Source organism: Camelus dromedarius, chromosome 8 (genome assembly GCF_036321535.1).
Source record: "Camelus dromedarius isolate mCamDro1 chromosome 8, mCamDro1.pat, whole genome shotgun sequence".
NCBI lineage: Eukaryota > Metazoa > Chordata > Mammalia > Artiodactyla > Camelidae > Camelus > Camelus dromedarius.
The window spans coordinates 51897213-52019108 of NC_087443.1; the positions used below are offsets into that span (position 1 = coordinate 51897213).

Genomic DNA, 121896 nt, shown 5'->3' on the forward strand with positions numbered 1-121896 from the left:
TTCCTTTATTGCCCTCAAATACTTGAGGAAAAAATCTGCTTCCACTAGGATGCCAACCATGCCCTATCCTCGACTAAAGCTCACAGACCTGGCACAGCCTAGAGCTGCCAAAAAGAACTTTGAATGAAATTTAGAGGTTTAACTAACACCGAAGACTGGAAACTTTTACTTCTGAAATGACATCATGTTTGTGACAATGAGTAACTGGCTCTTCAGAAACCCTTTCCAGCGTGAGTCCCTCATGCCAGCCTCTGGTGGCTTAAAGGCAATTGTCCAAAGCAATGACTAGCAAGCTTTAGAATGTATCAGAACCACTTGGAGTGCTTTTTCAAATACAGATTGCTGGGCCCACCTCAGAATTTCTGGTGTAGTAGGTCTGGTTAGACATGTGAATTTCTAACAATTTAGTGGCTTCGAGATTAGCAATTTGCTTTTCTAATAACGTCCAGATGATGCTGACATGGCTGGTCCTGAGACCACACCTTAAGAAACATTTTTCTAAACCATGGTGTTTGATTGCATCATCCCAGCTTAAAAAATCTTAGTTCCCTTCAAAAACCCACCAACTAACACTACTGAAGTCCACACTCCTTGGTCTGGGGCCCTTGCTCCCTAGCCCCAGTCCAACTTTCTGACCTCATTTCCTGCCACTCCCCTCATTCTCCAGCCTCACTGGGCTACTCTCTATTTGGTGAACATTCCAGTGGTTCTGCCTTGACACTGTTCCCTCTGCCTGGAATGCCTTTCCCTCCTTTGCTGGCAAAGTCCTACTTATCCTTGAAGACCTGACTCAAGTCAGCCTCTGTATCACTTCCTCTGAGCCCCTCCAGGCATACTGTGTGGCCATAGCACACTCCATATGGCCCTACTATCATATCACCCTGGTGCACTATCTTTCAGGTATCTGTTATCGGACTGGCATTGCCCCTCCAGCTGTACCACATATTATTCCTATTTGATGCTCAAAGTCCAGCACAATGCTTGCCACAAGGAGCAGTTTAGGACCTATGTGATGAAAAAGTGAGTTCCAGACTGCAGTTGCCCTCATTGATACTGGTAGCCTGCTCCACAGATGTTTGCTGTGTTAATCAGCTATTACTGTGACACTATTGCATGACAAGCATGCATCCACATACACACAATCTCCAACATCAACTGTTTTTCCCACTCCGCTAGGGCAGCTCTGCTTCAGACAGTGATTTGGCTGGACTGGTGGACTGGGCTGCAGGCTGCAGATTGAGCCAAGGTTTGCTACACACCTTTCCTCATTCTGGGCCCTGGAGCTCTGTGGGACATGTTCTTCTCATGGTGGATCACAGGAGAACAAGAAGGCTAGCCAGAACGCACAAGCACATTTATAGACTCTGCTCACATCACATCTGCTAGCATTCCTTTGGCCAAAGCAAGTCATATGGCCAAAACCAATATTAGCAGAATGAGGGATATACTCTGTCTGCCCCAGTGTCAAAAAAATCACATGGCAAAGCGTATGGAGATATAGTTCTAAAACAGGAGCCAATTTGGAATTGGGAAAGAAGAACTGGGGATAACAGTCCAACCTATCAAATATATTTTTCCATCTTAGGGGCCTCGGTCATCTTTGTTTATTCTGTTCAGATGACACCATAGAATCCCAGATACCCAGTGAGTCTCTGTTGCTAACCCTGGATATTAGCTGGGCTGTCTTTGGACCTCAACTTCTACATCCATAAAATGGACAGCCAAGCAAAGGCCGCGAAAACCTGCGTGATATTTGGCCTTTTGACAGGAAATAGCAAAGTAGCATCTCAGATATTTCCATTACCTTTCTCAAGAAAATGATTGTCACTGATTATACTAGTTTTTTTGTTTTGTTTTGTTTGTTTTTTGACTTGTGTTTATACCACATCATGTTTAAGATGTGGCTAATTATTTTGAAATCTCACTTGAACTTCTGCCATGCCTGCAATTGTTCAAGTAATTAAAAATTCGTTTAAAATAATAGATTATCCCCCAAAATGTGCCACGTTGTGGTTTAAGGGTGATTCTCAGTGGTCTGATGGTGTACTGACTGTTGTGTAGTCAGGTCCAGCTGGAAGTGTCTGTTAAGATGGCAGAGAACTGAGAAGTCAAAGGCCTCAGGCAAACGAGTGTTCTCCCCAGAGCCAGGTGGGAAGAGCGCTCCTATTACGATACTATATATAGTGCTTGTGCTCTGAAAATAAGAATATGTTTTTTCACAGAGCTCTGGAGATTTAATCTGAGACAGAGGGCATTGTGACCTCCTTTCTGCTGGTCAGTCAGGACAGACCCACTGACTTCCCAGGGTGGTAACTGGAGCCAGTCAATTTATTCTTGCTTCATTGCCTCATCCTTAAACTTCTGTCAACCATAGTCCTAGGCTGGAAACCCCAGAAGGGCTGGACTGAGCCACTGCATTTTGTCAATTATCATCTGAAAAGCCATTATATTTATTAGTGGAAACCCCCAGTATTAGAGAAATACCACACCAGCCTGTCGTGCTGACAACACAATTTCCATTCTTCTTATAAAATATTATTTATGAACATGAAATTTCTTTTTATCAGTCTAACCTTCTATTCTTAATGGTACTTTCCTTGAGTTGAGGCTTCATTCATTATGATTTTACCTGATGCTTAATCCAAAGGCTGACAAGGACCACCAGAAGGAAACCAGTGGAAGAAGGTCCCAAAGCAGTGCCCATAGAGATAGGAGAAAAGGCAGCAAGCCCTCACTCCACTGTCTACACACCCACACTCGTGTTCCATTGCTTTGAGTTACATCACACTATAGGTCTTCTCCAGGACAGGGCAATGACCTCTAAAAGTTTGCTGTGTCCCCTCTTTGGGCTTTTCAGAAATGTACCAGCACGTAGGACATCTCTAGTCCGGGAACCTCTCCTCTCCTCACTACTCAGTCTCCCGCCTGCTTTTGGAAACTAGCCAAGAAATCATCCGATATCCAAACAGATTGCTAAAGAACAGAAGGCAGATTCTGTGTCAAAGCAGACAGCACACGGCATAGTCAAAAGACCCCAGAAGTTAGGAGACGGAGGCTCCAGCCTTGCCACTGTTCAGGGTGACCCTGAACAGGTCCTTTCTCCTGGCTACACCTCAGCGTCCCCTTTCTGATCTCCTCCTTCATGTACATTTCCCTCATTCTCTATTTCAGCCCATTGTTGGGCTTTTTCATAACTTAATAAAATTCGTAATTATTTTATCTTCTTACTTGCTCTCAGTCTGTGCTTTCCCTAGAATGTAAGCTCCTTTTGGCCATCTGAACCCCTACTGTAAAACTAGAACCTGATACAGTGTCAGCACTCAATAAATGTTCACTTAATGAATGAATGAATACATGAAATCAAATGATCAAGTTTTAATATTCTAAGACTTCTTATCTAGTCAAAGCAAAAACAGAACCAAATAATTACATAATGAAGGATTACCTCCCTTCCGTAGTTTCCAGGGAAGACACTAGGAAATGGATGATTAAGTGAAAAGCCCATGTTCCTCAGCGTTAAACATTTTGTTTAATATCATAGGGGACAATTTATTATTTTAGAGATTTGTGTTTTAAAAATCTGAGTAATTGTTGTGAGCACAGAAATTGGAAAGTCTTTCTTATCTTTCTGGTGCTTTCTTACCTTTCTAGCATCTCTTACCCAATCTGATAAATCATTTTAATTAACATTTAGGTATGTTGTCTAGCTTACTAAGCAAGTCTAGGCGAGTCTCCACTTTCATTATGCATTTTTAATGAGTTTTTGCATTATTTATGTCCAGCCCTAGAGAACTTAAAATCAAGTTGAAACCTAAAAGTATAAACATAATTAAAATTGCCTTGCAGACTGGAGTAGTTTAACATTCCTTGTGTTAGCAGAAGCCATCTGGGCAAAGCCACTGCAATTGACTGCCATTAGCCGCTGCTTTTCAATATCATATTTAATTAAGATGATGCTGATGGTTGGCCAATGGTCCTGGTCTCCATCCTCACTCCACTCCACAGCCATGCAACCTGCATCAAATTGGGCCAGCCCAAACTAATAGAAAAATTAAAGGTCACTGTGGCTTATCTCCCCTGGGTCCCCACAAACACACTCTTAATCTCTTATTTGGTAACTTTGACTGAAGTTTTTAATCTACTCTCTACTTGTTTCCTTTCCAGTGGCTACGATGACGTATCTTATCCTTGCTGTGCATGGTTGCTCCTGACCCAGAGTGGAGACCTGGTCTCTTTCAGGTATCTGCTGCAGAAAGATATGGATTTGCTCCTTTGTGCTGGCTTCCAGAGAACTTCTGGCCAGAGCAAATACATCCATGCCATATCAGGTATACATGGCAAGAGTTAAGCTGAATCCTGATGTTTTTGTTTAGATCTTTGCCCTATGTGGTCAACCTGCTGTCTTCCCAGCTTATTTCCCATCTTCCTTCACTCCAATCAGAACCAACTTTGCCTTGTTCTTCTTGCAAGCTTTGTGCTTCCTGAGCCCTTTCTCCTAGAATACTCATCACTTAAGGCTCAACTCACCTGTTGCCTCCCCCACGAAAGTGCCCTAGATCACCCACCCCAATAGGAAATCATCTGAACTGTAGGACTCCTATTTCTCTTACAGGATTTTTCTCTTTCTGCCTTATCTTATGGTTACTTACAAAATTTATTATCTTCTATATCAACAATAAATTATTCATATGCAGGGACCATCTCTTCATCGCCTTCATCACAAAGAGTAGCCACTATTATTTCTTGATTGAATGAGTAAATGTGTATGGCTTGTGTCATGAGACACCCATTGTACATTTGGAGCTTGACACATGTTACTAAAAACAGATGACATACTGTCATCCCTTTTGGACTCTAATGTCAATAGGCAGCTGGAAAGTTAATGAGCAAGAGCATGACATAGGGAGAATTTTCCGACTCGGTGTCCATTCAGGTGCCTAGGGCTTAATCTATACACATCACAGGTTTATCACAGGAGTATTACTTTCATACTGAGTTAGGTGATAAACTAAGGCTACAAATAGAGAGCATGAGCACCTCCTACTGGGAGAGGCTAGGATGGGCAAGTGTTGATAGAGAAATCTACTCCAAAAGGTAGGGACAAAACTCCATTTTTGTCCTTTTTGGGTGACGCTGTTCTTGTATTACCTGTATATTCAGGGCACAGTGATGGGCGTCCATGGGGAAGCATATAAATGGGATTTGCCCAGGAGTCTGGTTAAGTCTAAAAGAACATGACCCAAGTTCATTCATGAATGCACAGCCAGAGCTGAGAACTGAAAACAAAGTCAAGAGAGTATTCTGCATTGGGATTAGGAAAGATGGGAACATTCAGAGAACTAAAGGTCTGAGGCCAAGATATGATGGTGAAATGAGCAGCAAAGTCCATGAGCTTCGGAATCATAAGCAAACAGAGAAAGGGTTAGGTAAGGATTGGTCAGGTAATTTTGGAAAAGTAAGCTCAGAGAAGAAAGGGAGATACAACCCAAGACATCCAAGACCTCACTCACCAAGAAGTTCATACTAGTCAATGAAACTTGTTTCCACCCTCCACGTAGCTCATCTGGATGACAAACTGTTGCATCATTTCCTCATTCACAGATGTCTGAGTGTACAGCATTATTGAGAGGGACATAGAGTGTTTGATTTTAAAAGGCTGTATGCTATCCCTGGTTATTGTAAAGATGTCAGTTCTTCCCCTATTTGCGATCAAAATCCAACTGAAAAAAAATTGGGGGCCAAAAACATTTCAAGTTGATGTAAAACAATAAACAGGCAGAATTAGCTTCAAAATTTTTTAAGATGCATGTATTTAGAGAGGGTCTTGCCCTACTAGCGATGAAAACTTATTTGAAAGCTGACATATCAGTGGGGCCCTAGGACAGGAATTATCATAGATCAATTAAACAGAGTCAAAAACCTAGAGATAAACACTGATATCTAGAAAAAGTTATTATGTAATAAAGATAGCATCACAAATAAGTGAGAGAGAAATGAATTATTAAATAAATGACAGTCAAAAAATTAACTACTTGGAGTTAAAAATCAGCTTAGAGCCTCACCTCGTGCACAGATAAGTTCCATATAGATTGCAAAGATAAATGCAGAAATTAAAGAAGGAAAATATGGGCAAATTTTATTACACTGCTGGATGGGGAGTGACTTTTAAAACAAAAACAATGGGAGAAAACATTAAAGAAAATATGGCTAGATTTATTTACATTGAGTTTTTAATATATATTCTTCAAAATAACATTAACAAAATTAAATTACAAACTGGAAAAATATTTGCAACAATAATAATATTCTTAATATATAAGGAACTTCTATAATTCAGTAAGAAAAACGGTAACAATGTAAATATTGAAGGGCATAGTCAATGTACAAAAAGTAGATATTTTACTGATTAATGAACATGAGATATATTTTACCTCACTAATAATGAAATACAAATCGAAACAATAATGAAATATTTTTCAACAATCTTTTTTTTAATAATAACATTCTGTGCTGGCAAAGTATTTAGTAGGAGAAATGCCCTTATATTATTACCAGAAAGAATATAGGAACTTTCTGATCAGAAATCCGGTCATAAAAAGCAAGAGTCTTAAAAATGTTCACATCCAGGTTGCCTTTGACTTCCAGATGGTTCAGGCATGGCTGGGGCAAAGTGTGCCTCCTATCTCTGAGCCAGTCCAATAGTAAAGTGGGGAGGTGTGGGATGCCCCGAGGGGAGCAGCCGATAGCCCCCAAACCTTTAGCCTAGCATCAATAGCTGGGAGTGGTCCTGACACTTCAGAATCACGGGACCCTCTGGAGCATCTGGAGGAAAAATACATACACTGGGAACCCAGCTTAGTTCTGCTCAAATGCATGCCTTTCTGAGTTCCTGGGAAGGTGATTATGTCCAAAATGGCCCAGGGCAATTCCTTCCAACAAAGAGGAAAGAGTATGAAGTTTGGAAGAGCAGGGTCCGAGGGCGCTCCGGCTAGGACAGCTAGGACATGTAGTGAAGACGTGGGCTGCCTCTGTTCCGATTCCAGCTCGGCCTTTCACTGACAGCATGACCTTTGGTGGTTGTTTAACCACTGCTGTGCCTCAGTTTTCTCACCTGTAAAACGGAGGATAATGGTGCCTACCTTAGTCAAAGTATTAAAGACAGGATACCATGCTCCAGCCCATATAGTAAATGCTTGATAAATGTTCACCTTATTACTATCATTGTTCACCTTCCAGTTCTGGAGGTTGGGAGAACCCTTTGTCATCAGGCAATGAAACGTGTGGCCGTCATGCAGAGGCCGAGAGCACTGCTGGGGCCACCAACCTTATTTTCAAGGTGACTTCCTTCCTTTTAAGTCCCTCAGAGATGCAGCTTTTTGAGGCCCAGGGCCACGAAGTTTTCCTAATGCTGCAAGAATCCTGGTGAGAGACCTGGGTCCCAGGCTCCAGCTGAGGGCTTGTTAGGGAGTGAATATTTGTGTCCCCCAAAATTCCTATGTTGAAATCCTGGCCCCTAATGTGATGGTATTAGGAGGTAGGGCCTTGAGGAGGTAGTTAGATCATAAAGATGTAGTCCTCATGAACGAGATTAGTGCCCTTATAAGAGGAGATAGGAAAGTCTGCTCCTCCCCTGTGCTCTCCACCAGCTGAGGGCACAACAAGAAGGTGGCCATCTGCAAAGCAGGAAGAGAGCCCTCACCAGACATTAGATCTGCCAGCACCTTGGTCTTTGCTCTTTCAGCCTCCAGAACTGTGAGGAGTAAATGTTTGTTGTTTAAGCCACCCAGTCAGTGGTGCTGCAGCCCAAACTGACTAAGACAGGGCTGCTCAGGGCTCTAGTGCAGGCAGCACTGGTGTGAGAACCAATGAGTAAGCATAGATGGTAGCTAACCTCCTTTCCCACCAAAAGCTCCTGGGTCCATGCCAGCTCATCCCAGGGAGGTTCTGCCAGGCCTTTATGGAACTGAGCAAGGGGCAGCCTTGCTCCAAGTTAAGTCATGGGCCATGGGCCAGGCCCAGTTCCCTTGAAGAGGCAGTTGGATCACAGAGAGCCCCCCCACCACAACCCAGGCTATGCCTCTTCCTACATTCTTTGCCAGGGGTAGGCTTTTGCGGGGACATATGGGCTAGGAGCCCATCATAGCTTTCACAGGTGAGGCTCCCTGTAGGCATGAGTAATTGCCAACCTCTTGGCTCTGTTGATGAGAGCTCTAAGAATGTCTGCTCCTAGCCCAAAGGCCCCCAACATTTCTAGCTCTTGCTGGGACCTAGATACATGGAGCTGGGGACTGTAAGGGAGGTGAAGGCTGTGCTCTTGGCTGTGGCTATGCTGTGGGAAAGGCAGCACTTGACCCAGAACAAGGGCCAGTTCTCCTCAAAGCTCCCCACTAGCTCATCCAGTAAGCATGCCCTGCCCTCAGGGCAACTCCTGTGGGCAAAGAGAAGGGACTGACTTGGGTTCTGTTCATTCTCCTCTCCTAGATACCTTGGTACCCCTGGGACCAACCCCCTCAAGGCCAGAGAGGAGGAAGCACCTCAAAACCTGGGCATGGGGCTGGAACCATGAGGGCTGCCCAAGGAGAAAATTTGCAAAAGGCCAGGCCTGAGAAATCAGATGACTAAGAAAGGAATCTAAGGTGACAGGCCATCAACTTAAGAGATTTACCTGTGGTCACAAGCAGAAAACAGAGACTCTGTAACCACAAACGAGGCAGTTCTACAGAGCAGAAACCTACAGGACCATTTGAGTCAGACACAGAGCAGAAAGAGGCAGGCTGGCCCAGGTGGGTAGTGTGGATGGTTCAAGGCAAACCTTACAAGAGCCCAGATTCCAGCCCCGGCGTCTCTGTGTGAAATTCTACAACACTTCCCTTGGCTCAGGCCAGTGTCTGAAAAGGGCATTTCCTCTGGACAAGAAGAACCCACTGGCCACTCTTGGGAAAATGACATTCAGTTTACAGTACTGATTAAACTCCAGTGTATGCTGGGGGATGTGCCCGGCACTGGGGTACAGCAGGAATGAGATAACCTATTCCGGTCCTCGCCAAGGACACAGCAGGAATTGGACACTGCTCTAGTTGTTACAGGTGCACTGAGCGTTGCTAAGTTCACTTAGCAAGAAAAAGAAAGTTTTTCATCACCTCTCCACTCAGCTCGTTAATGAAGAGAATTGAAAGTAGATGTCAGGTATAGAAGCTAGCCAACCCTAGTCTCATGAGAGATTTTTTTTACAGGTTATTTTAAGGGGAGGCTTCTTGGTGGTGATTTACCCTAAACATCCCCAGAGTTGCTCCATAGTTCATGTCAATTTTATCAGCCATGAATATCTAATTCCTTCTTGAACTTGACCTGTTCATTACTTGGTTCTATTCCACCATTCCTGGGTTACATAATACTTCTGGTCTCTCAGGATTTCTCTTTCTCTGTGAGAGGATCTTTATCTCCTTAACACATCCTCTCCCAGAAGTTGCTCCCTTCCCTTCATCACTTAGTTTTCCTCCCCTGGATTTCTTCCAGCCCCACTAGGTCATTCTTGACAGGGGTGGGCAGAAATGGTAGAAAACCCAGTTTTGTTGCCAATAGCCTTTGCCAGAATCTGCCCACATTCCCTCCTGGCCAAGGCAGCCCTTCCCTGCTTGCCCCTGCAGGCCCTGGAAGGCCACGGCCCACGCCTGCCCTGCAGAAAGGAACCCTGGTTCATAACGCCTGTCTTGTGCTCGGATGTCTTAGTTTGCAAAGCACTTTCACAGATATTTTCTCATTTGATAAACCATCTTGAGGGAGCAACGTAGGTAGTAGCATCCCCATGTTATGAGGGAAAAAAGTTCAGGAAGCTTAATTTTATGGCCCAACATGATTCAAACTACCAGTGGCAGATGCAGAAGTTGAACTTGGGTCTCCTAAGTTGGACCTGCCCGTCCACCCCCGTTCTTTAGCCTCAAGGCCACCAGCTCTGGCTCCTATATCTGCCTCAGATCTCCTCTAGTTTTGGTGCAAACGTTAGATTTGGAGCACGTGAAGCTCCAGGTAAGAATCGCTTCCTCCAGCAGACTCAGGCCCATTTGACCCACACCTGAGAGGCTGACCCTCCCAATGCCTCTTCTGGTCTCCAGCTTCCCAAGGAGGAGAGAAGAGGTCAGGACCATTTCTATCTAACTGGCTGCTGATGCTTTGAATTGTGACATCTCAGTGCAAGTTCCAATTTCTGCCTGACACTGAGCTGTGCCCACAACAATGCTCAAAAAAAAAAAAAAAAAAAAAAGCCTGGTAAGCGGAGGGGAGTGTATATAGCTCAGTGGTGGAGTGTGTGCTTAGCCTGCCCAAAGTCCTGGGTTCAATCCCCAGTACTGCCATTAAAAAATAAATAAACCTATAATGAAAAAGAATATGAAAACAAACAAACAAACAAAAAGAATATGAAAACAAACATGTATACGTATGACTGAAACATGCTGCACACCAGAAATTGCCACAACACTGTAAACTGACTATACTTCAATTTAAAAAGAATGCAAAAAAAAATTGCCACAGCCACCCCGCCACCCCAAACTTTAGTAAGCACCACCCTCAACATCAGAGCAAGAACATCTACTGACAAAAACACAGACTCACTGAAGGCTCAGATGATAGTTAGCATTTTTAGTAATAAAGTATTTTTTTAACTATAAGTAAATAAATAAACCTAATTACTCCCCACCCTACCCTCCCCCTCCAAGGCAAAACATGTCCTCTATTCTATAGCTATCAGTTTCCAAAAACTCAGTTGCTGAGTTTTTGAAATGGAATTCAAGGCAAGTATTACGCTATTTATTTGGTTTCACCTATTGACAAAATAAACTTAGTGTAGAAAATTTGAAAAATAGAGACAAACACATAGAAAAAAAGTCACCTAATCTGACTCTACTAACATTTTGATGACTTACTTTGCCATGTAAAACTATTTAATGTGAACAAACTACTTTATAACTTGCTTTTTTAATTCTCAATAAATCCTAGACATTTCCCCGTGTATCCATTATGCTTACACATCACTTTCACGACTGCCTGCTTTAGCGCTGCTTAACTGTATCTTGGTTAACCAAGTCACCTTTGATGGAAATGTAGGTTTTTTTCCCTTTTGGTCACAGATTAGACAGCAATGATAAACCAAAGTGTATGATTGTTTCCATAGAACAAATTCCTAGCAGTGAAAATGCTGGGTCAAATCTATTTGAGACTTAGGATATGCATTGCCTAATTACCTTCCAGAAAGATACTGATTTACTCTCTCAGGGTACCCATTTTTCTTTCCAGTATTAAATAGTACAATTTTAAAAAATTGTTTCCAATTTGAATAGGGGCAAAATGACATCTCAATACTTTTTATGTCAATGGCGTTTTGAATGTCTAAATAAATTTTGTTCACTGGTTTGCATATGCTCGTTCACAGATTTCTCCCCTTAAAAAGCACATTTCTCCAATAGCACATTAGTATGCTTGTTTGTTTAGCATCTACTACATGCAAAGCTCTATAACTAAGTACATTTTCACAATGGGTTTGATTTATTTTATGCTTATTGACCTTACTCCGTGATTCTACCATATTGCCAAGAATTACAGTGAAAATAACTTACTAGCCCATAATTTCCATGGTAACCTCTGAACTTCCTAATAGATGTGTTATGTCATTAATCCACCAGGTATTTGGTAATCTTTGGTAATTTTAAGGTTTACATTTTAGCCCACAATTCCACAGTTTTACCTCCAGAAACACCTAGGTGGATACCATATGCTCAAATGGTTTATTTACATCTAAATTATCATTTTGTTCTAGAACATTTTGTGCATGTATCATCATTTGACATACACCATCTGTCTTGGCAGCTACTGAAAATGATTTAAGTGTCCAGCATCTCGTCTGAGATGCCATTGCTGGAGTGTCTCAGAGATACTAGACAAAATCATGTGTGAAAAAATACCACTGAAAGGAAAGGAAGTCAAATTAAAGGTAAAAAAAAAAAAATAGGGATCATAATATGGAATCTTCCTAATATCCAGTTCTGTCTTCATTTACTAATCAAGAATCAATGGATTTAATTCAGTATTAGGAAAGTCTCCTTAGTGTTTAGGGCATATATTAATCAGAGTTCTCTCAGAAAAATGGAGCTCCTGCCAGATGGTTCAATGGAGATAAGTTAATACAGGGAACCAGTTATAAAGGTGTTGGAAATATTGAGAGGCTAAACAAAAGACGATGTGATAACCCAGAAATTCACAACAGCGGGAAGTTGCTATACCATATTATCAAAACCCAGAAGCCAGAGCAATAGGGCAGAAATTGTAAATTCAAAATACCCCCCGATGAAATACTTTGGCTTCTCCACTTCTTTTCTTTTTTCCTTTTTTTCTCCAGGCTCCCTCCTGGGCTCTCCATCTGTGATGTAGACAGAAACCAGTTGGCAAGGAAGTTGGGGATATGGAATCTACAGGGGCAGCCGTGCTGGGATTTAGAGCAGAGCAGAGGAAGTAGATATGGGATCTCAGATTAAATAAGCAAATGAGTGACACAGTGCTTCAGTAAAGAGCTAGAATTTTGCCGTGAAGAAGCCACTTCTCTGCTCATGGCAGATTGCCCAGTGCCTCAGTCTCTCCAGATGTTCAAATTTCTTGCCCTTAAACTCTAATCTCTCCATGAATATGTCCCCCACACCAGCCCCAGACCCACTTGTCCTTCCCACTTTTAATCTCTGTTTGCTCCTTGACCTATGTCACTCACATTTCATCATCTTTGTCCATGGAGGTTGATCTAGACTCTGACCAGCTTTGAACTCTGTGTGCCTCTTCAAAGGATCTGGACTTCGGGCCCATATCCAGACTTGTGACCTTTGCCCAATCCCATGGATCTGTCTGCACTTGCCAATTCCAGCTGTTCTTTCCCAAAATCAATGGAACCATAAATAGAGGTTAAGTGTGCAAAGTCATAGTGGTAACTAATGTTACCATGACTAAAAAATCATATACATTTATCAAATATTGTGAGGAGCAAGGAGGAAATGTGGGACAGTACAAGCTAAATCCTCATCTAATGCAGAAGGTTAATATGTAACATTTAAAGTTGATAAATCAGGGGTTGTAGGGTAGAGCTCAGCCGTAGAGCATGTGCTTGGCATGCACAAGGTCCCAAGTTCGATCCCCTGAGCCTCTATTAAGGGGAAAATAAATAAATCTACACTTTAAAAAATTAAGTTGATAAATTGAGACAGAGTTACATGAGCATATAAATTATAGACCTGGAAGTAACCAACAGAATTTAAAGCAGAAACAATTAAAAAGAAATAAGATGGTTGCCTTTGGGCAGTGGGGCTGCAGAGGAAGGTGTAAAACAAGGGCTCCTTGCTTTTCATTATAAATGCTTCTGAATGCTTAGATTTTTTTTTTTAAACCATCAGATTCTTGTACTCAGATTTTGCCCTTGCTGTTCCCTCTACCTGGAATACTCTTCCCTCAGATATCCACGTGGTTAGCTCCCTCATTTCCTTCGGGCTTTCCCTGAGCACCCTACCTTAAATAGTGATGTCCATCTCTTCATTCTGTGCTTTATTGCTCTCCGTTGCCACTTATCACCATTGAACAGTCTATATAATTTTCTTATTCATTTTGTTTTTTTTCTGTCTGCCCCAATTACAATATAATCTTCATAAGAGCAGAGGTTTTGTTTTGTTCACTGGTAAATGCCAGCAGCTAGAACAGTGGGTGGTACTGTTGATTGAATATATGAACAAGTTGTGTGTGTGTGTGACTATGTGAAAAAAATTTTAATGAACAGTAAGTGTTCTAGAAAAATCCTCACTCTTTTTTGCTTGTTTGTTTCTACCTTGTTGTTTCACATTGAGATAATTCTTGGAGGATTAACTGCCTGAAGTTTTCCAAGTGGGTTACTCTTTTGTACACTTATCGTTCAGAGGTTCCTTTGAGTGTAGCCTAATGAAGCATCAGGGTGGTCCAAGAGCAGGGAACTGATGTCACTGGGGAAAAGGAAAGCAGATTCACTGGCAGAACACTTCCTCTCCCACGAGGATACAGATTCCCCAGGGTGCTACCCAAGAAAGGAACTTTTAAAATGAGGGCGCATTCCACTGAGAAATGACATAGCCAAAAGAATGTAATGTCTTAATGAGCAGTGTTTTGTGTTCTTAAAATGAAGTTTTCGGTTATTTAAATTGAAAAAGCTAAAGAATTAAAGGTTAGACAGCCTTATCAACATACAAGTCTTTTAGAGTCTAAAAACTACACCTTTGGAAGACCTTAAATTCATTGGAGTCAATGTGCTCTTACCCAGTTGCTTCTGAAAAGGTAAGTAGTGCCTCACAAAGGAATCCACAGATATTAATAGCATCAAAAACACCCACTCTCTGTAGTCCCTCCAAGAACTTCACCTGCGACTTTGCTGGTGAGCCCTCCCACTAATGCGACTGAATCCCGACACAGTCGACTAGATAAGACCCAGAATGCAAAGTAAGACACCCCAAGCTGGGTTCAAGACCCAGCTCACCACTTACTATGGTGCAACCTCGGAAAGATCTCCCTGCTCTGAGGACTGGCCCCAATTTCCTCAGCTCCAGGGCAGGAGTAATGTAACCTACTTCACAGGGTTATAAGAATAGATAAAATAAGGCACGTAGAATGCTTGCCACGGTCCTATAGCATAGTACGTATTCAATAAGAAATGGGTATTTTATGATCGTTATCATCTGGGGATAGCCGTGATATTTCGTGAAGTTGGGGAATGTCTCTCAAAAACAGATAAATATTAGATTCTAAATTTTATTTCATACCCATCATCTCACCAATACATTCCTCGAAAATTGCCAGTCCTTAGAACCCTATGAATACACATGCTTTAATTATATGTCTCTTCCAGAATAGAAGACATATCATTACCTTTGATTCAAAACAAACAATTTTGCCCAATATTAGTAGACTTGTGCTTTGTTGGAAAAACAATTGTTATAGCCCCATATGCTCTGCTGCTAGTTCGCATGCTGTGTCCCCGAAAATGTTATAATTCAGAATGATTAACAGATCTCCATCTATTGACTAGCATTTTCTGGGTAGTGGTTAGATTTTAAGATGACCAACATTTATGTTTGGATTTCATCAGGCAGGCCAAACATTAGGAGCTTGACTTGACCAGAAATCGCTAAGAGGAAAAGGCGACTACCTCTTGCTTTCTCTTTCCAGGGGAAATGTGAACAGTTTAGTTTACTAGCCACGTCACTGACTAGACAAAGGCCCAGGTGCCCTAGAAATGGAGTTGCCAGGTAAAATAAGAATCCCCAGTTAAATCTGATTTTCAGATAAACAATTAATAATTTTTAGTATAAATTGTCCTGAACAGTACATCGTTATCTCATATTTAACAAACATCCTCTATTTTTGTTTGCCAAATGTGGCAACCATACCCAGAGTATAGTGATAACCACTAACCTCCTCATTCTCCATCCATCATGGTGTTATCTTGCCTACTAAATTCTGAGTGTCTTGAAGTGGGCCCTGTCTGTTTTGGTCCTTGCCTCTAGCACAGCATAGCTGTTTAATGACTGTGTCATGAATGAATGAATGAATGAGTGAATGAGTGAATGAAGCATTTAAACTTTGAGGACTGAGTGAGGGTCCTACTGTCATACAGCAACACCCATGCTACTGCCCTGAGCCCAGCAGCAGCCCGATCCCAGCTTCCAATCATGTAACTTGTCCTGACTCCCAGCATCCCTGTAGATGGGACAAAGAAAGGCAGGTGATCCAAATTGCGCAACCCATACACTTCAAGGGGGTTAACAAACAGCACTGATACTGGTCCACCATGCTAGAGTCTCAGCAGGGAATAGAAGGGTCCAGGGAGGCCTGGAGAGAGGGCCAGTTCCAGTTCATTGCTGCCAACAAGAAGTACCCATTCCCAACACGGCCAGATAATCCAGCTTTTCAAATGAAGCCAGAAATCCGTGCATTTATGTGAAATCCCTTAGTTTTTAATTACAGACAGCTAATTTTAAAAGTGTTTCATTAATACTCTGTGGCCAAATAAAACACACTTGCAAGCTAGATTTGGCCCCTAGCCCTTGGTTCACATCTCTGGACTTTGTAACTCCAATTTTCTGTCTCCTCAGAGTTACTGATCAGTCTGTAAACTATTATGATTGAAGTTACTGCTGTACTAAATAAGTAATTTGAAGTCATCGCGCCACTTTTGTGGCAATTTAGTTTGACTGGTTTTAAAATAATGCTGAAGAGATCAAGGACAAAGGAGCAACCACCCTATTTTTATAAAAGCAAATTTCACTCTCATCTCTATGGCAGGAGTAATGAGACCAGTCCTCCCCACCTGCTATGGCACTGGTTACATCAAGCCAAGAAAGGGAAAAAAAAATATATGTATATATATATACATATGGCTGGTGCAACATAAATCCACCCCAATTCCTGGAAAGCCAAGTCAGAGTATGATCTTGATCATCATGAAGTCATCTATGTTGTAACCAAAAGATCATAAAGTTTTTAAATATTTAAACTACTCCAATGAACCATTTTCAGATCTAAAATTTTTTTTCATATTGTCCTATGCTCTCATTGTGGTTTTTATTACCTATTTTATAATTTTAAGCAGACTTTTTATAGTGTCTTTCAGCTTGCTGATCTCAGACATTATACCAATTCTCCTATTTGGTCTGTTGACTCTCTCTCATGGAGTATTTTTTCCTTGTGGGTTTGTGTTTTTTACTGTGAGCACATTTTCCGCAGAGAGTTTTGGGGGGATGGGCAATGCCTATGGAAATCCCATGTCTCCTGTTACAGAAGAGTTGCTACAGAGAAATTCGGTATTTGCTTCTACAAAGTTTACTGAGTTGTTACCTTTTTTTTGGAGGTGGGTAATTAGGTATTTATTTATTTATTTATACAGAAGTACTGGGGATTGAACCCAGAACCTCATGCACACTAACCACACGCTCTACTACTGAGTTATTTCCCCTTTCATTACCTTTTTAATGTTCTGTCTTGGATTGGAGAATCAAGGACTCCTTGGGTAAATATAAATCTGAATTCCACCTACAGAAGTCATAAGCCTGGGTCTCTGATTTCTCAAAGGCAAAGAAATGTTTCGGATCACTTTCTTAGGTGAGCAGACAAACTATTTCTAGTCTCATTTCACTAAAGGTGCAGCTCTTGAAATGTTCTGTCTTCAAGGAGAGCTCTCAGATCTAGTGTTCTCTCTTGCAAAAGTCCAAGGCCACACCTCTGTCCTCAAATGAACAAACATATTAAATCTTCAATTACTAGTCCTTCTGGTCTATTTCCAGACCAGTATCCGTCTGAGCCATTGTGGCATCAGACCTTAAATTTGCACATCTGGCTTCAATTCCCTCATTGGTTTTGGCTCCCAGGGAATTCTCTTTATTGTGAGCTTGGGTATTGCATTTAAAAATTTTGTTGCAATATTTTTGTCCTGCATTTATACGTGCTTGGAGTGAGGAAAGAAGATAAAATAAGCTATCGCAGTATGCCATATTACCAAAACCTAGAAAATAGATATTTTTATCCAGTTTCCTATTACATGGAAAGTGTACATTATCTTGGTAAAATTCTTATCAGAAAATGATGTTTCCACCACCCAAGTCACTTTGGTTCATTTCCCAAGTTGAAATTCCTTTGTTAAAAGTAAGTAGTGAATTCAAAATTGGCCACATGTTGTATATAAAATTTTATAAACTGCTTTTTTGTATATGGCTTTTATCTTGAAATATTAGATAAATACCATTTCCTGTATCATTAAAAACTCATCCTGGGGGGAGGGTATAGTTCAAGTGGTAGAGCACATGCTTAGCATGCACAAGGTCCTGGGTTCAATTCCCAGTACCTCCTCTAAAAATAAACACATAAGCCTAATTACCTACCCCCTCAACAACAACAACAACAAATTAAAAATAAACAAATTTTTAAAAAAAATTCATCCCAAAAAACTGATTTTGGGGACCTGCATATTATTTCACTCAGTATCATAATTTACTTAACAATTACCCTGTACTGAGCATAGATATATTTTCCAGTGTTTTGTACAAAGAATACTATGATGATTATCATCATATTTAAATATTTGACCACATTTTTAAAATTATTTCCTTACGATACACTCATAGAAATGTCTTTACTGGGGAGGTGCATTAACTCATTCAAGCCAGTGTACTACATGGGAAATGATTGTTTAAATTGTGTCACTGCCAAGAAACTAACTGGCTAACGTGCTAGCACGAAGACAATGATTAGCAACTACCCTCCAGTAAACCACAATTTCATAAGATTATTGTTTGTTTTACTAAAAGCTGTCTCTTGACTGCAAGCCATTAGGAATCACTGATAATGAAAACCCTATAAGGGTTTCGCAAGTGTGTTTGAATTTCACAAGCTTTGCATATCCCACCAGAAAGCCATTCGGTTTGCCGCTTTCATACAGTCTCCCAACTTGCTTTTCAAAGATTGCCTTCATTTCCTTCTCCACATTTCCAAATGTCATCAGTCTATAAAGATCCAAATCAAATGTCATGTCCAAGGCGTAGAAAAGACTCAATAAATAATGCTTGTAGACTTTAATGTCCAAGTGGTAACTATCCTAACTACACACGATTTCATTAACAATTAACCGATACATAGTTCTACTATTAAAGAGTGAAAAATAGTTTTCACTCAACTATTTTGAGGAAGTTTTTCTCTCAAAATATAAATATTGCCTTGATAAAAACTACCTAGTAATATATTTGGAGACATCAAAACCTAAATAAATCTGTATGATTCAAGTAAAAAAGAAGTAAAATTCAAAAATTCAGTTAATCTGACTTTTTTTGGTTAATCTGACTTTTGTGTCTAACATTGTAACTAATTTTATCTACGGGATGGCTGAGAACAAGACTGATTATAGTGCCAAATTGCGAAGTTAAGTAATTTTTTTCCTTTTTGAACTACCTATTTCTTTTGGAAATTTTAGTAATAATTCTCAACTATTTGAGAACTGAATCTGACCATCAAATGACTATTTTGTATTTTTTCCTGTTAACAATTAGTTTATGAGGAATGGATGGATGGACGTATGGACAGACAGACAGACAGATAGACAGAGAGACAGAGAGAGAGATAATGTGATAGCAAATACAGCAACATGTTAACAACTGTATTGTTTAAATCAGAGGTTGGTAAACTTTTCCTGTAGAGTCAGAGTAAATACTTAGGATTTGCAATCTCCATTACAACTACTCACCTAGGCTGTTGTAATGCAAAAGCAGCCAGAAACAATATGTGAACTAAAGGGCCATGGCTGTGTTCTGATAAAACTTTATTTACAAAAACAGGCAAGCAAGTGGACTTGGCCCGTGAACTGTAGTTTGCCAAGCCCTGATCAAAATGGTGAGTGTATGGATATTCATTATATAATTCTTTCAACTTTTCTGTATGTTTTAAAGCTTTTTAAATAAAATGTTGGGGAAAATATGTCTTTGAATTATCCAAAGGTTTTAACTGCTATGTAAATGTTTAACTATTCAAAGCTTATATATTGTCCCCAAGTTTTTGTTTTTATATATACTCTTTGATATAGCCTTCAGAGGGGAAAAGTTTAAAATCAAATTTTCTGAAACAGTTGGGGCATTAAAATCATCCTGAACAGGAATGATTGATCCAAAATGATTAGTTTTTGGTAACAATAAGAGAAATTTCCTCCCTGCTTGCCCCCATCCCCGGATAGTCACTGCTACACAGTGACACCTTCCACTTAACTGTGACCTTTCCTTTCCTGTCAGGGAAGAGGAGGTGGATATTTTTGTGGTACTATTATTTTACATACAGTGCATGTGCCCTTTTCTAGCCATTTTTAAACTTTCCATTATTTAAAGCTGACATTATCTGAAGTTGACAGCCTGTCTTTTCACATTATTTCCCTTTGAATATTTCCGTCTATGTGGTACTTCATATAATTTGACATATTTTCATTTTCTTCACAATGTGGATTTTTTTTAACTACTTTTCCTGGCAGTTGTGACCCTGGTTACTTTAAAACATTAAGAGGAATCTAAATTTGAGGCGTTTATAACATTAGCTCTGCTAGACAGAGAAAGATGACAATCGGGCCATGAGACACCCTTTAGGATCTGTGTAGCCTTCTTGAATTGAAGCAGAAAAAAATTCTGTTTTATAGTCACGGGCTTAATTCATAATCCAAACCAGACATTAGGAGACAATCATAATGTCTTCATCCCTGACAGAATTTTTCTTCAGACCTATAAAGATCTTCTGGCCTTAGGGACAACCATTCTCCATTGAAGACAAAAACTGGGAGCAGGGAGGAAAACAGCCTGTAGTGTAGGATCATTTCAGCCACCACAACCACAGGGGCATCTCTGTGACTCCCAGCCCTCCTGGATGTTGAACCCCACCTGGCAGTCAAAACCCCAGGATCCCGCCCAGCCTGCCCGCTACTTGGCTCTCTTATGGAGACCCCCAGTGTAAGACCCGGTGGATGTCCTCAGAGGACCTGGCCCTGCCCTGTGTGCAGTCACCTGCACTAAGCACCCGCTGTCACCCACCTTGTTCTGGAAAGTCACTATTTTATTGATTTTATTTTTTATTGAAGTATAGTTGATTCATAATGTTGTGTTAACTTCTGGTGTACAGCATAGTGATTCAGTTTTTATATATATATATATATATATATTATATATACATTCTTTTACATTCTTTTTCATTATAGGTTATTACAAGATATTGAACATAGTTCCCTCTGCTATACAGTAGGACCTTGTTGTTTATCTACTTTATATATAGTAGTTTGTATCTGTTAATCCCAAACTCCTAATTTACCCCTCCTCACCCCCTTCCCCCCATTTAGTAACTATAAATTTGTTTTCTATGTCTGTGAGTCTCTTTCTGTTTGTAAATAAGCTCATTTGTATCATTTTTTTAGTTTCCACATATAAGCAATACCATATGATATTTTTCTTTCTCTTCCTGGCTTATGTCACTTGGAATGACAATCTCCAGGTCCATCCATGTTGCTGAAAACGGCACTATTTTATTCTTTTTTATGGCTGAATAGTATTCCATTGTATACATATACCAGATCTTCTTTATCCATTCGTCTGTCAATGGACACTCAGGTTGCCTCCATGTCTTGGCTGTGGTAAATAGTGATGCTGTGAACATTGAGGTGCATGTGTCTTTTTAAATTAGAGTTCTCATCGGATATATGCCCAGGAGTGGGATTGCTGGATCATATGGTAACACTATTTTTAGTTTTTTAAGAATGGAGAGTCATGATTTTAAATGAAGAAACTGATGCTGAGAGAAGTTAAATTACTACACCGTCTTCCCTCCTGCAGGGGTGAATCCCCGGTTCTAAACTCTTCTGTTTCTGCCCCATCACCACCATTCTCTGGCAAAACAGCTATCTTGCAGATGCGTACTGTTTGAAATAGTGCAAAGAGCATGAACTCTGAAGTGAAGTAGACCAGAGTTCAGATCTCATAACTGCCACTTACTAGTTATGGATTTTGGTCAAGTCACTTAACCCTGCTGTGGTGGGCTGATAACGACTCCTAAGATAAGTTCTCATCCTAATACCTGGAACCTGTGAATGTTCCCTTATATGGTAAAGTCTTCACAGGTGTGGTTAATTAAGGATCTTGACATGAGAAGATTATCCTGATGATGCAAGTGGCCCCAGATGCCATCACAAGTGTCCTTAGAGAGGCAGAGGGAGAGTAGATGCCACACACACAGACAAACGAGCAATGTGAAGATGGAGGTGGAGATTGGAATGATGTGGCCATGAGCCACAGAGTACAACAGCAGTTAGAACCTGGAAGAGGCATGGAACAGAGGCTCCCCTGGAGCGTCCAAAAAGAACCAGCCCTGCTGACATTTTTTAATATATTTTTATTGAAGTATAGTCAATTTACAATGTTGTGTCGATTTCTGGTGTACAGCACAATACTTCAGTCATATAGGAACATACATATATTCATTTTCATTTTATTTTTCACAATACATTACTACAAGATATTGAATATAGTTCCCTGTGCTATACAGTACGAACTTGTTGTTTATCTATTTTATATATATTAGTTAGTATCTGCAAATCTTGAACATCTTGGTTGCAGGCTTCTAGCCTCCAGAACTAAGAGAGATTCAATCCCTGTTGTTTTAAGCAACCAACTTTGTGGTAATTTGTTACAGCAGCCGTGAGAAACTAATACACCTCCTAAGCCTCAGTTTCTTCATCTGTTAGACAGAAATAACACATGCCTTGCTAGCCTGTTTTGATAGCAAAAATTAACAAATGCAAAATACTGCCTTGATCCCTGACATATAGTAGGCATATAGTACGTAGCAGCTATTGTTTCTATTATAATTTTCTTCACTATGTTTTAATATAAATAAAAGAGTACAGGCAGTTTATCCTAAACCCATCACTGCTGTTTTTAAAAATCAGTCAAACCACATACTCAGTAGATCATCTTTGTGTAGAAAGAACTGCATATTTATTTATAGTTTTTATCAAAATACTGCCTTTCATCAAAAATCTGTCTATCCTGTTGCTATATTATTATGAAGTGCGGGATCTATTCATGCCAATAATTAAATAAGCAATGTTGCATTTTTCCAAGTATTTAATTGTACATTTTACCATAAATTACATGTTTAAAGGGAAAATAAATAGTTCCAGCTGTTTAGAGGACAGCAAATCTAAACTCAAACCACTGAATTCTGGAAGAACCACAGATCTTTTAAGTATGCTATAATTTTTTTTAAACCAGTGTCGACTCTTGCTTATTCAAAACGTTAACATTCACTGAGATGTAATTAGGGGAAAGTGGGAGTTTTACGTTATGAAAGATTGTCTCCCCAGACAGAAATGTAGTATGTAGGGAAGTCATCATTCATTTAACTAATGGTTAAGGAACTGTGCTAGGCATTGGAGGATGCAAAGGAACCTCTACTTTGGAGGGACCCACAAGACAGTGAAGGACATAGAAATATAAGCAGACAGATTAAAAATCAGAATAATAGTGAAGCTACACACCAGACACTGTATAACTCTTTACATGTGTTATCTCATTTAATTCGCATGACAATCCTATAAAATGAGGTTTTGGCAAGTTTAACGCCCGAAGGTCACATAGCTCATTTTAAAAGTGTCTAATTCCTGAGGCCTCGATCTTAACCACTACTGCAGCGGCGTAAACTGTATACTATAAGAACACAGAAAAGAAGAAACTTACTGTGCCTGAGGGTCGTAAGGAGGCTTCACCCAGAAGTACATTTAAGCTGGATCAAAAATGAATGGGAGTTAGGAGGACTTTACTTTCTAAGGTAGAGAAAAGGTGAAAAGTCACTCCAGAAGGAGAGAAAAGCCTGTGCCAAAGGGAAGCATTAAGAGAGGGCTATTTTTTCAAGGTGGCTGGCCAGTGAGGTTTGGTGGTCAGGAGTAGCATACTGTACACAAAGAAGGGCATAAATGATTAAAGGCTTTGGGGAGAGCCAGGATCAGATTTGCATTTTAGAAAGAAGCCTGAGGATCCAGGTGGAGGATGGAGTACACAAAAAGAAGTCAAGCTTGGAGGCAGGGACTTCCAGTTCAAGATAGAAATCAAAGTGCCACTCACCAATTCCCATTGGAATAATCAAGCAAGTACAAAAGAAAACACTTCATATTACTGTTGGAAGTCAGGGAAGGATGCCATCCACATATCAGAAGGCACTGTGGCAGAAAAGATGCCTGATCTCACTGGTTGGTCAAGCTCATCTAAAAATGTCTGAAACATATTTGAAGCTTAGCTGAGACACACACACACACACACAAAAAATTTGGACAAGACTGAATTCAATAGAAAATAATTTTTAAAAAAGGAAAAGAGGTAATGTTATATGTATGGAAGGGAAAACTCAACCAAGAATACAGTCATGAATAATTATGCACCAAATAATTAGCATCAAAATAGATAAAACCAAAGCTGCTAGAAACACAGCAGAAAAAAGTACAAAATTGCAACCATAATAGGAGTCTTTAACATACTCTTTCTTCTTAATAGATCTAATTAACAGAAGCAAACATGGTTAATGTATAGAAGTATAATTGAAAGCTTGCGTTAATATAAACCATACTTTGTACCCATAAATTTTAAATTGCATTACATCCTACTCAACAAGAAAAATCTCCATACATTCCAAAAGCTAAAAAATTGTACAGGCTATATTTCCTAATCACAATGCAGTTAATAAAAGGAAAAACAAAAAAGTAAACCATTTGGAATTATTAAATACTATCTTAAATAATTTTGGCCACAAAAGTATATTAAATTGCAGTTACAGACTTTTTAGGAAATAATTAGAACACTACATATCTAAACTTGTGGAGAAAAGTACTCAGGAAAATATGAAGCCTCAGGTATTTATATTAAACAAACAAAAATCAAAATAAATATAGCTCAAGGAGCTGTAAAGCTGTAAAGGAGCTGTAAAAAGCACCAAAAAATAAATTTAAGGAAAGTATGAGGAAAGACAGAATGCAGCCACTCACAGCATAATCAATTCAAAGTATCAGTTATTTTCAGAAATGGTTCATTTTTAAAGATGAAGAAAATTTACGTCTGGCAAGTATAATCAAGGTAGAAGAAAGAACACCAAGGTACAACATAAAGAAAGAGAAAGGAGATACAAACACAAATAAATTTCTTTAATCTCTATTTTCTGGATACATACTTTACATATATATATATCATATGTGTGTGCATATATAATATATGTATATAACAAAATATTTGATAAAAAGGTGATGAGACTAGTAGGATAATAACCAAAGGGGGAAGTTTTTCAATGTGTCAAAAAAATCCCCCTCAAACATACCAGATTATAGTCCCATGTGGTTTCACAGATGGGTTCTTACAAATCTCGATGAAGAATACATAATTTATATGCTAAAGAATATAGGAAAAAGGGAATGTTTCCCAATTCATTTTACCAGATGATATTATCTTGATATTTAAACTTGAAAAAAAATGCAAAAAATATAATTATCTAATATATAGAGATTCAAAATCCTAAATAAAATACTGGAAGTTGAATTCCAGAAGTATATTTTTAGAGTCTTAATTTATAATTCAATTAATGTAATTCATATGTTAACAAACTAAAAATGTAAATGCCATATGATCATTTTAACACACACAGAAAAAAGCATCTGACATCTAAATCTCAGCAAACTAGGAATAGAAGGAAACTTTCTCAACACAATAAAAAATATCTATGAGAAATCTACAACTAATATCAAACTCAGTGGTGAAAGTCTAACTGTTTGCCACCTAAGATCAGGAACAAGACAAGAATGTCCACTCTCACCACTTCTAGTCACTATTGTTCTGGAGACTCTAGCCAGTGCAATAGGCAAGAAAAAGAAATAAAAAGCATCCAGATTGGAAAGGAAGAAGTAAAACTGTATTATTCACAGATGGCATGTTTGTCTAATGTAAAAATATGATGGAATCCGCAAAAAAGAAAAAGCTACTAGAAATAATAAAGTCATTTAGCAACATTGCAGGAAAGAAGATTAATACATAAAAATCCACTGTATTTTCATATATACTAGCAATGAACGATTAAAACTGAAATTTCAAAGTGTGAGAAAAATATTAAAGAAGGACTAAATACATACCACGTCCCTGAGTTGGAAAGCTCAATGTTGTTGAGATGAAGATTTTTCCCATAGCGTTCTAAGGATTCAATGCAATCCCAATCAAATGTCAGCATTTTTTTTCCTTAGAAACTTACAAGATAATTCTGAAATTCACAAGGAAATGTAAAGGATTTAGAATAGCCAAAACAACTCTGAAAAAGAACAAAGTTTGAGGACTAACACTCGCTGACTTATTAAATTAAGATTTATTAAACTGCTACAATAATCAACACAGTATGGTATGGCTTAAAGATAGATAAATTGATCTATGAAACAGAATAGAGAATCCAGAGGAAAAAATACATGGGCAACCTGTTTTTGACAGAGGTATAAAGGGGTTAAAAAAATTCTTCAAAGAGTAGTCTTTTCAACAAAAGGTGCTGGAAGACTTGAATACTGTATGCAAAAAATGTCAACAACTCATTTATACCTTGCACCATATACAAAGATTAACTCAAAACAGATCATAGACCTAAACGTAAAACCTGAAAGTATAAAATTTTTAGAAGAAAATGTAGGATAATATCTCTGTGACCTTGGATTGGGCAAAGATTTCTCAAATATGATTTTAAAGCACAATCCATAAAAGAAAAAGGTTGATAAGTTGGGTTTCATCAAAGTTAAAAACTTTAATTCTGCAAAAGACACTGTTAAGAAATGAAAAAGACAAGCCACAGACAGGGAGAGAATATTTATAAAGCATATACCTGATGAAAGATTTATATCCAAAATATATAAAGAATTCTCAAAATTCGACAGTAAAAAAGCAAAGAACCCAATTTTTTTTAACAGGCAAAAATACCTAAACAGACACTTCAAAAAATAAATGGATGGCAAATAAACACATAAAACGACATTCAATATCACTGGTCATTTTGGAAATGCAAATTAAAACTACCATGAGATACCATTATACACCTATTAGAATAGCTGAAATTTAAAAGTCTGGCCATACCAAGTGTTATCAAGGATATGAAGGAAATGGAACTCTCATACAACACTGAAGGAAATGTTAAGTAACCACCATTTTGGAAAATTGTCTGGCTGTTTCTTAAAAAAAAAAACTTCTTCTCAGTTTTTCCACTCCAGATTGTTTTGTCTGTTCTGGAACTTCATCTAAATGGAATCACACAGTATGTATCATTTGTGTAAAGTTTCTTTCATTCATCACAATGCCTTTGAAATTTACCTGTATTATTGTATATATCAGTAGTTCTTTCCTTTCTATAGCTGAGCAGTATTCAACTGTATGAATAAACCACAGTTTGTTTATCCAGCTTGGGGCTGTTAGGAGTAAAGAGCTATAAATGTTCTTGTGCAAGTCTGTCTGTCAACCACATTTTCATTTCTCTTGGGTAAATGCCTAGGAATTAAATATCTGATCATAAAGTAACCTTATGTTTCCTTTCATAACATATTATCAGAAATTTCCCCAAAGTGGTTGTACTATTTTAGATTCTCACTAGCGTTGTATAAAAGTTCTAGTTTTTGGTGAAGCAGAGGTGGGGATTGACTGAGCACAAAGTGAGCAACTTTCTGGGGTGCTGGAAATGTTCTATATCTTAATATGGGCTTGAGTTACACACATGCATCCATTTGTCAAAAACTCAGCAAAGATTCAATTTTGTGTACATTTCATTGTATGTAAACTTAGCTAAGAAAAAGCTGTAAACAAGTATTGAATACTAGCTAGTGATATGCTGACTTAAATATTTAGGGTGAATTATACTGATGTCTGCCTTTTAGTTTGTAGTGCATCAAAAAAAAGGTACATTGACAGGTGGACAAAAGGATGGTTGTACTGATAGATAGCTACAAAACAAGAACATAAAATGTTAATGATACAATTTTATGTGTGTGTAAAGGTAGTCACTGTAAAAGTCTTTTCAACTTCACTGAGCATTTAAAATATTTCAAAACAAAATGCTAAAACTGAACAAAAGGTAAAACATACACCCACCATAGGAGCCACCTATCCCACCCTACTCCTAGGTATTGACCCAAGAGAAATGAAAGCGTATGTCCACACAAAGACTTGTACATGAATGTTCAGAGCAACTTTATTTGTAATGACAAGAGGCTGGAAACAACCCAACTGTTCACTAAGAGATGGATGGATAAACAAAAGGTGGTATGTCCGTACAATAGGCTACTATTCGGCAATTAAAAGAAATAAACTATCAATATGTGCAACTAAAAATATTGTGCAAAATATGTGCAAATAAAAATGTTGCTGTGTGGAAGAAATCAACCTCTCCTCCCCTCAACATTCATACTGTATGACTTCATTCATATAAAATTGTAGAATATGGAAACTAATCAATCGTGACAGAAAGCAGAACAGTAATTGCCGGGGGATAGGGTGTGAGGAGGAGCATGGAGAGGAGCAGGGAGGGGGAGAGAGGGAAGGATTACAAGTGGGAATGAGGAAACATTTGGGCTTGATTGTGATGATGGCTTCACAGTTGTGTACATATGTCAAAACCTATCAGATTTTAAATTTTAAATAGGTGCAGTTTAGCGTATATCAATTGTACTGTTAAAAAGCTGTTTTTAAAATCCTAAAGAAAATATTGAAATTTTTAATCTAGTAGTATATTTTAGAATATTTTATTCATGTAAGCTTTATGCAATGAGTGCAAAGATTATATAATATTGGAAAATTATGAATATGCTACATTATATTAATTAGTTGAAATTTAAATTTTCAATTAATATTTTAAAAGTCTGATGTTTTTAATTCTGAGAGAACTTAGTATTTTATAAAATTATTTTTTTAAATCTGTCAAGCTGATATCCAAAATGGCATTAGTGATAAAATACTAGATGATTTCCCATTAAGCCAGGAATGCCCACTATTACAACCTTTATTTTTCTCTTTTAATCTGATATTTTAGCTGGTAGAATTAAGTAAGTAAAATGAATGAGTGACATAAATATTGAAAAGGAGGTGATAGAAATGTCAGCATTTGTAGATGAACTGGTTTCCCATCAGAACGTACAAAAATAAGTCAAATGAAATTCCAGTAAGTTGGTGGTTTGTTACAAAACATTAAAATAATGGTTTTCTTATATTGTAATAATAACAAAAAATTCAGAGTATTTCAGAATACATTTTAAATAAACATGCAGATTTACTATAGAGAAAACTATGAGTCTTTACTGAGCAGCATAAGTGAGAATTGGAAAACTGGAAAGATGTTTCATGTTTCCAGAATAGGAAGGCTCAGTGGTAAGATGTCAGTTCTACAGAAATGAATCCAAAGCAACACAATGAAAATAAAAATGCCAACAGTATTTCTCTTCAATCTGACATGATTCAAAATTTCATCTGCAAGGATAAACATAGAAGAAAACCCAGAACGATATAGAAGGAATATCTATGCAGGGAAACCTGTTCAACAAGCTAACAAAATGTACTAAGAAGCCACAATAATGTAAACATTAGGGTGAAATTTGGACAATCATAGACAGATCAGTGGAACAGAATCTAAAATCCAGAAAGAGACTCGGATATGGTGACAGTAGCATCCCAAATCAAATGGAGTCAAAATAATAAAACTGGCAAAAAAAAAAAAAAAAATTTAACTTCTTTTTAATAGAAAATACCACAAAAAAGAAAAGGCAAATTGTGGGCAGAAAAATGCAACATATATGGCAGAAAAGGGGTTAGTTATTCAAATATAAAAGGAACTCTAACAAAATAATGTGCCTCATTAGAAAAACATGCAAAACCATAAACACCACTTTTTTATTGAATATAGTTGATTTGCAATGTTGTGTTAGTTTCAGATGTACAGCAAAGTGATTCTTTTCCATTATAGGTTATTACACGATATTGAATAAAGTTCCTTGTGCTATATAGTAGGTCCTTGTTGCTTATCTATTTTATATATAGTAGCATGTATCTGTTAATCCCAAACTTCTAATTTATCCCTCCTCCCACCCTCTCCCCTTTGGTAACCATAAGTTTGTTTTCTATGCCTGTGAGTCTATTTCAAACAGTGCATTTTTAAGAAATATAAATGATGAGTAGACAAAGAATAAACATAACATTACTATTAATCTGAGAAATGCATATTAAAACAAGGAGATAAAGATATTTCCACCTGTCAAATGGTCAAAGATCGTATCAAAGCATAGTAATAGTAGATATTTGCGAGGGGAGAGTATAGCTTAGTGGTAGAGTGCGCGCTTACCATACATGAGGTCCTGGGCTCAATCCCCAGTACCACCATCAAAAAAATAAATAAATAAAAATAAACCTAACTGCCTCCTCCCCCCAAATTAAAATAATTTTTAAAAAATTTTAATAGTAAATTTGCAAAAATGACTTTTTGTTGCATTTGGCCAATGGGAGGCACCAAAAAGAGACAGGAAACAGGAGAGTGAGTGGAATTTTTACTTTCTGTATTCAGAATTGTAGTTTGCCATGCTTGTTCTGATACTTAAGGCCACAGTACCTGTTTAAATGGCTCTTCTCTCACAGCTGCAGCTCCCACCAGGTTCCAATAACTGCTCCCTTGTCAGTCTCTTTCAAGAGGCCTAGAGTGGAAAAAGTTTCCTGAGATATCTGGTCCCTGGATGCACAGTACCTGCTGATTGCTCTAACCCTGGCCCCACACCACTATAAATACTCCCTCTGTGGAACTCCCTTGAATAACCCCGTTGAGTGTGGTTCCCTGGCAGGGCCCCGAATGATACACAGCCCTGCAGTAGGAATGTATTGTTTAAATCTCCATGTGTCTATGTGCAGATACAAATGTAGATACAGACTTAGACATAAGTAGAGACACTCAGAAAAATCTCAGAATGTATATATACCAAAATGTTTCAGGACAGATAACTCAGAAACACACACACACATATACATACATTTCTACATGTATAAATTCAATCAATGACAAAGAATGTAGGAAAAGAACTGGTCAAAAATAATGCCATTGCTTAGCTTTTTATACAGAAAGTTCATTTAGACCATCTCTATATACAGACAATATAAAAACTGTGTGTAAAAAAAATTAAAACCTTAAAAAATATATACAAATTAAAATTTACCAATCTCTGAGGGAAAGGAATTTGAAAGTTCCACAGGGAGCTTGGGAGGGGAAAGTCTGAAAAAGATGAATCAATTTAACATTTAAAAAAATGTAATTTCTACTGATGACAAACAAAAATAAAAAAATATATTAAAAGTGTATATAATTACAAGAGAAGCAAACTTTTCAGATTATTAATATTTAAAGGACCATGGCCAGCAAGAAAAAGATATGAGTGGAACAACCCCAAAAGAGAACATGACACTATTTATACCTCCATTCAAAACTTTCAAGCCTCCTATATATAAAATAGATAGATACATTTCTACTGTATAGCACTGGGAACTATATTCAATATCTTGTAGTAACCTATAATGAAAAAGAATATGAAAAGGAATATATGTATGTATATGTATGACTGAAACATTATGCTGTACACCAGAGATTGACACAACATTGTAAACTGACTATACTTACCTAAAAAAACCAACTTTCAAGCCTCATCTCTCACAACACCTCCTCGACCCTATGCCTGTTCCTTTGGCTTAGAATTCTCATCCCTCCCCACCCCAACATTATCCCAAACCCCCACGTCCCCACCTACTCTCACCCTATGCACTCAGCTTCACAGGCAAACATCTCACCTGGCAAAGTCCCAGGCAGGACTCTCACCTCTGGACCTGCACCCAAGCAACTGAATTGCTAGGGAATATTGGACAATTGTGCAGACTGATTTCCCTTTAACTCAGTGACCATCAGTCTCAATGAGTTACTCCACACTGTCCAGAAATCCCAATAAGTTCCCTGATAACCCCTTGATTTCCTACTTTTAAAGACAATAATGTCATTTGAGAGCATTGTCTACAAATGGGATCCAGTTTCGTATCTTGCATCACTTTTCCACTTCTTCCCATCTTCCCCTTCGCCAACCCACTCTAACAAAATGTTTCTTACTCAGGTTGCCAAAACCTATGGACATTTTCAATCCTCGTCTTATTAAACTTCTCAAATGACCAAAACCTCCACACTGAAACACCCTTCTCTTCCAATTCCATGAAACATCACCTCCTTCGTTTCTTCCTTACCTTCCTGCTTGCTCTATCTAAGTCTCTGTTTCCAGGCTTCCCTTCTTTCCTCAGTCTCTAAAGCGTGTGGAGTTACTCCAGGTCTCTACTAAGGGGGGTCTTCTCACTCTATCTTGGATGATTTCATCCATACATGTTTACTCTGACATCAGTTCTGTGCTACCAACTCCCAGATTTTTATCTCCAAACCAGGTTTCTCTCCTGACCTCAAATTCATATCACCACTTGAATGTCTCATAAGCTTCTCACATTTAATATGCCCAAGAGAACTCTTATTCTTTCTACACCCTCCCACCTCCCCCATCCAAGCCTGTTGCTCCACATCTCAGTAAATGGCACCTCCATTACATCAGTTGCTCCGACCAGAAACCTGGACGTTGCCATTGTTATTTCCTTCTTCCTTACTTCCCAAATCTAGTTCACCATGAAGTTTCGTTGATTCCACCTCCACAATATATCTCTAACCTATCCTCTTCTGCTGAGGATTTGGCCCATCCAAACCACCTTCACTTCCCTTCTAGACTACTTTCATAGCCTTTTGACTGATCTCACATCTACTCTTGCCTCTCCCAATCTATTCATCACACAATGGCCAGGAAAAAAAATTTTTTAATATAGACCTGATCAAAACTCTTCAGTGGCTTTCTATTAAAATTCGTATAAAAATCCAGAATCCTCACTATGACTCTACATGATCTGGTTCCTTTTACTTTTTTGACTTCATCTCATATCCTTTCTAATTTCTCATTCTCCTCCAGCCTCACTGCTCTTCTTTCAAGTACTCACACCTATCAAACTCTTCCCACTTCAGGGAGTTCACCTGTGTTTTTCTCTCTACTGAACCACTTTCCATGGCTCTTTGCCAGTCTAACTTTACTTATTCTTCTGATCTCAGCTTAAATATCACTCCCTCAAAGAGGCTTTCCCTAACCATCACCACCCTCAATCTAAATTAGGTCCCTCTAGCATACCATCTTGTACCTTGCTTTCGCATAATTTACCTTGTTTTATATTATATACCTATTTATGTGATTATTTCTAGTGTGTTTTCCCACTAGAGCTAGATCATACACTGCATGAGAACAGGTACCAGGGGATATTTGATTGGCTCATCATTTTTATATCCAGCACTCTGCCACCACTAGGCACATGCTCTTGGGTTTTTTTTCAACAAGGAGATTAGTGAATACCTGAAGAGGGGGCTCAAGCCTCACGTCTGTAACTCCTCTCTCACCTGCTCCCTACACTGGTAGATTTCAGCACTTGCTTCCTTGTACCCCACTGAATACTATACCTATAATCATACTTGACAAACAGTCTCACTGAACTACTTTTGGGTTCTTAAATGAGCCAATACTCCATCCTGCTCCTGGGCCTTCACACACGCTAATCCCGCTAACTGAAACACTGCTTTCCTCACTTAACCAAGTGATCCAACTCATATGCTTAGGATCAGTTTAGGGAATGAATTAAGAACCTGCTTGAACAGTTCCCTCCCTAGGAAAGTGAGAGTAGACCTGCTTCTACTTTCTTAAACCAACATGTTTTCAATGTGGAAAACACCTTAGGAATAGGAAATTCTAAAATGAACCACTATTCAAATCACATGTTGCTACTAAAAATACTGCAGATTTAACTCCATCTCCTACCAGTGGAGTGGAAATAAATAAACCAGTTTCTCTAAAATGGCTTCAAGGACAGTGCCAGTGCCAGTGCCATCTGTGTTAACAAAATTTCAGGCAAAAAAATCAGTGGTTACATAAGACAAGAATGCCTAATTTTCCACATTGGCTTTTTCCAAAGAACAGCCTTGAAAGTATCCAGAAATCAATTGATTGGGTAATGCACTTTCAGCAGCCCAGTAGCTGACAGAGGGCCTAAATCACCAAGTGAAGACCAGGGAGACCTGAATAGGCACTGTCCAAGTAAAGAGAGACCCTGAAAACAGAGAATATATTCAGAGCGAGTGACTGGCATGGGCTGATACAAATTCAATTATCAAAGATATTGCATGTGCCATTTTTCATAATAATTAGGTTGCGGGCACCACAGGTTGGCTCACTTGGCATTCATACCTGCTTTTTCTACTTTGGTTTCCTCTAGTATAGAAGCTAGGAAAGCTAATTAATCACTTTCCCAGTCTCTTTTGAAACTAGAGATGACTAAATGAACAGTTTGAGCTGATAAAACTTCATCTCCCAACTGCTTAAGTCAAAAAATTGGAGTCATCCTTGACTCCTGTCTTCCTCCCATACCCCACATCTGATCCATTAGCAAATTCTGTTTGCTCCACTTCCATAATATATTCCAAATCTAAATATTTCTCACCAGGTCCACTGTTACCATCTTCATCTAAGTCAGCGTTATCTATTGCCCGGGCCACTGTCACAGTCTCCCATTTGGTCTCTCTGCTTCCATCTTTGCCCCCGACAATCTACTTTTCAAAGAACAGCTCTATAGTTATCTTTTTAAAATGTAGACCTCATCTTAACACTTCTTTACTCAAAACCTTCCAACATCTTTAAATCAAATAGAATACAAACTCCTTACTGTAGTCTACAAGAACTTGCATGATGTGCCTTCCAGCTACCCTGCCAACACCCATGTCCACCACTCTCCTGCTTGTTCAGAATTGCTGGCCTCCTTGCTGTTATTCAAACATGCCAAGAATGTTCCTCATCAGGGCATTTCTATCTGATGTTCTCTGTGCCTGGAACACTCTTCCTTCAGATATATTTCTCCCTCATTTATTTAAGTCTCTACTCAATCATCACTCTATCAGAGACCCCTTCCCCAAATACTATATCTAAAACACCATGCTTCTCATCGTTCTGACTTCACTGCACGTATTACAACTTGACCTTATCATTAGTATGTATTGGTTTATTTCTTTATTGTCCCTCCAACACTTATGCACACACACATGCACACACATGTATTTTATTTACCACTATATCCCCAACATCTAAAAATGTGCCTAACATATAGTAGGAGCTTAATAATTGTATCTGTAGAATTAATAAGCTTCCCATAGACCTCTGCCCAGACTTGAGTTATCCTCTATTACCATTGATCTATTCCTTTCCGCAACAGTGAATCACGATTCACCTAAACCAGTCATGGTAATCCTATTCCACTTTGGCATAGATTGTTATACAGTAAACATGTGATCTGATTTTTTCAAGGGAAGGGAAAATTAACTAAAAGACAGCTCTTCTTAAATAAAAAGACAAAGTCTTAGAAGTAGCTACTGTTTTGTACCTGTCTCTTCCTTCCTTCTTGGAATATGGGTATGAAGATATAATGCTCAGAGCTGTGGCAGCTATCTTGCAACAATGAGGTGACATGCATGAAGACTAAAAGTCAACTCAATGAGAATAGCAGAGTGGAAAGACAGGGAGACCTCAATCCTGATGACATCATTAACCCAGTGAATAAACCTGGAACTGCCCTTTTCCAGTGTTCTTATTAAGTAAACGATAAATGTTCTTATGGTTAGGTTATTGTTAGTCAGATTTTCCTCTATTAACAGCCAAATGAAGTCCCAACTGATTCAGTTATTTTATTATGAATCTGTTTGAGAGAACAAATGTGTTTTCCTTTTATGTAGATCATTCTGGATAAAAGAGAAGGAAAGAGGGAGAAAGGGAAGGGGGAAAAACTCAACTAACTTATAGATGAAGTAATCCTGGAAGGCGAGTGAATTACAGAAAGGATAAAGAAGAAAATATACATATATATTTTCCAATATCTTCCCCACTCATCACCTAGTCTCAACTTCCTCCGATCTGTCTTTATCTGAACCTTCCACTAATACATAAAGATTATAAACTAAGCCACTGCTTTCATAAATCTGTGGTGGTGCTTTCATACCATCACACTGTAAAACCTTTAATGGTGTCTCATAATCTATCAGATAATGTTCATCTAGTTAGCATTCAAAGCTGCTAAAATCCAACCATACCAATCCATTGAATGTATCTCCCCTTCTTTCCTTCCCACTCAAATAAAAACAAATTAATCAGAACAAACTCTCTTTAATGTCCTCTTATTCATTATGACGTCTAAGCCATGATCTCCTTATTCCCCCTTCCAAATTGCTGGATGAGCTAATAGACAAAGTAAATAGGTATTTAAAATACTGACAAAGCAGAGTAGAGACAGAGAGAAAAGGCTCAACTATAATGAATTTATCTAGAATTCTGCAACCAGAAAACTGGAATAAACTTTCATTTCACCATGCGTGCATGTCTTGAACTTATGGTTTTAGAATTGTTTTATTTTGAACTACATATGGCATACATATATCATAAAGTTTCTTCTAAAGTTTGAATCAAGCCCTGACCATTTAGAGCATATCTTCTCTTCTCCTATCTAGATCCCACTCCATCCCTAGAGCCCAAATCAAAATCTAACCTTCTCCAAGTAACCTTTCCAGACCACAGTAGGGTCTTTTTTTTTTTAATGAATTTTTGCAGTTTTTAGATTCAAGTTTTCCCTTAAATATATATGTATTTGTATCATAAACTGTTCTATGTCAAGTTGTACCTTATCTCTCTTATTAGACTCAAAATTTCGTACTCACAAGTAAACCCTCAGAATACATTGTACATTTTTTTAAATCTCCCATATTGCAGCTAGAACAGTAGGAATGCAATGAATACTTGTTAAATGGTAAGGGTACAGACCCTTGACTTGCCAGTTTACATGACCATTGTGCTAATGAATTTTTTAATATAAATACTTCATGTCTCAAGAGTTATCAACAAGCTATTGGGTCAAAGATAAATCCTGGATTAAGTTATAAAGTCAGACACTATAATCAGCATCAATAAATACCCAAGTCCTTTGGGAAGTTCTGCAAAAATCTACCAATTTTAACCAATTGCTCTTTGCAAAGTCTTTCCTAACAGGCAAGGGAAGAGCCACACAAAAACTTATTTGGTCAGATATTAACCATCCCACTCCTCCCCCTTCACCCAAAACACTACTACCTCCATTGCCAAATCAAAAATACGTACATTTGAGGGAAAAGGGAGTGGGGGAGGGATAAATTAGGAGGTTGGGATTAGCAGATACAAACTACTATATATAAAATAGATAAACAATAAGGTCCTACTGTATAGCATAGGGAACTATATTCAATATCCTGTAATAAACCATAATGGAAAAGAATCTGAAAAAGAATATATATATATATATCTGAATCACTTTTCACACCAGAAACTAAAACAACACTGTCAATAAACTCTACTTCAATTTAAAAAAAGATGTATGTTTTAAATCAGAATATGGATTGGCAACCAACAGCATTTATGCCCTATCAAAATTGACTGCCATCACATGCCCACCTCCCTGCTGCCTCTGACAGTCTGCTCCCTGCCTCAGTGACAAAAATTGGCAGCCAGAATGCTTCTTCTTCCAGTGTTAGGAGCTATCCTGCTCCTCCCTGTTTGGAAATCATGGCCAGACGCCTCCAACCTGCTAAAGGGAAGGGAGTAGAAACTTTGGCACCCTAATTTTAAAAGGGTGCCAGTCCATGATGTAAAAGGAAGACTACAATAAGGATTTACTGTGTAGCACAGGGAACCAAATTCAACATCTTGTAATAACCTATAATGGAAAAGAATATATATATGTATAACTGAATCACTCTGCTGTACGCCTGAAATGAACACAATATTGTAAATCAACTATACTTCAATGTGGAAAAAAAAAAAAAAAGGAAGACTATATCCTTCTCCAAGTGTGGATACTGCCTCTTTCCTTTGTTGCAGTCATTGCAGTCATTAGCTGATGTCTTTGGCAGAGAACATATTGAGTAAGCTTTTCCAGGGCATGCTTGTAGCCTTGGAAATAGATCTTCCAAAGCAAAAAGTCAAACTTCTAATTGTTTCTCAGTTTGCACGCACCCGTTCACCAACACACCTCATTTTTTAAAAATTTTTTTTTAACAAAGCAAGCCAAATTCATACTCCCTACTGTCCCCTTACCACTGGCAAGTCATTCAGATTTTTACTTCTTCTTTTGGACTATTTTCTTTCCCTTCTCAACTGAAAAAAAAACAAGAAAGCTTTTTTTGTCATCAGTAATTATTGCCTTTCCCATTTTCCCTTTTCTGTTCCCTGGCCTCATTTTTTCTGTCCTTTTCTGGAACAACATAAATTTTAAAAACTAAACAGAATTGTGGGTAGGACAATAATTGAGATTTTAAGGTCAGTATAAAAAAACTGGATACAAAGGATTACTTATTCCTTTTAAAGCTCAATACAGATGTATTTAGTATTCACTATAAAGGGCTTTTAAAGAGAAATACGAAATTTTTTCTCAGAAGTATGGAAGGTTACATACTAGCATTAGGCCAATATCGTATTATGATACGATAATAAACATGAACTACTATAAACTCTTTTCTGCTGGATTCAATGACATGAGTTTAACAGGCAATCCAGAGCCCCAACTTCAACTTTAATCAATTCCAATGTCAAATGTCTGATTATCATATGCTCCACTTAATGAGTAACTAGCTGGTGAGTAACATCTCAGCTTGATTGCAGCATGATATGTACAAATCAGACTGCTGGATTTTCTATTTTTAACACAGTTAAAGGGTAACAAATACGTCTTAAAAGACCATGGAAAAATACCACACAGCTGAGAGAATTGAAAAACTAAATGCTTCTAATTGCAGGTTAAGTTACTCTCATATTCTGGGCTTAATTTTTCCTTGGGATCTCAGGAAGATATAATATGCTATATCAAGCTACAGAAACAATGAATAACTTCCACCAAAATCTATATTGCTTTAGCCATGGTTGTCTGGTGTGAGGACTAAGCCAAATAGATTCAAGCATACTCATGGTTTTTATTAACCTCTTCCTCAGAATTAATCAAGATTTGAGTCCCAATTCTACCACTCAAGAGCTCTGTGACATCTAAAATGTAGTTTGCTTTTCTAGGTCTCAGTTTTCTTATTTGTAAAATAGAGATAATAACCTACATCACAGGGCTGTCTTAAGAATTAAATGAGAGAGTATACATGAAATATCTAGCTCAGTGCCTAGAATCTACTGAATTTCCTTCGAACCTCTCCGCATCTTTAAACATTCTTACTATTGTGAGCCAGTAGGATATATGGAAGTATCCATTCCTCTGTAGCAATGAGCTGAATGAGTTTCTTGTTTATAAGCATTCTTCCAAAATGTTTCGTGTGCAGGCAATTTTAATTTCTATAAATAGTATTATATATCTTATCCTATGTGAGGGGGAATTAGTTTATTTCTATCTTTCTTTGATTTTTTTTCATGGAGGTACTGGGGATTGAACCCAGGACCTTGAGCATGCTAAGCATGTACTCTACCACTGAGCTATACCTTCCCACATCTCATCCTATTTCTTATTCTATTTCTTGTTTGGTTTCTGCTTGGAGGAGTTCTTTATTTCTTATTGTTGTGGTTTTGGGAAAGCATAAAATATGCTCAATATTAGTCTTTCACAGCTCCTTTTGGAAGGCAAATTCAAAAGCGAGATTTTCTAAATCAGGTATGCCCAAACTTGCTTGGAACAACTTTATCTAAAGAGATTAGATATACATGCAAAGCAAATACATGATGAAAGAGTGCAGACTTTTTTAATCATAGGTCTTCTTTTTTTTTTTTTTTTTCCGGAGGTGGGAGGGTGGAGTGGATGCCCCAGGTGCACAGTGTTGAGTTAATCACGTTCTTCACGGCATATTATCATCATCGGTCTGTGCAAGGCCTTGCCCTAATTTTACTTCTTTATTTCCTTTAATACCCATTCCTCATTTCTTTCTCCTTCATCCCCTGATAGGCAACCACACCAATGAGTTGAATGGATGTCTTTTTGTTTGTTAAGTGTACTTACAGAATATATTGTTTTGTGTAAAGATGAATTTAATTTATTTAAACAGTATTTTGTTGTATCTTTCCATTTCTTTTTTCTTCACTCTACACTGTGCTAGTAAGTTCAGCTATATTGCCATGTGTAAATCTACTTAGCTATTGCTAATTCTTGCCTTGTTCTATGGTGTGCAGCCTCGCCATTTTCCCAGGAATGGGCACTCAAGAGAGCATCCAACCACCTACCACTACAAATAATGCTGAAATGAAAATTCTTGTATGAGTTCCTATATTCACCTATGTGAAATTTCCTTGGCATACATACCCAGGAGCAGAATCGCTATATATTAAGGTGAATAGACTTCTAATTTTATCAAATACTGCTGGATTACACCTGTCTACTGATACCAGCAGTAACTGTGGGTTCCTGTAACTCCAAACTTGGCATGATACAGCTTTCGAACAAATGGAATCTGGTATCTCACTGTTTTAATGTACATTTCTCTGATTATTGATGCAGTTAAGCATCTCTTCATTTGCTTGTTGGAGTTTCTAAACTGTAAGTTAGGCAATTCATGTTTATAACCTTTGCACATTTTCCTATCAAGATGGTTGTTTAAGTCTCCAGAGCATTATCCGTTATGGAAAATTGTGAAATGATTCATGCCATGGAAACATTAGGGTCATTTTCACTTAAAGTACTATGATCTCTCTAGTAAGCCAAATATGCACAAAATAATGCTTCCCAGCTTTAAATTGAGGGAATTTGGTTGCTAAAGGCAAAAAAGAGGGCAAAATTAAAGAAACATCATTCAAAATTTCATTCCTCGTACTAAAAACTGATATAAGTTTAGTAAAAAGTTTGTAAACGTTAGTAAAAAAAAATTGTACTAAAAGCCATGTCAATAAAATTGTTACTTTTCTCTTAGAAAGAATTTAGCAAAATTTATTTATCAAATAACCCTACTGAATTCTGAATATCTGGAAGGCAATTACTATCATGTATCCAGATTAGAAGATACTTCACTTTACAGTTGCTCCAAACCACTGAAATTATGCATCACCTCTTAACTTTAAGACATTATACAGGAAATACAGATGCACATGACGGCTTTTTGTGTTTATCACTGAAAACTCATTCTACTGGGGGAGAGACTCTGGATAACAATTATTTTGTGAGTTTTTGATGTGAAATGGAAAATGTATGATGGATTTAGTAGTGATGGAGTACTAGCTATATATTAGAGCAAGAGATGTGTTACTATGCAAAAAAGGGGCGGTGCCTAAACGCGGACCCCCAAAACAGGGGTAATCTTCATATACCTCCCAGTCCTCACTCAGTGTTGAAGAAAATAGTGACGACTGTGACAGTGATCTAGGGCAGCTAATAAATACCTTGTTTGCAATGAGAAGAAATTTTTTAAAGAGTACAACTCTTTTGGTGATCATTTCACAGTATATACAAATATCGAATCATTATGTTGTACACCTGAAACTAATATAATGCATGTCAATTATACTCCAATAAAAATGCTAAAAATTAAATTAAAATTTTTAAAAAGAAAATTTTTTTCTTGCTAAAGTATGCCAGCTGATCACACAAGTATTTTAAATGAAGACTGAGAATAAAATTTTGGACTAGATTCTGATAATGCTAGTAAGACCATTTTTTAAATTTCAGATGGCTTCCTTAAGTCACATATCTCAGAAATATACCTAGTATCTTGACTATCCAGAACTTTTCATTTTAAGGTAAAACTATCATGATGTTTATAATGTTGAAGTTAAAGTACTGAGATTTCGTAAGAAACCTGAATTGCAGTGAAAGTGATTCAATCAAGATTTTCACTCTGCCAATTCTCTTTACTCTTCAAAGAAAGAAATCTATGGTATATCAGTGGGCATGTTTTAAAAGTACTCAGATGCTGCAACAGAATATTAAGAAATATTCCTTAGAGCCACACATAACCAAAGAGTGTGTTATTTGACATCCAAATGTTTGAAACATTCGAAACATTAGCATCTGACCGAGAAGAGAACCAAATGTGCTGTTCAAAGAAAACTCTCTCCTACATTTTTGGATCTGTGTTCAACCCAAAAATCCAAAACTGTCTGACAAAGTTAGCAAACATTTGCACCCACTTCTGATGATTTATAATTGTGAATTAGCATGTTCTAATTTAGAAGAAAATTAAAGAGTAAGAAAAGAATATTTGCATAAAACCTAGCCTGTAGTTTGAGTCACCCATAATCAAACCTCTCAGAGATTATTCTTAATAATTTTAATATATTTTATTTTTAATAGTAGGGGATTTTTAAGCCTAAATTTGTTGATTTGCATATGCTTTAAAAATCCATTAAGTGGTCTGTGGACATCAAAAGTCAGAGAAACCCAGATTGAAGGTGAGCTATGATGAGAGTGTTTTAGTCTGTGCCTCTGGGTACCACTGATTCACAACTAGCATCCAAGGTTTCAGGTACAAATTGAAAGGAGAGACTCTTTCTCTTCCTAGGGATGAGTCATGGGAGCAGGTATTATTACTATACTTCCCTGTTTTTATAAACAAGAAAACTGTAATTTGGAAAAGTAAAATGAGCAGAATCACACGGATTATACACACCAGAAGCAGACCTAACTCAAGTCTTCTCACCCCTAATTCAGACTCTGCTTTACACCATTCCTTCTCAGAACTGGAGCCGTTGGGGTGCATTTGGTATTGCACAATGCTTCACTTATTTAAACCATCAACTTAAAGGAATACTCATCCTGGAACTCTAACTGGGTCGATGGCTACTAACTAAACTTCCTACATCACATCTAGGTGCTAGTTCAGCTTTCATTGAGAAACTTCCTGCTACCCTACAGAGTTGTCTTCTTCCTGCTTCCTTGAAGGAGCATTCAATGCAGCTCAAAGTAATGCATATTTGAGTCCAGAGCTCCCTCTATTCTAATGGCACTCTATTCCCTGGACCATGTCCAAAGCACCAATTTCTTTCCCTACCCCACAGCTTGCCTCCCCTCCCCCGCTTTACTTTCAGACCTGGATGTAAGATTAGGAAGCGTCTGAATTTCTTTTTAATATTTCTTTTTAAGCCTTAAACCAACATTACAGTTTACAGTTGGGCTGAAGATTCATATTCATTCTATTTGTCAGTCTTTAAAAATGAGTAAAATCATTTCCACTAGATGGCAGTCTTTACCAAGAACTATAAGAGCTATGCCAGCTTGTGGCAATTTGCAAATTTTAAAGCCTACCTTTTACAAAGATAAGTAGATATGCAGCCATTTAGTAGATGTACTAATACAAAGCTTCTAACTGTGAATCCACTTTTGAGCCCCCACTTTAGAAAAAGCCAATAAATGTTAAAAATGTAATGTGTTTTTAATAAACAAATTTTATTTGTTTCAGGTTGAAGTTTTTTTTAATTAAACCTATAATATTGTGTAAATGTAAGGTGTACAACATGTTATTTTGTTACACATATATTGTAACACGATTGCCATTGTAGCGATAATTAGCACCTCTTTCGTGTTACATAACTATCATTTATTTACGGGGTTGGATCAACTAAATTCTCTTAGCAAGTGTGATAATTATAATACAACATTGTCGTCTCTATGCACTGCACAGTACTAATGCTCAGATCTCTAGGACTTATTTTCTACTCATTACAAGTTTGTGCCTTAAACAACTTTGGAAAAATTTCTTAAAGAAGTAAGGAGTTTCACCCAGAAGAAAGACTGAAAGACATAGATCAAATTATCTTTTTGTAATTACTGTTCATATTCTCAGATTTTAAAAATGCTTGTTGATTATAAAAATTTAGTGTTCGGTATTTGGAAGAAGAGATTGGCTATTGCTATTTACAGTTGACATTTGTTCTGCATTTCCCCCTCAGGTGATAAAGGTATTTTTAAGTTAAAATATAATCTATTGAGTAGAATTTATCATATGCTACAATTTGTACTCTGACCTATGGATGAGATTGTTTCTTCTCCTTACCTGCTTTGTTATTTATTAGTATTTGATGATTCATTATTTGACTGAGCGCTTGTAAACTTCTTATTGAAGTATAATGTAACTAAGGAAAAGTGCACAAATTGTAAACACATAGCTCAATAAATTTTCATAAGGTGAAATGAACATGATTGTTTTTATGTAATTATAGATTTTATCTTTTTAAATTTTATTTGCTATTTGTTTGGTTACACCCAAGAAATCAGCACCTAGATCAAAAATTAGAATGCTACAGCCACCCAGAAGTTCATTCATTCTACCTCCTGGTTACTTCCCCACAATGGTGACCTCCCCACAATGGTGACCATACCCTGCCTTCTAATACTATAGATGACTTTTGCCTGGTTTTGAAGCTTAATGAATCTTCTCCATTCTTTTGCTTCTCATTGTGTTTATGTGTCCCATCCATGTTGTTGTCACTGCTGTATATCACAACTTTTTATTCATTCTATAATTAAAGGATATGTATGATTTTCAGTTTGGAACTATTATGAATAGTGCTTCTATGAAGTTTTAAATCAAAATGTGTATGAATTTCTTGGAGTGGGTATATACCTAGGAGCGAGATGGCTGGGTCATGGGATTTGCATATATTCAGCTTTGATAGAGATCACCAGTTTTTTCTGAAGTGGTTGTAACAATCCATACTCCCACCAGCAAGATATAAGAGTTCCACTCTTCTAGTTCCTCCCCAGAATTTGGTACTGTCAGTCCTTTTATACTGTAGCCATTCTGATGGGTAAGCAGTAATATCTCATTTTGGTTTTAAATTGCATTTCCAAGTGAAATTATTTATATACTTATTGGTTAAGAACATTCCAGTCTTTTGTTCATTTTTCTATAGTCTTTTGTATCATTTTAAAAATTAATTTGTAGGAGTTATTTATATAAAGATATAAATTATTGCAATCATTTCCTCCCACTCTGGGACTTAAATTTTTACTCTCTTAATGGTATTTTTGATGAACAAATTCCAGTTTATCATCTTCTTTTTCTTTACGGTTAGCACATTCTTTGTGTCCTATTTTTAAAACTCTTTGCCTATTCCAAATTTACGAATGCATTACTCTATGTTTTCTTCTTGAAGATTTATTACTTAACCATTTATATTTAGATATAATTCATCTGCAATTGCTTTTTGTATATGATGTGAGGCGGGGCAAAAACTCATTTTTTATATGGATGTTACATTGTCCCAACACCATTTATTAAAAAGACCATCATTTCACTACTGTACTACAGTTTCATCTTTGTCACAAATGAGGTAACTGTATACACACACACACACACACACACACACACACACACATATATATGGCTTTTTTTCTGGACTTTCTATTTTATTTCATTGGTCTATTTGTCTATTCTTGGGCTCCATTATCTTCATTATTTTAACGATATAGCAGGCCTTGATACCTTTAGTCTAAGTCCCCCAGCCTTGTTCAGACTTCTACTGACTGCTTTCTTTTGCATTTCCAGATAAATTTTAGAATCAACTTGTCAGTTTCTAAGAGGGAATAAAAACAACTGTCAGGATTGTTATTGGAATTGGATTAAATCAATAAGTCAGTTTGAAGAAAATTGGTATCTGTGGCGGCTTTATAATGTGTCAATTTAGGTAAGCAAAACTACATCTCCCAGAATTCCCTTCCCTGATTGTTTTTTGGTTAGAAGGAGCCACAGGAGAGCTTTTTTTGCATGAGATTTGGAGGGCAGAAGTGAAGCAGCAGTCACAATTTTTATGTTCAGAATTCCAGAGCAAGCATTATTAGAGCTCATATACGTTGCCACTTATCTCTTGATTCACCTTGGTGTGGGAGCAGCAATGGGACCTATAATTGCTCTAACTTCTCTGAATCCTCTCTCAGCTTCTCTGACTCCTTGACAGCGGGCTCCAGTATCTCCCGCAGGACCCCCTCAAGGTTAGAGGCAGTGAGAGTTGAGCTCACACATGTGTCCTCGTGTGTTCGAGCTTGCCCTTGTTCTACCCGCTTTATATCTATCCTCTCTTCTCAACTGCCTGCCATACAGATTTCAAGCTCCAGCATGAGGTACAAAGATAGCAAGTTTACAGAGACTATTTAACCAGCTCCCATATTGCATAAGGTCAAATTCCTTTAACGAATCTCATGTATATACACATATATTACTCATACATGCTCATGTATGTATATTGTGCGTGTTTACTTATTTATCTTAGTGATTCTGCTTTTCTTATTGATCCCTGATTGATACATTTTCACAAATTGGGAACACGGTATAGACTTCTATACCATAAAGTTCCAATTCATGAACACAGCATAGACTTCTATTAATCTGATCATTTTTAATTTCTCTCAATTATGATTTGCAGTTTTTTGATGTGATGGGCTTGCCCATCTTTCATTATATTTATTGCTAGATTTTGATGTTTTGATACAATTATAAATTTGGTCTTTTTAAATTTGATTTGGTATATAATAAATTGATTTTTACATTTTTATCATGTATCCTGCAACCTTGCTTAAATTCAGTAATTGGTTTTAATAGTTCATGACCTCTTTTGGATTTTCTGTATACATAACCATGTCACCTGAGATTAATGTGTTTCCTTCTTCCTTTTCTGCCTCTTTTGGACTGGCCAGGACCTCCAGTACAATGTTGAGTAGAAGTGGTGATGGAAGATGAACTTGTCTCATTGCCCATTTCAATGGGGTGTTTTTAATTAACTTACTCTTAGGTAGTATGTTTCCTCTAGGTTTTTTGTAGATATTCTTTATCAGATAAAAGAAATTTCTTCTGTTCTGTTCACTAAGGTATTCTAATCATGAATGATTGTTGCATGATCAAATGCTTTTTCTGTTTCTACTGACATGATCATATAAATTTTCTTTTTTCTGTTAACCTAGTAAGTTATACTGATTAATTTTCATTTCAAGCAAATTTGGTCATGATATATCATCCTGTCTATATATTAATGGGTTAACTTTGCTAATACTTGGTCTAGGATATTCATATATCTGTTCTTGAAAGAGATTGGCCTATAATTTTCATTTTTTAAATGTCCTTTTCAAACTCCAGTACCAAAAGTTATGCTAGCCTCTTAAAATAAATTAGAAGTGTTCCATCTTTTTCTAGTCTCTGGAGGAGTTGTGTAAAGTTGATGTTATTTCTTCCTTAAATATTTGGAAGAATTTATTCATAAGGCCATGTGGGACTTAAAGCTTCTTTATAGGAAAGTTTTTAATTAAAGAATCAACTTGTTTAGCAGATATGAGACTATACAACATGTGTTGTATAGATCATCTATTATATTTTTAACGTCTATAAGATCTGTAGGAATGTCTTCTTTTTATTCCTGATATTGGAAATTTGTATTTTCTCTCTTTTTGTTCTTGGCTTAACATGCTAGAGGTCTGCAAATTTATTAGTCTTTTCAAAGATCCAACTTTTTTGTTCTGTTGCTTTTCTCTATCGTGCATTTGTTATATATTTAATTAATTTCAACTCTTATCTTTATCTACTTGCCTTTTCTGCTGTAGATTTATTTTGCTGTTGTTTTCTAATTTTTAAAGATAAATATTTAGATTCTTCATTTTCAGTCTTCCTTCTTTTCTGATTGTATGTTTGAAGCTATATATTTTTCCATAAGCACAGCTTGAGTCACAGCCACAGGTATTAACGTGTTACATCTTCATTATCCGTCAATTCAAAATACTTTCTAGATTCCATTGTGATTTCTTATTTGAGCCATGACTTATTTAGAATTATGTTGCTTAATTCCTTAAAGTTGAGGGTTTTCTAGTTAACAGTTTTTGATTTCTAACTGAATTCACTGTGGTCAGAAAACACATTCTATATAATTTCAAACCTTTGATGTTTTTATGAGGCATGCTATATGATCCAGCATATGATCAATTTTGATAAGTGTTCCACGTGCATTTAAAATGAATATGTATTATGTTGTCATGTATAACATTCTACATGTCAGTTAAGTTGTTTCGTTAATCATGTTCAAAATCTTTATACTTACTGATGTTTTGTCTGCTTGTTCTAACAGATATTGAGAGCTTCATGTTAAAGTATTTCACTATGACTGTGGATTTCTCTACTTTGCCTTTCAGTTCTGCCAAATTTTTGCTTCATATACTTTGAAGCTATCTTATTGAGAGTATATAGGTCTAAAATTGTTATATCTTCCTGAAGGATTCACTTCTTTAAAATTATTAAATATTTCTCTTTATTCCTAGTAATGTTTTTTGCCATAACGTGTTCTTATCTGATATTGATATAGTTACATCAGTTTTCTTTTCATTAATTCTTTTTAATTCTTTTAGTTTCAAATTTTCTGTGTTCTTATGTCAAGGTATGTTTCTTGTAAGCAGCACATAGTAGGATTTTGTTTTCCTTTCAGTATGACAATCTTTGTCATTCACTACTGTCAATCAGGTCAATCACTGGAATATTTAGTTCATTTACATTTAATATAATTAAATGTACACTTAATGTAATGTAATGTAATGATAAATACATAATATAATGACAACATGTGTACTCTTTTATTACTTGTTTTACATCTCACCCAGATAGTTTTTATCTTTCATTTCTTATCTTCCTTTGGATTAATTAAATAATGCTATATTATTCTATATTCTCCATCTAATAGTTATTTATACTTTTTAGGCTATTCTTTCAGTGGTTAGCCTAAATATTATAATGTATTACAGTATGTGCTAATTTCCTAGGGCTGCCATAACAAAGTACTACAACCTAGATGGCTTAAAACAACAGAAATGTGTTCTGTTATAGTTCTGGAGGCTAGAAGTCCAAAAAAATCAAGGGATCAGAAGGGTTAGTTCTTTCTGAGGGCTCTGAGGGAGAACTACTCCATGCCTCTCTTCTAGCTTCTGGTGATAGCCAACAGTCCTTGGCATTCCTTGGTTTGTAGATGTGTCATTGCAATCTCTGCCTACATCTTCACATGACATTCTTCCTATGTCTCTGTGACTTCACATGGCTGTTTTCTTATAAACACATCTATTGGATTATGGTCCCACCCTACTCCAGTCTGACCTTATCTCTGCTTCAGTAATTACATCTCCAATGACCCTATTTCCAAACAAGATCACATTCTGAGTATTGAGGGTTAGTATTTCAACATACCTTTTAGGAGGAACACAATTTAACTCACAACATAGCTTAAAATTAGTTATTACTTTTACTGCTTCCCTGACAATACTAAAACTTTAGAAGACTTTAATTCCACTTACCATTTCCTGTCTGTCGTGTTACTGTTATCACAGATTTAATTCCACCTATTTTCTTTTCTTTTTTTTGTGGGTGGGGGTGGTTGGGGAAGGAACTCATTTGGTTTATTCATTTATTTATTTTTAATGGAGGTACTGGGGATTGAACCCAGGACCTTGTGCATGCTAAGCAGGCACTCTACCACTGAGCTATAACATCCCCTTAATTTCATGTATTTAAATTGCAAAGAACATTACTGTTGTTTTATACACTCAAAGTCCATTTATATTTACCCATATATTTAGCTTTTTCACTGTGCTTCACTTTTTCCCTTTCCTTTTTCCATCTTGGAGCATTTATTTTCCCTTTTTCTCCTAGTCACTGGGACTCCAATTACTTATACATTAGACGTATTTGCTATGTTCTATATGTCTCTGTGAAATTCTCTTTTTCTTAATCTAGTTTTTTCTTCTTTTTCTCTATTTTCTTGAATATATTTATTATAATTATGTTAAATTTTTTTTATTGGTATCTATAATTCTGAACCACCTGTCTGATTTTTTTCCTTATATTTTTGTTCATTGTATCCCATATCTTGGCATGCCTAGTACTCTTTGGTTGATAGTCAGATATTGTGTTGAAAAGTAGAAATTCTGGATGATGAGGGAATCTGCAGAGAAGGTTCACCATGTCCTCTGCTGGGCAGGTAGAGTTAGGGCTGACCACCTTAATCCAATCACAGACTGAGCTGACTCAGGGTTCTGCTGAAGTCTTACTACAGCCCTTTCTACCTCTTCATCACTCCCACCTTAGAGCATAGCCTACAGAGTTCCAACTAAAAGCCTGGGTAAGTTCCCCAGGGCCCCTCCTCCAGGACTTGAACTCCAATCCTTGACTGCTCAGTAGTCTGAGACAGCCAGAAACTCCACTCTGCTTTTCAAAAACTTTCTGCCTAGCTTCTTAGCCTCCTATACCTTACAACTTCAGAATTCAGAAAAATACTTTAAAAAAAAAAACAAAAAAACCTGACTGGTTGAGTTCAGTTTTCTGCCCCTCCAGCATCTAATTTGTGTTCCTTTAGACCCACAGGGTTACCAAATGCTCTAATGATTTCTCTGCCTTCCAGCACCAGTCCTTTGATGGAGACTTTTACTGCATATTCACCCACATTCCTTGAGGCCAGAATTGTGAAATTCCCCTTGGAAAAACACATCTGCAGAATGTTAGTTCAGATCTACGTGGTTTTCCCCTCTCCAGAATCTTGACTTCTCAAGTTCTAAGTTGCCTTAGCAGCTTTCCAATACCCATAGAGAGATTTTATTTGTTGTGGTGGTTGTTTTATCCAATTTCTCTAGTTATTCTTAAAGGGTGCATTTTTCTGCCGTAAGGTACTCTGCCATGCTAAAAATAGCGGTCCCAGCCACAAAGTGTAAGAGCTGGCTTCCCCTCCGGTGCAACTATTGATTATGCTTCAGGAAGTTAGACTGCTGAATAAGAGTTTCCCTCTCTCTTTTTTTTTAATCAAGTATAGAATTGTCTCTAAATACCAACTGTATAGTAATTAGTGTGCCCTTTGACAAAATATGAATTTAATTAAGATAACTTGTCATTGGACTAATTGTCAAGAAATAAATGAGAAAAATAAATATACAAAATAAAAAATAAATGTGCAATTAAAGAAGCACATTGAGAACAAATTTTATTCAAGATTAAAGCAAAAAAAAAAAAAACTTGGTAAGGTTTTCATAGAAATAGAAATGCTCCTTTTATGTAAATGTATGCTGCATTAACCTAATAAAGTAAAGTGCAGTTTTTTTTAAAAAGATAGAAGCAAGATGTTAATTATAGCTCATTTATTTCATATTGGTATAGATAATCTACCTAGAATATTTACAAAATAAAAATAGAATCCTTTCAAAAAGTGTTACACCTTAGTGAACTGTTAGCAGTTTTTTACCTCAGGTGTATAGAATTGAATTGATAATATTAATTTCATGGCAAGCTATCATTATGCATCCAAGTTAATCCCCATTAAAAATTGTTTGATGTATTTATTGCCTTTTCCCTTCATCTCTAACCCTAGTTTCCAGTTCCATTTTCTTTCTACATCCCAACATATGTATTATTTAATGTATGTTCTTCCAATCTACCTTTCATACATATATCTGTCCTTGAAAATATGTGATATTATTTTGTGTATTTCCTGAGAGCTGGTTGAAGGTTCTAGCAGGGGAGTGCAGCTACTCTTTACCCTTGACCGAGAAGAATGGTTCTCCTCTATCAGGGAAGGTCATTCTCTTTGACCCAGCCCGAGGGTGCAGCATTGGGAGGGACACACTTGGAGTGGTGGGGGAGGAAGGGGACACTGCCTAGCCAGCCAGATCAGCCAAATCAACCCTGACGATCAATGGGGTGACAGATACCACAGCCAGATTACCCTCACATCCTATTTTGTGTATTTCTTAATTTACACACATGAAATTACACTATCATTGCATTCTTTTTTAGTTTTTGTACAATCTTTCGACGTCTATCCATGTTGCTCTATGAAAACCCAGTTCATTCCTTCTGCATCATATTCAATCATATGCTTATATATTTTTCTTATCCATTCCTTTATGATGGACATGTAAGTTGTCTGCAATTCTTGGCTACCATAAGCAACTGCAGTGAACATTCTTGTGCATCTGTGCAAGAGTTTCTCTGGGGTAAAAACTCCTGAGAGGAATTGCTACATCATAGCATATATACATATTTAACTTTATTAAACATTGACAGATTGCTCTCCAGAATGGCAACACCATATCATTCAACCAGAAAGTTTCCCAGTATCCCCAGCTGCACCTAATGTTATCTAATGATCTAACAAGTATAATGTAATCTTAATTCACACTGTAAATATGTCGGTCTTCCTCCCAATTAATCAATAAAAGCAATTCTAATTACAATTCCAGAATTTGGGGAGAAATCAAACTTTTTTCTAATATTTGTGTAGAAAAACAAAGTCCACATATAGGAAAGGCAATTTCATAAAAGAAGGGCAAAGATATAAATTTAATACATAAACACACAAAACAGTATTAAATATTTTTCAAAGATACATACGTAATCAAAGATGTACCCCAAACATATCAGAGAGAGAAGTATCGGTCTAAGGTTCAGTTAACAGGGAAAAAAATGAAATAAGGGAATGTTGTCAGAACGGATGGTGATAAAGTTCCACTGCTTAGCTTGGATTATTATAACAACTTCCATAGACAAGGTGGCTTTAACAGCAAATTTCATCCCTCACAGTTCTGGAGGCCTGGGAGTCGAAGATCAAGGACCAGCAGATTCCATGTCTGGTGAGAGCCCTCTTCTTGGTTTGCAGGTGCCACCTTGTTGCTGTATCCTCAAGTGGTAGAGACAGAGATCATCTCTCTTATGTCTCTTCTAAGGGCACTAATCCCATTATCAGGACTCCAGCCTCATGACCTAATTACCTTCCAAAGGCCCCACATCCAAAAATCATCACATTGGGGATTAGCGCTTCAATCTGTGAATTTTGGGAGGACACAAACATTCAGTCCACAGCAGTCATGAATTGCAAAAAATGTTTAACTCAATTTTTGTAACAATATGTGGTAGATGCTGCAATGTGCCGCCCAGATGCCAATCCAGAACTGGAGGACTTGTTCCCCCAACCACTGGAAGTGCTTCAGGAAGACAGCCTTTAGCTCTCAGCCCTCTTTGGGGACTGCTTTGCCTGAAGAAAAGAAAAAAACTGACCCGAGATCATACCCCCTCCAAGAGTAGCTCATCCAATGGCTGATCAAGTAGGAGTTATAAGTGTCTGTTCCCCTTGCCCAAATTTGGGACAATTTTGAAGAGCAATCTGAGATCCAGAGTTTGTCATCAAGATGGTTGATTGGGACTGTATCTCAGTTCAATTTCTCCCTCTGTCCTGTCCTGCTTCCTTCTCCTCCCTTCCACAAGTACTGATCCCAAGACCGTTCCTTAGTAAACATCCTACACACTAATCTCGACTTCAGAGTCAGCTTCCCAAAGAACACAAGCTGTGACATAAACATTAATGAGTGTGTGTTAACCTTTGTTAACATATTTTTCCTTTTGCTAACCTCTATTTTTCCAAACTTTCAAAAACAAACATTTTGTGAAAAGAAAAACATACAAACATTTTTTAACAAAATAAGATGAGAATGTATTTCTGTCTAAATGTGTTACTTTAGCAATAACACAACATGCCAAAATTTCTGTCATGAACATAAAATAGCTGAAAGTACCATGGAAATTGAAATGCCAAAATACCATCCCTGTTTATCTAGAGGAATTCAAAGGAATAAAAAAAATGAAAAGTAAACAGGCATATAATCAGTTCCCATTGGGTAGCAAGTGAAATGCCAAGCCAAAGCTTTCCCACTGAATCATTTTGCAGTTGCTGTCTCCTTCCCAAGCTCCTGCAACATGACCCTTGAGCAGAGGTCAGTTAGTAACCCTTTTTCATTCCCTCACAACTTGTGCATTTAACCCACTTGCCCACTCTGCCACGCTCTTGTGAGCTTTCAGCCCTACACGTTTGTACATTTGACAATTATTTCACAACTGGCTCTGTGTATTCAGTTCCTCGGGCTGCTGTAACTGAGTACCACAAACTGAGAGGCCTCTAATAACAGAAATTCAACCCCTTGAAATTCTGGAAGCCGGAAGTCTGAAATCCGTGTGTTGGAAGGGCCATGCTTTCTTGGAATCACTCTATGGAGGAGACTTCCTTGCCTCTTCTAGCTACAGGTGGTGGCCAGCAATCCTCACATGATCTTTTTCTGTCTGTGTCTGTGTGTCCTCATCTTTTCTTGTAAGGACTCCAGTGATCGTATTTAGAGCCCATCCTAATCCAATATGACCTCAACTTAATTACATGGGCAAAGGCCCTATTTCCAATAAGGTCACATTCTGAGGTTCAAATTGGACACAATTTTAGAGGGGACACTAATCAACTCAGTACAGTCTGCCATCTGGCTCCTCCATCCTGTGTACAAAATGTATTTATTCCATCCCCAAATCCCCCAAAGTCTTAACCCATTCCAGCATTAAATCTAGGTCCAAAGTATTGTCACCTCAGAAAAAAAATTCCCAATTCTGTCATATAAATCACTTAAATCAGATATGGGTGGAACTCTGGATATGGTCCATCGTAGAGCAAAGTTCTTCTCAATCCACAGGCCTGTGAAACTAGTAAACAAACTGTCTGCTTCCAAAATACAATTATGAGGCAGGCATGGGATAGACATTCCCATTCTTAAACTGGAAAAAAAGGGGGTAAGGGGGAGTAAAGAGATTACCTCTCTAAAGCAGTTCGCCTCCCAAAAAGGCAAATTCTATCAGGTTTCAAGGCTTAAGAGTAATCTTTTGTGGTTTGATGCTCTGCCCTCTCAGCCCTCCGAGGTTGACAGCTCCACCCTCTCTGGCCTCTGCATTCATGGCTCAGCCCTGAGTCATTCTTTCTCCATTTCATTCCATCTCTGTCCCCTTACACCCAGTCGGCAGAGTTCTGCTGGGGTAAAATTCTACAAAACCTTGTCAATCTTCTGTGGATGTCAAGAGGCTCCACATCATTAGGCACAAAGATTCCTGGATAACCTCATCTCTATCGCTGGCAGCTACTAAGATGGCTGATTGGAGCCATAAATCACACACACCTGATCTCCATAGCAAACAGTTGTCCAGCCACACCCTTGGCGCTGTTTCCAGAGCGTGCTGAGTATGCTAAGAATTTTCCAATTCATCATTTGCAGGTTCCTTTCACCTTACCAGTGTATTTCTCAATTTCTCTCTTTCTTCTCTTATTTTACTGTAAGTGAAAAGGAAAAACCAGTCTGCACCTTCTACATGTTGCTTGAAAATCTATCTAAGTTCATCTCTTATAAATTCTATTTTCACTCAATAGTAGAATGTAATTCAGCCAAATCTTCTGCTGCTTTGTAATGATGATTACCTTTCCTCTAGTGTCCAATACCATGTTCCTTGTTTCTGTCTGGGACCTCACCGGGAGCACTTTATCATTCATATTTCTAGCACCGTTCTGTTAGTGATGGTATGTGTATGGTCTAAGACAATAGAAACTTTCTCTACAGTTAACATCTTTCTGGACCCTCACCACAACTGCACTTAACTTCTATTTCCACCAACTATCTCTTCAAGGCAATCTAGGCCTTTTTCTATGAGGCACTTAAAAATTCTTTCAGCCTCTACCCACTACCCAATTCCAACATCACTTCCGTATTTTTAGGTATTTGTTACAGCAGCACCCCACTTTCTAGTACCATAATCTATTATTAATTTCCTAGGACTGCTATAACAAAGTACCACAAACTGGGTTTCCTGTAACAAAAAAAAAAAATTTATTCTCTCACAATTCTGGAGGCTAGAAGCCTGAAATCAAGGTGTTAGCAGGGCTGTGCTATCTCTGAAGACTCTAGGGAAAGATCTTTCTTGCCTTTCTAGCTTCTGGTGGTTGCCTGCAATCTCTGGCATTCCTTGGCTTGTATATCCATCATTCCGATCTGTGCCTCCATCCTCACATGGTCACATTCTGAGATTCTGGGTGGATACGAATTTGGGGGCAAAGGGGAACAACAATATTCAGCCTGGTATAGTCTTCTTCTACACCTTCTTATTTCTGTTTTAACTCATATCCAAGTCTAAGCTGTTCACTTCCCTTTTAATGAAGGGAAGAATAAAGATTGGCAAGGGAAAATATCTTGCTTACGATTAAGAAAATTACTGTCGGATTCAATCCCACAGTTGCTTTAGTTATACGTATAAAACAACTCTGGAGTTATTTTGTGTGTGTGTATTTGTTTTGAGTATTTTTATATTTGAGTATATTGAGTATATTTAAGCACCAGTTGGTTCTTCATCACCTTTTTAGATTCTGTTAGCTTATCTTCTATTTAGGAGTTTTACATCTATGTTCATGATTGAAAACGACCTGTAATTTTCCTTTCTTGTCCTTACTTGCTTTGGTATCAAGGTTAAAATAGCTTCATTAAATGAGTTAGGGAGTGTTTCCTCTTTTTGTATTCTTTGGAAAAAGTTTGAATAATATTGGAATTATCTATTCTATGAAAGTTTGATAGAATGTGCCAAAACAACTCTCTGGATTCCATGTTTACTTTGTGGGAAAGTTTTAAATTATTGATTGCTTTGACATTAGAAAATCCATAAACATAATTGATTACACGAACAGCTTAAAGAAGAAAAATGCGTCTCAATAGATGTAAGAAAAAAGCATTTGATAAAGTTCAACATCTAATTATGATTTTTTAAAAAAAACTCAACAAATAAGGAAGCATTTCATAAAAATTCAACATCTATTCATGATAACAATTCTTAGCAAAGTGCAAAGAGAAGGAAACTCTTTTACCTGAAAAAAGTCTAACCACCAAGACACTAACAAAAATAGCATTTTTAAAAACATCATTCTTAATAGTAAAAGGTTAAATGTCCTTTAAAAAAACAGAATAAGACAAGCATATCCAGTATCAATACTTTTATTCCACATTACATTAGAGGTCTTAGCCGACTCAGTAAGACCTAAGGCCTAAGATGGGAAAAGGAGAAACTTTTTTCACGCACTCACATTCACAGATAATAAGGCCATCTAGAAAACCTCCACAACAAATTATTATTATACAGTTTGGCACAGTTCAGTAGTGTTAAATATATTCATATTATGCAACAGATCTCCAGAACTTTTTTATCTTGCAAAACTGTACCTCTAATACTCATTCAACAACTCATTTCTTCTTTTCCCCAGTCCCTGGTAAACACCACGCTACTCTCCTCTCCACTTCTGTCTACACTGGATACCTCATTTTATGGGCTGAGTTGTGGGGGGGGCGCCCAAAATTCATATGCTGCAGCCTTAGAGTACCTCTAAATGTGATTGTATCTGGAGATAAGGAAATTAAGGTTAAAAGAGGTCATATGGATGGGCCCTAACCCAATCTGACTCATGTCTTTTTATAAAAAGAGGAAATTTGGACACATAGACACCAGGGATTCACATGAACAGAGGAAAGGCAATGTGAGGATACAGTGAGAAAATGGCTTTCTGCAAGTCAAGGAGAGAGGCCTCAGAAGAAATCAAATCTGCCACCACCTTGACCTTGGACTTCTAGCCTCAAAAACTGCTGAAAATAAATTTCTGTGGTTTAAGCTACCCACTCTGCAGTATTGTATTATGGCAGCCCTAACAAACTAATACACCTTATATAAGTGGAAACATATAGTATTTGTCTTCTTGTGACTAGCTTATTTCACTTAGCACCATGTCCTCAAAGTTCATCCATGTTGTTGTATAGGACAGGTTTCCTTTTTTAAGGCTGAAAAATGTTTTATTGTATGTATACACCACATTTTGTTTATCCATTCATCTGTTCATGAACATTTGGGTTGCTTCCACCTCTGGGCTATTGTGAATAATGCTGCTATGAACATGAGTGTACAAATATCTCAAGACCCTGCTTTCAATTCTTTTGTACATATGCCCAAAAGTGGAATTACTGGATCATATGGCAGTTCTATTTTAAATTTTTTCAGTAAATGCCATAGTTTTCCTCAGCAGTTGTACCATTTTTCAGTCCCACCAGAAATGCACAAGGGTTCCAAGTTTGCCACAAACTTACCAACACTTCTTATTTTCTCATTTTTTTAAATAGTAGTCATCCTTATGAGTGTGAAGTAATATCTCATAGTGGTTTTGATTTGTATTTCTTTAACGAGAAATTTAGAAATTTGGTATTTTTGAAAATGTAGACTAAGGCCTCTTTGAGATACTATTCACACCCACTGTATTGGAAAAAAATGATTAGACAATACCAAGGGTTGATGAGGGCAGAGATTTTAAAAACTCCTGCACTCTGCTGATGTGCATGTATATTATAAACAATCTCTCTGAAAAATGATTTGGCTTTACCTTGTAAAGTGGAACGTTCATTCCCTATGATTGAGTGACTCCACTGGGTAGTCCACTCCTGCAGTGATTTTTAAACCTTGTGTCACCACTCATTTGTGAGTTCTGTAATCCATTAACTGACAGTCATAGTTCTAAACACTGGAGAAGTGAATATTGTTTCATTATTTTGTGAAACCTTTGTTTTATACATATATATATATAAACACACATACATACGTGTGTGTGTGTGTGTGTGTGTGTACTGTTGAAGACACCAAGTGCATTTCTTACACGAGGTGCATATATATTCTTGTAAGTAGTGGTCAAAAAGTTTCAATGCCTCTCATTTTAAATACTTGCACATGTGCACCAGAAGAATGCATAAGAATGTTCATAGCACTATTGTTTATAACAAAAAAACTGGAAACAAACCAAAGGCCAGTTGAATTGTAAATCTGTGGTATACTCACACAAGGCAACTTTATAAAACAATGAAAATGAATGCATGAGTCTTACAAACATCCCAAGTGAAAAAAGAGCTCAGACATATTTTTATAAAGCTCAAAAACAAAACTGAACAATATGTTGTTGAGGAATGGAATACACACATGGGAAAGGATTAATAAATACAAATCAGTAAACAAGGAATAAAATTGGAAAATATATTTGTCAAGAGGATAAAATATGAAAGAAAAATGATAGATGCAATAGTATTGGTCTTTTTCTAGTTCTTGGGTGCATTCATGGATATCCATTTATTAATATACAACATAATTCAAACCTATACTTAATGTATTATTATGTACATGTATAATTACATAATTTGCATGTTTATTAAAATACTCTCCAAAGTGTACAACCTGTATCTTTTAGCACAACAGTGAGTAGACATTCCGAACAAAAACTGAATTTGCTGAAAAACAGGTTAAGACTGGGGTGGTGGGGAGGAGGGGGTGCGGAGTGGGGGATGGGAAGCTTGTCTACACGCCAAAGGTCAACACGTATAATTTTATGTAAGCATACCTTTCTTTTGAACAGTTTCTTAAGACCAGGGTATAGAGTAGGGAATGATCAATAACAGCTGCATTACTACCTTAAGCGATAATTAATTATGTGCTTTTCTTGCTGTAACGGTAAGTAAAAATCCTCAACTCATTAAACTTTGTCAGCAATGTGTATACCCAGTATGTCCACACTTCAGCTAAGTCAGCATAATACTGATTTATGATGGGCCCTTCAGTTAGTCCTGAGTTAACACCCACGGAATGAGTAATTAATCTGAGCCATGTCTCTCAATTACTTGGAATTGGAACAAACTTTCATCACTTTCCTAATTGTCTTTAAATGGTCTTGGGGCGGCTCATCCAACCTTCCCATCAAGCAACTCATTCATTTCCAAAAAGTGGCTCACAAGAAACAACAAAACAGCAGTTGTGGGGTAAGGGAAGAGACAGTGGGGAGAAAAAGAAAAAAAAAAAAAATCCCCGAAGAGAAAGGGATTGTGGAAGTTGAAAAAATGGGTAAATTCCACATAAGAAGTTCAAAAAAATATGCAAGATAGGGGGAAAACTTCCAAGGGTTCTTTTCAGTTTAACAGCAGTAAGGAAATTCAGATCAGGAAATCCACTCTTTACAAATGACAATGAGCAAACTCTTTTCGACCTCAGGGAATCCCACCACAAAGATGGCGGTGGAATAAAGCCCCGTCTCCTCCCGCGGCCAGAGGCGCTCGCCTCACATTTCCCACAAGCCCCTCCGCGCTGCGCTCGCCGAAACCGGCCCCGCCAGTCTATGACCACTGCGCATGCGCGGCTGGACGTCACGGGCGCTCCCAGGGCTCGGCGGAGCTGGCAGGAGCGGCCTTGCCAGCTTCCGCCGCCGCGTCGCTTCAGATCTCGAACGGCGGGTTTGCGGCGCCTCTGCCGCCGCGGGGCAGTTGGGGGTCGCGGGGCCGAGCGAGGGGCGCGCGGCGGCGCGGCCATGGGACTGCGCCGAGCCTGGTGACAGCGGGAAGCCGTGCGGCCCGGGCCCTGAGCGCGTCTCCTCCGGGGGGCCTCGCCCTCCTGCTCGCGGGGCCGGGGCTCCTGCTGCCGTTGCTGGCGCTGCTGCTGGCGGCGGCGGCGGCCAGGATCATGTCGGGCCGCCGCTGCGCGGGCGGGGGCGCGGCCTGCGCGGGCGCGGCGGCTGAGGCCGTGGAGCCGGCGGCCCGCGAGCTGTTCGAGGCGTGCCGCAACGGGGACGTGGAGCGAGTCAAGAGGCTGGTGACACCCGAGAAGGTGAACAGCCGCGACACGGCGGGCAGGAAGTCCACCCCGCTCCACTTCGCCGCAGGTAACCCGGGGCCAGCGCCTCCTCGCCTCGTCCCAGACCCCACCTGCGCACCCGGGCTCGCAGGCCCGAAACCAGGCACAGTAGCCCCCAGCCCCCAGCCTTCCCCGCTAGGACTCCGGTCCCAGCCATCTCGAGGTCGTCGAGTGGGGACTGGGGAGATTGGGGGTAGGGGACTAGCGGGCGAGCGTGCCACACTCACTGGAAGTTTTTTTTTTTTTCTTCTTCTTTGTTTTGTATCAACAATACCTGTACCAACTTCCGGTCTTACTACCTTAAAAGGCCTCTACACACAAGAAAGAGTAGGGGACGTAGTAGACCTTGTGATTTTTAAAGGCCATTATCTCCGCAATCTATCTTTCTTGCGCTTTTCTCTGTAACTCGTATCAATCCTTTGGGTTAAAGTCTTTTGTAAAATGCAAGGATGTAATTTAGGAGGAGGAGTTTAGCTGACCACTGACACGTTAACGTTAACAGGTTTATCAGGGTAGTTAGTCATTAGAAAGTTTCTGGAGAGTCTAGAACAGTAACTAGCCTAGTTGGAGAGAACTGATATCTGACTTAGACTGGATGCGGGCAGGTAGTCTCTGCCAGGCACACACTAGTGGGGTGGAAAGTAGTAAAATGAGGAAAAATGGTGCAGGTACTCAAGCTTGGATCTATTAAATTGGGACTAACCTCGCCGCATTCTGAGATTCGGATCGTTTGAATTACTTTCTTTTAATATTTACTAGATTCACTTTATGATATAAGCGTATTAGATTTAATTGAATTTAAAAACTAGAGATGAGACAGGTTATTTCTATAAAGCATTTGTACATTTTACTTCGATGAAAGATAGTGACTGACGGTCGCTATCCTCAAGTGAGCCATGCGCGATTGAAAGTGGGAGTAGACTTCTTGTATTTCCGATAATCCTGATTTTCTCATTTCGTGTATTACTGATCGTTTAAAATTATTTTTCGCAAAAGCAGCTTTTTAACTATATTTAAAGTAAACAAGATCCTACCTTATAGCACAGGGAACTGTATTTAATGTCTTGTAATAACCCTGTGATGAAAAATAATAGGAAAAGGAATATATGTGTGTATCTGAACCACCATGCTGTACACCGGAATCTAATACAACAGGGTAAAGCGACTACACTTCAGCTTAAGAAATATATATTATCTACGGAAAAAGAAAAAAAAAAAGCAGTGTTTTAAAGCATTCTGGGTTTTTGGAGTAGGAATGATGAGCAGAGAAGGAGCATAAGAAAAATTTCCTTGTTCACAGACATTGGTTTTACACTTTGTACCAACGGGAGATTTTTTTTTTTTTTTTAACCTGTACCTGTTTTGAAATGTGACCACTACTGGGAGATACGCTTTCTTGATAAATTACAAATTTCACTGGGGAGGCTTTTAAGCAAGAAGCTTTGGGACCTTTGGTGGAAGAACTAGAAACAGCTTGTGGGCAGCAGAAGGGGAAGGGAGAAAAATACTAAAGTCAAATCTCCCGGTTACTCTTCTTGCTGAAAATTTTTTTCATCAATGCTGCCTTTCCTCAGCTAATTTGGATTGTTCTGTATGTCCATGTAGTCAATATTTAAACAACTGATTTGGCAAACTGTCATAACTAAATGATACATAATCCAAGGGGTAGTGTTACTTAGATTCTGTTCACTTGATCTGTGGGGTAAAAATAACCAAGAAAGATCTTAGTTGCTACCTTTCAAGAATTTGTTGTATTAATGAGTTCATATCTGAAAATAGTAATATTTACAGATTTAAGGTTATAGATTAGCTTCTTATTGTTCCTCCCAACCATCCCATCCTCAGTTCTGTCCCAACATTTCAAAGTACTTTTTACATAGATTTCACTTGATTTGTTCAGATGGAAATGGAAAACTTACTTTAGGAACTACCCCTCACAGTTTACCCAAACTATCAGGTACAGGTTATAAGATTAAGAATTTAAAGTATAAAAAGAAGTAATAAAATAAAAATTACTAATAGTCTACATTAAACCGGAGCTTTAAAGCCCTATATTTAAGCCCAGATATATAAGAAACTTTTTTTTAAATTTGCTTTGTAAATTCAACCTAAATTATTAATTAGATTGAGAGAATCTGTTTTTAATTTTTAAATAAATACATCCAACTGCATTTTCTCTTAATGTGTGAATACATTTTATAAACTCTTTGTTGGTGGTAAGTTATCAGTCATGTTGATGTGCATATAAGCATGTCATTGGAAGCTCAGTGGAGGTGGTGGGATTCTGTGACTGCCTGTCCGAGCAGTTTCTTGTGTTTGTACCTTGTAAGCTATGGGAGAAAAATCTTTTTTTTCCCCTTTAACCAGTTAAAGTTTGGAGGTTTTTATTGGTGGGGGATAGACATGGTTTTGCCTTTTTGTTTTGACTTCGAAGGAACAGGAGGAATGGGAGGTCTGTGCAGACCAAGGAAAATTAATCAGAATATAACAGTTTAGAAAAAACTTGGTCTGTCTTTTTATCTAAAATATTTAGTTCAATTAAAAGAATAATCTCTTGCCAGCCCTCATAATCAACATAAACAGGAGCTTTTTTCATATTAGGTGCTTTTTGTTTTGAACTAGATTACGCTTCTTAGATAAGTATGCTTCTAAGAAGTCACTTCTTATGAGAAAAATTTTTTCCTCTTCAATCCCCCTGCCACCAACTCCTTACTTACCCTCCCCACCACACACAGGATCTGAATGTTTTTTTTGTGACACATCACAAAACTTGTAGAGGCAAGTTGGTGGTAAGGAGGCTGCAGCCCTAATTTTGCTAAAAGCAGTAGCATCTGAAATTCTTGACAGTATAATCCCCTAGAAAACAGCAGATTTCAGTAGAAGAGATTGTTTCTCTGAATTTATTTCTGAAAGATGAAGAGGGTCAGGAACTTTGGGAGAGTCATCTTATCATCCAGTATAGTCAAAGAAAGACAGAAATAGCATTCTCTAGAATCTTAGAACTCAGGGGACAGACGTGGGGAGAGTAGAATTCCCTGGCTTGAGAATCTTAAATACTCTTTGGAGTATGCAGAGAGATATCATTCAGTAGAAAAGTATGTAAAATAATTTACTAGGTTCAAGGAATTCAGGTATAGAGATGGTGGGTGTGTGTATGTAGTTGGAGAATGACAAGTTGAAAAGGCTTGCATTGTTAGTTCTAGCTAAAAAGGTAATGCTTGTTTTGTATTTGTAGTATGTTACTGTCCTATATTTGTGGTATGCTACTCAGCCATGTACATTGGCCTGTCAGACTTAACTTTGATTATTATATTCAACTGTGTGAATTGCATATAAGAGGGCTTTTTTTTTTTTTTTGAAAGAAGGAAGTGGAATTAGAGCATCTGGAATTTATTATACAAGCAACTGATATCAAAACTAGAGTTATTTATTCTAGAGATGAACAAAAACCAAGGTCAATCAATGTTGTTGTCTTCATATATGTTGAAGATAGTCAAGTAGAAAAGTAAGTATGACTAGGTGGCTGTGGCAGTCAAAACTAGGGCCAGTAGGTGAAAGATTACAAGGAGTCAGACTGCCTTTAACAATCTACTCAACTGAGGGCTTGGCTGGAAGTCTCCAAACAGTGGCTGGATTGGCACCTCTCAGAGATAGTGTGAAAGGACTTCTGTATAGGGTAGGCAGTTGGACCAATAGGTCAGAATCTGAGTTATGTAAGAAAGTGGAATGATTCCTTTAATTTGAGGGTTTGACAACTCAGCTACCAGAGATTTAGTTTTTGTGATTGCCATTGATAACTTGTACCAAAATGGTGCTATTTGAAGACCTTCAATACTGTTTCCAAAGCATTTCCTTCTTTTGGCTGTAGGCCTACATCATAAGTTTGAGAGATGCACAAAATGTAACCATATTTCTTATGTAGGAATAAAATTATGAACTGTTGTGTCCAGGATTGGTTTTTGCTGTGGGGGAGAATTAAATTCTGCAAGAGTAGAAAACCCCACTATCAAATAAAAACAGTCTATTTACGATTTCAGATTTTTTTTTAGTTTATTTATCAGATCTCCCAGTATGTTATCAAGACTTGAGCTATACCTTTTTCCTCAGGTCTTGCTGGATTTAGAAGTAGGCAGTTGATTTCAGTAACAACTAGTTTGGAGTACTTGTTTCAGTACTTCCACATTTAGATTGTCAGAATTTCATCTCCCCAGAGGCCATGGCATCGTTTTCCAAGTTTCTCCTAGTCTGACTAGACTGTTTGTCCCAAACTGAGCTAGGCAAAACTTCCTATGTATTCCTCATGCTCAAGAAATATATGCAGGAAGTATTTTTTCTCGTTCTTAGTAAACTAAAGTTAATAGTAAAAGAGAAGTTTAAAATGACGTCCCTTACGTAAATCTGACAAAAGTCCTGATGGTGTAAGTCAAGCTAAAGGCTTCTTGATTATACATTCTCGTCCACTAGACGACAGGAGCCTTCTCTGTTTCATGGCATTTATTGACGTTTTCTGTTTTTGAACGTTTCCTTCTGACAATGCCCTGTGTGACACCAGCCTGCCTTTAGATTGGTAAGACATCACTCTCTTTTCATATTGGACCAGCTGCGTCATCAGTGGCCCATTCCACCTTTGGACTGTAAAAAAGGGGAGGTAGTGGTTCCTAAGAGTGTAAGTCGATTTCTCTATAGTGACTTCCAGTGCTTCACAGCTTTTTGGAAGCCTTTCAGATGAAAGCATGTTTCCCTGTATAGCAGCAAAACATGTTACTGTTAACAATAGTCATGGTTGGCAGGACAGTTCCTGGGGCTGCTGAAACGAATGGCATCTCAAAGATAATGAAACTTGACAAGAGAAATAGAATAGACTGCTTTTCTTAGTGGCCAGAAATCATTAATTCCATTTTTTCTGTCGGTCATTTGCTTACTGTTCCAACAAAGTATTAGACATGCACTACGCAGATGTTTATCATTTCCTCCTACATGCCAGATAATGGCCTTGGCCAGTTAACAGAAATGAACAGAACCCAATAACTGCCTTTAAGTAACACAGTTTATTGATCCGCAAATTTACTTTCCAGATAAACCTGTCTTGTTTTGTTGTCAGGGCTTTATAGTAGATTCAAACTCAATGTACGATTTCATCAGAATTTTTATATTTGAAGATGACTGCTGTTCCATAATTAGAAAATCAACCACAATGTATCCTGAGCAGCCATGACTGCTAACTGTAGCCTTCTGATTCCTTTGTAAAGAGATCCTCAGTGTATGGAGATTGGCATTGACTCTAAAGATATGCCTATTCGTGTTGTACCTGGCCAGTGAGAGCATGATCAGAATGTACCTTGCAAAGCTATTTTTTCTTCAAGAAATGAGTACTTAACAAAAGTGCTTTGAAACTCGAGACTGTAAGAATGTGGATTTCATCAGGAATTAGCCCTCAAAGTTTGGGAAGCCACTTAAATTTAAAGGTTTTACCAAACTTCCAACAGTATATTTTAAAATTTGAAAAAGCTATCTACTGACCCCCTGTAAATAATGTCCTTTCATGTCGAGAAATGGCTTCAAACATTGAAAATCTCAAACTGTCTACTCTTTCAGGATGACTTCTACACACATATTATAGTCCTTACAATGTGGCTTGAAAACATGCTGATTTCTGTCACTCTAGACCGGTTTCAGACATCTTAAAGGCTAGGGAGGCATTTGCTACAGTTATTGAAGTAGAAGTTATCTGTGTCTTGGACTGTTGGTAACTATGTAGATAAAATCACCTTAACCTGTCTACCCATATCTCCTCCTTAGCTAAAATTTCAGTTTCAGTATTTAGTCATACACATCGGTATTGGTTCTGTCTCTCTTTAACTCTGGTTTGAGGCAACCCTCTTCTTTTTTTTTGAATGGAAGTATAGTCAGTTACAGTGTGTTGATTTCTGATGTACAGTGTAATGTTTCAGTCATAGATACACATAGGTATATTCCTTTTCCTATTCTTTTTCATTATAGGTTACTACAAGATATTGAACATAGTTCCCTGTGCTATACAGAAGAAACTTGTTTATTTATTTTATATAGTAGTAGTTAATATTTGCAAATCTCGAACTCCCAGTGTATCCCTTCCCACCCCCTTTCCCCACTGGTAACTGTAATTTTTTTTTTTATGTCTATGAGTTTGTTTCTGTTTTGAAGATAAGTTCATTAGTGTCTTCTTTCTTTTTCTAGATTCCACATATGAGTGATATCATATAGTATTTTTCTTTCCTTTTCTGGCTTACTTCACTTAGAATGACAAGCTCCAGGTCCATCCATGTTGCTGCAAATGGCATTATTTTATTTTATTTTATTTTATGGCTGAGTAGCATTCCATTGTATAAATATACCGCAACTTTTTTATTGATTTATAATCATTTTACAATGTTGTATCCAATTTCAGTGTAGAGCACAATTTTTCAGTTATACATGAACGTATATATAATTCATTGCCACACTTTTTTCTCTGAGCTACCATTAAGATCTTGTATATATTTCCCTGTGTTATACAGTATAATCTTGTTTATCTGTTCTACATTTTGAAATCCCAGTCTGTCCCTTCCCACCCCCCGCCCCCTTGGCAACCACAAGTTTGTATTCTATGTCTATGATTCTGTTTCTGTTTTGTATTTATGTTTTGTTTGGTTTTTTTTTTTTTTTTTTTTTTAGATTCCACATATGAACGATCTCATACGGTATTTTTCTTTCTCTTTCTGGCTTACTTCACTTAGAATGACATTCTCCAGGAACATCCATGTTGCTGCAAATGGCATTATGTTGTCAGTTTTTATGGCTGAATAGTATTCCATTGTATAAATATACCACATCTTCTTTATCCAGTCATCTGTTGATGGACATTTAGGCTGTTTCCCTGTCTTGGCTATTGTAAATAGTGCTGCTATGAACATTAGGGTGCAGGTGTCATTTTGAAGCAGGATTCCTGGGTCATAGGTTAAGTCTATTCCTGGTCTTTTGAGGAATCTCCATACTGTTTTCCACAATGGCTGTACCAAACTGCATTCCCACCAGCAGCATAGGAGGGTTCCCTTTTCTCCACAGCCTCTCCAGCATTTGTCATTTGTGGCCTTTTGAATGATGGCCATTCTGACTGGTGTGAGATGATACTTCATTGTAGTTTTGATTTGTATTTCTCTGATAATTAGCGGTACTGAGCATTTTTTTCATGTATTGGCCATTTGTATGTCTGCATTGAAGAATTGCTTGTTTAGATCTTCCCATTCTTGGATTGGCTCTTTTTTTTTTATTATTATTAAGTTGTATGAGCTGTTTATATATTCTGGAAATTAAGCCTTTGTCAGTCACATCATTTGCAAATATTTTCTCTCATTCCTAATGTTGTCCTTTTGTTTTGCTTATGGTTTCCTTTGCTGTGCAAAATGAAGCAACCTTCTTCTGTTCCCAATGATATTTTTACAAAAGGCTACACTTGACCTTTCTTCAGACTTGACCTTTCTTCAGGTCACCAATCCTTTGGAACAGTTATCTTATTAATTGACTCCATCTCTTGTAACAACTAGAGATAGTGCCCACCTCACACTCCGTTTTTTGGAAGTTACTCTGTGAGTTGCCACTTTGATTTCTTCAGATGTGTTGATTACCACTGAAGAAATAGTGACCCTTCTCTAAGTGCTTGGTTACATTAAGTAACTTTCCAAAGGAAGAGATATCTTTACTAATTTTTCTTATTTTGATTCCTTTTTTCTTACTCTCCAACTTAAGAAGTTTCTTCTAAAAGTGTTTCTTCCGAATGGATGCTAAGTGGGTGGGATAGCAGAACCACTGATTGGGGCAGCTGTGAGTGGCTTACATGAGGAGGACAGTGTGTTCAACAGTGCCCAGGCTGTGATAAGGAAGATTCAGGTCAGAGCATAGTGGCAGCAAATTTGGCCTTTTCCTCTGTGAAATTTTCTATTTGGCTTCTACAGTGCCATAGTTTCTAAGTTTTAATTGTCAGTCTCCTTTTCTCATGCTGTGATATATTAATTCAGCAAATAACAACATTGCTATGTGCCATGCAGTGTGAAGGACCCTGGGGAAGTAATGATGAGCTAAGATAGACATGGCTCCTGCCCTTTGTGAACTTGAAGAGCCTAGGAGATAAGTACAAAACAGTAATTACAAATTTTAATAAGTGCCAGAAGATATTGTTGTGAACAATGAACAAAAGTTTCTGAGTCGTCGTTGTCATCCTCCTCCTCCTCCAGATCTTGCATTCTAGTGGAGGAGAGGGGAAAACCAACTGAATTGGATGTATGGTTGTGCAGAATGGACTGCTTTAGATAGGATGATCAGGGATGGCCTCCCTAAGGTGGAGACATTTAGATTAGACAGTAAGTAGAAGTGAGGGATGCAGAGAGCAAGGGAGGAACAGTCCAAGCTAATGGGCAGCATGTACCACTGAATGCTGAAGGTTGGCATATTCGATGAACTGAAAGCAAGCTGGATCATAGTTCAGAAAGGGGAGAGTGGTATGTAATGAAGTTCTATAACTTAGGGAAGTAGGTAACTGCCAGTTCATGCAGCAGGCCTTGTAGGCCACAGTAGAGTGATTGGATTTTATTCTAAGAGCATCAGTGGGAAGCCAATGAATTATTTTGAACAGGGGTATGCTATGATGATTGTTTTTAAAGACCACTGGGGACAGAGGTAGAAATGAGAGGCCCAGTTGGAGATTTTTGCAATAGTTCAGGCTGGAGGCAGTGGTGGTTGGGTTGGGGCAGTGTCGGTGGAAGTGAAGAGAAGTTAGGGAACATGTTGAATCTGAGATGCCTTTGAAAGATCCAGGTAGAGATATGTCCAGTAAACAGTCTGGAATTCAGGTGAAAAGTCTAGCCTGGAGATTTAAATTTGAGGGTTGTGTATATCTAGGTGGTAGTTAAAGCCATAGGAGTAGATGACATCATCCAAGAGGGGAAAATGGGTAGAGAACCAAGTCTTGAGGAATCCCAGCATTTAAAAATTGGGTGGAGTAACCAAGAAGCCCCCAGGGAGATAGAACATGTCCAAAATTTGAATTCTTCATCTTCTGCCACAAACCTATTTTGTCTGTAGCCTTCCTAATCTGAGTTGATGCAAACTTCACCCCTCCGTTTCTCAGCCCAGAAACCTTGGAGTCACCCATGACTCCTCTCTTGCCCCCAGCCTCTGTTACCTCCTCACCCTTACCCTCACTCTGCATCCAATCTATGAGCAAACTGTGCTAGCTTTACCTTCAGAGTACCCAGAATCTGCCACTTATTATTCTGACAATTGCCATTACATTATGGTCCAAACCACCATAGTCTGATTTACTTCTAATCTAAACCCCCTTAAATCTAGTCTCAGCACAACAATTAGAGGGTATTTTTCAAATATAAGTCATATCATTTAATTTACCTGCTTAAAACCCTGCAGTGACTCTCCATTTTCCTCACAGTAAAAAAGCCATGGTTCTTACAGTGGTCTTCAAGTCTCTCTACCTGGCTGGCTGGCTGTCATTGCTTCTAATCTCATTTGCCTCTATGCTACCCCTTCCTCAGTCAGCTCCAGTCACTCTGCCCTTCCTACTGTTGCTCAGTAAGGTTAGCTCTCTTTCTTTGAAATCTTTAATCAAATGTCACAATCTCAACTTTATGACCCCCTCCCCCTACATACACCCTGATCACTCCTTATTCTGCTCTTTTTCTAGTTACTTTCTAATATACTTGTTTTATGCATTTATTTTTTATCTCCCTCACCTCCATAGAATAGAAACTCCTCAAAGGCAGAGATTTCATCTGTTTTGTTCACTGGTATGTCCCAGAAAAATGTTCATTACATAGTTGATATTCCCTGATCGTTTGTTAAATGAATAGATATGGAAAACCAGGAATGTCTGATGTCATGGAAACTCTGGAGAGGATGTTTCAAGGAGGAGGGAGTAGTCATTAAATATCGCTGAGAGGTCTAGTCAGATGAGGACATACATGTTCTTTGGGCTTGGAGACATGGAGATTGTTACTGGCCTTGATGAAAGCAGTTGTAAAGAAGAACCCAAACTATATTTGGGAGAAATGTAAATGGAAGATAAAGAATTGGTGACAGTCCTTAATGGTTTGAAAATGCAGGGAAGCAGAGAAATGGAAATGTGAATAAAATAATAATAAAATGGAAGATACAAAACATATTACATACTGTTAGGAATGATCTGGTGGAAAGGGAGAGATTGATGTGGGTGAGGAGCGAATGAAGACCTTGAAAAGGTAAGAAAGGACCACAGTGCAAGGTGAGAACACATAGATCTTAGATAAAAGTACACTTCTTTCAACAAAACAGGTAGAAAATTAGTACTCCCTACTCCAACTTCATTTATTTTTGTGCATAGCTTCAAACACCATCTTTATGGTCATGACTCCAAAATGTCAGTCTCTAGCTCAGACTAATTTCCTTAGTTCAAGATGCCCAGAACCTTCTACTTTCTGGGCATTTGTTTTTCAAACTCAGCATTTCCAAAAGCAAATTACCTTATCTCACAAAACCTCTTTTTTTACCTTGTATCTTAGGTATCTGATAATCATCTCCATTCCTTCTCTCCTTTACCCAAATTAAAGAAGTCACCAGATGCTGTCAGTTTTCTCTTCTCTCTTTAGTTACTCCTGTCAACATTGTATGCAGTAGCAAAAGATTAGAAACAACTACTAACTACTCATGAGAAAAGAACTGTTAAGTTTTGATACTTGAAATCCATAAAATAGATGCTGATAATAGTTTATTTCTAGATTTTTTTTAAAGGAAGGTACAGAATAGGAGATACAGATATAGATATAGGTAGATAAACATATGTAGGTATAGATATAGATAGGTATTTGTTTGTCCTGTAGTGACCATTGATGTAGCAGTATTTTTCAGACTGTTTCTAAGAGATGCCTCTGGAATATAGGGATAATTTCCTTTGGATCTTTGTGAAGGAGAACTAGGATTCAACCTGAATAGTATTATTTTAAATTGAATTCAGTTAATTTGCAACTCTGTGAGAGCCAGCTGTGTACTAGGCATTGGATATTTTGCAGCAAACAAGACACATATTGGTATTTTATGTAAGATTTTATTAGGAAATGCTAACTCAAAAAGATTTACACACCCCTATGTTCATTGCAGCATTATTTACAATAGCCAAGCCAAGGAAAAAACCTAAGTGACTATCCAGGGATGAATGGATAAAGAAAATGTGGCATATATATACACAGTGGAATATAATTCGGCCGTAAAAAAGAATGAAATCTTGCCATTTGCAACAGCATAGATGGACTTTAAGGGCATTATGCTATGTGATTTAAGTCAGACAGAAATAGACCAACTATGATTTCACTTACATGTGGAATCCTTGGCCGGGGGGGTGTGGAGATTAGGTTTATTTATTGGAGGATGTACTGGGGATTGAACCCAGGACCCTGTGCATGCTAAGTGTGCGTTCTACCGCTTGAGCTATATCCTTCTCCATACATGTGGAATCTTAAAACAGAAAACTCAAACTCATAGATACAGGGAACAGATTGGTGTTTGCCAGAGGTGCAGGGATGGGTGAAATGGGTAAAGGTGGTCAAAAGATATAAATTTCCTTTAGATAGAATTCCTTCCTATAAAATAAATAAGTCCTTGGGATGTAGTGTACAACATGGTGACTATAGTTAATAATAATATTGCATTATATATTTGAAAGTTGCTAAGAGAGTAGATCTTAATGTTAACTAGATTTATTGTGGTGTTCATTTTGCAGTATATACAAATATTAAATCATTACGTTGTACACCTAGAATTAATACAACCATATACATAAGTTATATCAATTTTTTTAAAAGACCAAAAAATATTTCATGAAAATCTGTTGCCTGAAAGTAGCTTGGAAAACACTAGTCTAAAACAAACAAACAAAATTAGTCTACAAGACGCAGTCTAGACACCACCTTAGGGGGGACATCTCAGGTTCTTCATCATCTGGCTTCGGGTATTCTGTGTGCCCTGGCTATTATGAATGACTTGCTCTGTACATTTTCTTTCTTCCGCTTGGAGTGCAGTGCTCTTTCCTTGCTTAGCTTTTTCCCATCCCTTACCTCTTCTCTCCTCTCCTCATTCTCCTAATGATCCATTAATTTTTCTGTAAGTCTTCAGCTCCAATATCATCACTAGAGTCTCCTCTGGGGTTGTCCTTCCTATTCTCTGCTTTCCCCCAATGTAGGTGTTCCCTTCTTTGAGCTGTAGTAGCACTTTATATATACCTCTATAATGAGTTAGTGTGTATTGAAATTACTGGTTCTTACTGTTTCTCCACATCTTAAATTGTAAGCTCTCTAAGAATAGAGAGAATCAAAGATACCCACTTCTGTGACATAGAGCTTAGCAATATTGAAACAAAACAAACTAATAAAGAATCCAGTTAATCTCTTCAGTCATCTGCTGACTCTTACCTTAGCTGCAGCTAGGCCAGCCCCAGACATAGACCTTGGAAAGATTGTATGTCATTGCTTTTTCAGCTTCACTCTGGTCTTCTTAGAAGGACTACATTCAAGATTGGTAGTTTTAAGAATATTCTGATAAATTTTTGGGTGAATGAGAAGGTCTTTTCTCTCTCTCCCAACATACACAAATACTTCCCCATCTGCTTTATCATGTCCTTTTCTTTTCACAATTAACTCTAAAAAGATTTTAGGTGCTATTATGTGGGAATGGTAAGAGATTGAAACTCATTGGTACTAAATCCATAAACCAGTGTAAATGAGTTGTCAGCCTTTTTTTGTTTTGTTTTTTATGGGGGCCATTACAGCAGAACTGTGGGACATGGGTTTCTAAAGGAGGCCTCCTACCTAGAAAGAAGTTGCTTGTGTTGTACAAGTGGCAAAGTAGGGGTTCCTGTGAAAACAGCTGATTTCACACTTTTGCCTAGTATCACCTCTGTCTTCACTCCATCGACAGATACAAACTGTTGTTGCTATCCCAGAGTCCGCCAGTTTAGTAGAAACATTTTATGAGATAGATGTGGGAAAGGGATTCTACCAAGTTGGTTCGATACATGTATTTTAAATACCTGATAATGTATGCACACTAAGTATGCAAAATGCTGCATTTGCAATTAGAAATGCTGTTGTAGAGTGGGAAACTTCTGAACTTTGGGCTTCAGTCACTTTTAACCTTTCTCTGAAGTTAGTAGTATGACCTAAGGTATTGGAGAGACCCTTTGGCTTTCTCATAAAGATTAGTTAGCAATGTATTTCACCTTATCAGTGAATTCCTGAATTGTTGAATCTATTACTATTTTCCATCTAAAAGTATTTTAGCATGGCTTCTACTTTACTGATTCTATTTTAATTTATTTTCTTTGGAGAACTTAAATGTGAATAATTTGTTTTCTTCTAGGTTTTGGGCGGAAAGATGTGGTTGAATATTTGCTTCAGAATGGTGCAAATGTCCAGGCACGTGATGATGGGGGCCTTATTCCTCTTCATAATGCATGCTCTTTTGGTCATGCTGAAGTAGTCAATCTCCTTTTGCGACATGGTGCAGACCCAAATGCTCGTGATAATTGGAATTACACTCCTCTCCATGAAGCTGCAATTAAAGGAAAGATTGATGTTTGCATCGGTAAGACTGTTTACATTCCAGAATTTTTTTAAAGTAGTTTGTAACTATTCTGAATCTAGATTGAATTTATTTGTTAATGTGATCAAATTCTGCCAGGCTAAATTTAAATCTTTAAGAACACTTCATGATTTAATCCAACCACTGTTTACTGAATGTTATTTTGTAGGTGGTACTGGGCTTAAATTTTTTAGAGACCAGAGTAGTACAAAATTCCTCTTCTCTAGAAATGTGAATTCTCTTGGGAATAATACACACAAAGAACCAGAGGGAGGCGTGGTGGAAGTGAACAGAGAGTATTAGAGGACAGTGAGTGCAGTGACCAGGCTGGAGTTGAGTCACTCCTTCCTGAGTCTTCCCAGAAAGTCTTGGGGAGACAGGTTGAAAAGGTAGGTAGGGACTTCCTTATAAGGAGTTTCAGACTCCAGGTTAAGGAGCTTGATATTGTTATGTAGAATGTGGAATCATTCAAGATTTTAAGGAGGGTACTGTGTGCTGAGAGTAGTATATTTTAGAAAGAGTGATGTGGTAGAGGGCTGAATAGAAAGGATGGCATTAGGGAGGCTGGCTAGGAAGCTGTAGAATAAGGCACATGAGAAATGAAGCAGGCATGCAACTAGAATGGTTATAGAATAGAAATGGCAGAATAAAGAAGCATTTGAAGAAAAAAATATCAATCATTTAGAATACTTTAAATTAACGAATGAAATAGGATTTGCCTGACAGGCTGATCACTGACAGAAAATTATATGTGAGAAGGCTGCTTATTTGAGAATTTTCAGTAATGGGGTATTGACTTTTCTGAGTCTAACAGAGTTAGGGATTTTGGACTCTGCTACCTTACCTCTATTTCCTGATGTAAAACGGGGGCAGTTGAAATCTTTAAGACAGATAGAAAGCCAATTCTGTGCACTAGGGAAAGTCCAAGGGCTCTATGCTAGATTTAAATTGTTCTTTCTTTCCCCCAAAACCCCAAATCACTTTATGCCAAAGTGACCAGTTTAGTTTAAATTAGGCAATTTATAAAAATAAGAAAAGGATTACCTAGTAACCTCTGCCCAATTCTTTCTTGTGTGTTATCTTAAATTGCTACTGCCTCTGCTCAGAATCCTTTTCTGGTACCTCAATTTCAGACATACAAATAATTAATGTAGAGTTTTCCAAATACAGTTAAAGATCTGCACTGTCCAGAATGGTAGTTGAGGATGTGTAATGTGGCTAGTTGAGATATACTGTAAGGGAAAAATACATAGATTTCAAAGACAGTACAAAAAAAAAAAAAAAGGAGTGCAGAATACCTCAATTTTATATTGATTACAATATAAATGTAAATATTGAAATAAAAATATTTTGAGTATTTTGGTTTAAATAAGATTTGTTAAAATTAATTTAACGTCTTTATAATGTGGCTGCTAGAAAATTTTAAACTACATATGTAGCTCACATTTATGACTCATGTTTTATTTCTCTTGGATATCATTGTTACAGATAGTAGAGTAGAGTGAACCTTAACCCTATTAAAGAACAGGAGCTGGGCTTCCCTTTTTGCATGTATTTATTTGCCTGTCTTTCCCCAGCTCCTTATTTATAGTGTGCTGGAATAGCTTTATGTAACATATAACAGTATGTACAGAGTAGAGCATAAGTCTTCTCTTTTTATGTGCTTTGAGATATAATGTAGCGGTTTTTTTTTTTTAACATTTTTCTATTGAGCTATAGTCATTTTACAATGTTGTGTCAAATTCTAGTGTAGAGCACAATTTTTCAGTTATACATGAACATACATATATTCATTGTCACATTTTTTTTCACTGTGAGCTTCCATAAGATCTTGTATATATTTCCCTGTGCTATATAGTATAATTTTGTTTATCTACTCTGCATATGTCTGTCAGTATCTACAAATTTTGAAATCCCAGTCTGTCCTTTCCCACCCCCCACCCTAATGTAGCAGTTTTGATTTGGGGTTTGTTAACCCTGCAGAGAATTTTTTTTTTCTGTTTTTCTTTTTCTTTTTTTCTTTTAAGAATTTACCTGTGGTGTTTTTTACTTTTTATTTTTTAAATCCCAGATCTCTATTACTAGACTATTCATACCTTTAGAAATTTCATTTCTGTTATAACAGAATAATCTTTCTAGCATAGGCAATGTTCATTTGGAATGAGAAAACAGAAAACAAGCTTTCAAGCAAACTTGTCTTTTAGTTCCTTGTACACTCTATCCATCCTTAGTTACTTGCAAAGCAAAATCTGACGTTGCGCTTAGGGGATATTTATTTAATGGTCTAATACAGTAAATAATGGAATATTTTATATATTTGTATCTTTAAAATATAACATTTACCATACTGTCAGGATATGAAAAGTTTTTAAATAACTTTGAGACTTCTGGACCAGAATTTTTGTGAAAGTGATTTACTAAAATCAAATTGTCACAATTACTATTTTGAAAGGTAGTGTTGCTCTTTTTCAGTGCTCTTACAGCATGGAGCTGAGCCAACTATCCGAAATACAGATGGAAGGACAGCATTGGATTTAGCAGACCCGTCTGCCAAAGCAGTGCTGACTGGTAAGTCTGCACACTGTTGAGTATTCCGGGAAGAATATAAAGGATGAGCCTGCTAAGTAGATAGTCAGCTTCCTGCAGTTCATGACCTCAGCTAGATTTTTTAAATAGTGTCAGTTCAGTTGCTATTCTTTTCTGTGTCTGGACAGTTAACATTTGATTCTTGTCTAAGAAAGGTGACTTTTTTTTTTTTATTAGTATTTAAATTTGTGATTCCTGCCTTATTAGGGGCAGGGATGGTAGATAATTGTGTGTTATAACCATTCTGTTGCTTTTCTAAACAGAAGAGTCTGGGCAGATCAGTTTCAGTACCATGAGGAATGCTAGTTACTGTGCTCTGGTGGAACTAATTCATGCCCTTGGAACCTATTAAGATTAGAAGACTGTGGTCTCTAGGTTTAGGTTGATTTTAGACGTCAAGCTTTTTTGACTGCTAGTATCTGCTTCACATGTTTTCTCCCTTATCAGAGGGTTTCTTCATAAGCAGCTGTCTGCTGTATTATTTTCTGGATTCTTACCTATTGCATGATCACCATTAGAATCATGTCTGATAGTCAAGAGCCTGAGTCACGAGCCTGAAGAGCTCTGCTGTGAGCTTTTGTGCTTGGACTTTGTGATATTTCTTCTGATATTACTGAGAAAATGTAAATTAGTTCCCTGCATGGTTTCTAGCAAAGTGATCTATTATTGTAACTGAAAGTTCAGTGTTCTTTTCCTCCTTCACTATTCCATGGTCTTCCCTACTTCTATCTTTTAGAAAAGTCTTGGGGCTTAAAAGAAGCTTTGCACAATAATCAGTACACAATTTGTTTTGTGGACACCAGTTAAGATTTTGTTTAAGCAGATCAATAAACACTGTTTATTATGTTAGTTTAAATTGTATTCATTTTAAAGTTTTTGCTTGTATTGCAAGTAAAAACTATAGGCGTAAAGAGTTTATATTTAGTCCTATATTTATTTGTATGTATTTAAAGTAGCATTATAATAAAACAATTTTAGCATTAGAAAATCTTCTCGATTCATAAAAATGTTAATGATTATGTTCAATTTGTGATTCTGTAGAATATCCTTTATAATTTCTGTAATATTGGTGTATTTGACTTTATTTGTTTTAATTTTGAATGAAGTAGGTGCATTTTCTGTATTAAACAAATAACACTGGTTTTAGGAAATTTGAGGAGGAAAAAGAAAAAAGGTGACCTATAACCTACCACTTAAGACAAACTGTTAAAATTTTGGTGTACTTCTTTCTTGGCTTTCTTTTTTCTGTGCATATTATTTTCATATAGTTGTGGTCATATTTCATTATATGACATTGAATCATTCCTTTTCACTTTCATAACAAAGATATTTCTTGTTCTACATGAAAATATTTTTAAACTGCACAATATTCTGTTGATTAACCATTTTCCATTTATTGGAAATTTATTTCCAAATTTTTTCTGTTTTAAATATAGTTCAGTGAGCAACTTTATGTATAAAACTGACATTACTTTTGTAAATAAATTTTCTTGATTTCTGCTATTTTTTTCCCTTAATTCACAGGTGAATATAAGAAAGATGAACTCTTGGAAAGTGCCAGGTGTGTAAATATGTACTGTTGTTATAAATATGTACCATAAATACTTCACCTTTAATTTTAACTTTTTAACAATAAGCAAACTCTAAAAGAGAATGAATTTTTTTTTAATGGTCACATAACGTCTCCAGGTAGGATCTGACAAAGAATACAAATTGCTAATACATTTTTTTGTGTGCTAGGAGTGGCAACGAGGAGAAAATGATGGCTCTGCTTACACCATTAAATGTCAACTGCCATGCAAGTGACGGCAGAAAGGTACTTCCTTTTGCAACTAAGTTTGTGTGCGTCTCCTCATAACATGAAATTGTGTTTGTCTTTTTACTTAAAAGAAGATATCAACATTCTCATCAGATGTTTTAAGCAATAATTTGGATTAATTCTTAACCTTAGTAAAACTTTGTTAATAATAAGCATTTAGTTTGCTTCCTATTTGCAATAGTGAGCTTCTAAACAAACTTTTATACTATCCCTCTGGTATATATGTTAGATTTTGTAAAACTCAGTCATTACTATTATTTAGACAATGAAGATATAAAGTTTTCTCTGGATTTTTACCTTTTCGTGCAATTTTGAAGCTATTGTTTGCATTTCATTAATTTGTCTCATTAATATTTCAGTCAACACCATTGCATTTGGCAGCAGGATACAACAGAGTGAAGATTGTACAACTGTTGTTGCAACATGGAGCTGATGTCCATGCTAAAGATAAAGGGTAAATAAGCATTTGAACAAAAATGAGGATTTCTTAAGTGTTACTGTGCTTATGATAATCTCTGTAATCTTGTAAAAATCATATTTTTTACTAAATATTGTAAACATTTTTATCGAGCTTTTAGAATATGCAGGTTCCTCTGAGAGCACAGGAAATTATAAAACCTTAAAGTCACCATCCATAGGGCTTACACTACACTTTAGAAGGCATGAAAAGATACCTAACGATATAAGTTCTCTACTAAGTGTGAGGTGGTAAATAGAAAGGCATAGTACTACAGGATTTGTTAGGAGCAGATACTCAATGCTCAGGCTAGTGGTTGGGAGATCCTTTGGGAAGGTGATATTTGCCCTGGACTCAGTTCAGGAAAGCAGAGAATTTAAGAAACATCACTCTGTGCAGGAGAACTGGTGTGAGAGAAGGTGCTACAGCAGACATTACAGCATATCAAAGACACAATGACTAGACCAGCTTGGCTAAAGCAGTGATTCACATAGGGGAGAAATAAAGGTTAGAGTTAGGAAAACAGGTAAGAACCAACTTTTAAAGGACTTGGCATTCTAGCCTAAGGAATGCAAACTTGATTCTGTGAGCCACATTAGCCATTGAAGGATCTTAAGCAAAGAGAATCATTCTTCAAAAAGAAAAGTTTTAGGAAATGCATTCTGGCAGCAATGTGTCAGGTAGCTTGAAGAAGACTAGAGGAAAAAGCAGTGAGGAGAGTGAGCATTTATGGGTTCAAGCATAGTAAGTTTTATAATAGTAGTGGCAGAGGAAATGAAAAGAAGATGCAGATGTGAGAGATACTACAGTGTAAGAATGGATAAGATTTGTTGAATATTTAGATATGATGAGATAGAAAAGAATAAAGAGATGACTACATTTCAGATTCTGAAGATGAATAAGTGAAACCCAGTGATACACATTCAGAAATCTAAGAGGAGAAATCTGTTTTGTGGGGAGAACATTGAGTTCACTTTTAGAAGTCTTGGTTTTATTAGCTGATGATGGGAATTCAGGTGGAGGTAGCTAGTAGATAGTTGGGAATGAAATTGGTGCTCAGGAAGTAAGAAATTGTATAATCAAAACAGTGAGGAAAGCCATAAACCTTTAAAGAGGGAGCTGATAGAACCAAAGACTAAGCCATGGATGGCAATCACTCAGCAGAGGCCATTGTGATGTCTTTGGTAATTAGTGAGTGATTCCCAAGGAGGAACACCTTGGGTCAGGATTTCAAGATTCCTCTGTACCTTCCTGTATAGAAAGTTCTTCCTCCATTGCTGTCATGAAGGAATTGGGATTTATATGAAGGAATATAGCAATTTATCTTACAGAATCTCAAAAAAAAAAAATGTTTCAAACAAGAGCCAGTTTTGGAGCTCTGAGTTTGGAAAAATGTGCAGAAGTAAGTCAGAAGGGAGGGAAAATCTTTCCTGTTTCACCTGGGGAGTAGTATGGCATTCAGGGAACCTCAGGTAGTTTAGCATTCCATTATTGAAGGGTAAGGCCAGAGAGGGTCAGATCATCGTATGCCAAGCTAAACGATTGGAACCATCTTTTGAAAGCATGGGAGAACCAAGAAGGATATTAAAACAAGGAGTAACCACATCAGATTCACTTTTTAGAAAAATCTGGCTATAACTTGTAGGATAAATTGAACTGCGGACTGTTTCAATAGAATAGGGAGAAATAATACAGGCCCAGACTGAGGCAATGGCGGTAGCAGTGGGTGGAGGGGAAAAAAAGATGAAGTTGAAAGAGACTTGGGAGTTGAAATTGTTAGAACTAGTAGGGTTCGACTAGATACTGTTAAATTTCATACATTTTTATTGGAAGGTCTCATAAACCATTTAACTTTATTTAAATTTAAGCATAAATTTAATTAAAATCAAATAAACTAAGCCTAGGAAACCTAATAACACAGGCTTTTCCCTTCCTCTCATATTGTAGTGATCTGGTGCCCCTACACAATGCCTGTTCCTATGGTCATTATGAAGTAACTGAACTTCTGGTCAAGGTTAGTTCTTGTGTACTTTTCTTATAGTTATATAAAATTACTTGAAATACATAGTATATGTGTTTTGTGTTTTTAGTGTTGGTGGATATAGGAGTATTTATAATCATTATAAAGTGTTAGCATCTATCTGACTTTTTTGAGATTTTTGAGATACCTCAGATTTTATACATAAAATAACTACCATTTTGCAAATACTGGATTAAGTGAATCTAAAATTTTTGGCTAAAGGTTGAAGTTTCAAAACTCTTGAAAATAACAGAAAGCAATTTGTAGTGAACCATATAATATTAAAACCACTAGTTACATTTGCAAGACCTGCCCAGTTGTACTTTGGGTTAGAGCAGGCTCACTTGGTAAGCTTTACTTCTTCCAGTATGCTGGGTGACTACTGTTTAACAAGCAAGTTCCCAGGACTGGCAAGCAACTCCTTGTTTACCCCTGTTGGTTGAGAATAGAAGCTACGTATTCTCTTTGAGAGTGGATCCAAAAATGTTACTTACACTCATTTCTTTTTGTCCCCCAGACTCTACATATGTATTTGACCACATTCTTTAGACTTCTCTCACTCTACACCCATTCTGCCTCTAAAACTTTGACTCATTCTGTCATCAGCTGTCATGGGAAGGGAAAGAGGACATTTGTTTCCAATGCCTCTTTGCTTCCTTTGAGGCATGTGCTACCACAGAATACATTTTCCCACAGAAACAACTTAATTATAATGATTAGATATTCTAAATAGCCCATAAGCCTTATAAAATTTATAATGTGGCCATAATATTATACATTTTAACAGTAGTGCTTTTGCTTATTGTAAAACTGAATCTTGAATTCAACAGAATATTTGGAATGTTATTGTGGATGAGAGTGAAACATCACAGATTGTACTGGGACTTACAGACAACTGAATGATGTTTTCCCAAGACCTAGTATTAGCTAAATAAGAGTGGGAGGCTGGTTAGAGGTTGTGTATATAGAGGAAGTTAACTGAGGTGAGGGTGCAATTACTAGAGTAGTCAGGTTCAAGAGAATCAGGAGTTATCTAGTAATTATAAAAAGCCAAATTAGTTGAGAATTAGTTTCCCATCATTGAAAGTACTAAAGAGTAAGTAGCTGGTTTGCCTTCTGCCAGAATGCTATGACAGGGGTTTTGTGTTTGATGAGAGGCTGAACTAGAATGACTTCTGTGGTCCATCGAACTCTAGTACATGGAAATGTCTAAAATTGAAAAGACTGACGGTGTTAGCAAGGATGTGGACCACTGGAACTCAGACATTGCTGATGGCAATGCAAAAATAATACAAGCACTTTAGAAAACTGTTCAGCAGTTTCTAATAAAAGTAAACATACAACTTCCATATGACCCAGCAATTCCGCCCCTAGGGATACATCCAAGAGAAATGATAGTGTGTATTCATAAAGAGACTTGTACATGGATGTTCATGACAACCTATGTATAATAGTGAAAAACTAGAAACAGTCCAAATGCCCATCAACAGGATGATGGATTATGGAATACTGCACAATGGAATGCAACTCAGCAATAAAAACTTGATACAACAGCATGAATGATTCTCAAAAGCATTGTGTGAAAGAAGCTAGACACAAGTACATATTTTGTTACTCCATTTTAGTAAAATTCAAGAATGAGTAATTCTAGTATGTAGTACCAACAGTAAGAAAGGGGGCAGGAATTGACTGTAAAAGGAGTATGAGGGGCCATTCTCGGGTAATGAAAACATCCTGCATCTTGAATTGAGTGATGATCTCATGGGTATATACATTTGTCAAAACTCACCGAACTGTACACTTAAGAACTGTACATTTTACCATATGTAAATTATATCAAAGAAAAAAAATAGTTCTTGGAAAAGATGAAGGTTAAATCTAAAGCTTCATTTTAACTGTTTTAACAAAAGAAGAGTTAAAATAGGCACTTGGGTAGTAAATAATAATGGGTAGGCCTAGGCAACCATTTTTCTATGGGGAAAATGTATTCTCTTTCTGAAATAATTGGTTTGAAAGTGACCTTTGGGAACATTATCTTTTTAAGCTTGCGTGATGTTAAATTACACAGTACTAGTAATTCTAAAGTCTCTTAAAAATTGAGCTCTAAATATATACTTTACCTACCCCAACCCCTCAGCATGGTGCCTGCGTCAATGCAATGGATTTGTGGCAGTTCACTCCTCTTCATGAGGCAGCTTCCAAGAACAGGGTTGAAGTGTGTTCTCTTCTCCTAAGTTATGGTGCAGATCCAACACTGCTGAACTGTCACAATAAAAGTGCTATAGACTTGGCTCCCACACCACAGCTAAAAGAAAGACTAGCGTGTAAGTATAAAATGGTGAATGCTCAGCTAGACTCATATCAGTAAACTAAAATCTTTTCTTGGTTTTTTTTTTTAGAAATAGTAAAATAATAGAATATTTTCCTTAGCCATGGATATCTATTGTTGTTCAGACTGGCACATTAAATCATTTGAAAGTTTCAACTCATTTTGCTCTTAAGATGCTATGAAAAGAAAGTATATTTGTATTTGCTTTTCTCATGTCAGGTTAAATGCTTTTTATATGTGTTAGTCTTATAGATGGTATGCTTTTGAAAAGAAAGAACTTGGGTTTTGTTCCTGTCTTTGATGTGACTCTTTATCTGCCATGAAGTTCAAGTGTTATTTGTAAGATTGCTGTTTTACAAACATAGTCTCTAGATTTTGTCATCTAATATTCTTTGGTATCTGGGCACTTCTGTGCTTTTCTGTCTGTAACTGAAATAGATGATGTAGTGAGAAATAGCCACCTAATTCGAATACAGTATCACTGTACATAAATAGAACACTTGTGTTAAGCTTATTACTCTGAAATAGTAAAGGGTAATGGGTGGTTTCACAAGTCCAGTGAATAAAAGAGAGGAATCTTGAGAAAATACTCTTTCATTTGTTCATCAGTAGGTGGCTCTTGGAAATATCCAACTAGTCTAGTCCCCAGTTCTCTGATTTATTTACAAAACCATCTGCTACCTCCATAATGTTAATATAGGGACTATAATCACTTTTTATTTCTTTACTGAGAAAAGTTTTTTGCTTTGGAAAATTCTCAGAAGTCTCTGGTCTGGAAATATACTGCAGTAATCCAGATACCAGACCAAAATAGACCTTGAGTTGGCCATGAGTATTCGTGAGTTGGCATGTTGTATACATGTAGGGATGAATTGGATCATAACCGAGGGGAACTGCAGTACCACTGTCTCCCCTTTCAGGGGTTATATTTGGAGCATATCTTTAGAGCCTGACTACTTTGGTAGATAATTTTGAAAATAATCTTTCACAAGGTAAGTCCCATAAATTTGATAATTCTCATGCAGATTTAAATGCTTTTTCTTTATCTAGATGAATTTAAAGGCCACTCATTGCTTCAAGCTGCACGGGAAGCTGATGTTACACGAATCAAAAAACATCTCTCTCTGGAAATGGTGAATTTTAAGCATCCTCAGACACATGAAACAGCATTGGTAATAATTCAGGTTTAAGTTTTTAAAATAAAATAGCCAAAACCATGCTAAACTGATCATAATGTCCTACTTCTTTTGATGATACAGGATACCTAACATAATATCCTACTTTTAATAATAGCATTGTTCTTAAAATATGTGCTTTTTAAAAATTAATGCCTACAGATATAGAAGGAAAAAATTTTGAATACAGAAAAATAAACCACCTTATCCCCTCAAAAGGCAGTACTGTTGTTCATTTGGGCAGCCTTCCAGAGAAAAATTTTGCTCACATACTGCCATATATGTAACTTTTATTATCACAAATTGTATGTATCATTTACTTTTTTCTTACTATGAAGAGTATAGATGTTTATGATTGAAAATTTGGAACCCACTGAAAAATAAGATAATCCTGCCGTCAAGATAAAAACCAGTTAATTTTCCTTTCAGTATTGTAATTTTTTTTCAAAATCAGATCTGAAGTTTGCATATAGCCCCTCTGTACTGTGTGAATAAGGTATCTGTGTGAATGGTAAGGTAACATCACATCCCTGAGAGGTCATACCGGCTCTGTGGAGCTCTAACAAAGTAGGCAAGGGTGGAGCGGTCTGTGGAGAAGCAGTCAGGACAGAATGGAAGTGAGCAGAGGTAAGGGGTGGAAGATAAAGGAATGACGTCATCAGAGGCCACCTTAACAGTAGAAATTTAAAAGGAACAAAGCTGTATGAGTTTTAGAATGTGCTTCGGATGAGGGAAGATGACACTAAGTAGGTTAATGTGTTGGGGCAGATTTAACTCCTAGTAGCCTTACTTATCTGATATCTTTATGGTAAATTTTCTTCCTTATGCCATGATATAAACTCTGAAGCTTATGTAGAAACCTGTCTATAAAGCATTTTAGATCTTTTTTGCTACTTGTAAAAAAAAAAAATCCATGTTAAAAAAAAAAAAGAGCAAAGTTGCAGACTGGTAAGTGCCAGTGCAAAATTAAAATCATAACAGTATCAAGGTGGTACAGAGAAACTTGGAAAAACTGATGGGGAAAATTTTCTGGTCTGAAAAGTTAATTCTACGTTATTTTCTCTTAAGTTCTCTACTGTTAAACCACTCATCTTTTGTTACTAACTTTAAAACAGACAAGGAGTTAACTGTTGGTAGATAGTTGTGCTGCAGAGACAGTGTCTTCCAAGTTTCCAGCAATCACAGGTCCTGCCTGTAACAGGATGGGGCAGATGAGTAAGGGTTTAACTTGAGATGGATGAGCTCAAGAATTCTTGGGTATGAACTATTTCCATTCTCTGTGCCATCCTGGTAGATGTCCTGGGATGATTACTGAAAACACACCAAGGAAGCTATGTTCACCAGTTAGAAATGGTTTTATTGAGGGCAAATAAATGATTTTGGTGGCAGCAACAATATCAAAGAATGAATCTGAAACAGAGTTACAAAGATCAGATAAGCTTTATGATTAACAACAGATTAAAATCAGAGAACAAATTTGATACGTACTGAGTTTAGATGTATGGTGCAATTTAGCTTGATAATTATCCAGAACTTCTATTCCATGAATTGTCAGTTTTCAGTTTTAACATTCATACATTGATTTGGTTATTCACTCATTCTGACATTTATTGAACACCTGTTGTTTATGAGTATAATCCTGGATGTTGGGGGTACAAAGATCTGGAACATGACCATGAGATGCTAATTAGGTTTATAACCGGCAAATCCCTACCTCGTGTCTCCTTTCCTCTTTGATACATCATAAACATAGATCCTGCAGCCTCCAACTGAGAGTGTATTATTTTCTGCCACTGATTTTATCAAACAGGTAATCCAGGCTTCTTATTCTGCTAGAACAACTCACTGAGAGATAAATAAATACTACCCAATTTGTCAGCTATTCTGTCGGTGTTTTACCAGGCAGAATCCAGTGCTGATGAGTATTTTGTTGTTACCTCATGTAATGAAATCCCAGACATTGGAGTGTTTTATTAACCTTTAAAAAATGACATAAGCATCGTGCTATATGGGAACAGTTTTGAAAGGACTATTGGTCACAATTTAAGTTTTTCATCATAGCAGTAGTAGCTTTTTCAGAGATGTAGAATAAGTATAAAGCCTGATCAGAATATTTAGTAACATATCCCTTGGTAGATAGGATTTTCCAGCCCTGTCAGACTTTAGTGATCATTGCACATATTATGAAGAGCAAAGTTAGGTCAGAAATGAAACAAAGGTGTGAAGTAACTCCTTGATTGTTCTTGATTGGAAGCACAAGTGTTCTTAAATAAAAACCAGTTCTGTATAGTCCTTGATTAATGCTGCAATTTAAATTATCTAGCATTGTGCTGCCGCGTCTCCATATCCCAAAAGAAAGCAAATATGTGAACTGTTGCTAAGAAAAGGAGCAAACATCAATGAGAAGACTAAAGAGTAAGTATGCTTTTAGTAATTAAAAATTATTGACATTTTTATCTTTTGGAAAATACTTCATTGTCTGGCTTTTTCTCTTTAAGATTCTTGACTCCTCTACACGTGGCCTCTGAGAAAGCTCATAACGATGTTGTTGAAGTAGTGGTGAAACATGAAGCAAAGGTATACTTCACTTTTGGTAATCTTTGGTAATCCAGTGAGTTACTTTCTATTTAGCAGATGAAATGCCTGACTTCCTAAACTATTTACTCTCTCATAAGTATTATTTTTTTCCTCGAAATAGTCCTGCAGATACTTTTTTCTATATCTTTTTGCTAAAAAGTCTATGGATTTACTCAAAGATATGTTATTCCTACATATCCTTCCTTCTCCCTTCCTTTTAACCACACCACACTGGGTAAATATCCTTCAGGTCTAACAGTACACTCTTGAGAATATCCCTAGCCAGAGACATCCATATTCTGACCTATCATCTTTTCCAGGATTCTCTTCTGGTATCTTCTGTTCCATGGTTACCACGATAACTCCTGCTATTACCCCAGGCACAGTCTCTCTTACCCTCTATTATTTCATGACTAAGCCAAAGAACATGGAACAGAATGAAATAGTTAAACTGTTTAAATGACTTGACTTAAAATGTAGCTTCTCATATTGTGAAGTTACTGTTCTGTAGTTAGCATTTGTACACAAAGCATTTTATTCATGGAATAATTATGTTTTCATCAAGGCTAAAAATCACAATTTCTTACCTAGGAACTTAAAAAAAGTTACTCAGTAAACGATACACATAGATAGCATCCCATATTGGAAGAGATAACGGTCACCTAATTCAATAGTTTTCACAGTTTTTAGCCACAGATCCTTGTTTTCTTCAAACAAAATCTTTGGTGGGTAGTTGTTGTAGAACAGAATTCAGCTGCTCTGATGAAGCGAGAAGAAAGAAAGAGAGATCCCTTTACCCTTGGGGCCCCCTGAGGCTCTTCTTCAAATGAACTTTGTAGACTTGTTTTCTGATCTGTCCTTCCTTGGGTTTCCACCCAAGGAACCACTTTGATTCTACAGTTTCTTCTGTTGCCTCTCAGTGTCCTAATTTCTCTTCGATTTGGGGGAATTCTTGATAATGTATAATCTCAATCTTTCTTATTGTAAAGTATTGAAAAAATAAAGTTTATTTCTGCTTGACTGCTTGGCATACCTCATTTGTCTGCCTGTTCTGTAACTTTTCGTTGATTGCTCTTTTCTTACGTGTGGTGCATTATGTGAAGACTGTCTGGATGCAAATTAAATTTGATTTGTGAAACAGTCTCAACTAAGGTGACCAACCATCCAGGTTTGTCCCAGGACTGAGGGATTTCTGGGAACACAGGACTTTTCAGTGCTTAAACTGGAAAAGTCCCAGACAAACCAGGACAAGTTGGTCACCTGATCTTTACACAGAGTGGTACCCAGATAAAGTTTTCAAGTAAATGTAGTTCACATTTCAGTGAGTTTTTTATGTGAATAAATAAATTAATTGCCTTAAGCATTTTAAATCGATTTTTCAGATTCAATAAGCGTGGAGACTAGTTTTATAGGCTACTTTTAGATTCATTGAGAAAGTCTTATTATATACTTCTGTTCAGATGTTCTCTGATTCTAAGAATATGAATTAGACAGTGTCTCAAAACACGTTAGTGGTCATATGATTGATTACTGAGGAATTTGATTTCTCAGTTATGATTTGAAGAATTATTTTCCTGGCTGGTTGGGGGGATGGGGATGAGATAGGAGGAGTCTTACAGGTGACTTTTTTTTAATGGAAAATTTCAAAAAATACAACCAAGTTGAAAGAATTTTAAAGAGAGTAATTATATACTCACCATCTAAATTCTGTCACTAGCATTTTACCATATTGTTTTCTTTTATATCCACCAATTTCTCCCTCTATCCATCAATATCTCTTTTTTTGGCAAACTTTTTTTTAAAAAATTTGCTAATTACTGTACACTTCTCCCTAAATTCTCTTAGTAGGATTCAGCTAGACATTAATATTTATTTTCAGGTTTTATTTGGATGTGAAATTTATGTGCAATGAAATGTACAAGTCTTAAATGTACATTTACTGAACTTTGCCTAATGCATATACCTGCGTAACTAAAACTCATGACAGTAGAGAACATTATCTTATAGCAAAGGCAGTGTCCCATCCAAGGCAGTCTCCACACCTAAAGGCAACAACCATTTTGATTTTTTCTAACATAGATTAGATGCAGCTGTTCTGGGCCTTCATGTCCATGGAATCATGCAATATATACTCTTTGGTGTAAGACTTTTTCCACTCAGAATAATGTTTTGGAGATTAAGCCACGTATCAATAATTTGTTCCTTTTTATTGCTAAGAAATATTCTGTTGTGTGAATATACCATAGTGTCTTGATCCATACAGATTATATTTTACATGATAAATAAGTTAGAAGAATAAGCCAATAGAAATAAGTATTTTAATGATAATTTAGTCTGGCTTTGTTACTATTATCTTGGAGTTAGTTTCAACATTTCTACACCTCAGAGATCCATTAAAATACATACATTAGACTTTCTTAGGCAGTGTCTAGCTCTAAATGCAGTAAATCTGTGAATACTGTAATGCTAATAAACACAACTGTTTTTCAACATCTTAACATTTTTAATCCAAAATTGGGTCTTCTGATGTCTGCCTTCATGAATTGGTGAATTTATACTTTGATTTGAGCAAAATTACTTGCATTGGCACTGGATAATAGGCTTCATAAAAGAATAGTTGAAATTTTTAAATTAGTAACAAGTGCTGAATACACGAATGGACAGTTTAAAATTTTGCACTGCAAGCTAATTTTAGCTTTTTCTGCATTGTTAAGGTTAATGCTCTGGATAATCTCGGTCAGACTTCTCTGCACAGAGCTGCACATTGTGGTCATCTGCAAACCTGCCGCCTACTCCTGAGTTATGGGTGTGATCCTAACATCATATCCCTTCAGGGCTTTACTGCCTTACAGATGGGAAATGAAAATGTGCAGCAACTTCTTCAAGGTATTGAATGCTTCCATGAAATTATTATTTTTTTAAATTAACCTTTATTTTTTTTTACATATCATATAAGAGTTGGTAGTAAAAAGAAAGTGTTTTTAGATTTGTTGGCTGTTTCTTTTTTTAAAATTCTTACTTTTTATTGAAGTGTGGTCGATGACTGTTAGTTTCAGGTGTACAACTAAGCGATTCAGTTATACGTATACATACATATATTTAGATTCTTTTCCATTACAGCTCATTACAAGAAATTGGATATAGTTGCTGTTCTGTACAGTAGGTCCTTGTAAGCTGTTATTTCTTCTTACAGCTCATTGTACTCAATGCCCAAATACTGTTAAACTTGGTTATAGGTCAGGCCATCTTTCATTATCTACCTTATTTATGTTCCTTTATATTACTTAAATCTCATTTTATAATTCACATTTACGTACATTTCACATATGCATGTGTGCGTGTATGTGTGTGTGTGTGTGTAAAATGTTTCAAAAAGTTTTTACTGCTTTTCCCCTACTACCATGGAGATTTCCTACATAATTACCACCAAACTGTAAAAAGAGCTTTACTTTCAGATACGATGCCTCCCTTGAAGCTTCGCCCCCTAGCCCCCTTCCAAAGCCCCCCTAGCCCCTTTCCAAACAGGAGTTAATCACTCTTTCCTTCTCTTTCTTTTTAGAGGGTATCCCATTAGGTAATTCAGAGGCCGACAGACAATTGCTGGAAGCTGCAAAAGCTGGAGATGTAGAAACTGTAAAAGTAAGATACGATCTTATGGTTTTGTTAACTTTGGGTTTTTATTTTAACTATTTAACGAATCTGTACTGTTAATACGAAAAATCAAGTTATTTATATGTGCATTGTTTTAAAAGGTAAATAATGCTAATCTAGTTCTGCTCTGCAAATAAGGATCATTAATGAAAGAAACTTTGATTTCACATCTCAATAAATACATCATAGTCACAAATTTAAATAAACTTCATGTTTATAGAAATGCATTTTGTTTAAAGAACCTATTTGTCCCTTTAAAAGAATAATGCATATCAAATTATTGTCCATTATTGTTTACATATGACACCTAAAACAGGAAGGGAAGAAAACTGAACAGTGTATCACTCTGTCTATACCTTTCTTCTGGCTTCTTCATTTCTTTGCCCCATCTACATCTGTGAGGACCCAGTGTTTAAATATAGTAATAATAGAGTGTCACCACTTTTCAGAGCCATTGTCTCCTAGTAATCTTCAGTTTATCTCGACTCTGAAATACTTTTTTTCTTTCTCAGAAGAGCCAACTAGCCCTTCTAGGACCCATCTCCTATAATGGTCAACCTTTCCTCAAGCTTTGCTTTTACTGTAGAATCATATGTAATGTCTTATTGCCTATACCAGATACTTCTATTACCTATAGAAACTGTGCATCTGAATAATTAACTCGGAAGACTAACATTTTGGAAGAGCAAGACTACTTTTCAGTTCAACTAATATAAATTAAAATTAACTCAGCATGTTTCATGAATTAGATAATTCTTCAGTAATGCAATAATGTTATTTTCATTTCAAGAGCTAGTAAGGGAGAAAAGAACACTGTTGTGTCCTCTCTCCCCACCACACACAGACTTTTTCAAAGCAGTGCTGGTCCTATTTGCGGTGACACTGATAGGAAATAAGTTTTATAAAAAGCTTAATTTATTGATTTGATTCGTGGCAGAGGTCACTATTTGAAACAGTTTCACTATATTTCTCTATGGTGTTCTTAATCCTGAATAGACTAACCCCACAAAATCAATTTTAGATTTTCTGAGAACAAAATATAAATATTGGTCTCATCTAACCTTCAGCTCTGAGGAAATTTATTCACTGTCCTTTTAAATAAAGAGATTTCTCAAAGTTGATTTAAAAGTCTTTGTGATCCTTTCCTACTGCTTTATCTGTGTAGATAGTGCAGTCATTTCCAAATAACTTAAGATTTTATTTTTTTTAATAATTTTTCAAAGAAAAATGCTATTATGCAGTTTATTGTTTGACTTATTTTGTAGTTCATTCTCATGCCCTTAATTAGGAGGTTAACATGATTTTGAAAGGGTGGATTTTGTTTCTCTTACTGACTAATGACTTGTGGAAAAACAAATCACTTGAGTTAAGGATAGTGAGCTGAGATTTTGTTTTTGTTTTTGTTTTTTTGAGGAATGATAAATTACGTTAGGTGGGCAGATGGAGTTAGAGTCAACTAGCTGTTGGCAGGGAAGGGGGATTACTGATAAAAAATTGTAATGGTCATCCACTTACATATATTAAGGAACGTAAAACTATATTCAGTACACTAATATTAAAGACCAGACTTTGTTTTCATAAGGATAGAAGAGGGCTAGAAGGAAGAAATAGATCAAGAGAAGAGACTGGGGGCAGCAATTGGACTTGGAGAATAAAATAATGCCATTGGGTTGAGGAATACCTTCCCCTCTCCCTGTGATAGACATTAGGCTGCCTTTCCTCAACTCTGCTTTTAAAATCACTTAATGGAAATTTATCTCCATCAACTTTTCTATTCCTTGTATATCTCTAGACCAGTGGCTTGGTATGAATCGCTAGGACAATAACATCTGTACATTGCCCAGTGAGCACTTCATTTCTGTGCTCAGTAGTGTTTGTTTAGTGGTGAGCTCTCAGGCTAGATACTTTCTTGGACACCTACTGTTAGTAAAGTTGTCTCAGTGGACAAAATTAAACTGAGAGCTAGGGAGTTAGAATGGCCATTGATAACGACCAAACCTAGCAGCACTTGACATATGGGTTAATTCCTCCTTCCCGGAGCCCGACTTCAGAGCCACAGAACACCATCTTTCAATGGTGAGACCCTGAATGTATATATCCAGCAGGCTCTGGTTGGGAATGCACTAAAGAGTTCTATCAGACCTGTTATTAACCCCCTTGAGGTAAACCTACTGATAGCTGGCTCCTTTGGTTTATTAGGCTTAAGTTATGCCTGCTTGTAGGGTAGGGGAGTAAAAAAAAAAAAAAGGGAAAGGGTTTTTAGTAATATTCTTACCTAAAATACTCTTTTGATCTTTTTTTAAGCACCATGATTTATCATCTGTGTTGCTTTCCTTCCCCAAATGTTCATACTTTCCATGTAAAATACTCTTGAGTATTTTGAGTGTTACTCTTACAAGCCTTTCTCAGCTAGACTTCTCACCTGAACCAAAAAAGACAAAAAATTACTTTTCTTAATCCTCCCAAGGATTATATATAACCAATAGCATTCTATTAGTTAATTCATTCCATGTAGTACAATATAATTCTCTAAGTATAATTCCTCAGGCCCCATCCCAAACATAACAAATTAGGAAATCTGGAGGTAGGACCCAGTGCACATGAAAATTTGAGAACCACTGTTCTAGAACAGTACTTTAATGTGCTTACAGATTATGTAGAGATCCTGTCAGAATGCAGATTCTGATTCAGTGGGTAAAAGTCTGAGAATCAGAGTTTTTAACAAGTTCCCAGGTGATGCCAGTGCTCCTATGATCCAGGGTACCTATACATATATTTACCACAAAATGGAAATTACAACTGCTGATAATTGGTACTTAAATGTTACCTTTATGTAAATAGTAGTAACGGTAATAATAAAATGGACCTACGAGCTTTAGCAAAAGAAGATGATTATAGATAAGAGGACCAGAGAGATTCCCAGTAAATGACAAGACGAAGTAAGGAGAATAAATAGCAAAGAGTTTCTGAGAATACTGATAATGATGAGACGTTGGAAATTTCTATTAGATAAATGAAAGCAAGAAGTTAGAATATGTAACATCATGTGTACACTGTGTTCCATCCTACAGAAGTTATGTACTGTTCAGAGTGTCAACTGCAGAGACATTGAAGGACGTCAGTCTACACCGCTCCACTTTGCGGCGGGCTATAACCGGGTGTCTGTGGTGGAATACCTGCTGCAACACGGAGCTGACGTGCATGCTAAAGATAAAGGGCAAGTACCAGCACTCACCGGGGCCTCTGTTCCTTCATCTGGCCTTTGCAGGAAAATCTGAAAATATTTTTAAGATAGTTGGTAGCTCTTTTATTTTCAGAGAAGTCTGTTTGCTAACATTGGCTTAAATACAGCTTCTTAATTTCAGTCAAGACTTTATGATTAGCATTTATGTAAAAAGCTGCATAATGCCTTTTTATTATTCTGTAATGACCAAGGAGATTACAGCATTAGTGTGATACTGATTTTTAATGTAAATTTTTTAGTTTGCATTGAGGATACTTGAATTATTCCAGTTTATCTTAAAATTATTTTTCTTTAAAAATATATATTTCTCAGTTCTAGATATTGAGTATATAGATGTTTGTTACATTCTCTGCAATTTTAAATATTTTTGAAATTTCCTCCCTTCCTCCCCCTCACAAAGTAATTTCATTTCTGCTTTCAGATTTTAGGTTCTGTAACATACAATCAGTAAAATCCCATATGCAGTTCAAGAAATTTATCTGCTATATGTAATAATTTAAATTAAAGTGTATCTTTGTGTTGTGTTACTCATTTAACTTTCCATTTCAGAGGCCTTGTACCTTTGCACAATGCATGTTCTTATGGGCACTATGAAGTTGCAGAACTTCTTGTTAAGCATGGAGCAGTAGTTAATGTAGCTGACTTATGGAAATTTACACCTTTACATGAAGCAGCAGCAAAAGGAAAATATGAAATTTGTAAACTTCTGCTCCAGGTATATTTAAGTACTTACTGTGGACGGAGTGTATTATACAAAATATGTTTATGATATTTCTAACAACTAATATAAAGTTAAACTAGTAAGGAGGTAGGAAGCAAAGTTGTCTAATTCTGAACCTGGATTTCAGAATAGATGTCATGAACACTATAAGCCAGCTTTATTTAGCGCTGATGAAATTAACAGTACTGGTTTTTCTATACTGGTACCGATATAGATACCTTACAGTAAAAAAACAAGAGTATAGTTACATTTATACTTTACACAACGTTGAAGTTTCGTGAAAACTAAAAATAGCATATGTGAAAGGTAATTTTTAATGAGATACTACCTTATTTTGAAAGTTTAAATTTTTAACTGTATTACTGCATTATAAAAGCCCAATATTTAACTGCTTCTATTTTTTATTGTAAGTTTTTGTATATTAATTAAGCATTAATAACAATCATGTTAATCTTTAAGGTAAAGTCTCTTAGTATCATTAAATGTACTATTTTCTCATTGACCAAGGGCAAACTTAAGCCATTTCCTCGCTTTCTGTTTTTCACATGCCCAGCATGGTGCAGACCCTACAAAGAAAAACAGAGATGGAAATACTCCTTTGGATCTTGTTAAAGATGGGGATACAGATATCCAAGATCTACTTAGGGGAGATGCAGCTTTGTTGGATGCTGCCAAGAAGGGTTGTTTGGCCAGAGTAAAGAAGTTATCTTCTCCAGATAATGTAAATTGTCGTGATACCCAAGGCCGGCATTCAACACCTTTACATTTAGCAGGTAAGTGGATGAAGTGTCTCAGATTTAGGCTGGTGAAATGTAAGATTCATTTTACCTGAATAAAATATTTCCTATAAGTAATCTTGAAAGATTAAAATCAAGTATCTTCTAGTACTTCCATCATACTCTAGTGTATTTGTACAGGGCAACTGTACTTCACGTCCACTTTGGTACCAGCATGTTATATTCACTAAGAACAATTGAAACGGGCTCTGTCAGTCACCATGTGCTTTGGAACCTCTATTCCAGGTCATACTGTGTGAATCATCTTTGATGTGTGTGTTTTGACTACAGAAATTTCAAAAATATGCCTGTTGAGCCATCCTTCCTCGTGGGAAGCTAAAGCTTTCCATTCTTCTGATGATAGCTGTTAAGCACAAGCAGAAAACAATCTTTAAAGTCTTTCAGGAGTTACATAAACCTCTTGCTCAAGTTATTCGTTGTGTTAGTTTGTTAGGCCTGCCTTGATTTACCACAGGCTAAGTGGCTTAAACAACAGAAACGTATTTTCTCACACTTCTGGAGATGTTGGCAGGACTGGTTTCTTCTGAGGCCTCTCTCCTTGGCTTGCAGATGACCACCTTCTCTGTGTCCTCACATGTCCTTTTCTCTGTGTATATCCCTGGTGTGTCTGTGTTCTAATCTTCTCTTATACGGACAACAGTCAGATTCACTTAGGGCTAACCCTAACAACCTCATTTGAACTTAATCACCTCTTTAAAGGCCTTATCTCCAAATACAGTCACTTTCTAAGATACTAGTGGTTAGGGCTCAACATAGGAAATTTGGGGACTACAATTCAGTACGTGGCATTTGTTCTAAGATTCCATTCATGAAAGTGGCACAGTATATCTTTTTCAGCTGTATTAAAGATGCTAGGGAATGGGCCATTAAAACACTGAGCTACAGCTAGTACTTCAGTGGAGCTGCATCATAGGCACATTTGATTCATACAAGTTTATCTGAATACATACGGTTTAAAAAGAGAAAAAAGGAATGCAGGTGTTTCTTGCCACTTTGTGTAATGTGGGAGATGGAAGTCCACAGTCTTCTCTCAGTTCCTTTTGGTCTCACAGTGTGAGCAGCTATGTTCCTAGTTTTTAAGAGATAATTTTAGTGTATGTGGTTTTTACCTTTAAATTATGACCCCATGTAAGTTAGGACCCCACTGTCAGTGGAAAAGAATTACTCCATCTGTGTGTCTTTTAGACACATTTTGAAGTGATAAGCCACAAATGCTAACAAGGTGAGAAAAAGCTCTCCTCCTCCTCCTGGCAGTCAGGAGTTTCTAGTCCCTGTAAGACAAGATGTAGCCTGACCTCTGATTTGAATTGTGCTGTGCATATTTATTTATATAAGCTTTTTGTATTTTAATGATAGCTTATCTAGAACATTTAACATTATTATTTGTCTGTGTTGTACTTGTAAGTGGCAAATATGTTGTATACACAAAATATTTCTCCTCATTTATGTGGTATTACACCTTGAGACCTGGAAGGACTTTTGAATTTGGTGTAGTACTTAGCTTATGTTAGTTTCATAGTTTTGTTTTTCTTTACTTGACCTTACTAAAGTTTTTTTGCTTTAGATCATTCAGCAAAAGGCTTTTTAAAAAACTACAGTGAAAATGAATGTGAATAAAGTATTTTGAACTATTTTAAAGTTTCAGGTGATACCCGGTTTTACGTTGGCAAAGTTAAGTTCCAGATTTACTTTCAAACTATGGTTGTCAAACGAAATATACTTACTTTACCATGAGCATGTACTAAGATAGCTGAGTTCTCAGGGTGACAGCTGGGGAGTTATGGTACATTTATAAAATGCTAAGTTTTACTTCATGGCTTTAGCAGCAATTGGTTCTGCTGCCAGACTTGTAGAGTTGTGTACCTCTACATTCTCTCTAACAAAAAGCATGTCTTTGTGGCCTTCTGGGGATATGAGGCCCTGAGACCCACACTGGTGTGTTTTCTGCTCTGTCAGCCACTTGTGTTCCTAACTTGGCTTTTATATAGATTGGGTGCCTTTTGCTTGCAGCTTTGAGACCATGTATCTGAGTTCAAGAAACTGTGTATACAACAACCATGAAGGCAGGGACTTTGGTGGGAACATTTTAAAAGGAAAGATTTAAGTAAATCAATCAGTATAACTTTAGAGTCTCTAAAACAAATGGGTATCATTACTGAAAGCTTCCAACCTGAGGCCAGTGGGCAATTTTTTCCCATAAGATAAATCTTTAATAGACTCCTTTGAAGAATTTCAGATTTCTATAAAATCTCTTATTTTTAAAATCATGTCTGTTCTTTATATATAGATATATACATATGTGTAGCTATTTTTTATATGAAAAAGTGAAAGTAATTTTACTTCTTTTCTTAACCAGCTGGTTATAATAATTTAGAAGTTGCAGAGTATCTGCTGCAACATGGAGCTGATGTGAATGCTCAAGACAAAGGAGGACTTATTCCTTTACACAATGCAGCATCTTATGGGGTAAGTTCTTCCATGTTACCTTTAAAAATCTCTGAAATTTTCAAAGTGAGAATCAGTATTGAAATTAAAAGAGAATTTAGTTTGACTTTCTAATTTTACAGAGAAGTAAATTTGAGAACCAAAGAGGTTACTTCGAATTTTCAAATCTAAATCTGTTGTAGCTTGCTGTGTGACATGCAGCACATTTTGTCTTTCCTTGTACATATCTTTTATTTTCTGTGAGATGTTGATGATTTTATTTGTTTGGGGCCCAGAAAACCCGCTGGGATTCATACGAATTGGTAAAGATCAGATGCATTGTTCTTGACTTACAATATCCTTGAGTAGTAACATCAGTACTGACCATCTTCAATTGAGTAATTGAGGACGATTGCTGGTTTATAAATTGATGTTTAGCAGTTATAACACTTAAATAAATGAGAAACTGTTTATCATTTTAGTTTTAGTTCCCTCCTGTGTAGAATTCTTAACTATTATCTAGTTTCTCAAATTATTAAAACATCTACTGTAATTTTTAATCAACCACCCACAAATTGTGATGGTGGGAAGAAACAGTTTTTCATTTCTAGAGTAAATTTAAAACTATGGAAAAATAGGTATATAGCTACTTTCTTTTTAAGAACTAAAGTGTGATGAAGTAATATTTCAGACTGTAACAGGAGTTTTCTCTTTCACAGCACGTAGATGTAGCAGCTTTGCTAATAAAGTATAATGCATGTGTTAATGCTACGGACAAATGGGCTTTCACTCCTTTGCACGAAGCAGCCCAAAAGGGACGGACACAGCTTTGTGCTTTATTGTTGGCCCATGGAGCTGATCCTACTCTTAAAAATCAGGAAGGACAAACACCTTTAGATTTAGTTTCAGTAAGTCATGGGCTCTTTGAAAAATCTCACTGCTTTCTTTACTTTGTAAAATTCACTTGGTATATATAAAATGTCTTCATGGTGAATGTGGCAAAATCTGATTTTTAGCCCAATTTAAATTTAGGACCACTTAGGTAATATAAAAAGTAAATAGAATTATCAATCAGTTATTGTATGCTGAGTGCTTTTAAAAATGGGAAAAAGAAGTATAAGGTATAGCTGCTTACATTATTTGGGAAACAACAGGCAAGGCCTTCAGTGAATGCTGTTACAGCACACAGAACAGAAGATGGTACAGGTCCATGGGCCTTATGAACTTACCAAGCTGGGAACATTACCCTCAGGGTGCAGCTGCAAGGTCTTCTGCTGTAGAGATTTTCTTCCCTCCCAACACTGCCTCATCCCCAAAATGTTATTGCTTACCCCACCAAAACTATTCACGGAACAAGTTTGTTCCTCCAGTTTTCCCTGGGAAGTCCTTTTTTCCTTCCTCTCCCAAGGAAACTCCTGTAGGTGTCTCCATTGTGGCCTCCATCTCTCCACCTGTGACACAGGTGCCTCTCTTGCCTCTGCCACTAAGGACGGTGACCCAGAGCAGTGGAGGGAAAGGGAGAAGAGGTTCTTCTTGAGGTGGGAAGGAAAAGGAGTCTGTCCTGCAGACTGCTTTCTACTGAGAGAGATTCCAGTGTTGCAGGTTACATTGAGAAGCTGATTCAGTTCAGCTGCATTGAGAGTTGAATAGAATTTTCTTAGCAGGCTGACAACCCCACCATATTTGTAACATTTCTTCAGGGAAATGTCCTTCCAGTTCCAAACTACCTTAGAAGTGAAATTTTCTAATTTAATCTGCCCATATGTTAGTCCACCAGCTATAATTAAGTGACATTGAAACAGTGCTCTAGAGAACATGCGTGGGCTTTAGAATCAAACAGACTTGCCTTAGAATTCCAGCTCTACCACTTATAATTGTACAATCTTACAAATTGTGTAACCTCTAAGCTTCAACTACCTGATCTATAAATGGGGAAAAAATAGATCTGGTTGATATGAGAATTAAATGAGGTGATGTACTTAAAGTCCTTGGCATGGTATCAGATACATAAACAGTGCCCAATAAATTATGCTAATACTATTTTAAAATGTTATATACCAACTGTGAGTGTCTGATTCTAGTTCATATCTGCTGGGTTTTTGTCATATTTTTAAACGTGTTCTATGGAGTTTAGCAGAATTTTAAAACTTGCTTACTGCAGGTTTTCTCTCTCTCTGACTTGTGCCATAGGCAGATGATGTCAGCGCTCTCCTGACAGCAGCCATGCCCCCTTCTGCTCTGCCTTCATGTTATAAACCTCAAGTGCTCAATGGTGTGAGAAGCCCAGGACCCACCACAGATGCTCTGTCTTCAGGTCCATCCAGCCCATCAAGCCTTTCTGCAGCCAGCAGTCTTGACAACTTATCTGCCAGTTTTTCTGAACTGTCCTCAGTTGTTAGTTCAAGTGGAACAGAGGGTGCATCCAGTTTGGAGAAAAAGGAAGGTGAGACATTCAGCCAAAATAACTTAACGTAGCCACATATTTGTTGTTTGGATTGCTAAGGTCTTTTTTTTTTTTGACCTTAACTACAACTGTTAGTATCAGATTAGTTAACATACCTTTTATTGTTTTATTTACATTATTATTAGAATTCCTAATGAAAGTTTCTCCAAGTTGAGAATTCATGAGTGTTCTGCTGCTAACCTACTTTTTAGATATAAATATGCTTTTTGAAAGGTATAGAAGTGCTTTTACTTGAGTAGTTATGCCTTTATTTACCTCTTCCAGTGTATTATTACAGAATTATGAAATACTTTCAACCCTACATCAAAATACCTAATTTTGAATATCACTTTAAAAAAGAAAAAGACACACATACCTACAGTCTATTGAACTGTTCTCTTTACCTTTTACCTGTCAAAATCCATCTCACTCTATGCAACATGTGGACCTTGTTTTCAAAGTTTTTTTATAAAGTAGTTTACATCCTCAAAGGTAGGGAAACTTTTTTTTTTTCAATTAGATATAATTGACAGAATTGTATTAGTTTAAGCTGAATGGGAACTTATTGTAAAGATACAGTTAAAAATAAAATTTTAAAAAAAGATTTCTTTGTAACATGAGAGTGCCCCATTGTTTAACCCTTTCTTCTAATGATGTGGAAATTTTATAGCTTTCTCTTTGCAATTTTTAATGTTATGCTTAATATTATAACCCAAATGGCTATTAATATTTTGCTTCATCTTTACAATCTTCATGCACATAACAGTATCATAAAACTTTGCTATTATAATGTTGATGTACATTATTCTGACATGAAATTTTATATGTTCTGATTTTTTTATTTTCCAGTTCCAGGAGTAGATTTTAGCATAACTCAATTTGTAAGGAATCTTGGGCTTGAACACTTAATGGATATATTTGAGAGAGAACAGGTAAATACATGAATTGTTTTGCTTGGTTTGATATTTTTTAGAACCTCAAGGGAATAAGTGGGACATGCTTGAAATACTCTGAACCATTCAACCTGTTGACAGGTGAAAAGGATTTTTTTTGAGATTGGAAATCAATCTCTTCTAATTTGGCTTAATCTTGGAATATCCGTTCAGTTTATTAGCACATAAAAATTGATTCTCATATAGTAACAGTAAAATAGCTTTCTTGAATAAGTTTAGCCTATCCAGTTCTTAAAAGTAAGTTATCCTTGAACTCAGCTTGTTCAGTTCTATTGTGTCAATCACAACCCATTCTAAGCCTGACACTTCTCCAGCCATTATGGAGAGGTATACACCAACTATATATCTGAGCTTTTCTAGACCAGTCCGAATTTAAAGTGTTCTGTCAGAATATAGTTACTGATATTTTGAGTTCAGAAAATAAAATTACTCTAGACTTTTACCCCTAAGGAACTTTGGGTCTAGTTACGGAGATATGATAGGAACATGTGAAGAGTTAAGTTTTTGGTATAGACAGTAAAAATTCAAAGAAAGGAAGGGTTACTACAAGGTGGACTATTCAGGGAAAGCTTCATGGAAAACTTGTAAATAAAACAGATTTTTTAAAAATGTCTTCAGTTTCACACAGTGGGAATAATATATTTGAGGACGTAAAAGGGTTAGTTTGAACAATGATGCTGAAATATCAGTCAGCATAGTCCAGAACCTGTAGGAGCATTACATTAAGACATTGTACCAATAGGTTGAATGCAGAGTGATGGTGGAAAAGATAAAATAGTGTGCCTAAATGTGGTTAATTTGAGGATGCATTTTTGTTTTGCAGTTTAGTTTTTCTTGGGTCCTTATGCTAAATGAAAATAACGGTATTTTTGGTAGTTCGTGACTCAGCTTTGTTTAATTAGCTGCAACTTCTCAGTTTCAGTTTAACAACTGATGTGCTTTTGTTTCTAATCTGTTCAAAATAATTTGCAATAAATGTATAAATCTAATACATTGTGAGAACACCAATATGTGAATGTCTTCCAAACGAGTCTTCTAAACAGTTTCATCCTCTTTTGTAAGATCACTTTGGATGTATTAGTTGAGATGGGGCACAAGGAACTGAAGGAGATTGGAATCAATGCTTATGGACATAGACACAAACTAATTAAAGGAGTTGAGAGACTTATTTCTGGACAACAAGGTATTTCATTTTAAATCATTCCTGTTATTTTAACAGTTTCTATAAAGGCAGCCCTCAACTTACTAAATGATAATTTTAAAATCTGTAAGAGAGAGTCCACTTAATAAGAAGCACACTAACTGGGGATCCATTTATTTAATTGTTTTTGTCTTGTGTGGAAGGTAGTTAGGTTTATTTATTTATTTTTAAATGGAGGTACTGGGGATTAAACCCAGGACGTTGTGCATTCTAAGCACATACTCTGTCACTGAACTATACTCTCCCCACCAAGAGTATTAACTAGGATTTGGGAAACCTGAGATCAGATCTTAAATCTGCTACTGTTAAACTCTGTGAACCTAAGTGAAGTTTCTGGGCCATTCAGAAATCTGGGTGTTGCCTTAAATCTGAAGTTTTTTCTGTTATTTCCATTCTGAAGTTACAGTTCTAAAATTGTGTTGTTCTAAGAGGTCTGGAATTTGGGTATCTCATGTGGTAATATAATGGGTAATGACTAGGTGGTCAGGCCTTCCATAAAATAATATTGTGAATCTCTTTGGTTGTAAATAGTTACATTCTAAACACTTACAGCTAAAATATTGGGAAACAATAATGTTGTAACTGAGGAAACAGTGAAATAAAGTTGAATAATATTTTCATTTGTCCTGAATGTTGATACTTAAGGAAAATACAAATTGCATTTGTTCAGCAGATATTAACACTTCCTGCATATCAGGTCCTTGTTATAAAAGATGAATTGTTTTAGGTTTCAAAACTATTTTTTTAAGTTCATTGTTAAACTGAGGGAATGATGTATCCTGGGGTCAGAAGCATCCTATAATTGAAGACCTGGCCGTACAACTGGGGTTAAAAATAAACCTCCATTAGCAAAAATGAGGGAAGTTTTAGGGAAGAGTGTATGCTAGCCAGGATAGGGTCCATCCCTTGAAGAAAAAAAAGAGAGAACTTTGTAAATTAGGTGATTGAAGTTAAGGAATGCTTTAAACTAGAACTCTGGAATAGAACTGATTAAAAGTAGATGCTCTTTCTTTGCCTGGTAGGAACCAGGGCAAAATGTTTAACATGGGAGATAGTCTTGGATATTTCTAGTATAGAAGACAAAATTTTATAAGATGAAGAGGAGGGACACCTTATGGCTGCCTGGAATGTTAGTATGAAGTGGAACTAAATTCCTCTGTTGTGGACTGCCATCATGACTACTAGGAAACACTGCAGATCTGGTAGGATAGCAGTTAAGTCTGTGTTGAAAGGCTCAGGAAACAGTGAGGGAGACTGATACACTGCCTCCAAGTGTCAGAGGTACATACCTCCATACCACCTCTGGTCCTCTGGTCATTCTGGTAACATCCAGCTACGATTGGGTAGTAACTTTCATTCCTACATGGAGGAAAAATGTTACAACACGGAATGACTGTGTCTGACCTAGCACATCAGGGTCACTTTCCTCCATAAAGTTACCACATTCCTCATCTTTGTTTGAAGCCAATATTCTATACCTATATTGTACTCAGTTTGTAAGCTGGAACCAGTGGCAAGCTTCTGAGAGTCTCTCATCTAGCTGACTTAACAGCCTTAGCTGTCATTCTGTGTATCAAGTCAGTAGGTTACTTGTCCTGATCTTTCAGCACTGATGTCTTCTTGGGGCTGCCCAAAGATGCCTTAGTCAAACATTTGTCACAGTCTTTATTCTGTAAAATATTCTCTTTTGTATGGTCTCCATACTTCCTATAGACTTTGTAATTCAGCCATACCTAAAAGGTTTTATGAGAGTTTGGCATATTGGTGGTAGTCGTATTATTCAGACCAGAGCAGTGCTCTTAATCTCCATAGGCAAAACACCATGCATTTACCCAGTAGTAAAGGACTTGAGCCCTACCTGGGAAAACGGTGGCACTTTGGAGATCTTACAGAGATTAAAGGAGAGTTGTGTTACAGACAGAACAAAGAAATTAGAAAATTCTGTATAAGATTTCATTTTAAAAGCTTTTATGAGAGTAAAGATACAAAAATATGTATGATTTCCGTGACTGTTGACATTCAGAAAATATGACAAATTTATTGCTAAATTAAAAACTCTATTAATGGGTTATAATAAGCATTCCATAGTTAGTAAACTTTATGCCTTCTCATTCTAGGATGATTTAAAATTACCTGAGACCTTGGAGGTTTCTGTCATGATTCTTCCTCATTTTTACAAAAAATAAAGGAACTAAATGCTTGAAAGGGCGGCCTAGTTAGTAAAGGAAATAATTTGAAGAAGAAAACATTGACAAATAAAAGATAAAGACCAGGAAGACTTTGTGAACTATTCTCACAAAAACCTTAGGACTTCTAAGGTCAAAAATTAGTAATCTAAATACAGTGTGGTATTCTTATTTGCATCCTGGAAAAGAAAAAGGACGTTAATGGGGGAAACTGGTGAAATCCAAATAAAGTCTATAATTAATTTTGACAGGTGTACTATGGGTGTATAAAATGGGAACATTAAAGGAACATTAATGTTCCTGATGGTAACATTAGGAAGTTGAGTGAAGGGTACACAGGAACCCTCTGTGCTCTCAGCCTTCCTGTAAATCTAAATTATTCCAAAATAAAACGTTTTTTTAAATGGTAGTAAGCATCCAATAAATCAGGTGTTTATTTTGGGCTAATGTCAATTGGTTTTTTGGGCAAAAAAAAATTTATTTACCTTCAAATTTCATTTGATAGGTCTTAACCCATACTTAACTTTGAACACCTCTGGAAGTGGAACTATTCTCATAGATCTGTCTCCAGATGATAAAGAATTTCAGTCTGTGGAGGAAGAGGTATGTTCATATACCTTAAATAAATGTTGGTTCAATAACTAAATTTCCAGAAAGTTTCCAGATCTACTAGAACATGTAGCAGTTTTTAATTGTTCCTAACTCTTTACCACCTGGAAAACTTCTGAAATTAGCATTTAAGGTACACTATCTTTGTAAACTTTAATTCTAATAATTTGGTTCAGCACTACAATTAATATTAACACAAAATTCTGTTGGAGAGAAGATGGCTAATATTCTCCTCCTTCATGAAGGCAATAGCAAAGCCCAGTATCTTAGATAAAACCCAGAATATGTGGTGCTGCTTATCTAGGAAATTTTTTTCTAGCTTTCTTTTCACGAAACTCTTGGATTCACTAAAATCTTTGAATAATGCCTTATACTCTGAAGAACACTATACCCTATGTTTGTGAGTTGAGCACAGAGATATAAAGTTGAGTGAGATTTAGTTCTAAAGCTCAAGAAACTCCAACTCTCAATGAAATACAAATTGTGCTTTATTAGAACAAAACAAATGGGAACAAATCATTAGGGTTTTTTTTAGTATATGTCAAGCTTCGTATGTTTAGCTCACTCATGCATCTGTTTGTTTCTTTTTTTTCCTTTAGTTTGCATTATATAATTTTCACCTATATATATTTTCAGATTGTACTAGCTAATAGCTATCTTTAGAAAATAGTACTTGTGAACTTACAGAACTCATTCCTTAAACAGCAGAAATATTAGAAACCCATTTTGTATTCTCAAAAATAGAATCATATGCATCAAGAACCATAATCAGAAAAGATATAAAAGCTAATGTACATATATTTGAAATATTTTCTCATCAGATGCAAAGTACAGTCCGAGAGCACAGAGACGGAGGTCATGCAGGTGGAATCTTCAACAGATACAATATTCTCAAGGTAATAAGTTGGTGAAAATAAAGTTTGCTGAGAACATAGTTTTCAAAGCCTAAAGCCATGATTATATTCTTTCATAAGAATATAATGATCTGCCCATCCCAATAAGTCTTTCATGTGGCCCCAGGAGATATTTTGGGAAAGAATATGTCTTTGGAAGGTTAAGATCCTCAGATCCCTGTACTGCCCTCATAACCACTAATTTATCTTCTGTTGAGCATATTTAAGTTTAAGGATTATGCTTTATCTTGGGGTAAAGAAAAATCCTGTAGGTTTAGGGTTTTAAATATATATACACTATTATTAATATATAAACTGCTATTGTAACCAAGTTGAATTTTTTTGTGGCTCATGGGAGGACTTCTGTCTTTATAGTTACACTGTAACTATTTATGGTTTGCTTGTTTTTTTAATTTTTCCTAATTGTGGTTACTCCAGGTGTCTGTGATTCCCCATACATACCATTTTTTGTAATTTTATTGCTCCCTCTATACCTTCTATCTTTCCAAAAGCAGTCTTTAAAAATGTTTTAAAGGAAGTCCTGTCTCTTATTGGTGTGTATCAGTTACTCTTCTCAGGACTTTTTCCAACTTTGCTTGTTTTTCTGAGCTATATAGCAAACAAAACTGCATATTCTACTTGAGATGTATAATGATTTTGTATTAACTACATTGATAAACTCTTAATAATTGTAAATATAAGACTTACAGTTAGAATTAAAATGTGGCAAATACCTTTCTAATACCTAAATTTTAAACTCAAAAGTTAACAATGTCAAATCTTTCAGCCATGTTGTATTACTCTTTCACAATAATATACTGTTATGAGTATAATAATAGATGTCATATTTTAGAGTTGTTGAATTCTAAATCTGTTTGTCAAGATTGCTATGTTCATACTATTAGAAATAAGATTTACTTTGTTTTGTTTTGTTTGGTGGAGAAGGGGGAGGTAATTAGGTTTATGTATTTATATTTATTTGTGTATAGAGGAGGTACTAGGGATTGAACCCAGGACCTCAGTGCATGCTAAGCATGTGCTTTGCTGCTTGAGCTATGTACCCTCCCCCCAGAAATAAGAGGCAAAACAAGCACACATTATTCAGGTGTAGGGTCATTCTTCTGGGAGTTGTATTTTATTAGGTCATATCATAGTATGACATAAGATGACATCTTGAGATTTCTATTCATGGACATATATGTAATTTTTAATAAGATAAATAATTATGCCTACTACGGGCAAATTTCAGTCAAGCAACTTTGTAGGCAGTAACAAACAATGTGTAGAGGTTTGTTAAGGGTGAGGGCAGGAGAGAGGAAATGTATTTGATTTCCAAAGTATTGAATTTGGGAAAGATAATGCTGTTTTCTTCCTCTATAAAATGTTTTAATGCAGTATTTAATGAAAATTTTTTCAATGATAAAACTTTTTTTTTTTTAACACTCATGAGAGCTCTTTATGCCAGTTATGTTCCTTGGTTGTGTCTGTGGTGGTATTCTGAGTTAATTTGAACCAAGACTAAAACCACCAGCTCCCAGATGTGTTGTAGGACCCGGAGGGGGCTGAAGCACTTTACATACAGCTAAGAAACAACAGTAGGATTGTGAGTGTTGATCCTGGAAATACTCCTAATGAAACCAAATCCATCTTTAACTCTCCTCCAGACAAAAATCTTAGTAACGGAAGAATAGGAAAGGGTCGAGGAAGTTAGTAGTAGGTGGGTATGGTGGGGGTGAGGGGGTGGCTGTTTCAGATATTTTTAATTAAAAACAGATAACGATGGTACTTTGAGCCAGATAAAGCAGAAGGGTGGGAAAGATACCATTGTCTGTCTTATACTTCTCTACAGAACTCAGCATGTCTGATTTGGAGATGTTTTAGTAATAATTCTAAAACAATGAGAAGTGTTTTAATCAATTAACAGTACTCTTAGATAAGCAATAACATCCTACTCTGTCAGTACTCTTAGAGCACAGGGAACTATATTCAGTAACATGTAATAACCTAAAATGAAAAAGAGTATATATGTATAACTGAATCACTATACTCTACACTAGAAACTAACACAACATGTAAATCAACTGTACTTCAATTAAAAACAAAACAGTACTCTTGACCTTTATATATAGCCATATGTAGCTTTTTTCCCCTTTGTAGCTTTTTATTTCTAAAATGTAATTATATTTTCATCTTTATGGTTAGGACTCAGTTTTTTAGTTGACCAAAAATAACATATAATTTATATTTCAGAGAAACGTTTTGCCTCTCTTCTGGCCATATGTGTAGCCCATTTTTGGTGAAGATTAACAAATAGCTAAGTAATTATGACCTAAAGATTTTATTTTTCTGGTTTCTTAGATTCAGAAAGTTTGTAACAAGAAACTGTGGGAAAGATATACTCACAGGAGAAAAGAAGTTTCTGAAGAAAACCACAACCACGCAAATGAAAGAATGCTATTTCATGGTAAGATTCCTCTCTCCCTCCCCTACCACCATCCTCTTCCACATTCGAGTTTTTGGTCAGGTATGAGATAATGATGTATTTGTATGTTCCTCATGTCATTTTAAAAAAATAAACATTATTTCTGTAAATTTTGACATTTACATTTATATTTTCAACCTCTTTTCAACAGGGGGGAAGTAATTTAGGTTTACTTATTTATTTTTAATGGAGGTACTGTGAATTGAACCCAGGACCTTACACATGCTGGGCATGCACTCTGCCACTGAGCTGTACCCTCCCCCCCCAACCACTTTTGAAATTGCATATTTTACAATGGACAGTTTGTAAGTAGAATTATCTTAATGGGAAGAGTATAGAAATGAGAATATTGACTATTAATATTATCCCTTATAAAATAGATTTTATTATGATCATTCTGAAAAATGGTGTTTTATTTTTAACTGGTTGATTGAATTAAAATTAAAAATAAGATCTGAAATTCACCTCAGAAGAATATATACATTCTATTCTGACTTTGATTCTAAATGTCAAGGCTACATTTAACTTCAGTTAAAAGCCACTGTCATTGAATCTGTGGAGTTTTCTGAGAACTTTTGTTGAACTGAGAGCACCATTACTTGTCATTCTTGAAATTTCCTGTTTATGTTGCAGCTTGGCAGGGTTGATTGATCTTTAAAGTTTATAGCAAAAATGAGTGTAGATATTAATAGTGTTTATCAAGTCTTCAAGCACATTATAGCTTCAGCCTGTTTCTTTATTTGGCTTAGACTACAGAAAATTTTTAGAGACTGGTAAAGTTCTATAAAACACAGCATTTAAATTTCACAGTCCCCTGGAAGAATGGCTATAACAGACTGAATTGGTATGTAATATCTAAATGGTACTTCTTCCAAAATCCTAAAATCATCATGATACTCTCTTGGCACAGAGCATATTTATGTATTGACTTGATGGTTGTAATGAATGATTTTTTTCTAGTTTAAAATAGAAATGGACTTGGTTTTTCCAAATTAATTCGAATAAGTTATTCTGTTCTTCAGTATTTCTGTAAAGTGGAATTCAGTGTATTTTCCTGTCCCTTTATGAACAGGGACACTGACTGATCTTGATGAATCAGTTAGCTGTGTTATATTTGCTTTTCCCAGCCCCCACTCTCACCCCATTCCCTGGCCTGGTTCCTGTGCTCAGTACCTCTTCCTCTTTGGCTAAGCTCCTTGTTGGCACACATGTGAGGAAGGAGGAGAAAGAAGTTAATATGTAAGAAATGAAAGGACACACTACATTTACAGACGGAATCTGGTATTAGCAAGTGATAAAAGGCAGAGAAGTGGACGGATAGGAGAGAAGAGGTATAAAGAAAAGAATGAACATGGAAGTCACTTGGCCACTTTTGACATCTAGAGAAAGCACATAGATGTGGGTGTCACTGCGTGGCCTAATTGCATTCAGCTTTGCCATACGAGGTGAATTATAAGACTCTTGGTTCTGGGTTTGTATGAATTTGGAACCTGGAATTTGATAAAGCTAGCATTGATATTTTAGGTGTTCTGTTCATTTTTCTAGTTGAATCTGTATGTGTCCTTATTTTGTCATCTGCACCACCACCCTATTAGAAAATTCATTGATTCTAGGAACTCTTCTAAAATAACTAATTTATTCTCAAGTAGTGAGCCAGCTGACAGTTAACTTGTTATATCCTTCTGTTTTGATTCTGCTTTATTGTGGTGGTGGTATATGTATGTTGAATAATTTCACTTTAAGAGACTTTAGTCTTTGTTGTTTTTCTTCTAAGATAAAATTTTATATGTATTTTAGGGTCTCCCTTTGTGAATGCAATTATCCACAAAGGCTTTGATGAAAGGCATGCCTACATAGGTGGCATGTTTGGAGCCGGGATCTATTTTGCTGAAAACTCTTCCAAAAGCAATCAGTATGTATATGGAATTGGAGGAGGCACTGGGTGTCCAGTTCACAAAGACAGGTCTTGTTACATTTGCCACAGGTAAGAAATCACTTATTCTCATTTACTTTTATAAGAATCAGATAAGAACTGGCTTTATACTTGATGTTTTCAGGGCAAGGCATTATCTCGGACAACTTTAGGAATCCAAGCTAAGCATGTTTCATGTTGCTTTTGGCCCTCTCACCACTTATAATAATTTAAGCTAATATTTATTTAATGATCTGTATGGGCCAAGCACAGTTCTAAGCACTCGATCTATTCAACTCATTTAATCATTAGAACACATGGTGCTTTAAAGAATATGGAATAGAAAATATCAGTGAGCATGAAAGAGATTTTATTGTGGCTCTTGAATATTATAGGACTCTGGCCTCTGAACGTCTAATATTCAGATACTAACATGGTATTACTTGCTACACCTAATCATTTCATGGCAATGCACGAGGGAGTCTCTCTCCCACCATGGTATGATCTTAATCCTCAGTTTGTCATATCATTACTTGAAAAGTTACAATAAAATACATCAGTCCCTTCAGAAGGCACCGTATTATCAAAGAACTACTTTATACTTTTTTCCCCTACTTTTAGTTACCCTGGTCTAACTCGGTTGTTAAAATCATTCAGATAACTTGGCCCTAATTGATAAAATGCTCATAAGTAAATAAATTACCTTTTGCCATTGGAAAAATCAAGCAAGATCAATTACTGAGATTTATTTTGTAGTTAGGGCACTACTTATACAGACCTAGAACAGTAGCTGTCTAACATTAGCAAGCTCACAATCACCTGTAGGGCTTGTTAAAACAAATTCCTAGGCCATGCCCTGTGAGTTGTTGACTTGGTAGGTCTGGGCTGGGGCCCTAGAACTTGAATTTCTACTGAGCTCCCAGGTCCTGCTGAAGCTTCTAATCACTTACCTAGAAGCCCTAGGGCAGTAGTTCTCAGATTGGGCAGCACATTGGAATTACCTGGGAAGCTTTAAAAACTACTCATGCCTGTGTCCCACCCTCAGAGATACTCATTTAAATTGGTCTGGGGTGTGATGTGGGCACTGGGATTTTTAAAAGCTTCCCAGCTGATTTTGAAAGGTTGCCAAGGTGAAGGACTGTAGTCCTGAAGGGAAACAGACTGTTTATATTTTGTGCTTATTGTTTTCCCCCTTAATTTAGACTCAAATAGGTGTCTATAAAGTCAGCCTTGCTAGGAGTGACCTCCTGCCCACTTCTATTTTAGATCATAAGTTGGGCTGGTTAGGGGGCTTGTAAATTTTTAAGATTCTGTAAATTGAACACTGCTATTTTTACTTGTCATTTATTCTTTGGAGGTTAAATTGTTCTGATTATTAGTAGTAAGTAGTGTTCTAGTACCTCTTCGCACTGTCATTGGAACATAATGCTTGGTTGTCTGGAAATAAGTTTTATTAACTTAAGATTTCTCTATGCTGGATTATCATGGGACTGATTGTGACTATAATGGAGAGTCTATTAGCCATGCAAAGAAGGTTTCTGGAAGACATATTTAGAATAAAAATTATATAGCCTGTCTTTGGACAAAAGGACATGAGAAAATTTTCCAATGTGAAAATTTGAGTTTGAGGCCAATAAAGAAGTGTCTTTAATAATCCGGACCATCATAGTTAGAGCTCTTTGGAATGTGTGTTATACGTACAAAGTTATCACAAATTAAATTCCCAGAGTATTCAGGAACCAAGTTCTTAAATGGGAAAGATGTCTTATGAGAGACAAATGCTTTCATCAGCAAATAAAATCTGATAAATCAATCTTTCCCAACTGACAAAGTCTCTGCTAACAACTCAACATAGCCTCTGGAATCAAAGGTAAAAGATCACTCAATCATGATGATGCAAGATGAAGTACAGATGAGCAGTCCATATGAAAAACATCTGTAAACCGCTGCAGAATCATCAGTCCACCAGATCTCCTGTTACCTATAGAAACAATCAAGTAATTTTTGTAAAAAGTTCATTGGCCAATCATAAGCCTGTGGGGAATGGGGGAGTAATACTTAAACCTCTGGTGAGGGAAGACCTATTTGAAGAAGTAACCTTTTAGCTGAAACCTGAAAAATGAATGTTAATTGGTTGAAGAGTGGTAGAATACATACCATTCCAGATGGTAGAGGAAATAGTATGTATGGTGGCTATGGGGTAAGAAGATTTGGCCTGTGAGAAGGAAAAAACTAATATGCCTGGGCATAATGAACACAAAGTACAATTCAGGGATTTGGAGCCATTGTAAGGAATTTGGATTTTCTTCTAGGCACAGTGAGCAGCCTCTGAAAGGTTTTAAACAGAAAAGTAATGTGATCTGATTTATGGTTTTTGAGTTTTGTTGTTTTTCCCTTAATCGCTGGTTGCTTGGATGGAAAATAGTTTAACAGGAGTTAGAATAGAAACAGAAAGACTAGTTTAAAAGCCATTGTTATAGTCCAGGTGAAAATTTTGGTGATGTGGACTTAATGGTGACAGTAGAATTAAGAGAATGGATTTCAGACATATTTTGACAGTGGAATTAACAGGACTTACTTGGATAAATGTCCATCTTTGTAAGGCACTTCATGGAAGCCCCTTAAACTTCCTCCTCCCTCCCACTTGGACTGTGATTTGTCCTTTTGCTGGGATACAAACAGGAAGGCAGAGCCTGCATCTCTGTGAGATTATTACATCTCTGTAAGATATTGTTTTATAGTTAAAATAGGGATTAATTAAAGTGACAAATTCTTTCATTAGTGAGAGTAGTAGAAGACATTCTTACAAAGTTTTTTTAAGGGTGAAATGATAAAAAACAATTATAAGCATTTATGTAAAAATGCATTTAAAAATCTTATACATTGTATGTACATGAAGAAGATTGTCATGTACTGCTTTGTCTTCCTTTTTACATGTTACAGGCAGCTGCTCTTTTGCCGGGTAACCTTAGGAAAGTCTTTCCTGCAGTTCAGTGCAATGAAAATGGCACATTCTCCTCCAGGACATCACTCAGTCACTGGTAGACCCAGTGTAAATGGCCTAGCATTAGCGGAATATGTTATCTACAGAGGAGAACAGGTAATTCAGTTTTATTTGTTCATCTTCAAAAATGCTTTAGAGCCATACTTTAACCTCTTACTAATCTTTTAAACTGACAATGCATATTACCTTAAAAACTGGATTTGTTTTTACCTTTTATTTGGAAATTATTTCAGACTTACAGAAAAGTTGCAAAAATTGTGAAGAGAATTCCCTTATACACTTTACCCATGTCTTGCAAATGTTAACATTTAAGCATTCTCTCTCTTAGTCTCTTTTATCATTCTCTCCCCCCCTGTGCATATGTATATGTGTACACATATTTTTTATTCTGAACTGCTTGGAAGTAAGTTATAGGCATGTTTCTCTACCTTTAAATACGTCAATGTGTATTTCTTAAAAATAAGGGCATTCTCTTAAAATTGTCAAAATCAGGAAAATACTGTTAATATAATATTATATCTAACCTACAGACTTTATTCAGATTTTCAGTTATACTGGATCTTTTTTTTTTTTTTAGCTTCTGTAAAGTATAATTAATCAGAATCCTATATAACTTTATAGTTAACCTCTCTGTAGCAAAGAAATATGTAATTCCCTCCTGCTGTTAGTGACAGATCCAGTCAGAAGCATCTCTAGAGCAGTTTCTGAACTGGGGATATGTATCAGACTCAGCTCAGTTACTAAAAACAGACAAACACGTGCTTAGTACTCATCCTTGACCTGCTGTTCAGAATCTAACGGATTGGAGTCAAGGTAAGGTTTGCAGAAAATGCCCTTTGACAATACTGAGCCACAGCACTAATTTAGAAGATTAGGAATCCTTATAAGAGATCTCCTTTCAAAAAATTTGTTTACCAGTATTTGAATTAATCTTTCTCTTCCAGGCTTATCCTGAATATTTAATTACTTACCAGATTGTAAGACCTGAAGGTATGGTTGATGGATAAATAGTTGTTTTAGGAAACTAACACCACCGAACCTAAAATCATCTAAGCAGCTGGTGGCCTCGTAAGTTTTACTCCTGAGAAAAATCATCTGGTCCACAAGCTTGTGGCAAAAGGATAAAAAAATGTGAAAGAGTTTTAACATTCTGACTTGATAAAGCTTTAATAATGTACAGTGTTTTCTAAATATTTCCTGTTTTTCAGCACTTTAACAGATACCATTCCAGGTTAAACTGGGTTTGTCTGTACTAAATTATAAACAGAGTTAACTTGAATCTTTTATACATTATGCATTGATTCTAACAGAAACTGTAATTCCCCTCAACAGAACTCATTTTACTAATATAGTACTGTGTTCTTTAAAACACAGCATTTACACTGAATACAGTTTCATTTGTAAAACTGTAAATAAGAGCTTTTGTACTAGCCCAATATTTATTTACATTGCTTTGTAATATAAATCTACTGTTTTAGAACTGCAGCGGTTTACAGATGTTTTTCATATGGACTGCTCATCTGTACTTCATCTTGCATCATCATGATTGAGTGATCTTTTACCTTTGATTCCAGAGGCTATGTTGAGTTGTTAGCAGAGACTTTGTCAGTTGGGAAAGATTGATTTATCAGATTTTATTTGCTGATGAAAGCATTTGTCTCTCATAAGACATCTTTCCCATTTAAGAATTTGGTTCCTGAATACTCTGGGAATTTAATTTGTGATAACTTTGTACGTATAACACACATTCCAAAGAGCTCTAACTATGATGGTCCGGATTATTAAAGACACTTCTTTATTGGCCTCAAACTCAAATTTTCACATTGGAAAATTTTCTCATGTCCTTTTGTGAAAATTAGAGCAAGTACTTCTATTTTTTAGAGAGGCTAACTTCTGCCACTGAACAATTATAATGTTCTTTTCATGAAATTTAAATAGGAAGTTGAATTTCAGAGATGGAAAGGGTAATCTTGAAATTTTTCCAGTATGTTCTAATTACCTGAAATCTAAAGGGGAAAAAAAAGTAGCAAATGGGAGTGGGTAGTTTTTTCTCCTAAGTATTTTCTCCCTGTTCTTTTCCTCTGGTCTTACTGTTATACTGGCAGCCAGTGTATACACCATAGATAAGCTCAGCCCACAACCGTGAGATGCAGGTGTCCCAGTTCTCTCCTGACCTCCTGAATGAGCAGGTGCAGTGAGATGGGTGCTTCTGCTCCTGGGTTGCCTCATCATAATGTTACTCCCAATTGGAAATACACTTTGTTTATGTACCACCTGGTGACCGGGCTTGTTTGGCAGCTGTTGGAGGGGAATGCTATCCCATAAAATGCCATTCCTATTTTTTAGCGTAAAGCTATCTTTTCTATGAAGTATGCTAAAGCATCTTGGTACAGAGACATGAGTTGCAGCTTGGCAGTCTATTTATTGACTCTGGTTCCTTCAGAAGGCTGGCCAAGATTGTTATTACCCTCTTAAGTCTTTGTTAATGAGGATGTTCCCTTTCACTCTCTGTACCAGTTCAGGTTTGTTTTACATTTTATTTGGTCTCTAAATTAACTGGGCCTTTGCAGTAACTTGTACATAAAGTGCTAGAAAATCATGTTTCTTGTCTTGAGTAAGAGTTAATCACAGCAAATGCATATCTGCAGTTGTTTCTATGATATAAATTGTGATCATTATTTAAGAGGTCAATTCCTGACCATGAAGTGCTTTTATATAGCTCTCTAATAATTGCAAATGTGATCCTAAAGTCATTTCTTGGAACATAAATGGAGTATGCCAAATTTTATATAATTTTTCAGGTTCTGGAAGCTTCCAGATTTTTTAATTAGAAGATAATGAAATGAATTAATGGAGTTTATATTTGCATACCTTATCTCTCAACATTTAGCCCATATTTCTCACCCTATGAGTGAATCTGGAATTGCTTGTCATGTAAAATCGTCATGGTCTATGAGTTTACAATATTGCAGCCTGTGTTGTTTCATCTAATCCATTGCTTAATTAGTGTGTTGTTTTTCTATGAATGATTATATTGTGGGTAATACGTTAGCATGACAATATTTCGGATAGCTTTTTGTTTGTTAGGAGCTTGGGGGGGGTTGGGGGGCTGGGGATTTCTTTGAAGTTTTTGCATGAAATATCTTGCTTTATAATGATGGAATTGCTTTTTCTTTTGTCTTGTAATTTTTTTTGAAGAGATTTAACTTTTTGTGTGAGTAGTACTATTATATCCACCTTGAGTGTCTTACTTGTACTGTATCACATTCCATACCCTACCCTCATTTACTTCTTAATAAACTGTTCACTTGTTTTTCTGGGTAGCATGGTAATTACTGGAATAATATAAATGTGTTGAATGGTCCTTGAGAAAATGGATTAAGATTACAATAAACCACAGTTGTAGGAAAACAATGTAGTTCTGAGTCTAATAGTGATAGAGACTGCAGTTTAAAATTCGAAATACTGAATGTCATTGACCGTACCTACTCGGATGCTTTAAGGTAAAAGTAGCTATAAGATGCTTTTAGGTATTTTGTCCATCCAACACAAGTTTTGGCAAACCTTAAAGCTCATTCCTGGGAAATCTATCTTTTTAACTTATAAAGAAGAATATATTTTTTGTCTTTTGTGTCATATAGGAAGTCTCTTTAGAAGTTTACAAATCTTAAATTTAGTGGTATTAATACTCTTAAAAGAAAATACAGTAAGGTATGTATTTTAGATTTCTTTCTTTTTTTTTTTTTTTTTTTTTGTCTTGTCATGGGGGGAGGTAATTGGGTCCATCTATTTATTTATTAATTTTGGTGGAGGTACCGGGGATTGAACCTGGGTCTACTACTGAGCTATACCCTCCCCCCTTTAGATTTCAATATGCTAAGTGTCTATGATCAGTTCCCTGCTTTCCATAAGAGGAGAATATTGGTGCAAATAACCCGTAAGTCATTTGACTTTGAAATAGTTTTCAGCAGCTTTATCTTACTGCTTCAGTTGGGATAACATTAGAGTGTTCACTTGCTAGTTCCTAAGCATGCATGCCATTGTATGATGTGATCCAGTTATTTGCAGGGTGATGAGGAAAGAACACTTGCAAATAAATGTGCCTAAGTTTTTGTGATTAGTATTCCTGATTGGCCCTTTACCTACTGCCCTATCCTGTTAGAGAACTAGAGTAACAGAGGAAGCAAGTAGTAGTATACATCCTTCACAGGGAGAACTGTCAGCTTTTTATGAAGTTAGACTGTAATGTGGCCTTTTCACCATCTCCTGAATCTCCACCCACCTTCTCCTTTTCATGCTTACCAGCTGAGGAAGACTGTGACCTAAAATACTTAAATTTTGCCCTCTTAGAAGGTTCTTGCTCTCCACATACAGGCCACCATTATTAGAGGTGTCTTCTCCACTTTGTTAATCCACTCACACTTGTCATCACCATCACACAAATCTGCCCCCAGATGGTCTGCCAGTAATACGCTCTAGACCAGTGCTACACAAAAGTGGCCTGCAGGTGGGGTTGGTCTACAAACTGTTACCAGCCCATGGAGAGATGAAAACAAAAATTGAGAGGGAACTTTTATAGCAGTTTGACATCAAAGCAAAGTTTTTAATTTCTTTAAAATATTGGTCTGCAACAAATTGGAAATAAAGAAGAAATTTTTTTAAAATTAGTGCCTCACAGATAATTTGGAAAGGTAGAAGAAAACCATGTGTTTGTTTACCACTAGACCCGTCACTTAGCACATACTGACACATAATAATTTGCTCAGTAAATTTTTGTGGAGTGAATAGTGATTAAGTGATTGGGCTCTAGGGTCAGATGGATCTGGATTTGAATTTTACCCTACCCCTCAGCAACTTTACAACCTTGAACAAATTACATAACCTTTATAAGCCTTATAGTACTTATTTCATAGGGTTGTTGAGCTAAAATGATTTTCTGTATGTGCCACTAAGTGCTATATTTGCCAGAAACTGCTTATTGTAACTATATTATTATTCCTCTGAATCCCCAGGACCAGGGATTGGGTTTTCTTGCTTGTTATGGAGATAACAGAACATAGAATTTTAAAGCAGCAAAATTTATTAGCCGCTGATCCCTTTGTTCAGATGAAATCTTAAGAAGCTCAAAATGTGAAGTATATAAGTCCCTAGGTGCCTGAGGATCTGTTTGGGAATGACTGAGAAAGCACACAGACATTACAGCAGCCTGGTTGGGGGAGGAAGACATACCCACAACCCAAGCTGCATCATTTCCATGGGACAGAAGAAACAAGCACCTCTCAAATGGGCTCGTGATCAAAAGTCCAAAGCAATCCATTGTAAGCGCAAGTCAGCAGACACAACCTTAGAGGACTGCCCCCCTGCTACAAATTTAATGTAGAATAACTATGGAATAAGAATGTTTAAAATGATTGTGGGAGAGGAAAACATAAAAACCATTAGAAAAGATGACAGTGTGAAAAAGGCAAAGTAGATCTGAAAAGCTAAGTGTTTTGGAACTAAAAAATGTATAATTAATGAAATTTAGAGGTCAGTGGACAGATTAAACCACAGATTTGGCATATTTGAAGAGAGACTTGATGAACTAAAAGATTAATTAGAAAAATACCCAGATTATAACAGGAAGGAATGGAAAACAGGAAAGGGCTAAGAGACATGGAGAATAGAAGGAAAAGATCCAACGCAGAGAATAGGGGATGGAAGAGCTTTGAAGATTTTTCCAGAATTATAAAGGAGACATGAATCCTCAAATTGAAGAAGCATAACAAATATCTAGGAGAGAGAGTCTGCTTCTAGACATACAAGTCTGCTTCTAGACATACAGTACAATTGCAAAAGACAAAAGAAAAAGCTAAAAGCAATTGAAAAAAGACATTGCAAAGGAATAATTACACTGGTAGCAGGCTTTTCAGTGACAGCAATATAGGTCAGAAGACAATAAAATCACTTGTCAAGTGCTTAAAAAAAAAAACTTGTTGTTAGCCTTGAATTCTATAGAGAGAAATTAGCATTCAAAAGAGGATGAAAAACACTTCTTCAGATTTTGCTGGAAGAACCCATATAGGATTGTTCTTCAGGAAAGAAGCAGTTGAATCCAGAAGGAAGGTGTGGACTGCAAAGAAGCATGGTGAACAAAGAAATTGGTAAACAGACTGAAATCATAGTCATGTATAAAAAGAGTAAGTAAGTATTAACTGATAAGGAATTATCTTCAAGATACAGTAAGTGAAAAAAAGCAGGGAGTTGACCGATATGTATAATTTGCTACTGTTTGTATAAAATAGGAAAAAGTACAATATACATTTGCTCCTTTATACATAAAATAACTCCAGGATACACAAACTCTTGGGAGGACACCTGGGTGCCAGGGGGACAGAGGTGTTAAAGAGACCTTTTACTGTACGTTCTTTTATTCTTTTTGAATTTTTTAGCAGGACTATTTTATCCATTTAAATAAAACTATAATTAACCATTGTCTATAAAAATACTATAGAAGTAATAGATTTGAGATTTTAAAAACAAGGTGGAATTTAAAGTACTGCTTGACAATATAGAAGATAGAAACTAACATGTTGATAAACTTCAGACTTGTTAAGTATGCACACTAAAATTTTAGGAATAATTACTAAATGAATAGAAATAGAACTGTAAAGGTGGAAAAAAGGTATAAAAATGAATAACAACAGCAGAAACGGGAATAATAGGTGACTCATGTACTTTTTTCTCCTAAAAGAGGTGAAAGAATCTAGAGTGACTAGGAAATATCTGTAAGGGCTAAGAATAGGCTCAACATTGCTGAAGGGGAAAAAAAAAAGGCAGGAGGACCAGACGTCAAGAATAGCATCCATACTCCAGGAACTAAGTGCACTGTTGGTTCAGGGATATGTTCACCTGACCAACTGATGAACAGAGTGTAAATGGGATTTTTATATACACCAGAGGTAGCATTACAGATTATGCAGAAAGAAGGAATCATACATGTGTATCACCTTATTCCCCAAGTGCTTGTGGGACAGTCACAAAAATTGTCCATGCACTTGATCATAAAGAAAACTTTAATAAATTCCAAAAACTAGAAATAACACAGACAACATCCTCTGATAACAATTCATCAAAACTGGAAATTAGCAACAAAGGTAGCAAACAAAAAACCATAAATATCTGGATACTTCACAGACATTTCCTTGGTTCAACTAGGAAAGTAAAGCTGAAATTGCAGAATAGTTAACTAAATAGGATAAAAAGAACACTATCAAAATATGTGACACTGAAAGCAGTGTTTAAAATATTTTGATACCTTAAATACTTAGAATAAGAAACAACAAAATAATTAAATAAGAGGTCACTAATAGAACTGAAAGTAAATCAAGGGAAGGGCTTAGTAAAAATAAAAGCAGGAACTAATGAATATTCAAGAAAACAATTGAATAGAAGAAATAAATGCAAAAACTAATTCTTTAAGGGAATGAAGTGGATTCAAGGAAATCATAAATCCACAGTATAAAATTTTTATTGGGGGGGGTAACCACAAATACAGAGAATATTTTAAAGACATTTTTGCTCAACTCCATGCAAATAAGAAATGTATATGAGACCTAGGGTGATATTCTAGTAAAACATAAATGACCAAAACTAGCCCCAGGAAGAAAGAAATCTAAAACCAAATGCAAAAGAAGAAAGAAAGATAGAGCATAGAATTAATATCAAATTTCAACAAGGTAATACAAAAAAAGAATATTAATGCACACACCTTTAAAATAATTGCAAACAAAATCCAGCAGAATACTACCCATGGGAAATAGGGATTAACTGTAAATCTGCATGTGAGAGAACTTCAGGTGACAGAAACAAACTAAAGTGGATTTTGAACATGTATGTTACAGGTTTATGAAAGTTAACTATATATATAAAATGAGTGAATTATAAGGTATGTAAACTATACCTCAATAAAGTGGTAAAAATAATAGACCAGTTAAGAGTTCATACCAAAGAAACAAGGATGGTTCACCATTAGAAAATACTGTAATTCACCCTATCAGTAGCTCACAGGGCAAAAATTAGATAATCATCCCCCTAGATGATGAAAAAGCATTTGGCAAATAAAAGTAGAAGTATTATACCTCCTAATATGTATTATATAAATCAGTTTTAATATAGCCAGAAGCTAGCCTCATGTAGAAACACTAGAAGCATTTAAATCAAGAGTCAGATAAGATTGTCCATTATCACTGTTTAACATTTTTCCAGAAGTACTAGCTAATGCTGTTAGTCAAGAAGGAAAAAAAAAAAAAAGTTACAATATTAAAGGACAATGTAAACATTTTTGCTTATAATTTATATTATCTGAAAAACTCAAAAAAGCTCAGTAAAATGAATAGGTACAAAATTAATTTTAAAAATAGACTTCCTATTTACACATAAAAAGTAGTTGTAAGATGTAATGAAAGAAATGATCCTATTTATAACACAATGTAATCTGAGTAAACAATAAATATTGAATGTTACATAGGTACAAAATAAGTGGCACAAATCGAATGTCATATG

At 36.6% G+C, this 121896-nt stretch overlaps 1 protein-coding gene across 2 annotated transcripts; it reads left to right on the forward strand.

The window, feature by feature from the left end:
• The first annotated feature begins 60048 nt into the window (after positions 1-60048).
• On the forward strand, positions 60049-116665 carry TNKS2 (tankyrase 2). 2 transcript variants are annotated; one of them, XM_031461381.2, is made up of 27 exons: positions 60049-60262; positions 73648-73872; positions 76342-76437; positions 77980-78016; positions 78196-78271; positions 78634-78728; positions 80679-80745; positions 82889-83075; positions 84131-84252; positions 86579-86670; positions 86754-86832; positions 89547-89718; positions 90392-90471; positions 93555-93700; positions 94277-94442; positions 95002-95221; positions 97602-97711; positions 98389-98577; positions 99860-100112; positions 100962-101044; positions 102128-102248; positions 104958-105055; positions 105883-105957; positions 108313-108418; positions 110234-110420; positions 113292-113448; positions 114297-116665. In XM_031461381.2, exons 1-27 carry the CDS (start codon positions 60064-60066, stop codon positions 114357-114359), a joined length of 3501 nt encoding a protein of 1166 aa, XP_031317241.2. In that variant the 5' UTR covers positions 60049-60063; the 3' UTR covers positions 114360-116665. The 2 variants fall into 2 exon arrangements, with proteins under 2 accessions (XP_031317241.2, XP_064344287.1); XM_064488217.1 differs by lacking the exon at positions 98389-98577.
• The last annotated feature ends 5231 nt before the right edge of the window (positions 116666-121896 follow it).

What these genes read in the sequence shown, in the direction of transcription:
- TNKS2 (XM_031461381.2), top strand. Translation starts at nt 60,064, where the DNA reads ATGTCGGGCCGCCGCTGCGCGGGCGGGGGCGCGGCCTGCGCGGGCGCG. An exon ending in GAACTCTTGGAAAGTGCCAG is followed by an intron (nt 78,017 to 78,195) that starts GTGTGTAAATAT and finishes TTTGTGTGCTAG; the next exon opens with GAGTGGCAACGAGGAGAAAA. An exon ending in ATCAATGAGAAGACTAAAGA is followed by an intron (nt 86,671 to 86,753) that starts GTAAGTATGCTT and finishes TTTCTCTTTAAG; the next exon opens with ATTCTTGACTCCTCTACACG.